General features: G+C 38.4%; 5 protein-coding genes across 7 annotated transcripts; 1 reads left to right on the top strand and 4 right to left on the bottom strand.

The window, feature by feature from the left end:
- The first annotated feature begins 8,357 nt into the window (after nt 1-8,357).
- On the top strand, nt 8,358-42,991 carry LOC127423002 (transforming growth factor beta-1-induced transcript 1 protein-like). Of its 2 annotated transcripts, XM_051666966.1 has the most exons (12): nt 8,358-8,581; nt 17,836-17,886; nt 21,012-21,166; nt 23,540-23,595; nt 26,909-27,045; nt 31,359-31,431; nt 31,723-31,807; nt 32,164-32,346; nt 37,037-37,210; nt 37,401-37,482; nt 40,612-40,760; nt 42,642-42,991. In XM_051666966.1, the coding sequence occupies exons 1-12, from the start codon at nt 8,569-8,571 to the stop codon at nt 42,906-42,908; spliced, it is 1,425 nt and encodes a 474-aa protein (XP_051522926.1). In that variant the 5' UTR covers nt 8,358-8,568; the 3' UTR covers nt 42,909-42,991. The 2 variants fall into 2 exon arrangements, with proteins under 2 accessions (XP_051522926.1, XP_051522927.1); XM_051666967.1 differs by lacking the exon at nt 17,836-17,886 and having other exon boundaries at nt 8,364-8,581.
- A 3,415-nt stretch (nt 42,992-46,406) lies between these two features.
- LOC127423023 (myosin regulatory light chain 2, skeletal muscle-like) lies at nt 46,407-54,573 on the bottom strand. Its single transcript, XM_051667000.1, has 6 exons — nt 54,565-54,573; nt 53,838-53,933; nt 51,324-51,504; nt 51,128-51,206; nt 48,091-48,139; nt 46,407-48,003 (listed from the first exon to the last, which is right to left on the bottom strand). Exons 1-6 carry the CDS (start codon nt 54,571-54,573, stop codon nt 47,902-47,904), a joined length of 516 nt encoding a protein of 171 aa, XP_051522960.1. The 3' UTR covers nt 46,407-47,901.
- Nucleotides 54,574-67,761: 13,188 nt separating this feature from the next.
- Nucleotides 67,762-82,469, bottom strand: LOC127422854 (sesquipedalian-1-like). The gene is made up of 3 exons (XM_051666669.1): nt 82,389-82,469; nt 79,034-79,337; nt 67,762-67,835 (listed from the first exon to the last, which is right to left on the bottom strand). Exons 1-3 carry the CDS (start codon nt 82,467-82,469, stop codon nt 67,762-67,764), a joined length of 459 nt encoding a protein of 152 aa, XP_051522629.1.
- Nucleotides 82,470-88,060: 5,591 nt separating this feature from the next.
- Nucleotides 88,061-93,623, bottom strand: LOC127423017 (uncharacterized). The gene is made up of 2 exons (XM_051666988.1): nt 93,118-93,623; nt 88,061-89,941 (listed from the first exon to the last, which is right to left on the bottom strand). Exons 1-2 carry the CDS (start codon nt 93,460-93,462, stop codon nt 89,471-89,473), a joined length of 816 nt encoding a protein of 271 aa, XP_051522948.1. The 5' UTR covers nt 93,463-93,623; the 3' UTR covers nt 88,061-89,470.
- A 2,011-nt stretch (nt 93,624-95,634) lies between these two features.
- LOC127423009 (zinc finger protein 329-like) lies at nt 95,635-107,449 on the bottom strand. 2 transcript variants are annotated; one of them, XR_007894258.1, is made up of 4 exons: nt 107,052-107,449; nt 101,680-105,021; nt 101,047-101,238; nt 95,635-98,536 (listed from the first exon to the last, which is right to left on the bottom strand). XR_007894258.1 is itself a non-coding variant. In XM_051666979.1 (4 exons), the coding sequence occupies exons 3-4, from the start codon at nt 101,234-101,236 to the stop codon at nt 97,674-97,676; spliced, it is 1,053 nt and encodes a 350-aa protein (XP_051522939.1). In that variant the 5' UTR covers nt 101,237-101,238; nt 101,680-105,021; nt 107,052-107,449; the 3' UTR covers nt 95,648-97,673. The 2 variants fall into 2 exon arrangements, 1 of the variants encoding a protein (XP_051522939.1); XM_051666979.1 differs by having other exon boundaries at nt 95,648-98,536.
- Between the last annotated feature and the right edge of the window lie 24,738 nt (nt 107,450-132,187).

Below are 132,187 nucleotides of genomic sequence, written 5' to 3'. Positions count from 1 at the left end.
TTTCACGCGCGGGGTTAATGCACATGTTTTTGTTTGTTTTGTTTGGGGGGAAGTTCGGGGTTTGATTGTTCCACTAATGGGGAATGTGGTCTGTATAATTTTGTTTTTGACAGACAATTTATTTTTTCTACTATATCAAAATGTCAAATGTTAATATGAGTGTACTACCTCTCTCCACATGGAATGTAAATGGGTTGGAGCACCCCATAAAAAGAAGGAAGGTTATTACTTTTCTTAAACGTAAGAAATATGATATAGTGTTTCTTCAAGAAACACATCCCTCCCCGCAGGAAGCTGAAAAAATTGGGAAGATATGGGGTGGACATGTTTTTTTAGTGGTGGCTCAAGAGCAAGAGAGTCATTATATTGATTAATAAACATCTACAATTCAAATGTCTCAAACAGACTAAAGATAAATTACGGAGAGTCATTATTGTTTTAGCTGAAATTCAGGGGCAAAGGTTGATTTTGGCTAATATTTACACACCTAACGCTGATGATCAGGGCTTTTTTTTATAGATCTTGAAGGGATGCTGCAAACTGCTGGCACCCCTCATGATATAATATTGGTAGGAGACTTTAATCTTTTGATGGACTCAGTCCTTGATCACAGTGAAGCAAAAGTGTGTAAACCCCCTAGAGCAACATTGACGCTTCACAGGATGTGTAAAAATCTTGGTCTTACGGATATTTGGAGACTTTTGAACCCATCTGGTAGGGACTATAAATTTTTTTCATCAGTCCATAAGATTTATTCTAGAATAGATTTTTTTAGGTTTTTTTATATCCAAATCCCTCATTTCATCTGTTGTTGATTGCTCAATTGGAAATATCTTAGTCTCGGATCACGCCCTGGTGAGTTTAGCGGTGTTGCCATATACAGAGAAAAATCATATAGTTGGCACCTTAATGTGTCCCTTTTGCAAAATCCTGATTTCCAACAAATGTTAAAGACTGAAATCAATGTTTATATGGAGACGAACTGGTCCTCAGTATCCTCTGTGGGCATGGCTTGGGAGGCACTTAAGGCGGTTCTTAGGGGTCGGATCATACAGTATGCCTCATTCACCAAAAAATCCAAAGCACAAGAACTCGTGGAGTTGGAAGGAAATATTAAAAGTGCAGAGGCAGAGCTGAAGTGCCATTTGTTGTCTGATGGCCTTAGAGAATTGACCCGATTGCAATATAGATATAATACTATTTTTTCACGAAAAGTGGAGTTTTGGTTATTCAGGGCAAGACTTTGAGTCGGGGGACAAAGCAGGAAAACTTTTGGCTAGATATATAAAGCAGAGAGAGTCTTTTTCTACCATTCCCTGAAATATTTATCTCGGCCATTGATATTAATAATGCTTATAAAGAATTCTACTTTGATCTCTATAGTTCCACGTCTTCATCTACTGATGAAGATATTAGGAACTTTGTGGAACCATTAGATCTCCCTAAACTTACGACTGAGCAAAAACAATTCTCTTGATTCTGAGATAACCTTGGAGGAGCTTGATGAGGTAATTAAGGCCTTGCCTACAGGCAAGTCTCCGGGGCCTGATGGCTTTTCCTCTGAGTTTTTCAAATCTTATGCTACAGAACTGGCTCCACTTTTGTTAGAAGTTTAAATGGAATCATTAAAGAATGGAAAGCTTCCTCCAACCATGTCGCAAGCCCAGATCAGTCTGATTCTTAAAAAGGACAAAGATCCAAGCGAGTGTATAAGTTACCGCCCAATTTCCCTGATCCAGTTAGATGTGAACATTTTGTCCAAAATTCTGGCTAATCGATTAAGTTATGACAACACTTATACATATAGATCAGGTAGGGTTTATTTGAGGCCGTAGCTCTTCTGATAATATTAGGCATCTCATCAATATCATGTAGTCAGTAGCGAATGATCAATCTCTGGTCGCTGCCATCTCACTTGACGCCGAAAAGGCGTTTGATATAGTAGAATGGGATTGTCTTTTTAAGATTTTGGAAATGTATAAGTTCGGGAGTACCTTTTTGGTTGGATTAAGTTACTTTATAGACACCCTATAGCAGCAGTACAAACAAACGGGTTAATTTCAGATTATTTTACTCTGGATAGGGGCACCCGGCAGGGTTGCCCTGTTTCCCCATTATTGTTCTGTCTTGCCCTGGAACCATCAGCAGCCGCGAAAAGAAAGGAGGAGGATTTTCCAGGGGTGATTGCAGGAGGTGTGGCGCATAAGCTTCTGCTTTACGCAGATGGTATTTTATTATTCGTCTCAGACCCTACTAGATCTATGCCTTGCCTCCACAGAATTATTAACTCCTTTTCCAAGTTCTCAGGATACAAAGTCATTTGGTCTAAATCCGAAGCTTTGGCTTTGACAGCATACTGTCCAGTAACAGCCTTCCAGCCGGGTGCCTTCCAGTGGCCCAAACAGGGCATTAAGTATTTGGGAATTTTATTCCCAGCAAATTTGTCTGATTTAGTCAGAGTTAATTTTGATCCCTTTATAAAAAGGTTTTCGAATGATGTGGACAGGTGGGCTTCATTACACTTATCGATGATCGGGAAGGTTAATGTTATTAAAATGAATTGTATTCCAAAATTCAACCACCTGCTACAGGCTCTCCCTGTAGATGTCCCCCTCTCTTATTTCAAGCAATTTGATAGCATAGCGAAGTCCTTCATCACAAAATTATGGGAGAAAGATCTAAACTTGACATTGGAGGAGGGGATGTGGGCTAGGATCCTAAAAAATATCAAGTCTGCATCTAGAGATGCAAGGGTTCGCCTTATGCAATTTAAGATTTTACATCGATTTTATTGGACCCCCTCCAGATTGTATAGGCTTGCTGCCACCTGCTGGCGATGTCAATCAGAGGTTGGAGACATAACTCTTGTCTTTTGGCGGTGTGTTGAGATCCAGGAGTTCTGGTTGAAAGTTCAGAGTCTTATATGTGATGTATTGGGCACTCGGCTTTCACTTTGACCCAGACTCTGTATTTTGGGCGATGGGATGGTCACCAACGTTGAGAATCGGCTCATAAAGAGTTGGGTCCTAACGAGCGTCATGATCACCATACAGGTTGTTTTAAGGGGTTGGAGGTCAGTTGGAATGCCCTCATTTCATGAGTGGTGCTCAGAGATGGGGAGGGTGGTGACCTTTGAGGAAGGGATGTATAGAAGGCTGGGAAATCTGGGGTTATTTGATAGGAAATGGGGCATATATCTGGCCTTTTTGGAAGGCTTTCGGGGAGGGGTAGTGGAGAGGGATCTCTAGTTTTAAATATGTGTGTGCAATTTGATTGTTTTTGAAAATATGCTTTTTATTTTTTATTTTTTTTAAATGTGTGTGTGTTTGTGTTATGTTTTGTTTTTGTTTCCAAATAATTATGACCACTGGGGTGTGTTTGTGTCGGGTGGGGGTGTTCGGGGGGAAGGGTTTAATTGTACATAATTTTATTTCCGCATTTTCTGTGATGTTTATTTAATTTGTTGAATGGAATCAATAAAAATTGTTAATAAAAAAAATAAATAAAAAAAAAACTATTGTTGCAGACCACGTACACCCCTTCATGGCAACACTATTCCCTGATGGCAGTGGCCTCTTTCAGCAGGATAATGTGCCCTGCCACACTGAAAAATTGTTCAGGAATGGTTTGAGGAACATGACAAAGAGTTCAAGGTGTTGACTTGGCCTCCAAATTCCTCAGATCCGATTGAGCATCTATGGGATGTGCTGGACCAAAAAGTCCGATCCACGGATGCCCCACCTCGCAACTTACTGGACTTGAAGGATCTACTGCTAACATCTTGGTGCCAGATACCACAGGACACCTTCAGGGGTCTTGTGGAGTCCATGCCTCGACAGGTCAGAGCTGTTGTGGCGGCACGAGGGGGACCTATACGATATTAGGCAGGTGGTTTTAATGTTGTGGCTGATCAGTGTATATTATTATTATTATTATTACTACATATTATATTACCAGTATACATTTATATATACACTCACCGAACACTTTATTAGGAACACTTGTACACTTATTCATGTGATTATATAATCAACCAATCGTGTGACAGCAGTGTAATGTATAAAATCATGCAGATAAGGGTCAGGAGCTTCAGTTAATGTTACATCAACCATTAGAATGAGGAAAAAAATGAATCTCAGTAATTTCGACTGTGGCATGATTGTTGGTGCCTGATGGGCTGGTGATCTCCTGGGATTTTCACGCACAACAGTCTCTAGAATTTACTCCGAATGGTGCCAAAATCAAAACTCATCCAGTGAGCAGCAGTTTTGCGGATGGAAACGCCTTGATGATGAGAGAGGTCAACGGAGAATGGCCAGATTGGTTTGAGCTGAAAAATTCTATGGTAACTCAGATAACCGCTCTGTACAATTGTGGTGAGAAGAATAGCATCTCAGAATCAGGAGGGTAGGAACCATTATAACTGAGGAGGACATGTCCCACTCACTTTTAAAAATAACTAAATTCGTCCTTGATTGTAGTGCAAGGGGGAAAATTGCAGGCAGTCGCCTAAAATGAAGCCTTTAAGACCCAGCAGAAACCTCTGCCAGCTGGTTGCTTTGGCAGTGGGCAGAACTAACTTAAAAGCAGAAATCCCATTGGCTAGCACTCACAGTCCACGTTTTGATTCAGAAAATCAGTTTGAGTGAATGCAGACAACATGATTAATATTAATGAGCCCAACAGGCTGCCAGAAGCCACAGACACTGTGCTACAATCTACGTGAGCAAACAGAGAAGTCATCTTTGGCTACGTTCACACTGTAGCTGAATGTGGCCCAAGTCCGATATCTTCAGTCACATGTGACAGACCTGTTAATTGGATGACCGTGTGAACAGCCAAAAGCGCTTTGAATCTGACATTTTCAAATCCGATCTGGGCCACTTTCATATGTGGAAATAAATCGGATACGTATCTGATTTGTTCCGATGTGTCTTCAGTCTGAACAGCCAGGTCAAATTTAATGTGATTTTTTTTTTACATCAATCTTACTGAACATTCCTCGCTTGTGTGCTTAAATTACCGTATGATATGCCTGTTATGGTTTAAAACCTTTAATTTTGAATCATATCTTTTCTAGTTAATGCATTTAGTTCCTTTTTAAGAAAAGAAAGAAATGTATAGGCTTCAACTGTTGGATTCAGTGGTTCGTTTGAATTTCACATGGTAAAAAACATGCAGAGGTAGATTTAGCCTATGTTACACGACTCTTTTCTCATGTCATTCGTGCAGAAAAGGTAGTTTCTATTTCACAAACAGTATCAAAATGCGAATGCAAGCAATGGTAGGCTAATCTGAAATAATTGCAGATAAGAAAGCTTACATATTGCCATTTTTCCTACTGTTTTTCGATTTTATGAGGTCTCGCATCAGTAGTAATTAAATTCCACAATACGACTGCAAATGCCTTTATTTAAAATTACTTTGTCCATCTAGTCTTCAATCACCTGCTGATATTTCATTAGATAGTCATTAAATGTCCTATTGGGGTTAAAAAATAATAACTGCTAATAACAATTTTAATACGTTAATTCATTATACATATTAAAATAATGAACATGGGTTTGTTATACGCATGCTCATGGAGTGGTATACGCATGCGTGTCAGTTCACCAGCGTTGGCTGTTCAGACCGGTGTCTGATATGGACTACATTTAAAATGCAGTGTGAACAGCCTTCCAAAAAACAAAAAAATCAGATTTGAGCAGAAAATCAGTTTTGGGCCACATTCGGCTACGGTGTGAATGTAGCCTTTGACTATAGTAAGTTAATGTTGTTAAACAGATGAAAACATTTTACATTTTGGTAACATTGAGCTAGTTTTAAATCTCTGACAGCTTTATTGTTAGTCACATGTACAACCACCAGCCAAAAAACTGAAGGTGACAGTCATTCTGGGTTTCTTTCATAGAGTCATATGTGTGTGGCAACAATAATCTAATGTCATAATATACTTCTGAGCAATATATTGTTGTTTGACTTTTCCATGTTTTTGTTTGGTTACTATATTAAATTTAGAATAATGGTAAAGGTGATGTCTGTGGCATATCTATTTTAGAAGAAAAAAAAAAGGTCAGTGTCCAAGTCAACAGTGTAGACAGAGAGGTGACACAAACTTCTGAAATTGTTCAGGTAAGATCATATTTGACATGGACATTAAGGAATTATTTATTTATTTGGCCTTGATTCTTTGGTTCTGGCTGACTGGACCAATGTTTGAAACATTTGACAGCAGTCACTGGATTATATGCAGTGTTGGGTAAGTTACTCTTAAAAAAAAAAAAAAAAAAAGTAATTCATTACTAATGCTAATTACATCTACTGTGTAATTAGATTACTGTACTAATTACTCTGTCTCAAAAGTAATTGCATTACTTATTACTAATTACTTTCTAAAACTCTTATCAACCTCAACCAGATGAAAAATACAAAGATAGACATGAAACTGTTCTTTTAATTCTTTCATTTTCATTCATACATAGTTTCTACATTTAAGTTTTAATTATTATAAGTATAATATTATGAGTTCTATCATAAAATATGCTGATGTTTCTTAAAAGTTCAATCAGAGACAATTGAGGGTACGTTTACATGCCAACGATGTACTAAAAACGGAAACGTTTTTCCTTTGTGTTTTTGAAAAGTTTCAGATACAGATGACAACGTTGTCAAAACGATCCCCGAAAACAACTAAAAGCACTGTATTATGCAAGCCAGGCCAGTAGTTGGCGATGTCACTTTGTAAAGAAACACTATATGCCTGCGCACATAAGCATTCTTCTCCAGAGCAGTGAATACAAACAATGAAGATGGCGATCGCTGGTCGTAGTAGTGATGCAGTAAATCAACATGCTGGTGGAGAAGTGTGTCAATAAACTCAAAATCTTGAGCAGCACAAACACAGTCCTGTAGTCTGCCATTGTATTTTTTAATGTCTCGCGCATGCCTATAGACTGAACACGTAATATGCGTGCGCATGATGTCATCGTTTTCACAAATTCGCGTTTTTGTATGTTTACATGGAGACGATAACGGCATTGTTTTCAAAAACTTGCACTTTGAAACCCGTTTTCAAAAGTTTGCGTTTTCCGGCCCCAAAACGCCGTTGTCGTGTAAATGAACAGCCAAAACGCATACAAATTTTTCTGTTTTTAGTTGAAAATGTTGTTGTGTAAACGGCCCCTTAGTAGAGACGAGCCACATATATTAAAATTAATGGGAGAAATTGGAACATCCAACAATGAAGAAAGAAAGCCCCGCCTTACAGGTAAAAGAGCCAATCACCTTTTAGATACGGACATCGCCTGTCAGTCAACTCGAGAACGTGCATGCGCATTAGCTATACAACCTGAGAAAATTGCATTTTTTAGTGTAATCTGAGGTAAAGAAGCCCAATTTCTCATATCTGTGTTGTCAGATTTTACTGCTGATTTAAAATATGTTATTTGATCATAATCTTGACCCACTGTTTTCGAGATTTCGGTCTTTCCCCATTTAAGTAGGTAGAAGCTGCTCATGTATGCCGCTTGTTTATGTAGAAAAACAGCTGCCCGAGAGCGTTCCAAAGATGGCGCCGAGTGGACTGACTTGCTAGAAAGTTTTTAGTTCAGTTGATATGCTTTCTTTCAAATTATATCACATATTCTTAAAAACATAAAACATAATCTTTAAAAAATCTAAAACTGACCTATTGTGAAGAGAGGCTGATGAGATTTAAAATGTGTCTACACCCCCTACCCACCAGTTTTCAGGTAGTTTCTACGCCAGTGCTCAGAATGCACAACACGTCGAACCTTGAGGTGGATGGGTCTGGCACTTTATTAGGACCATAGTGAAAAATGCAGCTCTAAGCACGCATTTTTCGTATAGCCTACATGTAACATCTATCTGAATGACTCAATGCTTCATCATGAACAAACGCGGGCGCCACGAATCCGCAATTTTCGATCCCAAATATGGTCTGGGAATGTCAGGGGCGTTCACCAGGACGCGTAATTGCGTCTTTCTGCACTGTTTTATGGGTCTCCATACAAATGCGTCAGACAGACGTTCCGTACGCGTCACACTCATAGAAATAGGAAAGAAAACCCCATGAGCGTTGCGGTTTTGGCATGGCTTGTCAAAGGAATAGTTCACCCAAAGATGACAATTCAATCAACGTTTCCTCACCCTCAATCTAATTGACTTTTTTGGAGTGTGAGTAAATGATGGTAATTGTCATTTTTTTGGTTGAACAAATCCTCGACAACAGCTGAACTTAAAAAGCGCGTCTCGAGGTCCAGTTCGATTGCGTCGCACTCCGTCTAGTGGTTTTTGAACGCAAGAAAGCGTCCTGTGTGAACGCCCTTCACTCGACCCGCCTCTTCAGGCCCGTTACATCCACTGGAATAAAGGGAAACGGGACAGTCTGAGGGAAAACTCTCAGCCTGGAAACATATTTGGCACGACCGAGGGTAATTTCCGCCTTCAGAAGTAGTTTGCGTCCAAGGAGAAGAATATATAAATCATAATTCGACCATATAAACTATTTTCTCCTTTCATCAGGAATACGATTTTGACTACTTACTGATGGATGACTTAGGTATGTCTTTTATTATTCTTCATGACGCGTTTTTATAGATTTTTCTTTCACTACTCCATCAGTGAAAAGCAATGGAAATGAAGAATAAGGAAAGGGTGGAGAGCTTGTGAAAATGGAGTGGCGCCAAGTTTCATTGACGTTGAACTTCTTTTAAAACTGTATTCATATAACAATATAGTTATACTAAATTAACTTTCATGGTGAACGCTTAGAAAGAAACGGATCCATTTTGTTCTACACTCTTAAAATGAAAGATTTCAGTCAGAACCATAAAGGCTTTTACAGTGATGTCACTGACGAACCTCGAGAACTTTTCATTCTCTAGTTCTTTAGAAGAACATCTATGTACTTGCGTTATAAAGAACCCTTAAAATAATACACTGATCTAAGAACCTATAATACAACATCAAGAACTTTTCTATTCTCAAAAGAACCACAGTCAGATCAAGAACCCTGTACTGTGTGAAATGGTTCTTGATAAGAAGAGGGTTCTCTGCTCAAGCACAGAACCATTGAAGCACATTTTTTGGAGTGTAGCTACACTTTAAATACGAGGGGCTCCTTAAATGTTGGATATTACTAGTTTTAATGAGCCAAACAGACCCATATCTACCTAAAGAAGTCTTTTATACAGAGAGGTTTCTGGTTCTGAAATAGGCTCGTGCTATAACTGCGGTGCTATTTAAAACCATTGTTCTTAAGATTTTATAAATATACACATACACATCTGTCCTGAATTCTACCAAATGTATGCCTAGGTTGATAAATAATGTCTTTTGGAGATGGTTGAGGGCAGTCCCTTACGTTTAAAGGTTAATAAAGTAGAAAACATTGTCTTCAGAGTGGACAACCTATTCTTGTCTCAGAACACATCTGGTAACGTTTGAGGTGGATAAAGAAAGCAGTTTGTGGACAAACCTAACTGTAAAATGGCTACCATGTGAATTTTACTAAGATAAATCTGCCTGCAAGGATGGTGCATTTTATTATTCATTTTTAGTAACATTAATTTCTCTTAGATACAAACCACAAAGGATATTTGCAAATTTGGATATAACTATACACTAATAAAAAATAAACAAACATGGTTTTAGGACAATGTACCATGACATGTTTTTGTACTTGTATCACGGTACTACTGTGTGTTCTGGACATATACCATGGTAACAGTGATAGTATCAGATGGTATTTATGTATTTTCTCCAAGGCACTTCCAAGAATACCATGGTACATGGTAAAAGTAAAAAAAAATAAAAGTAGAGAAAATTGTCAAATAGTTGTGCACATCTAAAACCCAAGTTGGGCTCAGGTGCAGGCAGGGCCGTAGCAAGGTAATCTGGCCCCCTGACTGTATCTTGCTTTGGGCACCTTTCCTATAAAAAAAAAAAAAAATACAGTTTAGGGGGGCCTACCACCCCTGGAGCCGTGAGTTTGAATCCAGGGCGTGCTGAGTGACTCCAGCCAGGTCTCTTAAACAACCAAATTGGCCCAGTTGCTAGGGAGGGTAGAGTCACATGGGGTAACCTCCTTGTGGTCACTATAATGTGGTTCTCGCTCTCAGTGGGGTGCGTGGTGAGTTGTGCGTGGATGCCGTGGAGAATAGCGTGAAGCCTCCACATGCGCTACGTCTCCGTGGTAACGCACTCAACAAGCCACGTGATAAGATGTGTGGGCTGACGATCTCAGACGCGGAGGCAACTGAGATTCCTCCTCCGCTACCCGGATTGAGGCGAGCCACTGCGCCACCACGAGGATTTAGAGCACATTGGGAATTGGGTATTCCAAAAAAATTCAGTTTAGAATTTGTTGTGCGGCCCCCTGGACCTTTGGGCCCCTAGAATCGTTGCCAGCTTTCACCCCACTAGCTACAGCCCTGGGTGCAGGACAAAAATTTTTAACGAATGTCAAAAAGAAGATAGATGTCCGCACACTGAAATTAAATCTCCAAACTTTTATTACAACAAAGAAACGTTTTGACCATTTAGGTCAATGTGCCTGATGAAGACCTAACTGGTTGAAACATTGCTTTGTTGGAATAACAGTTTGGAGCTTTAATTTTAGTGTGTGGACATCTACCTTCTTTTTTGACATGTAAAAAAAAAACATGGTGGTACCATAGTACTCTTTGTAAGAGTAGAGCCAAATTTACATAGTTAGGCCTAATACAGTTGTTTTACAATGCAGTTAAACTGTCCTTATGGTGTATCAACCAGTTTCCTCACAGATTAAATTAATCAAAATGACAGAGGTTCTGCAAGCATATTATACGCTATTCGAAGTAGATCCCGATTGCTAATTGTTTTAACTTGAAAAAGTATGCGTTCGTGCTGCCTTAAAATTGTAAGTTGTTTCAACTTAAGATGAAAAACTTGAAGTTGACTTAAATCAATATAACTTGTTAAATGAGATAAATGGGCCTCATTCATGAAACACGAGCAGAACTAATTTTTGTGTAAATTGTTCGAAAAAAGTTTTTGTATTTTCAAAACGTTAGTCGGTACAAACAAAATGTACACCTGCTCCCGACCATGTGTAAATCGTGTGTAAGACATCCGAATGTGTTGTGTTCTTTCCATAAATGAACACATCGTGGGCAGGTGCGTAAACAATACCACTGGGGAAGAGAAAAGAAAAAGACTGCACACTGTCATATAGCTTTTAAATCTGTAATATCTTACAGCATTTCGGTCAAAGACCTTCATCAGGCATTCTATCAATTTCTTTGAAGATTGTTCCTGTTGCAAAGGAAGTATTTCACTGTACAGTCTTGGATTTACTCGATGATGCTGGCGATGCACTCAACTGAACCAGAGAAGGTTAATGGTGGTGGATATCATCCTGTCAGCATGAACTGAATTTCTTTGCAAATTGCAAGTAGAATATAGAAGCCTCAACACTTTACATGCAAATCACAATGATGTTGACAATAATCAACACATTATTGAGTAAAAAGATGAGCTTTGAAATATTGCAAATTTGCTGTATGACAAATAACTGAAGGTGACAACAAAAACAACAAACAACAGCATAATTAAAAGGTGCAAACAGAATAAAGAAAAGACCTAAACACAGCAATTTGCATAATTTATTCATGCAGCAGTGCATGCTGGGAATACGAATACGTGAGCATGATGAGCGTAGTTCTCTTGACTTGCTGTATATTTTTGATTTCAGCTGAATCGTTTTCAATAATTTGGTGAATAAGTTCAATAATTTATCACAAGTTCAGCCCGCAAAAACTTGGATAATTGAGTTCTCAACAAGATCAATCAAGGGTAGTTATTCTAACTCTACATTTTAAGTTATGATAACTAAAAGGCAAAATAATATTTTATAGTGAAGACTATTTATTCCCTGATGGGTGAAATACCTTTTTTCTCAACTGATTAGACATAGTATTTCTCTAAACCAAGTTCAATAGTATCAAAACAGATTTTATTTTTGCCACACAGCACCACATCAGTTTTAGAAAACGTCACAAAAAGAAATAAAGACATAAAAATTGGAATCTGATCATATATTGAGTAAATCAGAGCATTGCAGCAAATGAAGTGTTCTTCCACCATGGACCAGAAAATCTGTCTGTCTATCGATCTATAAATGGAATACTATAAAATGTGTGTATGACAACATGTTTCATGTAAGATTGTTCTTTTTTATACTACACTGGAGTACCATATAAATACTATGATGGTTTATGAATATGGTAAACATTCAGTACCATGGTATTACCATCATTGTACCATGATATATATTTTTGTAATGGTGCTTACAGTTAATTGACACAAGATAATTTTAGAGATTTGAAAAATTCCCATCAATCATGATTTGTTATATTGAATCAACATTACTGATTGATTTATGGTAAATCAAATTCCTCTTCCTCTCTCGTGTATGTTTGTCGTGTTTTTGGAGGTGATTTGTCAGCTCATACCGCATGAATGTAGAGTGGTTTGCTTTGTGGCAGAATTAAGCCAAGCCAAACAGACATACAGCTCTAAATATGGTTAGAATTCCCAGCGAGGAGAATTTCAGCTCCTTATATGAGCAGGCCACTCTGTGTGTGTATGTGTGTGTGTGTGTGTGTGTGTGTGTGTATTCCAGAGTGTCTCTAAGAATCTGTTTAGATTATACAGCATAAATCGCTTTTAAACTGGATGACAAAATAACTTCTAAAAATGAACTAAGACTAACTTCATACAGGATGATCTGCTAATATGCGTTGTTCTTTCAAACACACTTTAATAACACAAACACATTAGTTGAGTCATCTCTGAGAAATGTATATAAATCATCCCACCCTAAACTAAAGGAAGGAATCCAAATTTCACACACCTCAGTGTTGGCAGAGACATCTGCCAACATCAGACTCGTATTCTTTTAGAATTCTTAGTGCTTAGAAATGCAATCATTTTTTATATCCAATATGTACATTAATTGATTATTTACATTGGAGAGCTAACCAGTTCACATAACTTTAAAGGAATAGTTCTTCTAAAAAAAAAAAAAGAAATTATGTCATCGTTTACTCACCTTCATGTCATTATAAACCTGCATGAATTTGTTTCTTCTGCTGAACACAAAAGGAAATATTTAACAGAATGTTCATGCTGCTCTTTTTAGTATAATGAAAGTGAATGGTGATGCCTGCCATCTCTGTCAAACCCCAAATATAACACAAAAAAAGTATTGTAAAACTAGTACACTGGGCTGTATGTGTTATATTCCAAGCCTTATGAAACCACACAACTGCTTTTAGTGAGGAACAGACACAATTTAAAACATATCTGCAAGCAGCAATTAGGGGGCCAAGCACACCAACATTTGGCATGTACGGTAGTGTCACTGGACATCACTGATTATGACTTTTAGAAAAGCAGCATAAAAAAAAAACAGGAAGAATTGCTAAAATTGAAATTGCCACTCTGAAATGATGATGTCCAGAGATTGGATTGCAGTCAGACTAGCAGAGTAATGCATGGATCTAGTGCATGCAACACTATGTAAAGAGACCTTGTCCAAAAATAACATTTCATAGCATTGATTAATTATTGTGACTGGACAGCTAATAATTAACGTCAGAGAAATGCAACCCCTTACGGTCATTTATGTAAACCTGGAGATATTAACACGATTCGACAATAGAGGTCACTGTTGCCCAAAACATTGCAATTGTACTGTTCTATCCTTCTAATTGATAATTTGTACTCACAACAGAAAAGATCTTGCGACCCAGCAGACAATGACCCAGTGGTTGAGAAACCTTGGTCTAGGAGGAGTTTGAAAAAGTAGTTTTTCTATTAAATTCAATATGGCAGACAGGAAGTATGGCTGACCATGGAAAATTGGGTATCACCGTACTCAGCATGACCCAAGGAATCTTTAGAGAGCAGTCATAGGACAACAGGTCAAATCACGTTACAAGCATTTATAAACATTTTGTTATAATTTTTGGCCACAAGGTGGCGCTGACCCTAAACTTTATAAGTACCCTCAGGGCATAATGCTGATGATGCATACCAAGCTTCGTAACCCTACGCCAATGCGTTTATATAATACAGCATTTTACAACAAAATTAAAAATGGCCAACACCCAAAATGGCCAACATAGGAAAATCATTCGACCCGTTATGCCTCAAGTAATCTATAGAGACCAGTCTCACGATTTTAGGCCAAAATATTTAGAAGTTATAAGCAAAAATAGCCATTTTTCATTTTTCTTGACAGCTAGGTGTCACTGTGCAGATACTGTGCAGGTAAACTCAAGTCATGATGCCTATTACATATACCAAGTTTTGTTTCAATACGCCAAAGCCTTGCGAAGTTACAGCATTGTGTCCATTTTGGTGTGCTTGCCGTTGTATTAGTTGAAGTGCTATTTGTAAACAGTTTGGTCTATCAAAAAGCTTTTGATAACTTTTTGTCCCCAGTGTCCCTAGATAATGCACGCCAAATTTCGTGCAAATCGGACATACGACCTAGGAGGTGTTCGAAAAAGTAGGTTTCTTAGAAAATTAACAATGGTGGAAAGTCATGGTATGAATTCGACTCAAGGCACGGTCACACATACATTTGCACTGCGAAATTCCGTGGCCGAAACACAACCATCTCAATGGGAATCTGCGTGATTGCGAATTTCGCGCAATGTATTTCTGGTGGCGAAGAATTTCCTCTCGCGGATGTCGCATGGATTGCAAGTGAAGTTTGTGATGAACTTTCGCCGCATTGACCAATAGTAAGCTGCTTAGTTTGGCAGTGACCTCTTAGTGGGCGGTGCTTCGTACACAACTACACTGAATACACAATGGACAAGGATATCATTTGAGCGTTGAGTTTCTTTTTAACTTAACTCTGCTAGAGTACTAAGTGCAGCATTAAAAAGAGGTTGCTTGACAGTTATTTTTCTGCTGATTTCACATGCGCTCTGCATCCGCCCATGTCATCTTCGCCCACGGAATTTCGCCATGCAAAGGTATGTGTGACCGCGCCTTCAGCATGAGCCAAGGAATTTTGATTCTAGGCCTTATGGCCCAAAGGTTATGAGAATAAACACAAGTGCATATCTGAACAGTTCGTGACGCTAGAGGGTTTGAGTTAGAGACCCCAAATTTGGGTCACTTACATGTGAGATTGTCCTCTATCAGTGTGCTAAATTTAAACTTTCCTATGTGTGGTTCTATGGGCAGCCATAGACTTCAACAGCGGAATAATAATAATAAAATAACTGCAAGCAGCCATTACAGGGCCAAGCACAGCAACCACTGCACAACACAAAAATCTAACAAAGTAAGCACAGAGTGTCACCCCAGGACAAATTTGAACCCACAACTTTCTGTTCTTGAATTCAGTGTGATATCCACTACACTGCACAGAGTTGCCTTTCAACAAAGGGACATACCGAACTTAGTGGAACTGCAGCTGAGCACAGCTGTTACCATGATCAACTTTATATTCATGTAACTTTTTAATAAAGGGGAAAATAAAAATTTGCTTGGTAAAAGCCCAGCAACCATTCAGTAAACAGAATTCAAAATCTCTGATATGGCAAGCATTACACCATAGTAAGCACAACACATTGCATGAATATGACTTACAAAGCAACTCTACACTTTGACAAGTCACCAAAAAAGTTAGAGATACAAAAAAGTTTCACAGGTGCTAAAGAGACAAACCAAACTGAGAGTCAGCAGGTTTTGAATAAAAAAAAAAAAAAAGTATTCAAAATGGTGGAGAGCCGATATGACTGATATCAAATACAGCAGAAAGAAAGAACACACTGGTTATAATGTGTTTTGCAAATACTCTAGTATTATAAAGCTTTTCTAGTCATCCCAAGCTGGTCTCTAACCAACAACCTTTCAATCACCACAGCACACAGGTATGGTGCATCATACCACTGGACCACATTGCCACAGGTTTTATAGTTGCTGAAGAGACATACCAAGCTGAGAGTCAGCAAGTTTTGAATAAAAAAAAGTATTCAAAATGGTGGAGACCCAAAATGGCTGATATCAAATACAGCAGAAAGAAAGAACAGACTGGTCATGATGTATTTAACTGATTAGCATGCTAGCTGATTAGCATGTTAAACTAATGTTGCCTACGGATAGCATTATGATCAAATAGCCTTGCAAATATGTCGGTTAGCATGCGAACCGATTAGCATGCTAAGCTAATGTTGCCCTACGGATAGCATTGTGATAAAATAGCCTTATACGATAGAAAACCCAACAGTTAGCATGCTAATCGATTAGCATGCTAAGCTATCATAGCATGTAGCATGATAACCATGATAAACAGACCATGTACTTTTGAACTACATGTGATGCTGTCTCCAAACCTCTCAATCCTTTCAAAAGATATCACTCCTATATATATATATATATATATATATATATATATATATATATATATATATATATATATATATATCAGAAGAACAACACTAAGACAAAGAAGAACAAGAAGTATACCTGCAAACAGAAATGATCTTTGATAAGCCCTACAACAATTCAGTAAAAAATACAAAGATCTCCAGTACAATATAACATAAACTCTAACATCAGTCCACCTGAAAATTGATCCCACAACCATTCAAACTTTAAAACAGCACTTTAACACACTGAGCCACTCAGTTGACATGCCTAGTAAGTGGCAAAGAGACTTCCTGAAGTTAGAGTTAGCATACAAGTGTTGGTTATCTTTTGAACTATAGGTGGGGCTGTCTCCAAACTGCTCAAGTATCATCAGAACATGATGTCGGTGATACATACCAATTTTCTTTGAAATCCGACAATGTATTTAAAAGATATATAATTTTGTTCTAAATGTCAATATGGTGGAGAGGCAGTATGGTCGATATGGGAGAAACTGGTATCGTTGAAATCTGCATAACCTAAGGAATCCACAGACACCAACATGATTTTAGGACACACGGTTCAAAAGTTACGGGCAAAAAAACAATTTATCACATTTCTTGACCCATAGGTGGCACTGTTTTAAAACTCAGCATGTGCCCTCAGACCATGGTGCTTATGAGGCATACCAAGTTTCGTTGGACACAGTGTTGCCAAGCTATAGCCTCAAATCCTTTTTCACAGCCACCTCGTTAACTGTGTTTGCATAATTTTTCAACAAAGTCAAATATCAAAATTCTGTATCATTCATTCTGTGCGGCTCGGTCTGGAGTTTATTTTGAGCCATTTTGTGTGCAAATCAGGCAAAGTTTGAAGGTGCAAAAGTAGAAAAACGATGAATGACATAAATCAAGATGGCGGCCACTGTAATGGAACTCAACAAATCATGGTCACCATTCACTTATTTCATTGTTTTGAAAAGAGTAGCTTGAACATTATTCAAAATTCCTCCTTTGGTGTTCCACTGAAGAAAATCATTCGGGTTGGAATTAAATGATGACAGAATTTTCATTTTTGGGTAGAAAATTCCTTTAAGAACTACGGTTTATGCTGCATTGTGAAAGATTAGTTTAATTGCTGCTTATATTTAGAAATACAGAGAGATAATGAATAACTTAGCAGTGACATGCTATCAACAGACCAACACTCTTCCTCCTGAGTGTCAATACAACTGCCCTCTGTTTCCCTTTTATGGTGTAGAACATTGTTGGAGCAAAAAATGATATGGCATCTTTGGAGTGTTGCTCTGCATCTGTGAGATGGCCAAACGGCTGATTGGTTTGCTGGCTGATACTGTCTGTCTGTGTGTGTTCGGTGTCTCTGTCTATCTCTCTTCAGGAGTGCCTGATCCGTCTAACTACCCTCTCAGTCCTCGTATTGTTATGTTTGGTACGTAATGTTCTATCTGTCTGTTCTTCTTGTTAATGTGCCTGTTGTGTGTTTTCTACAACTCACATACAATTCACTGAACTCATAACCTTGTGTTAACATTAAAAGTACACTCAGTAATTTTTCTGTTAATGTCATCTTGAACTTACACTGACACCTAGAGGCTTGGATGCATTCATCGTTTACCTTAATTATTTCATTTATTTAAAAAAGCGTCTCAAATTTGGCGTAAATGTTGTCATGTAATTTAAATCATGCCAGTTAGTATTGAAATAAATGTGCAACATTCAATGCGTAGCATGTTCTTTATTGAAACAATATACTGCACCGGCAAGCATACTGCTACTTTTTACAAGCATGCTTTATGGCTGTGTTGGGAATAGCGTACTACCACTGTTCGTACTATTTCTGCAGTATGTATAATGTGCGCCGTATGTGAATTTTCTGTATGCATGGAGTACCCAGATGATGTGCTACATTTACCAAAATGTGCAGTATAAAACAGCATTGGTCTGTCAAAAGTTTAGAAATGTTTTCATGAAATTGGATGAAAAATAATTTTATTTTTATTTTATCTGAGATGAGAACTGGATGTCCCTCCCTTTTTTTCTTTTTTTTTTGGATTTTCTCTGCTTTTCTCCCCAATTTGGAATGCCCAATTCCCAATGTGCTCTAAGTCCTTGTGGTGGTGTAGTGACTTGCCTCAATCTGGGTGGTGGAGGATGAATCTCAGTTGCGTCTGCATCTGAGACTGTCAATCCATGCATCTTATCACATGGCTGGTTGAGGGTGTTACCGTGGAGACGGTGTGTGTGGAGGCTTCATGCTGTTCTCCACGGCATCCATGCACAACTCACCACGCGCCCCACTGAGAGTGAGAACCACATTATAGTGACCATGAGGAGGTTACCCCATGTGACTCTACCATCCCTAGCAACTGGACCAATTTGGTTGCTTAGGAGACCTGGCCGGAGTCACTCAGCACACCCTGGATTTGAACTTGTGACTCCAGGGGTGGTAGTCAACGTCTTTGCTCGCTGAGCTACCCAGGCCCCCTGGATGCCCCTCACTAAATTAAACATGCAATGTAATTGATGAAATGTAATGTGATGATGTGGCATAGTACTGTTTGAAAATGTATCGTTACATATTGCATACTGTTTCACAGAAATAGTAAGCAGTATACAGTATATACTGTGTGCAGTATTCTAGTATTCCATTCTGAACGCAGCCAAAGTGTGCCTGCAAAAGTCGTTCCTCATGACATCCTGTTGTAAATATAGCTCTGTAATTATCTTTACACTGCCTTTACTTTGTATGCCTTTTCTTGCTTTCACTATGCATGACTTTTCAGTCGGACGCAGATCAAATCTTTAAACCACTCATGCTCAACTGTCTCTAGAGTGTATAGAGAATGGTGCATAAAACAAAAAACAACCAGTGAGCGGCAGTTCTGTGGACAAAAACGTCTTGTTGATGAGAGAGGTCAGAGGAGAATGGCCAGACTGGTTCGAGCTGACAGTAAGGAAGGTGACAGTAACCCAAATAACCATACGTAACAACAGTTCTATGCAAAAAAGCATTTCTGAACATACAACACGTCGAACATTGAGGCGGATGGGCTATAGCAGCAGAAGACCCCTCCGGGTACCACTACTGCCAGCTTAGAACAGGAAACTGAGGCTGCAGTGGGCACAAGCTCACCAAAACTGGACAGTAGACAATGGGAAAAACATCGCCTGATCTGACAAATCTGGACTTCTGCTGAGGTAGACAAATGGTAGGCCCACTGCAGCCTCAGTTTTCTGTTCTTGGCTGACAGTAGTGGAACCTGACTTGGTCTTCTGCTATTGTAGCTCATCCGCCTCAAGGTTCAACATGTTGTGATTCTGAGATGCTATTCTGCTCACTACAATTGTACAGAGTGGTAATCTGAGTTACCGTCGCCTTTCTGTCAACTCAAACCAGTCTGGCCATTCTCTGTTGACCTCTCTCATCAACAAGGCGTTTTCATCCACAGAACTGCCCCTCACTGGATGTTTTTTGTTTTTGGCACCATTCGGAGTAAATTCTAGAGACTGTTGTGCATGAAAATCCCAGGAGATCAGCAGTTACAGAAATACTCAAACCAGCCCGTCTGGCACCAACAATCATGCCACGGTCTAAATCACTAAGATCAAATTTTTTTCACCATTCTGATGGTTGATGTGAACATTAACTAAAGCTCCTGACCCACTATACGATTAGCTGATTGGCTGCCACACGATTGGCTGATTAGATAATCGCATGAATAGGTAGATGTACAAGTGTTCCTAATAAAGTGGCCAGTGAGTGTATATTATTACAAAATATGAGCTGATGCCAACTGAAATTTTTAGTTAACCGCCTTACTGAATTAATTAGTAATTTATTTGAATAGTATGAAAAGTATTTAAAGTATTTTACTGAAAAGGTGTCACAAAGTGTTTTTATGTCACCATAAAGGTAAAAAAATGCCCTTAAAAATCAGATCCCAGTGGAAAATATTGCCCTATAATAAAAAGTTAATTTCTGACCCTACTATGAAGGCATCTTATCTCATAATTGATCTCACTTTAGCTCGTTAAAAAGGTGACTTCATGGATGTCTCCAATCTTTTAACACAACTCATTTGTTTGAAAGTAGAAAGACATTTGTGCATGAACAAATGCTTGGCATAGATATCCAGAATTGAGCAATATATCACAAGTATAACTGTCAAAACTTTTTCTCACAAAAAACAAAAACAAAAAATATCCAAATTTAGCCTAATTCCTCAGGAAAGTATTCACATCCTTGCATTTTTACATTAAGCAAATGTTAACATTGTCGTAAGTACATGGCATACCCTCTTGACGTATTAAGTGCTAATTGAATATATCACCCAATTTAAGTTGTTAAACATAGGGGTTTTCATGTTTTCAAATGTACATTTGACTTTACATCACAGAGAAATAATTTATGGGGTAGTGAATACTTTCTGAAGGCACAGAAACAAAAGGAATGACAATGACTTTCACCACAGTGAACAATACATGCTAAAGAGAAATAAATACAGTGCAGAGTAAAATAGATATTCAAATCTATAACTCTCTTTGTGCTTGAAGATGCTCTTCTAGCTGATCTGGAGAATTCAGCGTTCCCTCTGGCCCGCTGTCCCGTCCTGCTGACCTCTGACCCTCCAGTGACCTCTGAACCCTTGTCCAGTGCTCAGGATCCTGCCCAGACCCGGCCCCCTCCTCCTGCATATACACCACAACAAGTATGCCGTGAGACATACACAAAACACAAGCACACATCTGTGATGTCTCCAACCTGGTGTCATAGTGAAAACGTGTCTCTATATAAATTTTTTGCAAAACTTGTTATGCGTGTCTCCAGGTGTGTTTTATTCACTTTCACTCAAATAATGACTTCAATGGCTGATTATGACTTTATAAACACTTATTTTTCTCTCTATTATTCAGACCCTGCTATGTTACGATATCAACGCATCTTTTGATAAATTATACATTTTAATGCTTGAATAATAGACCCACCTACATATATACACTTCCAAAGTGATCAGCTTGCATGGTAGCGCACCTCATAGAGCGTTGGACTTTGGACTCAGAAGTCTGCGGTTCAAAACAAGCCAAGAAATCAAGCTGACATGAAATGATGTGCTTTTCATTTTGCTTCTACAGGTGCATCTCAATAAATTAGAATGTCGTGGAAAAGTTCATTTATTTCAGTACTTCAACTCAAATTGTGAAACTCGTGTATTAAATAAATTCAGTGCACACAGACTGAAGTAGTTTAAGTCTTTGGTTCTTTTAATTGTGATGATTTTGGCTCACATTTAACAAAAACCCACCAATTCACTATCTCAACAAATTAGAATACATCGTAAGACCAATAAAAAAAAACATTTTTAGTGAATTGTTGGCCTTCTGGAAAGTATGTTCATTTACTGTATGTACTCAATACTTGGTAGGGGCTCCTTTTGCTTTAATTACTGCCTCAATTCGGCGTGGCATGGAGGTGATCAGTTTGTGGCACTGCTGAGGTGGTATGGAAGCCCAGGTTTCTTTGACAGTGGCCTTCAGCTCATCTGCATTTTTTGGTCTCTTGTTTCTCATTTTCCTCTTGACAATACCCCATTGATTCTCTATGGGGTTCAGGTCTGGTGAGTTTGCCGGCCAGTCAAGCACACCAACACCATGGTCATTTAACCAACTTTTGGTGCTTTTGGCAGTGTGGGCAAGTGCCAAATCCTGCTGGAAAATGAAATCAGCATCTTTCAGCAAAAGGAAGCATGAAGTGCTCCAAAATTTCTTGGTAAATGGGTGCAGTGACTTTGGTTTTCAAAAAACACAATGGACCAACACCAGCAGATGACATTGCACCTCAAATCATCATAGACTGTGGAAACTTAACACTGGACGTCAAGCAACTTGGGCTATGAGCTTCTCCACCCTTCCTCCAGACTCTAGGACCTTGGTTTCCAAATGAAATACAAAACTTGCTCTCATCTGAAAAGAGGACTTTGGACCACTGGGCAACAGTCCAGTTCTTCTTCTCCTTAGCCCAGGTAAGACGCCTCTGACGTTGTCTGTGGTTCAGGAGTGGCTTAACAAGAGGAATACGACAACTGTAGCCAAATTCCTTGACACGTCTGTGTGTGGTGGCTCTTGATGCCTTGACCCCAGCCTCAGTCCTTGTGAAGTTCACCCAAATTCTTGAATCGATTTTGCTTGACAATCCTCATAAGGCTGTGGTTCTCTCGGTTGGTTGTGCATCTTTTTCTTCCATACTTTTTCCTTCCACTCAACTTTCTGTTAACATGCTTGGATACAGCACTCTGTGAACAGCCAGCTTCTTTGGCAATGAATGTTTGTGGCTTACCCTCCTTGTGAAGGGTGTCAATGATTGTCTTCTGGACAACTGTCAGATCAGCAGTCTTCCCCATGATTGTGTAGCCTAGTGAACCAAACTGAGAGACCATTTTGAAGGCTCAGGAAACCTTTGCAGGTGTTTTGAGTTGATTAGCTGATTGGCATGTCACCATATTCTAATTTTTTGAGATAGTGAATTGGTGGGTTTTTGTTAAATGTGAGCCAAAATCATCACAATTAAAAGAACCAAAGACTTAAACTACTTCAGTCTGTGTGCACTGAATTTATTTAATACACGAGTTTCACAATTTGAGTTGAATTACTGAAATAAATGAACTTTTCCACGACATTCTAATTTATTGAGATGCACCTGTACATTTTAAAACACTATCGGTTAAGATTAGGTGGTGGTTAAGGGTAAGGATGTCTGTTTTGTTAAACTCTCATTTCTCTTTTCACTACTGGTTAAGTTTAGGGTAAAGTTTTAGGTTAGGGAGGTACGTTTTACTTATTAAAACCTCCATCTAAAATTCACCTTAAAAACTTCCTCATTTTGCTCAGTTTTGGTGACCCCTGCTGGAAATTTCAGTTGAAAAGTACAGCCAAACCTTTTATGAAGCACGTAATTTCAGTTTTGCAAAAACGTTGCAATGCTCACGTAAATTTCATGAGACCAGGCTGGATGTCTCAAAGCAAAATCAATTATTCATTTTACAGTCATTAAAACTGCATGTGCTTTCTGTTCATCTCTTTTACAGACTGTTTCTGCTGCGATGAACGGCTCTCAGAACTCAAACCCTGACAAACTTTACAGGTATTTAAGCTCTGGAGAGCATGATGCCCTGTAATAAATCATTCCTACTGTATCTGTGTTCACATCAAATATTCTTACTTAAAGGTGCTGTAAGTGATTTTAGCCATTCTAATATCCACGAGACTGCATTGAATTAACCATGCCCCACTTTCCAAAGCACCACACATCAAAGACAGCGTTAAGACTGACACTAAGCAGAAAAGCAGCATTAGTGTTAAACACAACAGTAGCAAAATTGCGCCCTCAACTGACAACTATTATGAATCATTCAGAATGTGGCACCAAGCCTCAACGATCCAATTCAGCTACAACACAAGTACACGCAAAATGATTGACAGGCAAAAAATGTCAAAGACCGCAGCCTACGGACACAATTTTGTTTGGTGTTTACAGAGTCTTGAGCTGTCAAAGAGACCGATGAGATATCTCATGACACTCATTTCAGTGATATCTTTCAGGGAGCAGGTGGTAGTTTTCTGCATACAATTCCATAAAAAATTTTGCTTACAGCATCTTTAATAATATTCTGTAACTTAAAGGAATAGTTCACCCAAAAATGAAAATCTTTCATAATTTACTCACCCTCATGTCGTTACAAACCTGTATAACCAGGGATGTAGGAACAAACTTAAAACTGTGCGTGTTTGTACACTTGCACATTGGCAGAGGTTTCTGCCTGGTCTTAAAGTTGACATTTTATACAGTCGGGTACTATTTTAGACTTCACACCACGGCCAAAAAAAAAGGAATTCTAAAAATAATAATTATTTTTCAAAAACTGGGCACGATGAACTTCTAGAAATGTTATAGATGAGGTGGCTATTTACAAACAAAAACTCAGCGGTTGCTCTGTTCATAAAACTTTTATTCAAAGCAGCTTACAAATGAGGATTACAGCAAAAGTGATTCATCATAAGGCGGCAATAACATGAGAAGCATTGCAATACAAAGTTTCAAATTGCTCAGAGAAGTACAAGTAGGGAGGAAGGTGAGAGACAGTGGTGAAGGAATGGAGTGAAATGTATTTATTTTTTTATTTTTTTATGAAGGAAGTACACAGGTAAGTGCATTAGTAGGACTGGGTCATGTACTTATGAAAGACATGCGTCTTTAGATGTTTCTTGAATGTAGTTAAAGAATCAACTGCTCAGGTGAAGTTCGGGAGGTCGTTCCACCAGTAAGTCAGAGAAAGCTATTTCGTGAGTCATGAGGGCTTACGGAGGGCACATTAGACTTGAAGTGGTGAGTGTAAAGGGGGTGGGGGGAAGGGTGTAAAACCAGTGGCTGTTCTGTAAGCGAGCATCAATGCCTTGAACTTTACATGAGCAACCATTGGCAGCCAGTGCAATTCGATGAAGCGATGTATGACATGCGCTCTCTTGGTCTCGTTGAAAACCAAACATGTCGCTGCTTTCTAGATAAATTGCAGAGGCTTGACTGTACATGCAGGAAGTCCTGCCAGAAGAGCATTGCAGTAGTCCAGTCTAGATATGACAAGAGCTATGTATATGGCATGGCTGATTATAGTTTTTGTTATATAATATGTCACTTTTCCCAGGCTTTATTTGTATTAAACGTGTAAGGATGTGTATTCATCAACTTGTAAGAATTGTGACTAAATCATTCAGGCAATTGAAAGAAGTTTTGTCGAAAGTTAAAAAATAAGCTACATATACTGTATTTCTTCACAATAAACCATAGATATCCCTTTCGAATAACTTCTTTAAAGGGGTCATGAAATTGTCTTTTTTTATGTAGTTTTATTATCTTCCCTGAGGTCCACTGATAATGTTAGTAAAAAATATTTGTTTGCATTAAAACAGTCATAATTTCGTAATATATGATCATTTTCCACCCTGTCTCTGGCCCTCTGTCTGAAATGCTCAGTTTTGGCATAAGTGCCTCCTTAAAACTTCAATGTAAATGCCCACTGTTCTGATTGGCTATTCATTTTTTAAAACAAAATTTTTTAAACTCAGTCTGAAGAGAATGAACAAGCTCTACAACACTGTAAAACTAAATTTCAGGGTTTACACATAACGCACATCCAACATGTTGAATCTGAATATATTAAAATGTTCATCTCAAGCACTACTGTTAACACTCACATCCATCTACAGCGGATGCAAGAGTCACGTTGTGTCAAAAGCAATAGAACCCATTATAATCAATGATGCTGTCTACCATGGAAGCGTCTGTTGCGTCACATCATGTTGCGCAGACAGTAAACAGATGTCCCGTTCCATTTTGCGCTGCACATGCTGGTGTTACTACTGCCAACAACACAAATAAAGGTTTAGAAAGTTTGTATCGACGCGCCCGGTGTAGACAGTCTCAAGCCGTTGCATTGCGATCCAGTTTCCAGTATCATCCTGAACTGACATGCACATCACCGGAAACGCATCTAAACAGTCAAAGACATCCATCCAGCACGTTTTCATACTCCAACAATTAAAAATAGCGCAGATGGGTGAAAGAATGCATCCATGATGTGTTTGTGCTCAAAACAGCAAGAGGCAGCAGCTGAATGAGAGTAGATTTTCCTCTTCAGAGTTGTAACTTGACACCGCATCTTTTAAAAGCGGCCCGAGATATGTATCAAGTGGTCAAAAATGTCTGTCTGTGCGTGTTTAAATACAAAAATAATTGAAACTAGTCCAGAGGGGTCCCCTTTGGTGTTCAGGAATACTGAGGCCACAGCAGGCCTCGTGTCTCTCTCTTTCTGTGAACAAACTGAAGCACCAGTGGGCGGGGTCAAGAGTGAGATGATTTTAAGTAGACGTTAATGTATTTGAGCTTTTGAGGCAGTCATGAATTTAGGTACCCCAAATAACGTAGGGTAGTAGCGGAAGTAGAGAACAAGGCGTTTTTGCAGCTTGGTTTGAATAAATGCTTTTATTGCATTGGGGATTAAGTTTTGAGTTCTGAAATTTACAGTATGTTTTCATGGTAGAAAGACCTCTTACATGTCAAAATATCAAGGAAAGTTTTATTCCTCATGACATGACCCCTTTAAACATAAACAAATATTATTACAATATATAATGCTTAACGGATAAGCGTTGCTCATATTCACCTCTGAAAGCTGCTGCTCAAAAGAATCTGGAAGCATTTTTGCTCCAAAATTACATTAAAAGTACCATAAAAGTTTCATAAAAGTACTCCAAGTGACTTGTGCACTATATTCCAAGTCTTCTGCAGCCATATTATTGCTTTGTGTGAAAATAGAAGAATATTCTTTTTTTGGTTGCATTATCCCTCTGATAAGATTGTGAGTGTTATGTTAACCGATGATTTTTGAACTTGTTCTCAGCACAGTATGTAAACCGCGGTCCCCGCGCACAGCAGACCCTCCCCCTGCCTTCTCTTCCTCCTCAGTTCTGGGAGGCGGTCTAAGTGAACTCGATCATTTACTGCAGGAGCTCAATGCCACACAGTTCAACATAACAGGTATGAGTGTGTATTGCCTTCATAGTAGCTTAAAAAAATTATGTAATATGTGTATACTGTATGTGCAAGGACAGGTAATGTCCCCAGCAGTTATTGGCTCTGTCTATAATCCATAATTGGGTATTAAATAAATTTTCTTTGGGATTTCCAAAACAGAATACTACCTACTTTATTTATTTATTTATTTATTTTAAAGAAAGTAGTGTTAAGTGTGTATACTGTGTACTTCATGTAAATAATCTATATACATTAGCTAACACAAATTACACGATATACATACTGTACTGTGCACTTACACTATACACTATTTACACTACAAAATGCTGTTGAATACAGCACAAGTATGCAATTTGGGACGCTGCTATTGAATATTCACATAAACTACTACATTCGCCAAAAATACAGAGCGCATTGCGTGAGAGACTGTATTTCACAATGCAATGCAATAAAAAATCTTGACCTTCTTTTTCAAGTGTGACAAATGAATCAGACGGCCAAAAGTTTTGACATTTTAACACATAGTTGGGTTAAAATGGAAAATGATAGTATATATTTTCAAGATGATAACTGGATGCTACTCGCTGAAGGTCATCTGACAACAAAGTAAAATTGCATTTATTGGAAACATTTATTGTTGCATAATGTATACTTTTTTTTTAAATATTAAAAACACTGAAGAGTATTCATTGTACAGTGTGCAGTAATCAGTATGTTAGTACACTGCCTGGCCAAAAAAAAAAGTTGCATACTATAATATTTTGTTGGACATCCTTTAGCTTTTATTACGGCGCGCATTCGTCGTGGCATTGTTTCGACAACCATATGCAACGTCACAAGATTTATTTCCATCTAGAGTTGCATTAGTTTTTGGCCGAGATCTTGTATTGACGACGGGAGAGTCAAACCACTCCGTTAAATCTTCTCCAGCATATCCCAAAGACTTTCAATGGGGTTAAGGTCAGGACTCTGTGGTGGCCAATTCATGTGTGAAAATGATTCCTCATGCTCCCTGAACCACTCTTTCACAATTTGAGCCCAATGAATCTTGGCATTGTTGTCCTGGAATATGCCTGTGCCATTGAAAAAATCCATTGATGGGATAACCTGTTCATTCAGTACATTCAGGTAGTCAGCTGACTTTATTTAATTGCCGCATAACGTTGCTGAGTCTAGACCTGACCAACTGAAGCAACCCCCAGATCATAACACTGCCTCCAGAGGCTTGTACAGTGGGCACTATACATGATGGGTGCATCACTTCATGCACTTCCCTTCTTACCCTGACGTGCCCATCGCTTTGGAATAGGATAAATCTAGACTTATCAGACCACATGACCTTTTTCCATTGCTCCACAGCCCAATCTTTACACTCCCTAGCTACCTGAAGTAGTTTTTTTCCAATTAGCCTCACTAACAAGTGTCTTTCTTGTGGCCACACATCTGTTTAGTCCCAATCCTGTAAGTTCTCGTTGCATTGTGCGTGTGGAAATGCTCTTAATTTCATTATTAATCATTGCCGTGAGTTCTACTGTCGATTTTTTATGATGTGACTTCACTAAGCGTTTTAGTGACCTCTGATCATGATCATTCAAGGTTTTTTTCCGACCACATTTCTTCCACGAAGCTGATGGTTCACCACTATCCTTCCAGGTTTTAATAATGCGTTGGACAGTCCTTAACCCAATTCCAGTGATTTCAGCAATCTCCTTCGCTTTATGAAGGCCAATAATTTGCCCCTTCTGAAACACAGTAACATCTTTTCCATGACCACGGGATATGTCTTCAGACATGGTTGTTAGAGAAATGAGAAGCTACACACTGCATCAGTTAGGGATAAAATAATTGTTGCCAGCTGAAACATTAGTGTTATCCATAGTGTCCATTCTCAATCTGTCCGGGAACTTCAGTGTAAAAGCGATCTTCCGTCAATGCAGAAGTTTCTTGAAGGAGTGTTATTCCACAAAACAAACTCCAGCCGCTAGGTGGAGCCAAAGAAACAAAAATGTTTCAAAAAGAAACAAAAATGGCACCCAGCTTCCTCAGACAATCAAGTCACTGAACAGCATGTCAGTCCACTAATATAAGAAACATCAAATGGCTTACTCACTCCAGTGTATTTATAAAGCAGAGTGCCTGTTTGGGGCATGTAAATACTTTGCTGCCGTCCCTGGTTTCTATTCTCAGTTTGGCCGGAAACATCAATGCAAAAGCGATCTTCCGTTGATGTAAGAGTTTTTTACATTCCTTGAATGGCTTTTCTCTCTTGTCGAACTCGCAAATTCCGGGAACAAGAAAATATTGTGACTCCTCCAAGAAAGCTTTCCTTTGCTCCTCACCTGGCGCAACACGAATCTTTATCGGATGATCTCAGAAATTTGGCCACAATTGATCGGGGCCTGTCTCCCCCAGCAGATCTCTGAGCAGGGACTCTGTGAGCTCGCTCGATTTCCAGTTTATGGCCTGTTATGTCGAGCAGACTCGGGAAGAGCTCGTTCAGGAATTTCGCCATATCTCTGCCCTCTTCATGCTCAAGAATTCCAACAATTCGTATGTTATTCCTTCGGCTCATATTTTCGAAATATTCAAGTTTTTCCAAAATGTGTTCCAAGTCTGTTTTGGATGCGGTCAGATTAGCGGATAATTCCCTTTCTGTTGACTCCAGATAATCTATCTGTTTCTCAACATCCGACACTCTTGTGACCAACTCAGAGAATTTTGTTTCCATTGCCATAATCGATCGATGTATTACAGCGAGATCCTCCAAGTCAGCAACAACCTTCGTCAGCATCACCGAGATGCAATAATAATCACTGCAATAATGATCCAATCATAGACCCTTAAGTATCTGATTATTTAAATTCAAATGGCAACTTTTTTTTTGGCCAAGCAGTGTATTTCATTCTAAACGGATAGTTCACCCAAAAATGAAAATTCTCTCATCATTTACTCACCGTCATGCCATCCCAGATCTGTATGACTTTCTTTCTTCTGCAGAACAATATTTTTTCTGTAGGTCCATACAATGCAAGTCATCAGGGTCCAAAACTATGAAGCTCAAAAAAGCACATAAAGGCAGCATAAAGGTAATCGGTAACACTTTATTTTAGGGATCAGAAATAAGATGGTAATTAATGACTAATAATTGGACTTGTAAGGGACTAGTTACGGACTTGTTTAGAATTATAAGGTATTTATTAAGCCTTTGTTTGCTGATTTCTTACCCTTGTCTAACAGCCTCTTTACATTTGTTTGTTCCTAACAACAAACTTATTTGGAAAAACAAAAGATACCAAATAGCTAGTGAGGTGCAAAACACATCCTTTATACATGTAGGGTCTCATTACACTGTGTGAATGTGAAGCTAATAAGTATAAAATAAATATAGAAAGCAGAGATTTTGTTGCTTAGTGTAAACAGCAACAAAAAGCATCTTCTTTGCACTAAGTACAAATAGTGTTAGATGCTATTTGCACTCCTAATTAAATACTGCCATACAGTATAGGGCATCACTGCAGCATGTTTATTGTGTTTATTTAGAGTCCCACAGACACCCTACACCATCCCTTACCCCTAAACTAAACCCTAACCTTCCCTACTTTCTACATGTATTTTATACTTATAAGCTGCACATTCACACAGAGTACTGAGAACCTTTAAAGGATGTAATTTGCATCATACTAACTACTGATATATTTTGTTTTTAGCAAATAAATTCATTGTTATGACAAAAGCAAATGTAAAGGGGTTATAAAGCAAGAATAAGAAATCAGACAATAAAGGTTTAATAAATACTTTATAATGCCGAAGCAGTCCATAACTAGTCATTTACAAGTATAATTATTAATCATGATTTACTGTCTAATTTCTAAATTCTAATTAAATTTTTTTACTATAAATTCTCCTCCCTGCCCAGTAGGTGGCGAAATGCCTGAAAAATGCAAATTGCCAAAAACAAAAGAAGAAGAACTCTTAAGGGAGAAGAGTGCTTAGGAGGGCTGTTTGAAAGTGGAGATTTATAGTAAAAAGAGGCCTTAAATATTGATCTGTTTTTCACCCACACCTATCATATCACTTCTGAAGACATGGATTTAACCACTTTGACTCCATTTTTGGACCCCATTCACTTGCATTGTATGGACATACAGAGCTGAAATATTCTTCTAAAAATCTGCATTTGTGTTCAGCAGAAGAAAGAAAAGTCACGCACATCTAGGAATTAAATGATGAGAGAATTTCTAATTTTGGGCGAACTATCACTTTAATGAAGTTTCCTTAATTCTTAACAATTAAGGTTCACTTTTTGTCTATGTTAGATGAGATTTTGGCCCAGTTCCCCACCACCAAAAAAGATGACAAGTCTTCAAAGTCTGGGCCGTCCTCTCCTGGGTTAGTATATTTGCCATGTACTGTATATTTATCTATAAACCCATTTAAATCTCTTTTAATCAAAATTGGACATCTATAGTCCAAACTACTCTCTAATTACATACAAGCATCATTACCAGCTGATGATATAGTCCTGCATAAATGAGAAGTCTTCATTTAAATATGTCTTAATTTGTATGTCAGCTATAAGGGGAAAGGTCAAATTCATATGTTTTGTGTGTGTGTGTGTGTGTGCATGTTTGTGTAATAAATAAGTGTTTATGACTGTAAAATTTCTCTCTGTGTTTCTAGCTCTGTGAAACCCTCAGCTACATCTGCCACTCTAGAGCTGGACAAACTAATGGCATCTCTGTCAGACTTCAGAGTCCAAAGCACAGTATGTTTGATACACATGTTGGCAGATTTTAAGTGTGTAACAAATAATGTGCACAAAGAGTGACAGTCTCCAAACAGATTACCCAAACACTCCTCCCATGTGCCATTGGTCAGGTAGTGCTGCCCCAAACTCGTACCATTAGTTGAGTCAGAAGTTGTCGGCCGCAGGAAGTCAACCTGCCAGTGGCTTACTTATAGCTGACTGCATATTAAACTAAGATAGGAGAAAGTATTTTAACATCCAAATACTACACACTTCACCTGAATTAAATTAAATATACTTGTTATTTAGTATTAATATTCTATATATTTTTTAGTTTGGCTGTAGTTTTTAAATGACACCTTCTTTTCTATCAGCCAGCAGCACCTGTCAGTCCTGTGACTGCTTCACCACAGCAGACTGGAGCTCCGCCCCCTGCCTCCTCTGGAGGCTCATTGGACAGCATGTTGGGTCTCCTCCAGTCAGATCTGAGCAGGCAGGGAGTGCCCACCTCCTCTAAGGGGAATTGTTCTGCTTGTCAGAAACCAGTTGTAGGACAGGTAAAATATTTTAAGACGTTTACCTTGCGGTAATGGTTAGTTACTAACAAAAAATATTATTCATTTTTTTGCATTTGCAGTTCTATAAAATGCAACAGTATAGTCAAAGTCCCTTTCAAGGCAAGTCAGTTCACTCGGTGGCCGTCTTTGGAATGCTCCCAGGCAGCTATTTTCTATGTAAACAAGTGGCAGAAAAACACAGCTCTTATCTACTTGAATGAGGAAAGACCGAAATCTCCAATATGGAAGGTCAAGATTATGATCAAAGAACACACACTACCGGTCAAAAGTTTTGAAACACTTGACTGAAATGTTTCTCATGATCTTAAAAATCTTTTGATCTGAAGGCCTAAGCTTAAATGTTTGAAATTAGTTTTGTAGACAAAAATATAATTGTGCCACCATATTAATTTATTCATTATAAAACTAAAATGTAATTAAAACAAAAAAGTTTTTAAATTGATGACTTGGACCAAATAATAAAGAAAAGCAGCCAATAAGTGCCCAACATAGATGGGAACTCCTTCAATACTGTTTAAAAAGCATCTCAGGGTGATACCTCAAGAAGTTGGGTGAGAAAATGTCAAGAGTACATGTCTGCAAATTCTAGGCAAAGGGTGACTACTTTGAAGATGCTAAAATATAACACAGTTTTGATTTATTTTGGATTTTGTTTAGTCACAACATAATTCCCATAGTTCCATTTATGTTATTCCATAGTTTTAATGACTTTACTATTTTTCTAAATGTGAAAAACAATTATAATAAAGAATGAGTAAGTGTTTCAAAACTTTTGACCGGTAGTGTATTTCATATCAGCAGTAAAATCTGACAGCAATGGTATCATAAATTGTGCTTCTTTAGCTCAGATCATGCTAAAAAAACAACATTTTTCAGGTAGGTTCAGCTAATGCGCATGCACATGATGTCTGTATCTAAAAGGTTATTGGCACTTTTACCTGTAAGGTGGGACTTCCTTTACTACATCCGTCATATTGGGCATTCCAATTTCTCATATTCATTTTAATACAAGTGGTCTGTCTCGGGCCATATAGAATCTGGTAGTTTCAGAAGTAAAAATCCCACATTGATTCATGGGTAGACTATTAAACTCATCACTGATAATAGAGCGCAACAGTCTGGATACGGAAGTAAAAATATCATTTACTTTTTCCATAGGCGAATACATTTTTAACGATTACAGGTGCATCTCAATAAATTAGAATGTCATGGAAAAGTTCATTTATTTCAGTAATTCAACTCAAATTGTGAAACTCGTGTATTAAATAAATTCAATGCACACAGACTGAAGTAGTTTAAGTCTTTGGTTCTTTTAATTGTGATGATTTTGGCTCACATTTAACAAAAACCCACCAATTCACTATCTCAAAAAATTAGAATACATCATAAGACCAATAAAAAAAACATTTTTAGTGAATTGTTGGCCTTCTGGAAAGTACACTATATTGCCAAAAGTATTCGCTCACCCATCCAAATAATTGAATTCAGGTGTTCCAATCACTTCCATGACCACAGGTGTATAAAATGAAGCACCTAGCCATGCAGACTGCTTCTACAAACATTTGTGAAAGAATGGGCCGCTCTCAGGAGCTCAGTGAATTCCAGCGTGGTAATGTGATAGGATGCCACCTGTGCAACAAGTCCAGTCATGAAATTTCCTCGCTACTAAATATTCCACAGTCAACTGTCAGTGGTATTATAACAAAGTGGAAGCGATTGGGAATGACAGCAACTCAGCCACGAAGTGGTAGGCCACGTAAAATGACAGAGCGGGGTCAGCGGATGCTGAGGCGCATAGTGCGCAGAGGTCGCCAACTTTCTGCAGAGTCAATCGCTACAGACCTCCATAGTTCATGTGGCCTTCAGATTAGCTCAAGAACAGTGCGCAGAGAGCTTCATGGAATGGGTTTCCATGGCCGAGCAGCTGCATCCAAGCCATACATCACCAAGTGCAATGCAAAGCGTCGGATGCAGTGGTGTAAAGCACGCCGCCACTGGACTCTAGAGCAGTGGAGATGGGTTCTCTGGAGTGACGAATCACGCTTCTCCATCTGGCTATCTGATGGACGAGTCTGGGTTTGGCGGTTGCCAGGAGAACGGTACTTGTCTGACTGCATTGTGCCAACTGTGAAGTTTGGTGGAGGGGGATTATGGTGTGGGGTTGTTTTTCAGGAGCTGGGCTTGGCCCCTTAGTTCCAGTGAAAGGAACTCTGAATGCTTCAGCATACCAAGAGATTTTGGACAATTCCATGCTCCCAACTTTGTGGGAACAGTTTGGGGATGGCCCCTTCCTGTTCCAACATGACTGCGCACCAGTGCACAAAGCAAGGTCCATAAAGACATGGATGAGCGAGTGTGGTGTGGAAGAACTTGACTGGCCTGCACAGAGTCCTGACCTCAACCCGATAGAGCACCTTTGGGATGAATTAGAGCGAAGACTGCGAGCCAGGCCTTCTCGTCCAACATCAGTGTCTGACCTCACAAATGCGCTTCTGGAAGAATGGTCAAAAATTCCCATAAACACACTCCTAAACCTTGTGGAAAGCCTTCCCAGAAGAGTTGAAGCTGTTATAGCTGCAAAGGGTGGGCCGACGTCATATTAAACCCTATGGATTAAGAATGGGATGTCACTTAAGTTCATATGCGTCTAAAGGTAGGTGAGCGAATACTTTTGGCAATATAGTGTATGTTCATTGACTGTATATGTACTCAATACTTGGTAGGGGCTCCTTTTGCTTTAATTACTGCCACAATTCGACGTGGCATGGAGGTGATCAGTTTGTGGCACTGCTGAGGTGGTATGGAAGCCCAGGTTTCTTTGACAGTGGCCTTCAGCTCATCTGCATTTTTTGGTCTCTTGTTTCTCATTTTCCTCTTGACAATACCCCATAGATTCTCTATGGGGTTCAGGTCTGGTGAGTTTGCTGGCCAGTCAAGCACACCAACACCATGGTCATTTAACCAACTTTTGGTGCTTTTGGCAGTGTGGGCAGGTGCCAAATCCTGCTGGAAAATGAAATCAGCATCTTTAAAAAGCTGGTCAGCAGAAGGAAGCCTGAAGTGCTCCAAAATTTCTTGGTAAACGGGTGCAGTGACTTTGGTTTTCAAAAAACACAATGGACCAACACCAGCAGATGACATTGCACCCCAAATCATCACAGACTGTGGAAACTTATCACTGGACTTCAAGCAACTTGGGCTATGAGCTTCTCCACCCTTCCTCCAGACTCTAGGACCTTGGTTTCCAAATGAAATACAAAACTTGCTCTCATCTGAAAAGAGGACTTCGGAACACTGGGCAACAGTCCAGTTCTTCTTTTCCTTAGCCCAGGTAAGACACCTCTGACGTTGTCTGTGGTTCAGGAGTGGCTTGACAAGAGGAATACGACAACTGTAGCCAAATTCCTTGACACGTCTGTGAGTGGTGGCTCTTGATGCCTTGACCCCAGCCTCAGTCCATTCCTTGTGAAGTTCACCCAAATTCTTGAATCGATTTTGCTTGACAATCATAAGGCTGCGGTTCTCTCGGTTGGTTGGGCATCTTTTTCTTCCACACTTTTTCCTTCCACTCAACTTTCTGTTAACATGCTTGGATACAGCACTATGTGAACAGACAGCTTCTTTGGCAATGAATGTTTGTGGCTTACCCTCCTTGTGAAGGGTGTCAATGATTGTCTTCTGGACAACTGTCAGATCAGCAGTCTTCCCCATGATTGTGTAGCCTAGTGAACCAAACTGAGAGACCATTTTGAAGGCTCAGGAAACCTTTGCAGGTGTTTTGAGTTGATTAGCTGATTGGCATGTCACCATATTCTAATTTTTTGAGATAGTGAATTGGTGGGTTTTTGTTAAATGTGAGCCAAAATCATCACAATTAAAAGAACCAAAGACTTAAACTACTTCAGTCTGTGTGCACTGAATTTATTTAATACATGAGTTTCACAATTTGAGTTGAATTACTGAAATAAATGAACTTTTCCACAACATTCTAATTTATTGAGATGCACCTGTATTTATAAACCTTTAAAGGCTGACCTACCGTTATGTCCGATGTTGTTAATCGATGGTATATGCTTCTGTTGAAGCCATCAGTCAGTGTTAATTCAACTTAAAATGTGTTTAATAGCGGGATTACTGGTGAAGAACTACACTACCCATTATCCAGCAGAGAAAGATCCACCAATCACAGAATCACGACCAACAAAGTGCGCATGACGTAATATGAATTCGGTCTTTCTACACTCTCAAACTACTTATGTATTTGTGAATGTTTTTGCAAAACAATTTTAACATACTGTGTCTTTATGTATAATCAACAACTTTAAATCAATAGTTTATATTTTTCCGTTGTTTTTAAATTTGATTACATCAATCGCAGTGCTTCATGTGATTGTAGTTCATTCCTTTATGAAAGGCGTTTAGTACACAGTCTTGTACCTTTGTCTTTTTGTCTGATTTAAAAATAATGATTTTTGCTTCAAATCAAAGTTTATAATGTTGTGATTCACCTTAGAGCTGGTTGGTTTGGTTCATGGCTTAGAACACTTATGAAGTTATTGATAAAATCCCTATGGAACAAAGGAAACTAGACACTGTGTTGCACTGTAGAGAAAGTATTTTCAGAATTATTAATGTCTTTAGCAATTGATCTGATTCTCATCTCTGTCAGGTCGTGACGGCTCTTGGGCGGGTTTGGCATCCGGAGCATTTTGTTTGCTCTGAGTGTGAGTGTGAGCTCGGCAATCGTAATTTCTTTGAGAAAGACGGTCGACCATACTGCGAACCAGATTATTTCACCCTGTACTCACCTCACTGCGCGCAATGCAACAAGCCCATACTCAACGTAAGTATACTTTATAAACATTGGTCATAACTCCCCAGCTATTTATAACAGCACTAAAACATATTGTTCTTTATTAATTTTAAAGAGAAAGAAAGTTTGTTGCCATAACTTGCCTTAATATGAGTAGTTTTCTTTCTTGCTTGTAACCCAAAACCATCATAGCTTTATTATGTGCTGTTTTCCTTTGCAGAAAATGGTCACTGCGCTGGATAAGAACTGGCATCCAGAATGCTTCAGCTGTGTGAAATGCAGCCGGACGTTTGGAGATGAAGGTATGACGATGAGGGGATGATGTCAGAGCCATATTCTTTTATTTACTCAAAAGGTGCTAAGATCAGACTGATCACACAGTGAAATCGGAAACAGTTGGTTGACTTTTCTTTAGCTAAAATCAGTCTGTGCTTACCGAAATTCGAAACACTGCCCCCAGTGGCCAAAGTGGTAAGTGTTTTTGGGCGTATCGGCACGTGTGAGCTCTATTTTCCGGGTTAAATGTCCATGGAGGGGCGCCAGAAGCGAGTTGTGAAGCGAGTTGTTTCCAGCAGTACAGGATGTAATACAGTGAAAAGGAATGAATATTTTATAAACTGAACCCCCCAACCCAAACCCCAAACCTAAACCTAACATTCAGTGGAAAATGCAACCTCTGAATCATACTCGTCACTGATTATGCAAATGCAGTTACTTTCTAGTTTTAACGCAGGATCCGAACCCAGATCTCCCAAGCTGCTGACGCAATGCACTTCCGGTCATGCCACAAGGGAAGGTAAACTTGCTTGACCTGATGCAAGAATGTCCGATAGGAGATGGCACTTGTCAGTGAGTCGGTATAATGTGGCTGATCCTAGGGTAACTCTCGGAAAAACACGATGACTTCCCGTGTGATCTTGTTGGCTAAAAATTGTTGGCATGAGACCAAATCATTTCATTAACTTTATAGCATTAATACTTTTGGTGAAAAACATTGAATATGGGATGTATGAATTTAGCACCATCAGAACTATGGTGGCCCAAATGTACCACTGAATAATCATTTGATAATCCGATAAATCAACTGAGAAATCGCTAAATCAATTAAATGAATAGTTGACCCCACAATGAAATTCTGTTATGTACTCTTTCTCATGTCGTTCCAAACCTGTATGAATTAATAAACATGACATTATTATAGTGGAGGAATAAAGCATTGATTAGAGAATACAAAAAGTGATTTTAGAAGCCAATCTGTCTGAGGTATGCTTAATGGCTGTTCTCACAAGATGCGTTATTGCGTTCCATCAGCTCTATGTTTTTGTTGGTCTATGTACACATGTGTCAGATGGACACTTTTGGAGTCTCACTGATCTTCAGCGACTCAAAATGTTTTTAGCTTAAACGTAGTTTGCACCTTTGAAAAAACCCTTAGAGACCCCTGCATTTTCTTTGTGCTCCATTCAGCTGTATTTGAATGCATGAATTCATCCTGCAGGTGCTGTTTTAGCCTCATTTTGGGTCGTGTCTAGAAGGTAAGCTTCTCATGTCAACATTTTCATGCATGCGTGTTCCTGTTGATGCTTTCGCCGCTCACCTTTCAGCGTATTAATGGTGGAGAACATTTAATACTTTAAGTCTCTTAAAGTATAAGACGCACTGAGTTGATAAATGCATTTGTGTATCACTGTATCAAGTTCTGATCTTTTTGTTGTGTTGTTTGTACAACTGGTAATGTTAACCCTGTTCAGTTGCAGTAATGTTAGAATGTTAAAGTTGTAGCCTATGTCTTAACTTTAAATTGGGTGGTTGGGTGGATGGTACTTTCTCCATCGTGTGCAGGAGGGTTTGGGAACATAGCCAGTTCTTAAGCTCGAGTTTCCATTCCGTTCGTGTGTGTTACAATAAGTGGCGATCAGGTGCTATAATGTTTTATTTTGATTGTTTTGAATATGATGAGTGCTCGTGGCTGTTATTATCAGTGGCATTGAGTGACAGCTGTAATGTTTTCTCGTGCACACAGATGCATGCACACATGTGTCTCCACTCAAGATATGCATCCACAGATGTGCGGATGCAATCTTGGTTTATTAAAATAAAAAGTTACAACAGGGCAGATTCGAACCTGCAACCTTTTTCACCAATGACAAAAATACTACAACTAGACCAAACAATCAGGTTTTAGCAACAGAGCCGATTGATGTACTTTGCCACAAGCTAACAATATCCCACAACAGATTTAGAGCTGAAGTTATTACATTAATTATGTGAAATATTTATAGGAGTGCTTGAATTTGTCATCAGGAATGACTATTTATCCAAACATAAAATTTAAAATAATATTTTACTGTAAATAACCTAATTAATATTCGTGAGTTTCGCCAATTTGCACCCCTGTATGAGAGGCAAAAGCATCAACAGAACACGCATGCATGAGAATCTTGACATGACATGGTTATGTTCTAGACACGACACAACTTTTGTGCTGCTCCCTCTAAATGTGCCCGTTCATCTAGATTTGCGCTTACTGCCCCCTGCTGACTAGGAAATGCAAAAATGTAAAGGGTCAAGCTAGAATTACTCCAGTGTTAGGGAAATTCCTTATTAGGGAATTTCAGCCATCACAACTCAGTTTACAGTAGCATGTTAATGTGGGTATGACATATTGATAGGATAGTGGTCTTGGCGGACTTGATCTGCTACGCTGCTGCTGCTGCTGCAGAGCAAGTACTGAGACTGCTACTGCTAGAACATACAAAGACATACTGAGTTAAGCATGTAGACCTGCTACTGCTGCATAATTAGACCAAACACAAGATATACTGCATCGAGCATGTAGGACATGCTGCTGCGCAAACACACATACAAACAATCCCCATGTAGAGGATCTAGACAGGTGAAGCTGGGATGGAGGTGGGTTGCAGAGAAAAAACTCTTGCAGGGCGCTGCAGTGAAGCTGGCTTACCTGCAAAACTGAGAAATTTAAATGTTAAACAAAGAGTGAGACGCAAGTTGATTGGCTACCAGTTTACATGTCAAAGGACCAATCAGCTTACACCCCGTGAGCCGATTGGCTTGACATATCACATGTGAGTTAGCTGACTGGCTAACAGATAACAAGTTCAAATAGGCGCCACATAGTTTCATGGCTAAACTTGGTCATTTATGCACAATCAGGGGGCATGATTAATTGCGTAAAAATGTCTTGAACGCATTCTTTTATATATAATAAATTGCACTAATTTAACATGTTAAATCGACAGCCCTATTTACTGTAATTTATTTATTGATATCTCATTTTATTTATTTGTTTTATTTAAAAAATTGTATTAGTGCCATAAATGGACCCCAATCAATAGCAAGTTTTCAACAATAACACCCTTTTCTGCTCTCTGTACCTTCTGAATTTAAACAATGTGCTTCTTCTTCAGGTTTTCATGATCGTGAGGGGCAGCAGTACTGTCAGCAGTGTTTCCTTTCTCTCTTTGCCTCTCGTTGTCAGGGCTGCTCTCAGCCCATCATGGAGAACTACATCTCAGCTCTGAGTGCTCTGTGGCATCCACAATGCTTTGTGTGCAGGGTGAGTGAGAGTGGATTCTGAGGTACAGTCAGTGTGATTGTGATGTGATTGTCAACACTCCCTCCATAGAGGTGTAATGCTGCATTCTAGGGGTGTGTAGCCATTATCTGTATCTGTTGAAATGGCTAAATATTCTGCATCTGTATTCGGATAGAACCGGAAGTGCGTCAAAACTAAATTAAAATCCCATTTTAAATGTGACTCTATTCCATTTATAGTTTCCATATAACAAATGTGCCTTGTATAATTCATAAAATTATTTCTTCTTCTTCTTCTACTACTTCTTCTTCTTCTTCTTCTTTTTATTATTATAATTATATTGAATTAATTCTTTTTTTCTTTCAAGATAAAGCTGATTATGTGTTGTCAACCTTGGATTGCTCTCCCTTATCATCCATATTGTCAAACAAACAAACAACAAAATAGCTTAAAATATAATACAAAAAGATTCTATTTGAATCAGAAATAAACAACAACAGTGTGACTTCTTAATGGCTCAACAGTAGGGCAACAATTAGCAAATAATGCAGCGTTTCCATTCCATGTGTTTAAAAGAATAAAATCATCACTTAAGTTGAAACCACTGGGGCTCTTATATTATATGTAATGAACTACTAGCGGTATAGAGCATGCTGATGAACTTCATGTTTGCTTGCGTTCAGCGGCATATCCTGTCTGGGAGTGAAAGCATGTTACACAGTTCTGGAAGGTAATAATAGACAATAATTTTCATGACAGACTTTGACATTTCAGAACATTTAAAATTCTATTTGATGATATTGACTCTATTCTGTGAGCAAATTATGTGTTTACATGACATAAATTCTCTAGGAATATATTAGGTAAATGTGTTTCCATCATAGTAGATGCGCACGTCTTCTTACTGAATAAAAAAAAATAATTATTATGTTTTTTATGGTCACTCTGGAAACTTTATTTTGCATCTTGGTGTTTCCATCAGTATTTTTTATATATAATATCCCCAAATTTTGCATAAAATTACATGTATGCAAACCTTGCTATTGAGTCAAAGTTCCTACATTTTGTAAGGGATGATGCCGAAGCAGAGGACTCCTATATCACCCTGAAGGGGTTTATTTTGCGATAACAACAGGTTGGCTGTACTTTATTTAGCATATTATACAATTGGATTAGTTTATTGTAAATTGTATCAATTGAAATTAATCGCAATTACACTATCAAGGGAAAGAATCGTCAATTATGTTTTTTCAGAATTGTGCAGCCCGACATTAGAAGTTATGTTTCTTGAAGTGTTTTTGAGGAAACTTTAAAAAAATAAAATGTCTCCTCTTTTTCTGCCAGTTTGCAATGCCCAATTCCCAATGTGCTTTTAAGTCCTCATGGTCAGGTAGTGATTGGCCTCAGTCTGGGTGGCGGAGGACAAATCCCAGTTGCCTCTGTGTCTGAGACCATCAACCCACACATCTGATCATGTGGCTTGTTGAGTGCATTGCCATGGAGACATAGTGTGTGTGGAGGCTTCACGGCATCCACTGTGGCGACCATGCTCAACTCACCACGTGCCCCACCAAGAAAGAACCACATTATAGCGATCACAAGGAGGTTACCCCATGTGACTCTAACCTCCCTAGCAACCAGGCCAATTTGGTTGCTTAGGAGACCTGGCTGGAGTCACTCAGCATCCCCTGGGATTCGAACTAGCGAACTCCAGGGGTGGTAGCCAGTGTCTTTTACCACTGAGCTACCCAGGCCCCCTGCTTTTTTAACAACTCGTTTAACATACAGGAACAAACAAAAATGTCAGACAAACCATTTCTGAATTAAAAAGAAATATTTACAGTATGACTCTCTATGTTAGCAACTTAACCTAACTTCTATTCTTCATATGTTTCATTGCAGGAATGCTATAGCCCATTTGTAAATGGCAGTTTCTTTGAGTATGAGGGGCAGCCCTTGTGTGAAGCCCACTACCACCAGTCCAGAGGCAGCGTATGCCAGGCTTGCCAGCAGCCCATCCTGGGGCGCTGCGTCACTGCCATGGGCGCCAAGTTTCACCCGCACCATTTGGTGTGCCACTTTTGCCTGAAACCCCTCAGCAAGGGATGCTTCAAAGAGCAGGAGAGCAAACCATACTGCCACCCCTGCTTCATCAAACTCTTCGGCTGAGAACAATGACATGAGATGATGAGGATGATGATGCAGATTACTCAATGGCCATATAGCTTTATTAAAACGTTTGTAAGAGGAAGCAAGAGCAAAGATGAGATCAGCAGTTCTACCAAATGTTATTTCATTGAATACATCTTTAATGGAGAATGAATATAGAATCCATTTGGAATCATAACTTGCAACTAATTCCGAAGGATCCTAATGGGAAATTTCTTATAGGATTCCAACATAACACAAAACAAGCTAGATCTTTTAAAGCAGTGGGTCTCAACTGGTTTTGCTTCAGGACCCTGATTTTACATTGGACATCAAGTGGCAACCCAACACAGTACCAAAATTGATCAACGTACAAAAGTCGATAAACACTGAAATTGATTCAAATTAGCATAAAATGCATAGACCCAGTGTCACTGAAATTGTAACGCCCTTGACAGCCAATAATTCACGGCACAAAACCATGTTCATCCTTGTTGCGAGTGAACCCGTATGTAATGCAGTCTTGGCCATCCTTATGTTTTTGAGGATGAGGGTATATCACAAAACCTGTCCATGTTGGCCAATTTGTTTACCTACTACCAAGTGACAGATTTGCATATTGCACCAATATACCACAGTTTGATCAGACATTCAGCCTTTACAGCCTGATCTCCTGAAAATAACGTGGCTGTGATGACATTTTTGTAAAATTACGTGATATCGTGGCAGATCCGAGGTAGAATGTCCACTGCGTGGCGCTAAAAGCGAATTAAATGTTCCCCCAAAAAGATGAGGTTTGTAAGGTTAATGCTCTTTCGAGTTTTAAATCAACGAAACTGACCTCACTTCCCTAAACCTTACACCGAACCGACAGAGTCAGAAAACGCAATTGCTGAAGCATTCATATGATTTTGTGGTGCTTTTATGACACTTTCGGCTCAACGTCCTTTGCATTTGTATATCATTTGAGCTATCGTGCAATTTGATCACACTCGAACAAGCATGTAAATGGTTATGTAATGTATTAACATGTATCATCTTAAAAGTCATTCGCTATAGTGGATGTCATACAGTAAGATAGCATTGTGTGAGAAACAGGGAAAAGGTCATTTTAGTGTGTGAAATGATAATCTGCCGTTTGACCTGTGATTTGTGTGAAAGGGAATAGTGTGAAAGTAATTGATGTTGTAGTGCCTCTAGTGTTCATTTCACCAGAAAAGTTCCACGATATGTACAATGAGCCACGTAAAAACTATTTTGCAAAAATGTAAGTATAGTAACGTGATACCCAGGTTGAACCTTTAATGTCAAGGGCTGAAGATGGGAAACGTGTTCTCCTCCCTCTAAAATTCTCATCTGGCCATAACAATTTGTCCCTTGTCAAAGTCGCTCAGGTCTTTACTCCTGCTCAATTCTCCTGCATTCAACACGCTGACTACGAGAACTACCCAGACCTTGACGTATGGCCTTGTTAGGAGATGATCAATGTTATTCGCTTCACCTGTGAGTCGTCATAATGTTTTGGCTCATCGGTGTACACTGCTATCCAATACAGTGCAATAGCTGCAATAGTGATGAAGATTAAACAATTTCCAGTGGGGTTTTAGGAATTAAATGCAAATCAAAACATCCCATATTAATTTCAGTTTATCCAGTATGATCTTACTTATTCTTATTTAATTTTTTATTAGGATCCTTTAGGATTGATACCAAAGCCCTGCCCACAGTGAAATCTCATTGTTTCAAAATTCAGCTTATTAAATATGTTCTCATTGGCTGTGATTGTGTGGCATCATGTAGCATTTTGCTTTCAGTGTAAATAGACAAATTACTTTTTGCTGGAAACTAGTCAGGTCGTGCCTGGTTAGAATACAGTGATAAGGGGCATTTACATTGAGAGCAATTAAATCATTGGATTTCTATAGCTCACATCTCTGGAAATCAAAACTCTCATTGAAAATGAATGACTTCAGGTCACTGTCAGTGTGAATGCCCCTACATGCTCACTCAAAACCAAACCATTTAGACAATCAATTTTTTTCGTCTTCGTCTTTTTTTATAGATTGAAACATTCCATTAAACACATTTGCTTTATACTCCAGCTTTTCACTGCTACAGCATCTTATTATACTGTATATTCATTTTCATTTCAATTTAAAGACTTTTGTAATTTGTAAAGCCAAAGATATGTTATAGATCAGTGCTTGTGCTGTATCATTTATCAAACATCCAAGAAATACTATTATATTTCTTAGTATATTATGAATGTACCAAAGAAAATAATAAATTTCTTTATTTACAAATAATGCAGCAGACCTTCCTTGTTAAAATATTTACCCTCCTATTGCATTTGGGTCATTTTTGACCCGGGAGAGATATATAATATTTTTAAAATACCACTTAAGTTTTAGGACGGGAACCAAACTTTGTGACTTTGTCAAAAATACACTTTTTTATTTATTTTTTATTTTATTTATTTTTTTAGATTTTTTGTATAAAATTGTTTGAGCTATTTTTTGTAGATTTATGAATTAGATTTTTTTCTTATAAACACTTACATTTAGCCTCTTTCCATACTCTCTCACACACTTTTTTGTCTCTCACTGGGACAAATGAACTAAATCAAAGGTACTACTGTCTAAAGGGGGTGTGACAAGGTCAAAAGTTAATGCACACATTAGTGTAAATAGGCCTAGAAAGAGGAAATTTTCCACATTTTACTCTGCAGACATCTGATGCAGAACCAGCTTACAGCAAACTCACACATCAACATTCAGCAGTTCATGCATGTAAATAGAATATATTTTGCTTAAAAACATAGTAAAGAAGTATTAATGTTGTATACTTGAACTGTACAGTTGTTTTGATGAAGTTTATTTGAAAAAGAATATGTTGATTTCATAAATTTTGACCAAGTTGTATTGAGCAGTTATGAGTAACAGGAAATTCATTCATATATTTTGAAATGTCAAAGAATTTCTACATTTTATTATTAAAAAATAAATTAAAAAAATGACAATTATTAATAACTTTTATATTTGTCAGTTAACATGCCAAAAATATCAATCTTTTCACAGTTAAGAACTTTTTAATGACTTACTATATAGTTTTAGATGAAAACCATCGGGTTATGAATGTTTTATAAGCTTGAATTCCACTGGGTCAAAACTGACCCACAAATGCAAAAGGTGTATGCAGATTCTGAACACAACAGGAGGGTTAAAATATATATTGTGTCACATAATAATTAAACTTATGTGAGCAGGCTACTAAATGTCTAACATCAAAATGCTGATTGGTTGATGGCACCACAAGTTCACAGTCCCATGTTATATTATATTATATTATATTATATTATATTATATTATATTAAAATATTCCATATAAAAAGTACACTTCTCACTTTTAAGAGACTTCAAAAATCGGGCACTGGTAAAAAAAAAAAATCAACTATAATATAATTAAACATTTACAACTGACATGTTTTTTGCACACACACACACACACACACACACACACACACACACACACACACACACACACTCACAAACACACATGTTGGTGCAGCTATCATTATGAGGACTCTCCATAGACATAATGATTTTTATACTGTATGAACTATAGATTATATCCCCTAAACCTAACCCTCACAAAAAAACTTTCTGCATTTTTACATATTCAAAAAAAAAAAAAAAAAAAAAAAAAAACATAGTTTAGTATGTTCAAAAAATGATTTGAATTATGGGGACTCTAGAAATTTCCTCATAAACCACATTTATAGCATCATACCCTTGTAATTACCAGTTTGTAACCTAAAAAAAGTCCTCGTAAACCACCTAAACCTGCCCACACACACTCACACACACACGCACACACACACACACACACACACACACACACACACACACACACACACACAAAGGTTCTTTAAGGACTTATGAGTCACTTACAAATGCATTATAAATCATTGATTATATAACTTTAATAAAAAGGACAATTTTCTTGCAATAATTGCCAAATAGTGAGCACTGTAACTCACATGTTATAAATGCTTAATAAATACACTTATTTATACTTTAATTAAAAAACATAAAATGCCCAATGTTACGTCATTGTACCATGTTCATTCATGATTTATGTCACAATGCAGCAAAAATGGATTATTATAGTGAGATTAAAAGGATGCATTATGTCAATGTGTTTACATTCATTACTCTAATGTCTTGACTCACTTGTGTTGTCACTTTCCTCATCACGCTGATGTCAAAAGAATGGTGCTACTCTGAGTGGTGTCCCAACTTACCTAGTGCCAGCCAAACAAATGCCATTGAGATGAATGTGAATGCTAACAGATCTTTCCAGGTATTATAGACCTCCTTACTTATTACCTATTGACAAGTACAGACACAAGGAGTACAAAAGATTTTTATTTGACTTTGGAGTTACAGGTGGTTTGGGACAAAGACATGAATCAAAAGCAAGGAAGAAAACTGAACGAAATGAGGACCTCGGAATGGAAGAGGAATAAGCCAGGAAAAGTAAAAAAAAAAGACATTTTATTTTGTTTCTTTTTCTCATCCTCCACTTGTCTTCCTCTGTGTCTTCTCCCTATTCTCAATATCTTTCCTCCTTCCTTAAATTTTTCTCTCCAAGAAAATGAGTGGGAGGTATGAAGAGAAAAAGTGATGCTCTATTATAGAGGTGTAACTTCTCTTTTAATATCTCCCATACTTATTTTAAATTTATTACTGGAAATACTGGCGGACAGAACTGACTGACTGTGATTCGATTATTTTAGATTATTGAAAATAATCCCATGTGCTCCATGCGACTCACATTCAGACTACCCAAACACCAACAGTCCTCCAGTTTAACATTTAAGTCTTTCTTTGAGAAGAGAACAGATGGACAATGGGAAGACAGAGAATGTGGGTGTGCCGTGGAGTGACGGTAATGGCAGAAGTTGACATGGTAATGAGGTAGAGAGTGATGGATGACGGTTGACAGAGTCATTTTATTCCTCTTTCTCCTCTCCGTGTGTGATGACATAGCAGATGTTCTTGTAGTCTATGTTGCCAGCCACATCTGGAGGGAAGGCAGCCCAGAGGTTGGTCATCTAGAGGAACAAAAAAAATAATCAGAGGATCGTAAATTCTTTGGTCCATAAAATAACAAAATTAGAATAATTCAACAAAAAACTAACCTCGTCGGCGGTAAACCTGTCGCACTGGGTGCTCAGGAGCTCCTGAAGGCTAGAAAATATTTAAAATAAATAAGTAAATAAAAATGGCCCATTACCAAAAGTTTCATATAGCTTTATTAAAGGGGTCATGTCATGAGGAATCAAATTTTCCTTGATATTTTGACATATAAGAGGTCTTTCTATTATAAAAGCATAATGTACATTTCAGAACTCAAAACTTAATCCCCCAATGCAATAAAAGCATTTGTTGAAACCAAGCTGCAAAAACGCCTCGTTCTCTACTTCCGCGACTACCCTATGTCATTTGGGGAACATTAATTCATGACCACCTCTACAGCTCAAAAAAATGTACGCCTACTTAAAATCAACACACCCTTGGCCCCGCCCATTGGTGCTTCAGTTCATACTCCAAGAGCGAGACAGCAGGACCTAGTGTGACCTCACTATTCCTGAACACCAAAAGGGACCCCTCTGGACGATTTTCAATTATTTTTATTTTAAAAGACGCGGTGTCGTTACAACTCTTAAGAGGAGAAGCGATTCTCTGTCATTCAGCTGCTGCCTCTTGATGTATTGATCACAAATGCATCATGGATGCGTTCTGCACTATTTTTACGGTTGGTGTATGAAAACATGCGCTGGATGGACGTCTTTGAGTGTTTAGATGCGTTTCTGGTGATGTGCATTTCAGTGCAGGATGAAACTGGAAACTGGATGTGTGTGTTTTCAGCGTATTTCAGCGTGGATTGCATGTTTCTTCGGCTCATACTGTAAATATGGATTGCTTGTGAACAGTCATTAAACAATTCAAGCTTTGCAAAGGAACTGTTATTGAAGGATGGGGCAGTTAAAAACACTTGGATTCGATGCAAAACAGTAAGTAAACAGTTCCATTCATGAATATATAAAATGTCATGACTGTTTGATAGTTTATGGTGCTGACATCCTGTTTACACCAGGCGTGTCCGTTGACGTGACGTGACGTGACGTGATGCGATGCAACGGTTTGAGGCTGTCTACACCGGGCGTGTCGACACAAACTTTCTAAACCATTTATTTGTGTTAATGGCTGTAGTAACACCAGCGTGTGCAGTGCAAGATGGAACGGGACATCTGTTTACTGTGTGCACAACATGATGTGACGCGCCGCAATGGACATGGTAGACAGCATCATTGATTATAATGGGTTCTATTGCTTTTGAAGTGAAATGACTCTCACGTCCGGTGTAGACAGGGTGTGACTGTTAACAGTTGTGCTTGAGTGAACAGTTTAATATATTCAGATGCAACATGTTGGATGTGCATTATGTGTAAGCCCTGAAATTTAGTTTTATAATGTTGTGGAGTTGTTCATTCTTGTCAGACTTTAAAAAAATGGCTGAATTTGAGGGGCTGCACGATGATAGCCAATCATAACAGTGCATGTTTACGTTGAAGTTTTAAGGAGGTGCTAAGGCCAAAACAGAGCGTTTCAGACAGAGGGCCAGTGACGGGGTGGAAAATTATAATATATTATTAAATTATGAATGTTTTAATGCAAACAAACGTTACTAACATTATCAGTGGACCTCAGAGAAGATAATAAAACTATACAAAATAGCATTTCATGACCGCTTTAAAGTTTAAAGTTCTGTCAGGAAGTGGCATTGTGTGAGGGAATTTTATGAGGAGGCTGATATGTAAATCAATATTGATCAAACCAATAAAAGATAAGTTAGGTGAGTAACAATTTACATAAATGTTCCTTTTGTTAAAGGGTTAATTAATGGTTAATTAATGGCATTAATGGCTAATAAAGCATTTATATATGTATTATAATTCCCTGATATGCTTTTATAACAACACAAATAATAAGGGCAACTTTCATGAAATACTTGCCAAATAGTGAGCATTTTAACTTACATGTTATAAATGCTTAATAAATACACTTATTCATATTTATATTAATCTAAAACATAAAATGCCCTAATTCATGGTTTATGTCAAAATGCAGCAAAAATAGACTATTATAGTTAGATTAAAAGGAGGGATTATGTCATTTTGCTACAGTCTGCTTTGTGTTTATATATTGATAACTGTAATGTCTTGACTCACTTGTGTTATCACTTTCCTTGTCACATTGATGTCAAAAGAATGGTTTTACCTAGTCCTAGTTACCTAAACACTTTTCAGGTCTTCATGTTCATTCACATCACATATAATTTAATAAAGCCTGATGACCATGAAACCATACTGAACTTTGTGTACATAATGTAGGTTTCTAATGTTGGCAACTCCTTAATAAATGCTTTATCTGTGTCCACAGATAAAACTGTGTAGATTTTCATAGGTTACTACTAATGAATAAGTGTTATTAAGCATTTATAATATGTGTGGTATAAAGGCTCACTTTTTGGCAGGTATTGCATGAAAGTGTTGTTATAACTGCATATCAGTTATTTATAATGCGTTTGTAAATGAATTATTAGTCATTAATGAACCCCTTTAAATGTTACCATTAGATGCAATAGGTTTTATAATCATGTACTTGGTTGCATGAAACCACACAAGTGGCAGGACCTAAGGGTATCTCTGAACACCAAAACATTCCCGTGAAACAAGGGATGCCTTAGCATTTATTGTGAGCATTTAATTATAGTTTCTGTAATAACACAGTGCAATGCTACAAAACTAGATTGCTCCTATTATAATTAACAATCGATAATTTCTCTACAATTTTGCATTACTTATCCAGTACATTCTTTAAAAGCTCCTTCCTCAACGAACCCAAAGCATTTAATATTGACTAATTACCTATTATGGTCCCTTACATTAGTACAAGGTCTTTACAAGTACCTTGGTAAAGACTTTGTTGCAACGCATACCTGCACATAAGGGAATACTTGAGCAGCAAATTGGAAATACTTAGTGATGGCATTAGCTGGACCCTGAGGTGTTTTCATGCAACTCATTACTCATTCAGAATATCCTTACAATTATTTATTTTGGGGTTTTCTTAACTTAAGGGGTCTTTTGCAACTGGACACAAGACACTTACAATTCCTTCTTGATGGTGCCGGTACACTCAGGATCCAGGACTTTGAAAGCACTTACGATGACGTCCTCAGGATCAGCACCTGAAAGAAGAGTTTGGGGAGATCTTTCAATGTTCATATTGTAAACGTTTGATATGATTAATGCTACATATAAACAGAAATATGTGTGATCGCAAGAGTAAATTAAGTTCAACGCACCCTTCAGCTTTTCTCCAAACATGGTGAGGAAGACGGTGAAGTTGATGGGGCCGCTGGCCTCTTTGACCATGGCTTCCAGCTCCTCATTCTTCACATTCAGCTGACCCATGGTGGCCAGCACGTCTCTCAGATCGTCCTTGCTGATGATACCATCCCTGTTCTGGTCAATGATTGTGAAAGCCTGTTTGTTTCAGAAAGAGAAAGAATGTTAATGCCAATTCATGTTGCTTGACGTGCAGAGCAGACATCAATCATCCTTATTTGAATGGGGTGCGGAGTGTAGTTATGAACATCAATGTATTATTGACGAATGGGTAACTAGACACATAATTCATCATTCGCTAAATGTTTCTCAGCTGTAAGTGTGACTTACTGTATTTTAAGTGACTGTTAATTGTATCGGAAGTCCCAAAAGATACACAAGACATCTCTGCGCAAATAAAGACAAGCTAATCTTTCATAGTTCTGAAATGTGTTTTTGTTTCTGGCATCACGTCTTAAATTCTTCTGCAGAATGCCCAAGAAACTGGAGACGACATCTGAGAGCCAGAAGTGTCTTGGCAGCTGCTGGCCACTTGTGTTTCTAAGGTGTGAAAATGGTCACAGAATGTCTGACAAGATTTTGGGGATATTTAAAGAGGGGTTTGGTTACGTTTACAACCCCCAACTAACCCTTCTGACCCCCTTCATACCACTACCCTACATTCGACTTATAATAGCTGTGTAAATGACAATTTCTATATGATAATTCCAGAATTATCGGTAACACTGTACAATTAGGTTATATTCGTTAACGTTTGTTAATTACAGTAGTAAACATAAACTAAAAATGAACAATACATTTACAGCACTTAATAATCTTGGTTGATGTTAATTTCATCATAAACTAATATGTTTTTTAAATTAAAAATGTGTATTTATTAACATTAGTTTATGCATTATGAACTAACAATGAACAAATTTATTTTTATAAATTAACATTATCTTAGAGTAATACATGCTGTTAAAAACATTGATAATTGTTAGTTCATGATACCTGAAAAACACATACTATTGTTATCAAATACAACATTGTTGTACAGTGTTACTGAATTATCAATAAAAGATGTTGAAAGTGTTTGGCATCTTTCAAGAAAATCGGCAGCCAATTTAATTCTCAGTTCCTTTTATTTTTCAAAAAATAGTTTTCTCATTTCTTGATAATGCTCAAGTTTATTTAAAAACTGTCAAACTTGTAGACTACCTGCTATCACTGGTTTAATAACATTTTGTTGAGTATTCCAGTTGCATTATCTGAAAACATACCTGAAACCTGAGTTTTTTAAATGTTTTTAATGCTCATTCAAATTCTTATGAAGAATAGTAAAAACTACCCTTTTTTAGACAAACTTCTCCAACGATTGTTAAATGATAATAATACTGCTACTGCTACTATTACTACTACTACTACTAATAATCATTTTACTCTTGACCATGACAAAATTCTCAAAATTGATATTAAAGAGTAACTGGAATCCATCCCCCGTCATTTAATGACCGTCATTTAGCATTTCAAAATGTATAAAGGAAGCAAATTTTAATTGCAAAGTACACAAAGTGCACAGCCAGCACAGCCAAATTTTACCATTCCTTAAAGGAATATTCAATACAAGTTCAGCTCAATCGACAGCATTTGTGGCATAATGTTGATTACCACAAACAACTTGTCAACTTGTCCCTTCATTTCTTTAAAAAAAGCACAAATCTGTGTTACAGTGAGACACTCACAATGGAAGTGAATGAGGGCCAATCCATAAACTTTAAAATACTCACTGTTTCAAAAGTATGGACACAAGATGTAAACAAAATATGTATTAATGATTTTAGTGTGATAAATCAATTACTAACATTTTCTGTGTGAAGTTATATCCAGTTTCACAAATGCGTTGCCATGACGACGTAACATCGTAAACCCTGTAATCCCAGTAATTTAGTAGCAACTTTACAGCTCAAATAATCCATGAGTTTTAACAGAAGAATTACTGTAAATGCTTTTATAAAATTACAAGCTTAACATTTAACAACCCTCCAAAAACTGGCCCCATTCACTTCCATTTTAACTGCCTCACTACATGTAACAGATTTTTGCTTCTTTTAAAAAAATTTTTTTTTTTTTTTTTGTCATAATCAACATAATGCCACAAATGCTGTACATTGATCACAACTTGTATTGACTGTACTGAATATTCTTAATACTATGTCCTACACTTTGCCTATTCATGTAGCTCAAATGGTAGAATATGGTGCTAGAAATGCCAAGGTCATCTGTACAATTACCTGGATATACAATACATATGCTGATAAAAAAATGGGCCTGAAAGCACTGTAAGTTGCTTTGGATAAAAGTGTCTGCTAAACGAATAAATGTAAATGTACTGAATTTACATTACCAAAAGCAAAAAGTGCATTTTTCAAAATGTTCCAGAAATGTAATAACATGTGTTTAAAGTGATGTAGAATGTGAAAGCAGCAAACCTCCTTGTACTCCTGGATTTGGCTCTGCTCAAACATGGAGAACAAGTTGGAGCTGCCGCCCTCCGCCTGCTGCCTCCTCTTGGCTTTCTTGGGTGCCTAGAGACAAACACATAAACATGGAGTAAACACACACCAATAACAACATCCAAAAATGAGGTGAATTATTGTATGCATGCTTTTACTGAGCTTAATGGATTACCTTAAAAATAATAATAACAAAACACTGACTTTAATATTTTGCTACTCAATATTCCACAGCTATATAAACATCATCAAATACAATTTCAACCAGTTTTTCAAAAGAAAATCCATTGTTTCTTTTGCAAATTACCAATGACCAACGAAGGAAAGAAAACATTTTGTGTTGTATGGAGTTGCGGTTTGATGGTTGGACGTTGGAGAACTGATACTCTGAGCTCTCTAGATGCTCTCAAGGAAACATGTCTAGTACACCTCAACTTCTTTCCCTTGCCAAATTTCTATCTATGAACATTGTGGCATGTTAGTTAGCGTAGTAGCAATCTATGTATCTGACAACAATTCTATTTTACTATCTATCTATCTATCTATCTATCTATCTATCTATCTATCTATCTATCTATCTATCTATCTATATATCTGTCTGTCTTATCCTATCTATCTATCTATCTATCTATCTATCTATCTATCTATCTATCAGCTTAGAAGAATGGAGTTTATATTTTTTGAGTAAAGTCTCCTAAGAAACACTTACCATCTCTCAATGTTTTTTGGGGTTGGTCAAAGGAGGAGAACTGTACACTACGCCGATGTGACTAACATGTTTGTAGTGCACTTGTGGGGTCTTATATACAGAGCTTTGTGTGCTAACTTTAGCCCGAACATCAGGTTTGGCAGGCAAAGAGAGTGCTGGTGAGAAGACAGAAGTATTGAGAGTTTGGGGTGTCACCTTTCACTCCTGAGGAAAATAGGATTTGGATGACTTGGAATGAGGTGAATTCTGTCCAGTAATTTTGGCCATAGTTTGGTTTACCATGTGGACAAATATGGCAAAGCCAAGGACAGTGTTGCTGGCTTGACTGTAGCACTCTGTTTCTTCTCATCTCAAAGTTACATTCAACTACTTTGTATGTTTACCATTTGTAGCTTTATTCAAATGTTTGTAGTTATGTGGATACTGTATGTTCTCCAGAAGATAACATTTCAAAACAACCAATGGCATCATTGGGCAACGTGACACACTTACAGTATAGATTCAAACAATATCACAGGATCAACCAAAGTTAATATTCAGCACCTATTTCTATAGTACACATTCAATGAACTTAATAAAATTAAGTAAAACTTTTCCATGGAATTAAGTTACATTTATTTGAATTAAGTTGATCAAGTCTTGTTGCAATAACTTAAATTCATTTTGTCACAACTACTGGATAAAAATGTGTCAAAGTCATCATTGTCATTACAATGAGGTGACTTAATTTATACCACTTTTTTTTTTTTGTCAAATGTATGTTGTAAGTGTAATAAGCTGTAAGCCTGTAGTCGCAGCAATAGATGACAATTTCTTGCCGATGAGTTTTAATTCAAGCTTTCCAGCCAGGCATGTGAGGTCCTTAATATCAACACACAAACTATAATGACTGTGACAATCAACAATCATATATTTGGGAATAAATGCACTCACATGACACAAAACCCAGAGGGACAACAACACCAGTGCAAATACTGCAAAAAATAGCAAATATTAAGACATTAATTTGCCGTTTTTACTCATGCCATGGTGAATGCTGGGAAGTGGACATCACATTTGCATCTGGTTATGGCCAACGAAAATTATGTAAGTTTTCCCAATGCAAATGGATTAAGTGAACTTCCATTTTACAAATTTAAATTGATTGGACACAATGAAATTACGTTGTGACAAAAAGTTAAAGAATTGTGTACATTAGCTCATTTTGAATAAATTCAACAAGGAGCAAAAATTCCTTTTTTCAAGTGTAAGTAAAATATCAATAATAGTTTTACGAGTCAACGCTGGCTGTAACAAAGACCACTTCACATTAACGGAAAAATTTTAAGAGCAACCATGATTCAGATAAATATCTAATATCATCTCTATTTAAATTATGAGATCATTTTAACATCATATAAATGTAACATCATAACTTCTGAACGGCTTCATCATTCTGGTATATAAATGCATATTTGCACATTTAAGAATAATTTTAAGATTTTCAATTTCATAACAAATTTCCATCTAATTGAATTGTGCAATCTTTAACTAAATTAAATTAATAAAGCTTAAAAAAATGTATTTAATTTTCTTAAATAATAAAAAACTTTTTTTGAGTGTATACATATTTTTTCTTTGAAATATATTGCTGTAAATACATAAGTACCATTTAAAACATACATTTACAATATATTTCAAATACATTTTGGCCAGATGGGTAAATCAACATAGTATGTAGCTAAAAGCAACATATGCATTTATATACAGAATGACATTTCTATATTTTGATTTTAGAATGTATATACAATGGCCAAAAAATATATAACTATTGAAAATAAGTAACTATATTCAAAATGCATTCATATAAATATCTTTTTAAATATATGTAAGCAGTATTTTGTCCTGTACATTTTCCTGTAGCAGTATTTTTTATATATTAAAATGATTAGCTTAAAAACTACTTTATAATCAATTGTTATGTAAAATCCTTGATAAATCACTTTGGATAAAAGCATCTGCTAAATGAATAAATGTAAGTATGTTATGTACAGTAAGTGATGTGTGTGGTGTGTTTGATGACTAAACAGACTTTTTAAGCACTAAAGCTCTATATTGGGCGTGTTGGACACTCAGCATAGACCAAACCAGTGTTCTGCAGCCCACCCACTCAACACCATATATGTGACTCATAGCTGCTCATTCATCATGAGACCAACACTGAAATACAGGGTTGTGGAAACTGATACTCAGATCTGCCAAGCTACCCAAGTCTGTAATTAAAAGTCAAAGATCTCAACATGAACTCAAGCATCAAATTCTTTCAAAACCATACGACAAAAAATATTTTTCTTGATCAGTATTTTTGGGTAGAGAAAACCAATTACACAGTTGTAACTTAATGGAACTGGAGTTTTTTAATTATTGGAGAAGAGGTGAGAAAAGAGACAGAGAGACAGAGAGAGAGAGAGAGAGAGAGAGAGAGAGAGAGAGAGAGAGAGAGAGAGAGAGAGTTTGAGGGTCACTGCAAGAACATAACGAGTGACAGCTGCTGACCAAAATAACCCAAAATCCCTTGATTTACACTCTGTTCTGTACAAATGAACAGATTCCAAATGTGGGATCCTCCTGTTTGAACAGATTCCATGTGCTTGCACATGACATCATGACCTCAAAAAAATGATTAGCCTAAAATAATCATGGTTACAACAATTTTACTATACAAAAAACATGTTTTACACCAAAATCTATGGTTACTACTGTCTAAAATATTGCAGCACTTTATTATAAGGTTACATTTGTTAGTAAATGCATTAGATATCATTAACAATGAATAAAAAATTTTTTATGGAATTTATTAATCTTTGTTAATGTTAGTTAATAAAGAAATTTTCATTGTTAATGTTAGTTGATTGTACAATAACTAATGTTAAAATATACAACTTTTGATTTTAGAAATCATGTTGAAATTAACATTAACCAAGTTTAATAAATGCTGTAAAAGTATTATTCATTGTTAGTTCATGTTAACTAATGTTGTTAACTAATGTTAACTAATTTAACCTTATTAGGGCCCAAGCACTGAAAGTGCGGAGACCCTATTGTTCTTCTAAGGATTCTTCTTCATTTCAAGGTTTTCGGTACTTTTGGGGTATTTAACATGCGTGAAAACTCTTTGCACACACATCAGAGTCGTCAGCCATTAAGTTGCAGGAAGGTGGGTGGGGGGGCTCTGAAGCGCCACCTAGAAAATGGGAATGTTCGGGGGGCTCTGTAGCACATCCCTTTTGAGCTACAGTCACCAAACTTTGTACATATATAGAGCTCATCAAGCCAGACAACTTTCACACTGACAGTCATAAGCTCCACCCAACAGTAAGTCAGCCATTTTGGATTGTTTGAAAAATACATGCTTCTCCTAGGGATTTCATTTTACAGGTACCAAATGTGGGCGACATCATGCCAAGACATTGATGATGCTAAATTGCGAACTGATTTGTAATACATCGAATGGTCTTTCCATGACGATGAAATAATGTAAAAAATGGGACACAGGAAATGTCTCATATCTTCTGCGTGCATCGTGTGCTTTACATCAAAATTGAACAGTATGTTTGGCCTTGTGGGCTAATCACATTGATGTGGCTTTTGTGGGTCATGGTTGTAGTGCCACCAACTGGCGGAAGGAAGTGTGGCACGTTTAACAGACTTTGAAATATCCCTCTTATGTTTACTTCAATTGCTTAAACATTTTTTAGAATAATGTCAAGAGTGCAGATTTAAAATTCTGAAGGGATTTTTGATATCATAAATAGTGTTGCCATGACAACACATTAAACGTCATTATTCCTTTTTATGTATATTCACGTTTTTGAGGAACTTGGCATGCTTGAATTTTCATGATACTTTGCACACAAATCAGAGTTGTCGGCCATTAGGCCTGGGCAAAAGTTAACACATGGACGTGGCTGGGGAGCTCTGTAGCGCCACCTTTTGTCAAAAGTGGTGGGATCAGTTTCTTGTACGGTACCAAACTTGCTACATATATTGTTCTCATCAAGCTGGACAACTTTCAAAATTACAGTAATTAGCTCCGCCCAACAGGAAGTTGGACATTTTGGATTGAATGTGCATTTTTTGAAAATTGCAGGCCCTGAACTTTTGAATACTCCATCTAGGGGATTCATGTGATTGTCACCAAATTTAGGCAATATTATGCCAAGACATAGAAGATGCTAAATTGTGAACAGATTTTTTATATATTGAATGGTGTTGCCATGGTGAGGCAATAAATTAATGGCAAAAATGGGAAGCAGGAAATGTCTCATATCTTCATTGTGCATTGTTTGATTTAGATCACAATTTATCTGTATGTTTGGTCTTGGGGGCTGATCACATGGACATGGCTATTGTGGGTCATGGTCATAGTGCCACCAACTGGCAGCAGGAAGTGTGGCACTTACAACAGACTTTGTTATAGTCCTGTTATTTTTATATTAAACTCTTCAAAAGTTTTTAGAATAATGTCCAGACACTGCTGGTGCACAATAATCAAAGTGTATTTGATATTTAAATAGAGTTTCCCTGTTAGTGTTACATGGCATTGTACTCAATCTGGATTTGTGGCATATGATTTGTGGCCAGTGTGTATTTGAATAATAATAATAATATGTTTAATCATGCTTATGACATGAATGTGGCTATAGTGGGTTATGATCATAGGGCCTTCAGCTGGCAACAATAGATGTGACACTTTGAATAGCAACCCCTATATTCACCCGTCACTTCAAATTTACTCAGACTTGTGTCAAATTTAATAAAGTAAGGGGATTGATATCCTACATGATATTTTCTTTTTTGGACTGTTCAAGGGTTCACACTTGCCATAATTACACATTTATTACATTTGCCACACACACCAAAGTTGTTAACCATTATGTCTGAGCAGAAGGTAAGACATGGTGTCTTAATTGTTTACTCAACCAAATGCATGTCTATTGTGCATTCTTTTCCTAAAGCCACCGGGTGGAAATGGACCCATGGTGCTTGGGCCCATCATCGCTGCTTGCAGCTATATTTCTAAAGTGTTAGCATAATATTACTATAGTAAAACCATAGTTAAACTATGGTATTTTCACAGTAAAACCATGATACCCACAAAATTATGATTTTTATTACCATAGTTTAAAATTTCCTGTAATATCACTATGGTTTCACTACAAATATCATGGTTAAAATATGGTTACTGTAGTAAAACCATGGTTAATTTATTGTGAGGGAATGAAAAACGTATTACAAGGGAACGCAAAACTATTTCAGAAAAAAATTCCCACCCTGTCCTCTTAAACTTAGGGGCTCTGTAGCAAACATACTGCAAAAAAAAAAAAAAAAAAAAAAAAAAAAGGAAATCAGAGTATTCTTTTTCTTATTTTCTGGAAAAATATCTAAACATCCTTAAAACAAGAAGAATAAACTACTTGAGAAGCAAAATGGTATAAGAGATTAATTCTTGTTTTCAGAGAAATCTAACAAAATTTGGTGGGGTTTCTATTTAAAACCACGGGGTAAGAAAAATAAACGTTTTCCCTTTAAATCAAATTCTTTTTTCCTTACCCCTTTGGCAAATAATTTTTTTTCTTGTTATAAGCATAAACTTTACAACATTTTGTTCAATTTATGTGAAAACAAGACAAAATATCTTCTGTAATAAAGCTTCTGAAGTAAATGTATATTGTTTTAAGGATATTTAGATATATTTTTACTGGAAAACAAGACAAAAATACTCAGTATGAATTTTTTGTTTCAGTGCAATATAACCACCTTATTAAACAATGATACAGAAGACTATATATCATTACATTTGAGAAAGAAAAGCCTTGGAAGTCAGGAGGGAAGATCAAGAAGTGTTTTAACATCAGTTTAATTAACTAGAAATCCACTAAATGGGTAAATTCACTATTATACATGACCACCACCATACTGAGGTGACAGAAGAAGTTGTAAGTCTAATAACAAGGATTTTGAATGAGTAAATTTGATTACATGATTACTTATTACGTGGCTACCTACCAAATAAATAAATAAATGAAATATTTATTACAAATATTGACATGAAATATTGATTTGCATTGAAATGTTATTATTTGTGAAGAAACAAATCCATCAGTTCCATCTGAATGCTCATTATCCTACTTATTACAAGAATACCTGACAAATAAATAAATTAATGGACATGAAAAATGTTGTTGAAATTATTTTATTAGCATACTTGTAGAGAAGTAGGAAAGATGACTCGCAGTACCCAGATGACTTGTCTGATATCGCTCAATTCCCGGATGTGCGGTTGTTATTCAGAAAAATCAGACTGCTAGATGGCACAATTGACCAGTCAGAATCGAGTATTCCAAAGAGACATGTAAGTGTAGTGTGGACTAAAGAGGTGGACATACTGTGTATTTATAGGTGGGCATAATATGGAATTATTATTTTTTATTTTTTTTCTGCATACAGATTATTACTCTAACACAAAAAATGTCCTGCCTCCTTTCTGAAACAGAAAATAAGATTAATACAAATGTTGTGATTGGATGTTCAACTGAATCAGACTGTTTATCTCGCCCATGACCTCAGGTCAGCGCTCCGGAGTCCCGCCTCCCGCAGCTTGCGCTTGAAGGGAGAATCTCTGTATACTTTTTAAAGTAAAAAATCTGCATTTCACTCAACGGTGCTGCGGTATCGCCTTAGTATTTTGAAAAGTTACATGTCAAACGCCAGCTTGGTGTTCTGGTGGCCTTTGATCTGTATCATCACTCTTTTTAGGTGAGAACATGCAAAATCAGGCACTGCTCCAGCTCTAAGATGTAAGGTGGGTCATGGGACCCTCCAGGTGGGCCAAACAGTTGGAGGGGTGGGTGTGGTTGTCAAGGTTGGCCAAGCTCATGAATGGGTGAGCCAGGCCTCTGTGCAGCCGGGACAAAATACAAAGAGTAAAAGGTGGGCATACGGCATATGTTTGCGTATGCACTAGACTATAATATCAAAGTTTGAGGGACATAGCGCAAAAAACAACAAAATGTACTCCTCCAGACTCCGCTATACATAGAATATTTTTATAACGGTATTCTAACGTTTTTACACGGCTGTCTGGAATACTTGATTGTGATTGGTCAATTGTGGCATTCTGTGGTCATCTTTTGTATAACTGACTGATGTCACCATGATTTCCTATATACTAGTTTCTTGTCTCCTGTATTACTCCATGCTCTTTCTTCTCATGTGATAAAATAATTTCAAATCAAATTTAATGTCCATTGATTCATTTACTTGGTAGGTAGCTGTCTAATAAACATGACAAAGTCCAGTCAGAGGTCCTGGTCACTCTGTTGGAGTTTACTTAGCACTAATGACTGTACATTATACCATACCTATAGCTGTTTTTAATTATTTATGAGAACATACAACCAATTGTAAAGTATATTATAAGGCATTACGAATACCTGTTCACTACATTAAGAATACTTTTGTATTCTTGCATTGTATATGCAGACGTCACAGAAAGTGTAACCACTTATTGAACAAGGTTCATAAAGACTATTTAGTAGCAAAGCAAAAAACCAGTAAAAATCTCTGACACTCCAAAGAGGAGTAGGAAAGGTTAAGAGTTCTCGTTTGTGGTCTAAATCCGAAGCTTTGGCTTTGACAGCATACTGCCCAGTAACGGCTTTTCAGCTGGGCGCCTTCCAGTGGCCCAAATAGGGCATTAAGTATTTGGGTATTTTTTTCCCAGCAAATTTGTGTGATTTAGTTAGAGTTCATTTTGACCCTTTAATAAAAAGGTTTTCAAGCGATGTGGGCAGGTGGGCTTCATTACACTTATCGATGATTGGGAAGGTTAATGTTATTAAAATGAATTGTATCCAAAATGTAACTACTTGTTACAATCTCTCCCTGTTACAGTCCCCCTCTCTTATTTCAAGCAATTTGATAGTATAGTGAAGTCTTTCATTTGGAATGGCAAACGTCCCAGATTACACTTCAGTAAGCTGCATAGGCCGACTGACAAAGGTGGGCTAGGCCTACCCAACATTTTGTTTTATTATTATGCATTCAGTCTCAGACATTTGGCTCACAGAAAGTTCTTGCCCCTATTTTGCCATTGCAAAGCCTTACTATTAAACTAACCGGAGAAGTTAAGTCACACCCCGTTATCTTGCATTTGCACGTGGTATGGACAAAAGTGTCCAGAGTGTTTAATTCGTACATTTATTTAAATGTTGCCTCAAACATAGGGTGGAACCTAAAAAGTATTAATAAGTCCCCTTTCTGCTGGACAGAGTGGATTGTTAGGGAGGTTAATACGCTCAGTGACCTATATGAGAGAGGAGTGTTGAGATCTTTTGAAAATATGGTTCAACATTTTAGGATTCCCAGATCTCAGTTCTTTAGGTATTTACAGCTGCGCCACCTGCTCTGCACTATTTTTGGGAGTAGCATACACCCCCCTAAAGCGGCAGATACTCTGGGAGTGGTGATTACTGCTTTTGGAAAAGGTCATGAGACATCAGTGTATTACTCTCTGTTTATTCAAAGCCTGGGGGACGGAGCTTCAACTTCTCTCAAGAGATTATGGGAGAAAGATTTAAGGGAGTGTGGGCTAGGATTCTAAAAAATGTTAAGTCTGCATCTAGAGATTCAAAGGTGCGTCTGATGCAATTTAAGATTTTGCATCGATTCTATTGGACCCCCTCTAGATTGAGTAGGCTTGGTCTTAAAGACACACCCACCTGCTGGCGATGCCAATCAGAAGACAGGGACACAACCCATGTTTTTTGGGGATGTGTTTAGATCCAAGAATTTTGGTTGAGGGTTCAGAGCTTCATGTGTGACGTAGTGGACACTCAATTTTCATTTTGCCCCAGACTGTGTATTTTGGGTGATGTGGTGGTCCTGAATATGGGTGATGGATATATGGAGAGCTGGGTCCTGACCGGCGTGATAATTGGCAGGCGGGTAATCCTCAGGGAATGGAGGTCGTCTGATGCACCCTCATTTCGTGAGTGGTGGGTCGAGTTGGGCAGGGTGGTGGCATTTGAGGAGATGGTATATAGAAGGCTAGGCAACCTGGATATATACATCAAGAAATGGGGCAGCTATCTAGCCTTTTTGGAAGGCTCTCGGGAAGGGGCAGTGGAGAGAGACTTTTTTTTTTATTGTCTATTTGTGTGTCTTTGTCAGTGGAGTGCTTGTTTGTGTCAGGTGGGGGTGGGGGGAGGGGGGGGTTAATGTTCAGGGGGAAAAGTTATGATTTCATGTGGTTTGATTTAGCATTTTCTGTTATGTCTATTTGATTTGCTGCATGGAATCAATAAAAAAAATTGTTAATACATTTTTTTTTTTAAAACGAGTCCTCGTTTGTTAGATGAACTGTTTTTGCACAAACCATGATGTGTTTCATATTAGCTTCCTATTGGTGTATGGCAAGCCAAACTGACTTTGTGCATAATACGAACTACAGATATCAACAGTTTAATTTTCTCTAGTTAAAATGCAAATTCTTGATATCAGGAATTGAATTACTACTAGTGAATGTGCAAATGTTTTAGATGAGTAACTACGTTTGCAATAGTAAAAACATTCATTCTTGATATCAAAATTTTTATTTAAACTAGAAAACATAATTCTAAGTCCACGACCACACTAATACAGTTGTGCTTAAAAGTTTGCATACCCTGGCAGAAATTGTGAAATTTTGGCATTGATTTTGAAAATATGACTGATCATGCAATTTCTTTTGTCTTCTATTTAAGGATAGTGATCATATGAAGCCATTTATTATCACATAGTTGTTTGGCTCCTTTTTAAATCATAATGGTAACAGAAATCACCCAAATGGCCTTGATCAAATGTTTATATACCCTTGAATGTTTGGCCTTGTTACAGACACACAAGGTGACACACACAGTTTTAAATTGCAATTAAAGGTTAATTTCCCACACTTGTGGCTTTTAAAATTGCAGTTAGTGTCTGTGTATAAACAGTCAATGAGTGTGTTAGCTCTCACGTGGATGCACTGAGCAGGCTAGATACTGAGCCATGGGGAGCAGAAAAGAACTGTCAAAAGACCTGCGTAACAAAGTAATGGACCTTTATAAAGTTGGAAAAGGATATAAAAAGATATCCAAAGCCTTGAAAATGCCAGTCAGTACTGTTCAATCACTTATTAAGAAGTGGAAAATTCGGGGATCTCTTGAAGCCAAGGTCAGGTAGACCAAGAAAGATTTCAGCCACAGCTGCCAGAAGAATTGTTCAGGATACAAAGAAAAACTCACAGGTAACCTTAGGAGAAATACAGGCTGCTCTGGAAAAAGACGGTGTGGTCGTTTCAAGGAGCACAATACGACGATACTTGAACAGAAATGAGCTGCATGGTGGAGCTGCCAGAAAGAAGTGCCTCCAAGACAGTTTTTTTGCATGATCAGTCATATTTTCTAAATCAATGCCAAAATTTCACAATTTCTGCCAGGGTATGCAAACTTTTGAGCACAACTGTATATATCGTGGCATCTTTGCCTCTGTATCACTTTTTAAATAAACAACTTTAAGGATCATACGTTTTTTCTTTGCCAAATATTAATAATATTAATACTATTGCTGTTACTTGCAGGTCACCCTGTGTGCCTTTGAATACCAAAAACAAAATCATTATTACTGTGCTATAATATTAGTTAACAGCCTCGTCTGTCAGTAGCAGTATTAAAAGTATCTTATAATGGGTCAGACCGAAGATGGGTTTTGTTGGGTGAGATTGCCATCTTGCTCACTGTGGGTCTAAATACAAATATTTACTTATTTATTTATTTGAAGGCATAATTTACAATAAAGTTTTTTTTTTTTTTTAATCAAACCGCATAACTATTACTCTCAGACATTACAGATATTACAGCTTGTTTTTCTGTTAAAGCATAATTTTCTGTAAAGCTGCTTCAAAATGATGTGTTGTGAAAAGCACTATATATATAAAAAAAAAATTACTTGATTTATTGCTTGCACTCTTGGAGCGTTTAAATTTCATCATGTTTAATTATTTAATATAACACAAGTAGATGTACAAAAGATACAGTCAAACATTTGTTTGAACCGTCATTATGAGTGTGCATTACGTAGTTATTTTAAACAAATGCACTGAACACAAGTATATACACCTTGTTGTGAAAACAACAACACACTCGTCATCGCTGCTTCAGCTTGTAGAGAAATCTGTTTCATTTTTTCTATCTGCTCGCTAGAGAATCATTTGCTTTTTTGTTTGTTTTGCAAACTTGTCAAGTGATTATTTCTTCTAACCCGATGATGGGTGGAGGGCGGACCAGCTCAAAGGTGCATTGAGCCACCTACCGTACCGAGGTAAAATTGCTTGTTGATTAGCACCACCAACTGTAAAGTCATGACTGTGCTAACGGTGAACATTTGTCTAGTTTTCAATGGGAAAGGGCCATTCGCCTGTGATTCGCCTCTCATAATCGCGTCGCATTTGGTGTGAAAAGGCCTTTAGTTGGCTTTTTGTCTAGCAAAAGCCGAGCTTTTCGAAAACGCTCACCCATGTGGATACATTTGAAAATGCCATCTTTGTGTTGTATTGTAGACAGGGAAAACAGGGTTATTTGAAAACAATGATGTATTTGTTGTCATGTGGTGCAGTCATGTGATCCATTCAACCCAAAACAATCAAGATGGCGGCCCAAGTTGTAGTGGGGTTGTTGTGCCTGCTATCCACTTTGATAGCATTGTTGAAGATAAATGTTACTTTGTACAACCTTCAAATTGTATTCCTTCAAATGTGACGGGAAGTTTACTCGGAATTGTTGTCCGGCAGTGTAACACGAGGACAACTGCGTACACAGATAGAATATGGAAATGACGCAGGGCTGTTTTATGTTTTTTAGCATGCACAGTAAGGGGAGTTAAGCATTTTCAGACGTTTTAGTGTGGATGAACAACTTATGGTAAACGTTTGAAAACGGCAGTGTGGATGGAGAGTGTTTCGAAAACGAAAATGCCGTATTCAGATTTATCCAGATTAATGTGGACGTAGTTTGTAGCATTTTCACTACTTGTAATTCAATTGTTGACATCAGGAATTAGCATTTTAACTAGTGAAAGTTAATTATTGATATCAATCATTCATATCCTGCACGATTAAACATTAATTTGGCTTGCCATAATTGGTGAGTTTACATAATGTACTTATCTATAATAAGACATAAAATGTCACTCCTTGCATATCCAGAGAGAGTGTGATTATCACTACTGCTGATTCTAATGGTAACATTTACAGTGTAATAAATATATTGTTTAATGGGGCTTAGTCAGGGAAGATGCCATATTTAATTTGATGTGAATAATTAAGTAGTGAGAGATCGAAGTTCAATATGTACGAAATATTGAAAATACTTTCCAAGCAATTTCCACTAGACAAAAAACTTGTGGCAGCAGAAATGACCCCTTGTGTATTTATTAAATATTTTGGCTCATTTGATAATGGTTTTACCTACAATCGTAGCACAACATGTTTAAATAGAAAAAAAGGTCTACAGATTTCATTTGGGCTATGTCAGTACAATACAGTAAAACACACTGAACGGACTGCACTTCTGACCTTCACAGCCTCATTTTCATTTGCATCAACTCTATACAGTGGCTACCTTGAAAAAGGTTTACGCCTCTATTAAACACAGCATGAGATTGTGCTTGTAATGAATGTTAATATGTAAATTCTTGGCACAGATCTCCAACAACTCATCAATTCACTAAACTCTAAGATCCTAATCCTGAATGAACAGTAAGGAGTGTTGAGTGCTTTAATAATACTTGGTCAGTGAAAAAGTAACAGTGAAAATAAACATGTTTGTGTCCATGACAATCCAAAAACTTCAAGCATATGCTCTAATTTCCAAGATAAAAAAAAAAAAACTTGAATCCTTTCCTTTTTGCATTCATCCTAAATCAATTAATTTCCCCTCTAGGGTCTTTCCCCTTCTTTCAGATCAGATCTCTCACTTCCTTCCCGTAGTATTCATGCAGTTTGCTGAAATCATTCGTGAAATCAGACTGTTCCCCTGTCTTGTTAGTTGTGGGTGGGGCCTGTAACAGGTTGTTGCTGGATGTTGCAGATTGTCCTGATGTGCTCTGTGTGTAGAACACTGATCCAGACTTCTATGAATGAGCCATGCTTTCTGCTGTTACAGAGAAGTAGTCCACTGCTTCAACACCTGCCGCCTTGGCTGACTCTATAAAATGATTTACAAGAAAATGAAAGTGAATAGAAATGAATATATTAACATGCACTTTAAAAGTTTGATTTCAATCAGATTAAAACAATAATTAGTCATGTCAATACTTTAGTCTGACTGAAATCGTACCAATCCAATTTTTGCAAAGTCGGACAAACAGATGTAGATAATGCGATTGTTGCTCGGCTGCATCGTGTAAATGCGTCCTCCAAAAGACAGGTGATGTGCGACTAGGGTTGCCATTGCCAACGATCACGTATATTTTTTACCCGTTTATTAAATCCATATGGAATGAAGTTGGACCCGTGTTTATCCTGTATTTTAACGATTCCCACCCAAACAGCTGAAGGCGTTTCTGTATTCGTTTGCATTTCAGTCTTTATTCAATTGTCAAAAATTATTTTTTTTAAATCACAGGTTAGAATGGAAAACAAATCTACTACTACACTCTTAAGAAAAATGGTTCTAAATAGTACCAAATAAGGGTTCTTCGGCTTGTAACAATCGTAGAACCCTTTTTGGTGCTAAATAGAACCTTTTTTTAAAGGTTCCATAAAGAACCTTCCTTTGAAAGTGCTATAAAGAACCTTTTTGATGCTCTATATTGTTGCTCCTATAAAACATGATTGCCTCAATTATGGTTTTATATTAAATATAAACACAAACAAACAAATACATAAAAGGCATGTGTCAATAGTTTTATTTTCTATTTAAATGAAAAATTGTGGAAAAATGAATGCATTTACAGCAATAGTTAGCTGAATACATTAATGACTGTGATTAAATAATTCCAAATGCATAAATCACTCAATCAAATTTTATATATACGTACATATTTATATTAATAAATACATCAACAAATACATAACGTGAAAGAGTCAATAAATGCATATGCAAATGAATTAGCTGACCCACATTGCTCCACACATTAAGACTGGTCCAACAGTGTCTGTCTGAGTAGAAATACACAATTAGGTTCAGAGTCAGTCTTTCAGTATATGTGAGCCCTTCACAATGTGAAAAAGAAAAAGTGAAACAAAGTGTGATAGATTTTTATTTTATTGTATTTATTTATTTTGTGACTGGGCAAAATGTTTATGCATCAACCCAAGTAATTAATTGAAACATTCCAAAATTCTATATGGATCACAAATTCAGTCTTTAACAGTCATGTGCTTAGTGGAGAAGCAGAGAGAAGTATCCTCACAGAACACAGCTGGAAGACAAAGTGTAACTGCGTTTTAACTGTAAACCTATGACACAAAGAAATTACATTGTATTAAATAATCAGTGTATAAATTAATGGCAAAAATAGATACAGTTGTGCTCAAAAGTTTGCATACCCTTGGAGAATTGTTAATATATGTACCATTTTTAAAGAAAACATGAGTGAGCAGGCAAAACACATTTCTTTTATTTCTTATGGGATTCATATTCAACTGTAGGTTATAACAGAATGGCACAATCATAAAACAAAACATGGCAACAAAGAAAAAAATGAAATGACCCCTGTTCAAAAGTCTGCATACCCTTAGTTCTTAATACTGTGTATTGCCCCCTTTAGCATCAATGACAGCGTGCAGTCTTTTGTAATAGTTGTCTATGAGGCCCCAAATTCTTGCAGGTGGTATAGCTGCCCATTTGTCTTGGCAAAATGCCTCCAGGTCATGCAAAGTCTTTGGTCATCTTGCATGAATCGCACGTTTGAGATCTCCCCAGAGTGGCTCAATGATATTAAGGTCAGGAGACTGTGATGGCCACTCCAGAACCTTCACCTTTTTCAGCTGTAACCACTGGAGGGTCAACTTGGCCTTGTGCTTAGGGTCATTGTCGTGCTGGAAAGTCCAAGAGCGTCCCATGCGCAGCTTTCGTGCAAAAGAATGCAAATTGTCTGCCAGTATTTTCTGATAACATGCTGTATTCATCTTGCTATCAATTTTCACAAGATTCCCGTGCCTTTAGAGCTCACACACCCCCAAAACATCATGCTTTACAGTGGGCAAGGTATTCTTTTCACTATAGGCCTTGTTGACCCCTCTCCAAACATAGCGCTTATGGTTGTGACCATAAAGCTCTATTTTGGTCTCGTCACTCCAAATTACAGTGTGCCAGAATCTGTGAGGCGTGTCAAGGTGTTGTCGGGCATATTGTAACAGGGCTTTTTTGTGGCATTGGTGCAGTAAAGGCTTCTTTCTGGCAACTCGACCATGCAGCTCATTTTTGTTCAAGTATCGTCGTATTGTGCTCCTTGAAACAACCACACAGTCTTTTTCCAGAGCAGCCTGTATTTCTCCTGAGGTTACCTGTGGGTTTTTCTTTGTATACTGGACAATTCTTCTGGCAGTTGTGGCTGAAATCTTTCTTGGTCTACCTGACCTTGGCTTGGTATCAAGAGATCCCCAAATTTTCCACTTCTTAATAAGTGATTGAACAGTACTGACTGGCATTTTCAAGATTTTGGATATTTTTTTATATCCTTTTCCATCTTTATAAAGTTCCATTACCTTGTTACGCAGGTCTTTTGACAGTTCTTTTCTGCTCCCCATGGCTCAGTATCTAGCCTGCTCAGTGCATCCATGTGAGAGCTAACACACTCATTGACTATTTATACACAGACACTAATTGCAATTTAAAAAGCCACAGGTGTGGGAAATTCATTTTTAATTGCCATTTAAACCTGTGTGTGTCTACTTGTGTGTCTGTAACAAGGCCAAACATTCAAGGGTATGTAAACTTTTGATCAGGGCCATTTGGGTGATTTCTGTTATCATTATGATTTAAAAAGGAGCCAAACAACTATGTGATAATAAATGGCTTCATATGATCACTATCATATGGGTAAGACCAGGGACTGGACTCAAGATGGCGCCGAGTATGACTGCTGTGTTGCGAGCTCCGAAACAACATTGTAGTTTTTTTGTTTGTTTTGTTTACAATTCTTATGTTTTTTTTGTCTTGGATGTTGTCTGCCTTATTGTCTACGACAGACAAATACTTTTGGTTCTGCAATTACACACCGTAAACCGGACTTAAAATTCCTCAATGCCGACCCGCTGTTTACAAACACGCCATGGTGTATGTTTTATGATCAACTAATCCTGGTGTGATCAGAGGAACGTACATTCTATCAAGTCTTTCTGCTCTCCTGATCTGGAATTTCTCATGCTTCTGTGTCTACCATTCTGGCAACCGAGGGAATTCACAGCAGTCATTATCACTGCTGTGTACATCCCGCCACAAGCCGACACAGACTGGGCACTCAAGGAACTCTATGGGAGTATAAGTGAGCAGGAAACCGCGCACCCTGAGGCCGAATTCATTGTGACCGGGAACTTTAACAAAGCCAATATCAAATCAACAGCAAAATACCACCAACACATCAGTTTTAACACATGAGGGGACCGGGTTTTGGACCATTGCTACTCTCCCTTCCGGGATGGCTACAAATCCCTCCCCCGCCCACCATTTGGCAAATCAGACCACTCTTCCACTCTGCTTCTGCCCACTTACAGGCAGAAACTGAAACAGGAAGCACCCACCCTCAGAACGATCTAGTGCTGGTCGGACCAATCAGACTCTACGCTACAAGACTGTTTTGATCACGCGGACTGGGAGATGTTCCGGTCCGCCTCCGATGACGACATCAAGGTTTACGCTGATAGCGTAACGTGTTTCATCAGAAAGTACGTAGAGAATGTTGTTCCATTCAAAACAATACGGATCTACCCGAACCAGAAACCTTGGATTAATAGTGATGTTCGTGCGGCACTTAATGCACGGACCTCCGCTTTTAATTCCGGGAACACGGAGGAGCATAAACAAGCCAGGTATGCCCTCCGAAAAGAGGAAAAAATCAGAGCAGGAAAACGCCAGTACAGGAACAAGATTGAAGGACAGTTTAACACCAACTCTAGAAGCATGTGGCAGGGAATTAATATCATCACGGACTTTAAAGGGAATAAAAACTCCGCTGCCTCTCTCCTGGATGAACTAAATTTTTATGAAAGGTTCGAGGGAAATAACACCGCCCTCGCGGAGAGAGCTCTCGCGGCCGAAGCTACAGAGGCTAGTTCACGCTCCGTCTCTGTAGCGGATGTAATCCGATCCTTCCGACGGGAGAATATCCGTAAAGCTGTGGGTCCAGACGGCATTCCGGGCCATGTAATCAGAGCGTGTGCGAACCAACTGGCTGGTGTTTTTAACGGACATTTTCAACCTAACCCTCTCCTTGTCTGTAGCCCCCACATGCTTTAAAATGTCCACCATTGTGCCTGTACCAAAGCAATCCAAAATCACTTGCCTAAATGACTGGCGTCCTGTTGCTCTGACCCCCATCATCAGCAAATGGTTTGAGAGACTAATCAGAGGTTACATCTGCTCTGTGCTGCCTCCATCACTGGACCCATTGCAGTTTGCTTACCGCAACAACCACTCCACTGATGATGCCATTGCATCTACACTACACACTGTTCTCTCCCACCTGGAAAAAAAGGAACACTTATGTGAGAATGCTGGTTGTAGACTACAGCTCAGCATTCAACACCATAGTGCCCTCCAAGCTTGATGAGAAACTCCGGGCTCTGGGCTTAAACAGCTCGCTGTGCAGCCGGATCCTGGACTTCCTGTCAAGCAGACGCCAGGTGGTTAGAATGGGCAGTAACATCTCATCACTGACCCTCAACACTGGAGCCCCACAGGGCTGTGTTCTCAGCCCACTCCTGTACTCCCTGTACACACATGACTATGTGGCAACACACAGCTCCAGTGCCATCATTACGTTTGCTGATGATATGACGGTGGTAGGTCTGATCACTGACAATGATGAAACAGCCTACAGAGAGGAGGTGCACACACTGACATGCTGGTGTCAGGAGCACAACCTCTCCCTAAACATCAGTAAGACAAAGGAGCTTGTGGTGGACTTCAGGAGAACAGAAAGAGAACACAGCCACATCACCATCAGTGGAGAACCAGTGGAGAGAGTCAGCAGCTTCAAGTTCCTGGGTGTCCACATCATTGAGGAACTAACATGGTCCATCCACACTGAAGCCGTTGTGAAGAAGGCTCATCAGCACCTCTTGTTCCTGAGACGGCTGAGGAAGTTTGGAATGAACCACCACATCCTCACACGGTTCTACACCAGCACTGTAGAAAGCATCCTGACTGGCTGCATCTTCGCCTGGTACGGCAATAGCACCACCCTCAACCGCAAAGCCCTGCAAAGGGTGGTGCGAACTGCCAGACACATCATTGGAAGAGCTTCCCTCCCTCCAGGACATATATTCCAGGCGGTGTGTGAAAAAAGCTCGGAGGATCATCAGAGACTCCAGCCACCCAAGCCATGGGCTGCTCTCACTGCTACCATCAGGCAGGCGATATCGCAGCATCAGGACCCGCACCAGCCGACTCCATGACAGCTTCTTCCCCCAAGCAATCAGACTTCTGAACTCTTGATCTCCCACGATCAAAATACATCAGCACTGCAATTTATTACTCTTATATCTCACACTGGACTGTCATAATTTTATATCTCTTAACAACACACTGGCAACTTACTATCAACCGACAGCCTGAATGTCAATACAGTACAACACAACCTACTGTACATTTTATATATACTATTTTTTTATTGAATAATGTGTATCTATATTGTGTGTATTGTATACTGTACATTGTATGTTATTATTTGTATATTGTGTTGTGTGTAATTATGTGTATATTAGATTTTAAATTGTGTTGTGTAAATTTGATGTTTATTGTAGACTGGTATATGTCTTATCACTGTCACGACTGCTATGTTGCTCGGAACTGCACCCAAGAATTTCATAAACTATTGCACTTGTGTATATGGTTGTGTGACAATAAAATTGATTTGATTTTGATTTGATCCTTACATTTTTTTTGCATGATCAGTCATATTTTCAAAATCAATGCCAAACTTTTCTGCCAGGGTATGCAAACTTTTGAGCACAACTGTATAAAAAGGAAGAAAGATAAAAAGGACAAATTAAAACTCACATAATCTGAAGCTTTAAGGCAGGCATAGCTTATGCTATTATCAGAGCAGACAACTCATACCACTGGTGGGATGGATACCTGAAATCACAATAAAAATCCAAAATTAGCTCCTTTTTTCAGAACATAATGTCAGTATTTTAAACAAAACATGAATAACAGCTCGCCTCTTGAGTTGGTCACACTTGCATGTTCTGGTAGAGATCTATAAAATAAAAAAGACAATCTTATGGCTAGGAAACCTCCAGTTACAGAAAGGTGAAAATTTAAAGCACTTAATATGGACATGCTCAACATCTTGCAAAAACGTACCCATGCGCTGTGCTGCCTTTATCAATCAGTGACAAAACTGTCTGTTGTCTGATAACAGGCATAGTTTCATTCATTCTGTGATTATTATTTAGAGGTTATTATAAGCACTAAAGTTGGTCCATCGGTCTCATACCCTGCACAGAGAGAAAAACAGATGTCATGAGCTCTTGGGTCTATCTTTATGAATTCTCATCAGGATTATTAAAAATATTTACTAAAATAACTGGGTGCAGGTTTCATTTGGACTATGTGGCTAAATTGCTAAATCTAAAGTTTAAGAAGCCCTGAATAATATAATTTATAATTATTGAATGCATAGAGGTTAATGTTGCAACGAGAAAAGTAATATTGCGCAAGTAGTCATGTTAATGCTTAAAACAGTAAAAGCTTGGGGAAAGTTTCGACATACAGTTTACTGTATATTTGTCTTGAATTTTTATGACATGAATAAGCTGAGAAAATGTGATCTCCCCTATATGAACAGTTACAGCCATAGCGGTTACAAAAGTGTTACAAATCATGACTTCATTAAAATCACATTTACGATAAACTGTAATCTTTAAATTCGCCACTGTCTAACTGTGAGACTGAGAAACATCGAGTGAAGTGAAAAAAATAAGCAAATGCTCACTCACATTTAACTGCGCTAATGGGATTTGTTATTCCTGATAACATTCCTGCTAAAACTATTAATGGTTAAATATTAAAAGATACCAAGTTTACCTGTGGAGAGAGCTGACAGTCTGTGAAATTGGTCGGTTGAGCTGCCAGGAATCCAGTGCTGCGAGTCAAACAATAATGCGGCAGCTTTGAAAGAATTTATTGACCGTTACATTCAAAAACCAAAAGGGTGGGAATAAAGACCCCTAATGTCCAATGCAAAGAACCATTTCAGCACAAAATATATGGTTCTAAATAGAACTATTACGGTCAGTAAAGAACCTTTGAAGAACCATCTTTTTTTAGAGTGTAGGACAGTGGGGGAAGATCAAGGACAATCAATGGCAATTTGCACACATATTCTGCTGTGTTTTCTGTAAGAAAAAAAAACAAAAAAAAAAAAACAGGAGAATTAAAACGAAAAAAAAAAAAGCACATGATAAATGTTTAATGGAAAAAAAATATTGCCTTTCTCCATGGAATAGGATTTTCATTCTTTAGCAAAAGATTGAGAGAAATTTGGTTTGTTGCATTCATACATAAATAACGTTATGCTAAAGGCTGTAACGAAGCTGAGACAAGGAGTTGAACCCAGATGCAGTTTATTGCACAACTCAGGGGTAAACAGAGAAAAACAAGGACAAACCACAGATTAAATCAGGATATGAGGTAACAAAGACAACTGATGACCAACTGGTAAATAACTCACAAAACTGGGATTCGCGAAAGAACTGAACTAACTAGAAGCAGGTCCAAATGAGACTAGACAAGGACTGAGGGAAAGCGGTGAGACTTTATAGTGTTCTGGTTAATGGTTTGATAGGGAGCAGGTGGAAGTAATTAATAATCAGGGGAGTGAGAGGAGTTTGGAGGAGCAGAGGCTGACGAGGGTATGACAAAGGCACAGACAAATTTTTTTTGTTCTGCAAAATTCCACGGCCAAAAAAGGCATGGGCAGATGTTGAGCATGTGTGAAACCAGCAAAAAACTTAAACAACTCCAAGCAGCATCTTTTTAATGCTGCACTTTATACTCAGGGAGAGTGAAGTTAAAAAGAAACTCTCAGCTAAAATGATATCCTTGTCCACTGTGAATATTCAGTGTAGCTGTGTACGAAGCTCAGCCCACACAGAGGTCACTGTCAAACCAAGCGACTTACTGTTGGTCAACGCGGCCTGTCAAAGTTCACCAAACCTGAACTCCACGTGAAATCCGCGAAGTCCGTTGCGCGAAATTAACGATTACGCGGATTCCCATTGAGATGACTGTACTTCGCCAAAGGAATTTCGCTGTGAGAAAGTAAACGTGACCATGCCTTAAGAATGACGTTTATTTAACCTGGAGTATTTGACGTCCTTCTTTTAAATATTCGATTATGCATTGTGTCGTGTATACTTGGACATATAATAACTGCCTATGTACTGTAAACAAACTGAATGACATGTTAGCTCTATTCCAGAACTTAGTGAGTTACCTAAGGAGGCAGCATTTTAAGGCAACATACGGACATACTCCCAACTAAAGACCAAAAGATACTGTGCAGAGACCACTTAATTTTCAATGATTGCACAGCAACTTTTAGTGACATGAGCAACAAAGACCACTCATGTGCACACGACACAAAAAAGTTGAGAAAAGTTTAACAAAAGCGGACAAATCAAGAGAAATTATTATGATAAATATAATTCATTCAATACTCACTAGGTTTTGAAACAGACCTGATGTTTCCATATTTGTTTGGTTTGAGCAGAAACAGCATTTTAACTGTTCTTTTACTGTTTTGATAAATATTCATTTTTGATGACCAAATCAAGCACTCCAATTAATAATTCACAAAATGTATTTGATAACTTGAACACTGTCAGTACTGTGATTTTGTTGGTGTCAGTGGATAAATACAGTGCTGTGAAAAAGTATGTCACCTTCCTGATTTCTTCTATTTTTGTGTATTTTTCATACTAAATTGTTTTAAATCTTCAAACGAGATATAACTTAAAACAAGGTGAGGAAACACAAAATACAATTTTCAAACATATATTTTTTATTGAAGCAAAAAAGTTATCCAACACCTATATCACCCATGTGAAAAACTAACTGCCCCCTTAAACTTAACAGCTGGTTGTGCCACCTTTAGCAGCAACAACTGCAACCAAACGCTTCCGATAACTGGAGTCTTTCACAACGCTGTGGTGGAATTTTGGCCCACTCTTCTTTGCAAAACTGCTTTAGTTCAGCCACATTGGAGGGTTTTCAAGCATGAACTGCTTGTTTAAGGTCCTGCCACAGCATCTCAATTGGGTTCAAGTCAGGACTTTGACTAGGCCACTCCAAAATTTGAATTTAGCTTCTTTTGAGCCATTCAGAGGTGGACTTACTCCTATACTTTGGATCATTGTCTTGCTGCATAATCCAGTTTCGCTTGTGTTTCAGCTCCTGGACTGATGACCAGACGTTCTCCTTTAGGATTTTCTGGTAGAGAGCAGAATTCATGTCTCCCTCAATTATTGCAAATCACCCTATTGCAAATAACATTATCATTTAAAAACTGTATTTTGTGTTTACTCAAATTTCCTTTGTTTAATATTAGATTTTGTTTGATTTTTTTGAAACAATTTAGAATGAGATATACACAAAAACAGAAGAAATCAGGCTTTAGCCAGAATGACTAATTGGTCTCATGGCTTTCACCACTACAAGTAGATCCAGGTTCTAATCCACCCTCATATAACTTTTTAATTTAATAAACTTATATTGCATCTGTACTTCAGCGGCTGTATATCATGAGCAGGAACAAACTCCGCCAGATCGCTACTTATTATAAAACACACGAATGAAATGGAAGCCCCTGCTCAAGAACTAGAGATGTTTCTTCTCCATTTAAACACTTACCTGATGAAAGATATTTAAAAATGTGGTGGGGACATGTCCTAACGTCTTTGCTCCTTTCCAAATGGTAAACAGTTACAATAAAATAAAATTACACTTAATATTGTTAATTTTAAAATAACAGTACTCTGTGCTAAGGGTTGGTGATACTAGGGACCTAGTCTGGAAAAACATGCTCAACATAAGGGACTTGCTTGACCCAAAATAAGCAAAAATAGGTGATTCATGTGGGGGAATTATCAGCATAGAAATCATAACCAGCATAGTATACAGTAGCCTATATAAAATAATATCTTTTAAATAAATGTATTAATAATATTAAACATATCCCCAAAAATATTAAAATATTTTAAATATACATCTGGCCAACTAAAATCAATTAATAGCCTAAATCTCTTTCTCACGCATACAAACACTGCATAGGCACATTTGGGCTAAACATCACCTTACGTAGGCCAATTATTATTATTTTTAAATCTTGGTGTATAAACCCACAGAGAGCGCATGCACAGACCATGTTCTTCTAGAGCTAATAAAGTCCTGAATCAACTTTACACTGCATTAAAAACCAACATTGTGGTTTAACAGAAGGGAGCACACACTCATTGTACTTGACTCTTCAGCTGTAATAAACCATATGAAACCAAAAAATATTACAAAGGCCTAAATTTTTGTTTTAGTTTTTATGCTGTATGGATCTGCTTCTCTGTCAATGCCCAGGCTACATTCACAATTAGGCAAAGAAATGTGTGATGCAGGGGTTTCCTTCATGATCAAAGCACATGCTTATTTTCTACTAAAAAGAGAGAAGCCTAATTTTCTCAGGCAACATGAAGTGGTGTAGTCCCTAAAATGTACTATGATAAAGCCTTTGGTCTTTAGTTTCATGAGGAATTTTTTGGAACAAAATTAACCGGTTATTAACCAGTTCCCAGCATTTAAAAATAGCGTTTTCACTCCGGAACAATTCAAAGGAAATTTGGTTTGTTTTCGGGTTTTCGTTTTCTGAGTGACTGGATCAGACATTTGCTGGGTTCACTCCCCTTTCTCCCCTCACTCCATTGCTGATCACACCCCAAATGTGGTGAGAGCTCAAGTGTTCTGAAACAGGGGGGTGTTCTGACCCTCTAAAGATGCATTACATCAGATTTGATGTCAGTGGCAGCATGAGCATTCTGCTAAACATCTCCTTTTGTGTTCCAAGAAAGAAAGAAAGTCATATGGGTTTGAAAAGATATTAGGAAGGGGAAATGATGACAACATTTTCATCTTTTCCCTTAATCCAGACTTGATCATGTTTCTCGTCTGTAAGTTACTCTTACCCAGGTACTGCTGTTGTAGATCAGTGAGGAGAACACAGAGGAAACCGTGTCGAGCAGAGAGTAGGGCTTTAACCCAGCCCTTCTGACTCAACTCATCCTTTGCAGAGAACTTGTAGGTACGAAGATCAGACTCACTGAATACCAGGGAAAAGGCGAACTGCTCGTCTGATTCACACAGCTGCACAGAGCAGCCCTTGAGAACGATCACACCCAGCATGTCTCTGTCTGCCGACCGATCACGGTTTAACAGCAGGTTTCCTTTAAGAGTGAACCATCTCTTCTGATAGGACGTGTTCATCACGCCCTGTGTGTATCATACCACCACTTGTGAAACAAAGTTCATAGTGACAGCAGGGCACTCCCTTACAAGGACTTGACTTTCAAAATGCAGGACTACATCTAATATTACAACATTTTAAAGATATTTTCTTAAGATTAGTCTGTGTGCTGACAAATCTGAAACAAAATGTTGAATACATGTTTAAGGTAGCAATGTGAATCTCATGTCCAGGTCACATTTCACCCTTTATTTTGCATAAAGAAAATGAAGCCTATTTTAGAATCATTAAGACTGTTTGCACTGTGACATTATTTTCATTACAGTAAGCAGAATTACCCCGCTAATTCATAGTACTGTAATGCATTTGGATGTTTTACTTCTCTGGTCTTTAGTGGCACGGGACCTAATTCCAACCCTTCTAGCACATCTTTTTTTTTTTTTTTTGTAGTTATGCCCCTATCTCTTTAGTATTCCTCAACCTTTCTCTTATGAACAGTGGAACAATAAAAAATGCCAAAACTGCAAAACAAACAAACATTCTAATTGCTTATTTACCATAAGCGTATGGGGTTGTTAGTGACCGGCTGCTGGTAAAGATGGTATCTCCCCAAAATTCCTACACCACCTGGGCCCTAATGTGTTTCAGTGGCTGGCGAAATTCTATACCAAAGCCTTGGAATCTGGACTCATCCCAAAAATATGGCGGGAGGGGAGGGCCATTGTCGTAGATTAAAATAGCAAGCCAATTAACAACCCAGGAAGCTATAGCCCGATATAATTTCTGTGTGCAATCTATAAACTACTGTAATGCATCATCCTCCGGAGAATCAGCCCTCTTGTCGATGTGGTGATCCCTGATGAACAAACGGGTTTCCGACATAAACATAGCTGCAGCGACCAAGTTCTGGCCCTTACAATCCACACTGAAGCTGAAGAAGTACAAGCCTTTGTAGATTTGTCATCGGCTTATGACATGGTGTTGATAAAAGACCTGATGCTGAAACTGGCCAGGATCATCTCCTGCCTCCAAATGTTACACCTACTATGAATGATGCTGAGCAACAGGCGATTCCGTGTACACCTGGGCAATAAAGTCAGCTCCCCTCTGTTCCTCATATTACAACAGACTGCCACAAGACTCAGTAATCACAACAAAACACTTCAGCCTCAAAACGAGTGACATGCTGGCAATGATGTCACGCAGATTTACATATGTGGATGAACTTGCCTTGGATACGCAAACATCCACCTTTGGCGACATCAAGACCACACTCAAGAAGAACCTCAATACCTTGGCTGAATACTTCTGGAAATGGAGGCTCAAACCTAATCCCACAAAACAGCAGTCACTGTATTCCATCTTGATTACAGAAGTGCTGACCACGCTCAGAACATGACATTCTGTGGTGACACTGTGTGACATGACCCCTCAACGACTTATATAGGAGTACAGCTGGACCACATGCTAACCTTCCATGACCACCTAAAGAAGGTAGCCACTAAGGCAAAGATGAGAGTTATCCTAGATCAGAAATTGGCAGGCACAAGCTGAGGAGCATCAACACCAGTGCTACATTACTCAGAGTTGGCCCTGGTGTACCCTTTAGCAGAATACTGTGCACCGGTTTGAGCCAGAAGCTGCCACACTCGACTTGCCGATACCCAACTGAACGTGAAAATGTGGCATAACACTGGAACCCTTAAATCAACCCCAACACCCCGGCTACCTGTGCTGTCCCACATTGTTCCACCATTCATCTGCTGCTATGCCGTCCCTGGCTCTGACCTCCCACAAAGCCTATGGACATATCTAAACCATATATGCACAAACCATGGCAAATATTTGAAGTCTGATATTTGATGCATAAATGGAGGATTAAAACCTTCCCGGAGTGCGATTGTGCTCACCCAGTATAGACCATGAAGCACCTAACTACCCAATGCCCAATTCACAAATACAAGGGAGGCATTACGGAGATACATTCCGCTACCCTCGATGCAATTTCCTGGCTCAGACATCTTAAACCCTGTTCACACCACCAGTGACAAAGGCACACAATCTCATTCATTTTCAATGAGAGCAGAGCGACTTCTAGCGACATGAATGACAGAGACCACTGACAACAAGATGTTGACATGGCGAGCGACACAAATTTTTTTTTGAAAAATGTATGTAAATGATGATGGACATTTGGAAAGCGACTAGCAATGAGAGAGAAGGCAGTGGAGCTCCCGAAGTCATCGTCTCCTGTAAGATAATGGTGGTGTAGAGTGCAGGCAAGACAGAAGAGAAGTTATAATGTTGTGAGGGATTAAACTGTTCTGTATCATTTACAGTCTCTGTAACCACATACATGGATATAATAAAATGATGCATGGAAAACCGTGTCGGAAATTATCGGCATACTGAGTGAGTTCAATTCATACATGGTTAGATCATTCATCTTGTTAATATGATGCTGCTGCAGTTCCTATAAAACTATCTCTCCTGCAGAATGTTAATTTTAAGAGGCAAGAGAATTGATTCCTTGTCAAATTAGAATGATTTCTCGATGAGCCTTGGGCGCCCAACTCCCTGTCACCGGATTGTGGTTTCTCCCTCCTCGGACAACTGTCGGTAGGTACTCGCCACTGCTGACCGGAAGCACCCCACAAGCCTTGTCTTTTCAGAGATGCTCTGACCCAGTAGTCTGGCCATAACAATTTGGCCCTTGTCAAAGTCGTTTAGGTCTTTACTCCTGCCCATTTCTCCTGCATTCATCCCATTGACTATGAGAACTGATTGTTCGCTTACCATCTAATCTACCCAGACCTTGACAAGTGACCTTGTTAGGAGATGATCAACATTATTCACATCACCTGTGAGTGGCCATAATATTTTGGCTCATCGTGTATGTGCCAGGTTGTTAAAGAACCAAGGTATGTAATGTTTGGCATTGAAGGGTTAAAGGCAGTGCAACAAAAACTACCATTAAATACTTTAACATTAAATTAACATATAATTCTTTTTCTGCATTACAGTAATGAGAATTGCCACAATGCAACAACAACAAAAAAAAAATGTTGCTTATGAACCTTCTTGTAGAGGAATCCCTCTTTATCCACAGATGAACTGCTCAACAAATACTGATGCAGAATTTTCCCATGGATCTTCATCACTCTACAGGACACCATGACAGTAATCAATCAACTATTTGTATTTATTTCTTTTGTATTCCATGGAAGAACGTCATGTAGTTAAAGATTAAAAAACTCTGCACTATGATGTCGCTCCCTGCTGTTTTTACTGTAAGACTCAAACATAAACACAATTCCTGATACAGTTCGTCTCATACTCACCTGCCTGCATGTATGGTTTTTAAATGGTAGGCCACTTCAAGGGTGCTATAAAGATACCATGGTAAATATAAATATAAATATGTATATATATGATTTTGCATCATATTATTACTTTTGCAGGCAGAAAAAATATATTTTATTAAACATACTGCTCTAAAACCTTATTGAACGATCCGCGTTCGACCCATGCAAGCAACACTTTCTGTTTCCCGGAACGCTCTGAATGTTTTTGGTTATGTATAAAGAAAAAGCATTAGCAAACATTCGAATGCAACTTTCCGAGATCGTTATTTTATGGTATAGGGTTCCCACGGTCATGGAAATCCTGGACATATCAGGAAATTTTTATTTAAATTGTAATTTCAAGGCCTGAAAAAATCATGAAAATTGATAAAATCTCAAAAGTCATTGACATTTCATTACTGAATGTACATTTTTCTAGTTTTCATCTGCTCTAAAAATATCTCATCAGCAACTGTGTGTAAGGGGCCTTTCAGACCGAGCGCATCCTTGTGTTAAAGAAAACAAATTGTTCACACTGCAGGAAAAATCAGATTTTTCCTCAAATTTTTTTGAGTGACTTTTCAAACTGCAAGTTATATGTGGCCAGATCAAAAATTTTTCTGTTCAGACTACAGACACTTTTGCTATCACGTCCACATTAATCGTCTTAATAACTTGCATATATTCACCATGCATGAGATTTTTTTCGATGGATGTTTTACCATTGATTATGCTTTTCATGAAGACAGTATCTAAATATGAACATTCATACAGACAACGGCTTAAAAGTGGGAGAGGTAGCATATGCAATGTTTGTTGCTGCTAGTGTTGTTGCTGCCATCCTGACATCCACCCATACGGGACGCCTTTTCTCTTGGAGTCCTGTATTTTAGCAGAGAGCGAAACATCCCGTAGCCTATTGAAGGCTTTGTGTCACGTATTAAATCATAAAAAGGTCAGATGGTGAGACGAGGACCCGCGTCCTGTGATAAAATTCTCAAGCGTCCCGTATTCACGTGACATTCAATAATTTATCGCGTTGTGGTTTCTCTCAACCGGTATGTGTTACTGCACCGCACGCAGTGCAATGATCAAGGACATTCGTTTAGCGCACGTTTACATAAAAAAATACAATAAAATAAAAAAACAGTAAAAAAAAAAACAGCGCAGACGTATTGGAAAAACGTTTGGTGAATGGCCCATAAAACTTGCTCACAAGCCACCATAGTGATGTCCGATTTGTGAGAGAATCGTTCTTTTCGGTCAGTGATGGGTCAAAACAGCTTACAAACCAGTCTGAATGATTCATTAGCGAATTGGTCTGAATAAAAATGTGTGTTATTTTTTAACTGTACTGTTTGTATCCAAATGCCTGGTAAGGTCATGGAAAACTCATGGAATTGTATTGGTCAAAATGGGTGGGAACCCTGATGGTTACATAAAAAATTTGGTTAGGTATTGGTTCCACCCCTAAAAATAAGCACTAAACAGGAACCATATAGGGGAAGGTTCTGTGTTTGTTGGGTGCACACAGTTGCTGCATATCACTTAAACTTGAAGGCCCTTTTTTCCAGTTTACAGTTTTCTACAGTTTAGGCTGTTTGGTGGAAGAATTATTATTATTATTAATAAATGTACCTATTTATTGATTATTGGTGTCTTTTATCAAATTGCTGTTTTCACCATTTATAAAGGTTTTATACTGTTTTATGCTCTGTTTCGTGCCTTTACTGATCGCATCTGAGAGCTGCCTGTGACGTTTACCGATCGCGTGTGAGAGCTGCCTGTGACGTTTACCGATCGCCTGTGAGAGCTGCCTGAGACATTTACCAATCTCGTGTGAGAGCTGCCTGTGACGTTTACCGATCGCGTGTGAGAGCTGCCTGTGACGTTTACCGATCGCCTGTGAGAGCTGCCTGTGACGTTTACCGATCTCGTGTGAGAGCTGCCTGTGACGTTTACCGATCGCGTGTGAGAGCTGCCTGTGACGTTTACCGATCGCGTGTGAGAGCTGCCTGAGACGTTTACCGATCGCGTGTGAGAGCTGCCTGAGACGTTTACCGATCGCCTGTGAGAGCTGCCTGAGACGTTTACCGATCGCCTGTGAGAGCTGCCTGAGACGTTTACCGATCGCGTGTGAGAGCTGCCTGAGACGTTTACCGATCGCCTGTGAGAGCTGCCTGTGACGTTTACCGATCGCCTGTGAGAGCTGCCTGAGACGTTTACCGATCGCCTGTGAGAGCTGCCTGAGACGTTTACCGATCGCCTGTGAGAGCTGCCTGTGACGTTTACCGATCGCCTGTGAGAGCTGCCTGAGACGTTTACCGATCGCCTGTGAGAGCTGCCTGTGACGTTTACCGATCGCCTGTGAGAGCTGCCTGAGACGTTTACCGATCGCCTGTGAGAGCTGCCTGTGACGTTTACCGATCCCATGTGAGAGCTGCCTGTGACGTTTACCGATTGCATGTGAGAGCTGCCTGTGACGTTTACCGATCCCATGTGAGAGCTGCCTGTGACGTTTACCGATTGCATGTGAGAGCTGCCTGTGACGTTTACTGATCGCATGTGAGAGCTGGCAAAAAAACTTTTTTTTTTCTCTCTTTGTAGAATTTGTAGAACACATCAACAGCGGCCGCCTAAACCTCGAGTTCAAGATTACTCCAAAGTCGCAAATAACCCCTCCCAATCTACTCACGGCGTTTTCGCAATAACAGCTAGCCCACATCCCGGCACGGCAGCTCTGGCAAAAAAATTAGCAGTACCAAACCCCCCCAACAACAGAAGTCATTATACTTTTATAGCTTCACGCCCATACTGCTAATAGCGATACTATAGGTGATTCCTCACCCCTCACCAATTTGTTTGGGACCAGCATTTTACATCGGCGTAACTGTCTAACTCATGTTTAGACAGACCAACAATATTTGGATATTTATTTGACATTCTTCATCTGGAACTCTTCACTTCTGCAGTTTCAAATGCATAGACAACTTATATTAAAATATATTATTATAAATAAATTCCACCATGAAAGTCTGCACATGACATCCCCGTTCAGTCGTGAGGATTTAATTTATAAATGATCTTTTCGTTTTGAAATTAGATTACTTACAACAATATTAACATTACCAGATGTACCCCTAACACTTCAAAAGGACAGACATAATAATAATTTCCCCATGTTACCCATTTTCCTCAATACATTCCTTCGCTTCCACCATGTAACACTGAGCAAATGGCATAGATGGTTTAGAAAGATCAACAATTTCAAACAAAAAAATAACTCCAGATGTTACACGACAGTGAATGCCATATCAAACATATGTAACCTGATTTTGTCTTAAGGTTTGCAAACCCTTAAATAAATGTATTATTCAACTATATAGCAACAGAGAAAGCATTAAGCATAAGATTACATGTTTACTGATAGTGGCACCTGGTGGCCAAGGTTGGTACCGCATGCATTTTTTTGAAGAGAGAAAAAAAAATATTTTGAAGAGAGAAAATTATTATTATTATTATTATTTGAAATATTCAAGTGTGTGAATCAGATTAGAGGCAGAAGATGGTGCACCTTGTGATCCACTACTAACCAATGGCGTTCGATACCCAGATCCGTCTGAAGAAATATTATTCTGCTATGCTTTGTTTTAGACTATTGAATAAGTAGCAAAGCAAACTAAATAATTATTCCGGATGATTTCTGAATGATATTATGATTGTCTCAATAATTACTATTCAGAACAACTTCAACAAGAAAAGCTTTTTTATTTTAATCTTTGAATGAGTTTCATTTCAGTGTGATGTCATTTCCCTTCATGTGTTCTCCTGTCTAAATTCTGAACCATCTGAATAAACTCTGTTATCCCATGGATTATTTAATCTGCAGCCTGAGCGTTTACAAGCCTCCCCCTTGCCCACTCCAGACACCTATGCATGGTTTCAATTCTGAAAATGTAAAAATAGTTATGAGAATGAGTACATCAATGCTTTTCCAGTACTTGCAACACACACACAACTTTTCAGGAGTTTGGAATCACTAAATATGTTTTTTCATGTTTTGAAAGAATTTGCTACTTTAGTTAGCTTGCAAAGTTTATGAAAACCAATAGCTTCTGGGAACGTGACGTCACCAACGCAATGCATGTTGGGACTTTAGGACACGGAAGCTGTGGTGGATACTGTGTTGTATTGGAAACAGACAGTATAGTTTGTATTATACAGATAAAAATATGTAACAATGGTGAATGCTTGTTGTGTAATTAACCGCCATAATCGCACTCACAACCGGCGTGGAAACCGTATTTCAAATGGAGTGCGATTGGTCTTCGTTCGGTCCATTATTGTTTTTTTCTGTTTATTATCACTGTGTACTAATATCCGATAACTGATGAGCATGTCCTAAAACATGGCGGCAACTACCCAGAATGCAAGGCTTAGGGGCGTAGTTTCCCAAGCTCTATAGCCAGTTTAGTTAGTCACCTAGCTGTTAAACCTGAACTCAAACCCCGAGTCAAATTCTGTGTGAGTTGTTGAATAAATAGTTCTGGACAGCGGAGATAAAATATTTACCTATTAAGTGATGACAGAAGGACATCAGGTCCTGAATTATCTGTCAACAAAAATCGGGTGCAATCATTTAATGTTCGTTTGCACTGTGAAACAAAATAAATCGTTGCCGATTTGAATCCTCCGACTTGCCGTAGATACCTCAAACGCGATAGAGGAGGAGTTATACATGAGCAAATGAATGCGCTAATTAAGTTACGTGAGGCGCTAAAATAACGCGCGTTAACTTAACGCGTGACGCCGTTTACTTAATGCCTTACGGCGTTTCAAAGCTTAATACGGCGATACAAAACACGTGAATTCTGACCCTCTTGGCTTTCCATAAATTAGAGCGGTCTGTGACGCTGACAGATCCAGACGGAGGCGCAGGTAACGGTGATGGATCACGAGGAAGACGCTTAAAACAGTGACGGAGCCAGAGAGAGCTGTCTGCAGTATTGGCAGGACGAGTGAGAGCTGCCTGCGGCGGTGGCAGGCCTCCGTGACAGATCTCCCTGCCACAGAAAGATTTTACTCCCTCTCCAGTTCAGTCCACAAATCAATATGTAACACCTTCACTTCCGGTTACATCTGATTACAAAATAAAAGTCCCGATACTTACCACACCAAAATTGGGACTCTGCAACTTTCGTAGTCAATCAACAAACAATCAGTTAAACAAATAAAACACATTTTAGATACATCCTCATACAATACATATGCCATTTATTTATTAAATCAAAATATAAACTTCAGTTACATTTTAGTACATTGCACAATAGCATTCAACCACTCTTAAAATTATAATAAATTATTACAGAAAGAGCCAACTATTCGTAGTTTGTTACCGACCACCTATTAACAGCTCGTAAAAGAAATACATATATTTATGATAAATTATAAACCATGAAATAACACAGGTGTCATGTTTAACCAACAGAGACCCAAGCATAGATTTAACGAAGAAAAAAATCTCCTCCTTTAAAGTGTTTTTAGGAAGCCATTGGTTTTATATATATATATATATATATATATAAAATATTTTTATTTATATTTTGTTTTGGGGTGAATTTTGGGAAAACATTGCAAAATTGCAACTGTGGCCATTTATGGTTGCAAAATATCACTTTTCTTTTTTTTTTTTTTGACAGTCAGTGGAAGATCTGAATTTACAACACAAATCAACACACAAAAGTATATGAAAATTATTTAATACAAGGGTAAATTAATGAATAGTTAAGAAATTTGATATTGATTATATATTTGCTGGTATGATCAAAATAATAAAAAACAACCATCTCAGGGCCTTGGTAGCTCAGCAAGTAAAGACGCTGACTACTACCCCTGGAGTCGCAAGTTTGAATCCAGGGCGTGCTGAGTGATTCCAGCCAGGTCTCCTAAGAAACCAAATTGGCCCGGTTGCTAGGGAGGGTAAAGTCTCATGGGGTAACTTCCTCGTGGTCGCTATAATGTGGTTCGCTCTCGGTGGGGAAGTGGTGAGTTGTGTGGATGCTGCGGAGAATAGCGTAAAGCCTTTACACGTGCTATGTCTCCGTGGTAACGTGTTCAACAAGTCACGTGATAAAATGCGTGGATTAACGGTCTCAGATGCGGAGGCAACTGAGATTCATCCTCCGCCACCTGGATTGAGGCGAGTCACTATGCCACCACGAGGACTTAGAGTGCATTGGGAATTGAAAAAAAACAAAACAAAAACAACAACAACAAAAAAAAAAACAACCATGGATGGAGCCTACAAGCATGTCTTTTCATTCCAGTAGTGAAAGCGTAAGGGATATTATGCTGCTCTGGCCACGGAACATCTGGTGTTCATGCCCAAGACCTTTACGTGGGGCGTGAATGGTCCGATTGGGCCAGGCAGTTTTATATGGCCGCTGATGTGAATCAGTGGGATGAGGAGTTAAAACTCATATTCATGTCTCTTATTATCGGGTCGGGCACAACATATTTATAGCGGCCTGTCTGTAGAAGACCGTAGCAGTTACAGGCTTTTGAAAGAGATGATGCAGAGATGCCTAGAAACTTGTGATATTGATGACTGGAATCAAGTCAGTTTTTTGGCCAGGCGACACCTGCCTTATGAGACTGCACATGAGTTTTGTAATGCCTTGCGCTGATTAATTATTAAAGAGTATCCAACAGCCGATAGTGTCACTCCGGACCTGTTCGCCCACGATCATTTTATTGAGCATGTGGGTATTGGCAATATTCATGTGAGTACAAACCCCAAACCCTTAAGGGTGCTGTTAACATTGCCTCCAAATTAAGGGTGCTGTTAACATTGCCTCCGAATTAAAAATTATTAGGCACTTAGAGCATAGCGCCCCCCACTTGATGCGAAGGTACGTGGGGTAGTGGAAAAATCTGGGCAGGAAAGAGAGATGGAAATATTGTAAGGGGTAGTAGAGAGTATACTTCAGGATATGAAAGAGCTCCAAAAGGCTGTATAAAGTGTTGGGGGTCCCGCTCCTGGTCCGTTGCTGCCCTCTACTGGTGATCATGGTGGTGCAGTTTTCCCCTTGGTGACCAGGGAGGGAATCAGTGGGCTTTTGAGCAGGGTCCTCGGGAGTGATGCTGGGAGTGTGGGTGCGATCAGCATATCCAAAGGGATTGTCCTTATAGGAATGGAAACTAGAGGGGGTGTGCACAGCAGGCCAGATGTTCACCCCCCTTTCTTTGTCTAGTTTGGCCCATGGTACCTGACGTGGATCTGGCATCTACATGAAAGCAGAAAGCAAAAATAGCGGGCGGTGAATATTACGTCCTTGTGTGCACAGTGGAGCACAGGCTTCAGTTATTCCTAAACCTATTTGGTTATTGTTAACACATGGAGGGGAAACATTGGAGTATAGGGGGGTGGTGTGTGCAGCTAAAGGTGGGAGATGTGTATTATGGGGCGCTGGCAGACTATCTGCCAATTTGATACATTGGAAGTTATCTGGGAATTTTTAGTGGCAAACATAGAGTTCTCTGATATTCTATTGAGAATGGATTTTTTTTTTTTGGTGTAAACATGGGGTTGTAATTGATTTGAAGGAGCAGAAAAACTGGCTCTGCAATCACAAGAGTTGTTTCAGTAGACACTATAGTGGGACCATGTAGTGAGTCTGTTATTTTGGGTGCAGTGGAGGGGCTTTTGGGAGATCAAGTAGTAGGTATGCTAGAGCCATTTGGGTCCTTGTCTACACGATGCAATGTTTACCCGTGTTATTAGTAGAGTAGATTGGGGGTAATGCCAGGGAAGTTTATTAATGTGTCAGATGAGGTGCTAACCTTAAAGCAGGGAACAACTATAGGGATGCTATTCATGGATATAGAGGTTGACAGTGAGGATGGCTGATGATTCTGATGACTCAGTTTGGGTTGGGAGGAAGAAAATTTAGTGCAGAGGAGTTACAACAGGTGCGAGAGTTACTGTGACATTATATGGGGGTGTTTAGTAGGGGTGATATGGATTTGGGTAGAACACTATGCATCTAATTATGCATCAGATTGATACAGGGTATGCATGACCAATTAAGATTACTCCATACTGGGTACTCCTCCACTCGCAGAATGTAGTAACTGAACATATTAAGCAGATGCAAGCACACAGCATAATCCAGCCCTCCTGTAGTCCTTGGGCCGCCCCGGTTGAACCGGTTAGAAAAAACCCTGTTAGTCTTCGGTTTTACGTGTAATCGACGCAAATCTATCATTATCACTATTAAAGACGCATACCTTCTGCCAAGGATTAATGATGCCCTTGATAGTCTTGCAAATGCCTATTGTTTTTCCACTTTAGACCTTGCCAGTGGCTAATGGCAGGTTGAAGTGGATTCCAAGGATAGATCTAAAACAGCTTTTGTGACACATCAGGGGCTATTTTAATGTAATGTCCTGAGCTTCGAGCTGTGCAACCCACCTGGTAACTTCCAGATTTTGATGGGTTTGATGCTGGCAGACATGCAGTGGACAACCTGTCTGGCTTATCTAGACGATATCATTGTCTTTGGCAAGTCGGACGAGGTCTGACGAAGTTGTGCAGCACAGATTTAAAGGTCAAGCCTTCGAAATGTAATCTTTTGGGTACAGAAGTGCAATATTTGGGGCATCAGATTTCTGCAGAGGGTATAATGGCAGATCTGGAAACATTAGAAGCTGCAAGCAGTTGGCCCGCCCCCAAATTGCAGACCGAAGTACGGCACCATTGGATTGGCATCATATTATCAACATTTTGTGAAGGCATTTACAGAAATAGCTCGACCCCTTCACCAGTTGTCCGAAAGGGGGCGGAGGTTTAAGTGGAGTGATGAGTGCCAGCAAGCGTTCATGCATTTGAATTCTAGTATTACTGCACCAGTTGTAGTTTTTCCCGATCCCCAGAAGTACTTTATTTTGGGCATGGATTCAAGTGACGCTGGTATTGGGGCGGTCTTGTCACAAGCAGAAGTGGGGTTGGAACGGTTAATTGCATATGCCAGCCAGGCACTGACAAAGGAGGAGTGAAAATATGTGACCACAAAGAAGGAATTGTTAAGTATGGTAACTTTTACCAAAGATTTTAAACATTACTTATTGGGAAAGGAGTTCATTTTAAGAACTGATCTTAACACTTTGAGGTGGCTGCATAATTTCTGGGGGCTGGAGGGTCAGTTAGCTCAGTGGCTGGAACAGCGGTCCAGTTTCCAATATTAGATCGTCCATCGGCCTAGTAAGCAGCATGGGAATGCGGAAGCGCTTTCCTGCTTGTTTGCGTTTTTGGAATATGATCAAACTGATTCCCAAGTACTTGCAGTATTGTGAAGGTCAAAGACTGCAGTGTGTGCCATTGTCGAAACTGACTTGGATTTTGAGGGGGGACGAGTTGGCCGAGGCATAGTATACGGACAGTGTGTTGAGTAGGATAATTGTTTTGAAGAAGGTTGGTGAGGAGGTCCGTGAAGAATTACAACAGGAGCCTGAGTTGAGTAAGTACACACAAGTGTGGGATCAATTTGAGGTGCAAAGCGTACAGTTATGGGGGTCCCCCCTAAACTCAGGTGCTACGAGCACACAAGTAGTGCTCCCCAGTACACCAGTGCCTTGGTATTGCAGATGTTGCATAAGGTTAATACTGGGGGTCACCTGGGATTCCAGAAATTCCAGGGAAAAGTAAAAGATAATTTTTACTGGCAGGGCTGGTTTAGGGATGTTAGGCAGTGGTGCAGAGAATGTATTGACTGTGCATCTCATAAGACTAATGGGTGTACGTTATGTGTTCCGCTACAATTCTCAGTTTCTTTGCGACCTTATGAGCGTGTTGCGGTAGACATTCTGGGGCCTCTGCCTGAGATGCAGGACAAAAATAAGGTCCCAAATGGAGTTGTAAATGCAGTCTTATGACTGTCTCGCTTATGGAAAGCAACCTGATGATATCAACTAGCCAAATAAATGGAAGAAAAGAACTTTGCTCCTTGTAGAGCATCAAAGCTTTCATCTATCCTAGGTAGTGGAAACATGTCTCACTTGGTCTTTGAGTTTAGCTGTCTGTAATCGACACAAAGCCTGAGACTGCCATCAGTTTTCCTAACTACTATAATAGGTGAAGCATAAGCACTGGTGTTTTCTTGGATGACTCCTTTCTTAAGGAGCTTGGTTATATGTTCTCTGACTTCCCTATACTGAGTGGGTGGGATATGCCTATAAGGCTGGGCCACCGGTCCATCATCCACCATGTGAATCTTATGTTGCACTTTGTCTGTAAAAACAAGGTCTTCATCCTTGAGAGCAAAAGCATCAGAATACTTCAACAAATCATTCAGTTTTGTGTGCTGTTCTGGAGAACCACTAATGTGTAGCTTGAGAAACTCTTTGGAGCTTTTCTCCAATATCTGATTTCTTCGATAACAGCTGAAATTCTCTGAAATCTCACCTCACACTTCCCATTGGACTTCACACTCTCAACATGAGAAAGAGTACCCAATCTGGTTCTGGCTTGCAACCAGATATCTTCTGGGGAGAGATTCACAACCGGTATAGGAAACAATAGTTTCTCTGAAGACACAAGATATAGAACAACCATCAGACCACCAGGTAAGGGTAACTTCACCGGTTCAGTCAGGAAGTGATGTGACCCATCATGTAACATACTCTTTGCTCCCTTGACCATTACAGTTCTAATTGACGAAGCAGGTATGTGTAACATATCTTTCCCAACTACCCGGACTACCCTCCACTTGTCCGGACTACAGGCACTGTGCATCTGCTGAAATGCCATTCTTCAGTCAGACTGCAACTCTTCACCTAGAGTAGTATCAAACTCTGCATGAACTAGTTTTCTACATCTGCTGATTCTGTTCATGCAAATTTGGGCTGGTACAGTAGAAGAGTTTTGTGGGTCTATGACTAATAGAAAACTGTTAGGGCAATACCCATGGTTTCAACCTCTACCTCAAGATAACCAAGGTAAGGTATGTCTAAACTATTGCAGCTACCGCAGAAGATAAAACAATTATAATAACTGATATTTGCTTGAGCTGCAGCCACGTTGGTCTGCATTCATTATGAAATCTTTAAATACCAACCAAAGAAAATTTCATTGAGCTCTTCTTTAACCTCAAAAACATGGAGAAGTTTGTCATAAATTTAACAGAATTGTCCTTCAAAAGTGTCAGAGATGTAGGTTAAAAAAATACATGCATAAGTCACAAGTCCAATTTTAATGGACTTGGACTTGTCACAGACTCGGATGCATTTTTACTCAGACTTGACTCGGACTTGAGCCTTTGGGACTTGGGAGTCCATCCGAGTCCATGACATCTGTGATGCAATGAAAAAATAAATAATAACAAAACAGAAATTAATGAACACATTTTTGTCTGCATGCAGCTGTATTATCCCCTGAAGTCGTAGACGTAGCCAGAGTTGTTTCACTGCGTTTAAGCAAACACGCACACACACACACACACACACACACACAAGCACGTGCACAGGCACACTCATCAGTCAACCAGTACGCTTGAATAGTATACAGAGACTACTGTATACCATCGACTACCGAGGTGGCTGGCACGACGAAAACATAAAGACGGGTATGTATCCAATGTAATAGAAAACTAAACAAGGCAGTTTCACACGACACAGGAGCTGACAACTGGTAATATTGCGTGTGGCATTTGTGCAGCCAAGACGGTGCTCGCATTGCAGTTTCATCACGGTTAAAAACTTAAAATCAAGAACTTCATGGAGTCGTCACCCACATCATGTCTCTTACAGTTTACTAAAAACAGCATATCGAAATAAAAATACATAAAAATAGTATTAATATTGGATATTAAGTCTTTTTAAGTGTAATATGTCTACACATCTAGATTTCTGTAGTCTCTTCCACACAGTGTTGTCAGCTTGAACTGCTCCATAATAGCTTGATGAATTAACTGTGTAACTTTTTAACTAGTCGGGGAAAAAAGTGTTATTGCTAAAGCAGACAGCAACTAAACAGCACCTATTTATTATTGACTGATTATTTTCAAAGCATTGACGAGCTCCTTAAAATACATTCTTTTACAGCATTTGTCCACCATTCACAACATTCAACCATGCACAATAAAATATTAGGATATTTTGGGCAGTGAAATGTTTTGTTTATAATTTAATTATAGACTATAAAAAAAATATATTATTTGATGACAGAGTTTGTGCATGAAACTTCATGTTACGAGATGAATTTAGTTGGTTATGACGTTTTTATTTTTAATTTGTATTTAATTTGTATTTTAAACCACCGGGTAACTTATGCAAGTTATTTTTTTTTCCCGTATCTCTGACACTTCTGAAGTACAATTCTGTTAAATGTATGACTCAGAATTATTATTCTCCATGTTTTTGAGGTTAAAGAGGAGCTCAATGAAATTTTCTTTGGTTGGTATTTAAAGATTTCATAATGATTGCAGACCAACGTGGCTGCCACTCAAGCAAATATCAATTTTTGTATCTTCTGCGGTAGCTGCTGTGAGACACACACGGACACATCAGGGATTTATGTACATGAGCAGCACACAGAACTGCCCTGCATTGTGCGGTTTCCCACAAATTAACTAGAAAATCATGTCCATGACGACATGGCCCTAATATTATCAGTGGGCTTTTCCAGTGTTTTTGGATGTAGCATTTGCAGTCAAATCATGAGACGTAACTTCTCAGAGAGTGCTAATTTCTACTGTGTTGACTCATTTATATGTACTGTATTTTCCCAAATCAGTCTGCAGATAGAGAAAAAAGATTCAGAAAGAAATCTCAGTATAGACTATTATTTCTTTAGATAGGGATCATTTTAAATAAAACTAAATTAAATTAACAAATTGAAAATGAAGTAGAAATAAAAACTATATAAAAATTGTAAACAAAATAACCTTAGTTGTAATGACTAACACAGCTTTTACTTTCTTTAGTCTATGTTTGAGTGGAGGGGAAAAAGCAACAAATTGAAGGACAGTTTTGTCTTCATACACCTAAAGCATATCCTTTATTCTGAAACCCCTTTGAAGTCTGTTCAGCAGGAAACTAATCATAAAATGAATATATGAAATGCAGCAGTGTTTTTTTTTTGTTACATTTATGTTGACAAACTGTTTTTCTTAGTTGTGAAGTTTAAAATAAGCTTAAAATATTGATGTTGAGTTTACGGTTACAATTCGAATTCAGATTCTTGAACAGATTCATTGAGACTCGGACTCGACTCGGCCTTGAGTCCGACTCTGCCCCTTTTCGGACTCGACTGTTTAAACACTTGGACTTGACTCGGACTCGACTAAGGTGGACTCGAACCCAACACTAATTAAATGTATATTACAGGTCAATTAAATATTTTGAAAATTGCTAAATTTGTTCCAAAAATGTTAGCAATTGCGCCAACTAGCTGTGATCTTTGCATGTAACAAATCTGATAGCAAGCACTGCAAAAATGAATTAAGGCTATTTCTTTGCACGTTTTGAGATAGTGAAACAATTATGTGTTATATGTCATAAGCATCATGTCTTGAGGAATCCTCAGCATTCTGGGGACAGCGCCACCTACTGGTCAAATCAGTTTTTTGTTTTTTGTTTTTGTGCTAAGAACTTTTACGAAATTTGGCCTAAAATCATGAGACTGGCTTCTTTGGACTTCTTAATTTTACTGTGGTCAGCCATATTACCCATTGGCCATTTTGAATCAAGTCTAAAAGGTACTTTTTTTTAACTCGTCCTGGGCTGTTTGTCTGATTCACATGATATTTAGTACACATCATCTACAGACCCTCTTGAAAAAATTTAATCAAAAGAATTTTGATTCGCTAAATCGTTCAGAAGATATAAGCTAATACATTTTGGGTATGACCCATTATGACTAGATGGCCTATATCTTGTGATTTGAATAATCTAACTTAACAAAACTCAGTACACATGGACAGCAGAACATTTTGAGGTCACATGCAAAATCTCATAAATTCCAGATGATGGGGGCGCTATAACTAAAATCCTACTTGTTTAACTGTGATCAAAGTGGTTGAAATTTGACACCAAAATAGTTGTGTCCACAGTATCTACAGTTCTTTCAAATGTAATTATTTTGGTTCTCTCTCCACTTGTGCTTGGACCCCGTTAATTGCAACTTGCGGCTATATTTATTATTATTAATATATGTACCTATTTATTAAATATTGGTGTGTTTTTTTATCATATTGCAGTTTTCACATTTTATAAGGTTTTCATTCTGTTTTATGATCTGTTTCGTGCCTTTACCCCTGTGGTAAAATCACTGTAAAGTGCAACCTGGAATGATTTATTTTTTGAATTACAATGGATTAGTGATAGGGCCACTTTGGTTAAAGGTTGCATTATGTTTCTGCATTTGTCCTATTGAAACTTCCATGACATTCGCAATTACAAGCAACTAAACCATTTGGAATGAAATAGAAAAATAATTATATACTGTATTACAAGCAAAAGCTAGCCTACTGATGCAAACCATAAAATGTGTTACAGAAATTACATCTTACAAAACATAATAAATTTCTAACCACTCAAAATGGGACAGAAAAAACTGTCCAATAACATTATTGTATATTTTGTTCCAGAAGATACATTGTAATCAGTCAAAGTAAAAATTAGCAATCCTCGTCTATTGCAACTAAATTAAGAAGAATTAATTTAATGATGAAAGCACTCCGAGACATATCACAGGGTTTGTCTTTTTTTGTAAATAGCTAACAGACTTTGGTTAACATCCCAGCTTAGCAAAATCACGATTTACTAATTGGCAAGTCAGAGACAGAAGGTCACTCTACAGATCATTTTATTGGACAAAAATGTATATGTTATATTGAATGACCCACATTTGTAGAAATGTGTTTATCTGCTAAAAGTGTCAACTTTTAAGAGTACACTAGCATAGACAAAACTCTGATTTTCATTTCATGGGGTCTTTAATTTATGTTGCATTTCTAAACACTAGTTTATCTGCGTATTTCTCTCTGATTGCTGGAGATGTAATGTTTCTCCGATGTGGATCTTCTGATGGCGTTTGAGGTTCTCTCCTCTGCTAAAGCTTTTCCCACAACGAGCACAGCAGTATGGTTTCTCCCCTGTGTGAACACGCTTGTGTTTCTTCAGGTCTCCGGCTTGACTGAAGCAGCGGCCACATATCAGGCAGCAGTATGGTTTCTCTCCGGTGTGGCACCTCTGATGTATCCGCAGGTTCCCCACACGATTGAACGTCTTGCCGCAAACCAAGCAAACGTGATGCTCTTCACCTTGAGGAGTTGAGTGGACACCCCTCCCGTATCCCAAATGCCTTTCTGGCGTATTGTGACTGGAGTTGATAAATGCCAGTCCATAGCCACTGGATTCATCGGTTAATACTGGACCTGAAGCAACAGGTTCCTGTCTAAAAGTGGCGACACTCAGATCTTCTGCAAAGTCATGGCTGCTTTGAAAAAGCTGCATTTGTGTAGAAATGTTCTTGTTACAATCAGATTCTGTCTTAATGTGCTCAATGGTAACGTCTGGCTTGCTGTCTGCAGATGATGCGTTTGATTCATGTGAAATGTTTCGTGTCCATTTAACAGTGCTGAGTAAATCTGTGCCTTTAACTTTTGCAGGTGTGCTGTCTTTTGAAACTGGACTTGTCTTCTGACACCCGGCTAATGTGAGAGCGACACTGAGGTCACACACTGTCTCTGGATCAGTCATGTGACTGCAGTCGCTCTGTGTTTGAGTCTGAGTGAAGTTTGAGTTTGTGTGTGAGAGCTTGTTTATCTGTTGCTGGTGAGGGACACAGTTAAATGATTTGGAGATGGTGGCATGTCCGGAAACTATGAAGAGAGGAAATGATTAGATAGAATTATTAAAGATATGGTACACCAATATATATATATATATATATATATATATATATATATATATATATATATACAGAATATTGCTGATACAGTTTTTATGTTATAGCAGATAATCAATATCAATGTTGTAAATCTATGCTGTTTTGTCATGAAGTATTTTTTGTTTACTTCTTTGGCTGGTATGTTTTGAACTTTACACTGACAGCTATGGGACGCAGCAACACAAAAGCAAAGGTTTTTAGTTACCAATGTCACTGTAGAAACTCTATTCACAGATGTATTTGTCACACGTTATTTATTATTTACACCCATTCTGCAACAAAGAGTGTTTGATAATGGGGGAATACTGATATAAAAAGTCATATTTATCTCCACATGGTGACCACTATGAGGGTGGTGCACCCTTATGTACAGTAGTAAAACAGCTTTTTCTAGAATACTGATATGACTGGACTGCAGTATTCATCTCAGGTGAATGTATCATTTTAAACAGATCTGTCTTTTGTACTATTCAAAATAGTGCACCTTTAACTACAATCAGGCATGAAAACATTACAATGTGCAGCAGAAAAGATGGACAGCAATTAAGTAGGGTACAATTTGGCTAAAGTGTATGACTTTCTTTCTTCTGCTTAAAACAAACGAAGATTTTTAGAAGAATATTTCAGCTCTGCAAGTCCTCACGATGCAAGTGAATGGTTACCAAAATTTTGAAGCTCCAAAAGGCACATTAAGGCAGCATAAAAGTAATCCAATTAATAAAAGGCAGCTAGGGGGCCTTTTGCCCCCATACTTGGGTTATAGTGATATACAGTAGATATAGGAGCAATAGTTATAGGGCAAAATTTCTCAACTTAAAGCACGGTCACATTACCTTCACATGTCCAAATTCTGCACACAAACCACAGTCATCACAAAGGGAATCCGTGTGATTGTTAATTTGTGTGATGCGGATTTCGCATGGAGTTTAAGTTTGTTGAACTTTGACAGGCGAATTTGCCGCATTGACCAATAGGAAGTTACTTGGTTTGGTAGTGACCTCTGTGTGGGTGATTCGTACACAGCTACACTGTTACACTCTTACTCAATCTTAAAAAGAGAGAATAAATAATGACTCAGATGAGCCACTTGTGTCTGTGCATCTTTACCGAACAGCACTCAGCATTAACAACGTTGCACTCAAATTGGACCATGCTAAAACATGAGTCACATAGCAATCACATTGTTACACACTGAACATTCACAATGGACAAGTATATCATTTTAGCACCTAATCTCTTTTTAACTTCACTCTCCCAGAGTATAAAGTGCAGCTTTAAAAAGAGGCTGCTTGGCAATTAGTTTTTACTGGCTTCACACGTAGTCAACATCCGCCCACGCCGTCTTCGCCCGAAGAATTTCGCCATTTAAATTTAAAAGTGACCGCGCCTATATTCAAATACTTCTGAGAGAGAAACTTACTTTTTGAGTAATAAATTAAGATAATGCTTATTCGTCGGGACCTGGGTAGCTCAGCGAGTATTGACGCTGACTACCACCCCTGGAGTTGTGAGTTCAAATCCAGGGTGTGCTTTGTGACTCCAGCCAGGTCTCCTAAGCAACCAAATTGGCCCGGTTGCTAGGGAGGGTAGAGTCACATGGGATAACCTCCTCATGGTCGTGATTAGTGGTTCTCGCTCTCAATGGGGCACGTGGTAAGTTGTGCGTGGAACACGGAGAGTAGCAAGAGCCTCCACATGCTGTGAGTTTCCGCGGTGTCACGCACAACGAATCATGTGATAAGATGCGTGGATTGACGTCTCAGAAGCGGAGGCAACTGAGACTTGTCCTCTGCCACCCGGATTGAGGTGAGTAACCGCACCACCACGAGGACCTACTAAGTAGTGGGAATTGGGCATTCCAAATTAGAGAGAAAAGGGGATAAAGAAAAAGAAAGAAAGAAAAAAGATAATGCTTATTCAAAATAACAATTTCAGAAAAGGGTGCACCTTTTCCTGTTGATTTCAATGATATTTTAAATGTCTTAATATCTCAAGTATTCTATAAACAAATGAATCTCTTTTGTGATTAGATCAGTAAATGTAACATTCTTAACAACAAATCTACTTCCCCCACTTAAGAAAAACAAAGTGTTTTATAGGAGCTTTTATTTCAAATACTAGCTTTTCACTTATTGGACAGTTATTAGCAAAGCTTTGATTTAATCACCTCGAACAAATCAAGGAAAATGACAAATACAAAATGTATCTCAAAATAAATGAGATAACTTCAGGGGTTCACATTAGCTACATACATTTAATAACTTTGAAAAAGCTGCAAATGTTAGATTAAATGACCTCAATATCAACCTTTAGACATTGCACGTGATGGAAAATGTTGCAGTGACAAACAGGTGTTTAGGGAAGTGCTGTAGTAGTTTTTGCTGCTATTTAGTGTTTGGGGGGGTAAATAAAATGAAAAGTAAAGACCTGCATCACTCTTACCCTCTCTCTCTTTGGCCAACTTCTCCAGAGCTTCTCGTAATTTTATGCGCAGTCGTTCATTTTCTCGCTGTGTTCTCGCCGTTTTCTCCTGATATTGTGATACGGTCTCTTTCACAATCTCAAGAACTTCGTGAACTGCCACCGTCAGTAGTTTGGCGACCTTCGAGTTCAGGTGCTCGAGTTTGGACATGACTGTATTGAACACGAATAAAAGAAACAAATACACCACCAGTGTCACAGAGAGTATTATACTTTAAGCACAGCACACACGACAGATTTGCTACACTAACAGAAAAGTACTGCAATGTACTATAGCACTAATACCATGCTTTTGGACACATAACCCACTTTATATAACAATATTATTATTTAGGTGAATTTTAAGTCCCTAGAAGTACTCAGTAAATACCATAATGTATGAATATTGTAATCATTCAGTACCATTACCACAGTACTTTTGTAAGGGGAAACACATTCAAATCAAAACTATAGAACATAACAGAATAGAATATAGAATTATATAATAGACAAATAGAATATAGAACTTTAAAATATAACACAATAGAATATTAAAGTATAGAATATAACAGAATAGTTCTAGAATAGAATTTAGACCTGTAGAATATCTCTTACCTTGAGTTAATCTGATCAACACAAGCTCACTGTTAAATATCTGATCGGCCTGATCAAACGTCAATAAAACAGTCTAACGTAATGACACATTAAAATAATCAAATGTATTGACATTTATCTGTCTTATCCCTTCATTACTTTATTCACGATAATTACAATTTATATATTTACTCAGATATTTATTGACGTCAGTCCACAGAGCAATATGTAGCACAACACTTTCACTTCCGGTTACATCTGATTTCAAAATAAAAGTCCATATCCTTACAACAGCAAAATTGGGCAACTGCAACTTTCTAATAAAACACAACACATTTTAGAGACTTTCTCATACAATACATATGCCATTTATATACTAAATTAAAATATAAACTTCAGTTTCATTTTATTACATTGCACATAACACTCAAATGCTGTTAAAATTATTATAAATCACAGATAGAGCCAACTATTTATAGTTTGTTACTGACCATCTTTTAACAGCCCATAAATGAAATACACAAATTTATGATAAATTATAAACAAATAATTTGTCATATTTAACCATCAGAGACCCAAGCATAGATTTAATGAAGAAGAAAAAAACTCATTTAAAGCATTTTTAGGAAGCCACTGGTGATATATAAAATATAATGCATAATAATGTAAAATTATTTCAATCAGTAAATGTTACTAAATATTACAGGTCAAATAAATATTTAGAAAATTGCTAAATGTTTTCCAAAAGTGTCAGCAATTGCAGCAACTAGCTGTGACCTTTTTGTGTGAATTTAGCATGCTGTGGCAGTAAATATGCCATTTTCCCCACCAAAGTTTTTGATGTGACACAGTTCAGAGTGTTAGCTATTGCTTTGTGTAGTTTTTATGTCATTTTTACCCATATTTTGTATTTTTTTGGATTTTTCTCCCCAATTTGGAATGCCTCGTGGTGGCGTAGTGACTCGCCTCGATCTGGGTGGCAGAGGACGAATCTCAGTTGCCTCTGCGTCTGAGACCGTCAATCCACGCATCTTATCACGTGGTTTGTTGAGCGCGTTACCGCAGACACCTAGCGCGTGTGGAGGCTAAACATTATTCTCCGCGACATCCACACACTACTCACCACGTGCCCCACCAAGAGCGAGAACCACATTATGGCAACCACGAAGAGGTTAACCCAACATGTCTCTACCCACCCTAGCAACCAGGCCAATTGGTTGCTTAGGAAGCCTGACTGGAGTCACTTAGCACGCCCTGGACTCCAACTTGTGACTCCAGGTGTGGTAGTCAGCATCTTTACTTGCTGAGCTACCCAGGCCCCTGTTTTTACCCTAATGAATATTCGATATCATTTAATTCCTTAAAACAAATGTTGCAATTCTGCCAATCTGGGGCTGCATTCCACTTCACTTTTAACATCCACTCGCTAACTACCCAAAGCACTTCCCTTCGGTGGAATCCCCGCTGCCATTTTGGAAGTCCGTTCCACTTTGTTTAGTGACTGAGGGAAGTTTCTGTTGACAGAACCTTAACCCCTCGATTTTGACCGAGGGAGCGAGCCTACTCTGATTGATTCAGGCAGCTCCATATCCCACAATGCAACTCGATTGTGACTTGACAGCATATCGCGCTTCATCAACCCCACCTCCACACAACTCTAATGTTTGATGGAAGTGAAGTTAGGTCAATTAAGCAGTTTAGAAAATTTATATTGAGATTTAACAGCATAATACTTGTAGCTACCTTAAACTGTTTATCACACTGTTTATAGCCTATGTGTTCATTGTTATGTTAACATTTTTGTTTGTGTAAATCTTGATTAATCCTTTCTAACAATTCATTCTAACGAAGAAAAAGAAAATGTAAACATTAGAGATTTATACAGAAGCCTCTGAAATCGATCTCCGAAAACATTTTCTCAGGTGCAAAAATCACTAAATAATTCCACTAATTGACATCAGCTTTCAACATGCTCCAAGCGATCAAGGGTTAAGGGTGTTCCAGTTAAACCCCTTGCACATCTTCCGCCAGTAGTGGACACTTGCGCAACGTAAACAGTGAGACGGAGTGAAATTTGTGAGGGAAGGGGATACAAATTTGAAATGTAATGCTGCCTAGTTCTCTGAGAGTTAAAATGACCCCTATGAATTTGACTCTTGTGTTCCATGTGTGAAATAGATATGGAACAACATTTGGGTGAGTAAATGATGACATCATTTACATTTCATTTTCATAATTGAGCCTTTAACTTGGTGCCAAACTGATGCCAAAGCCAGCTTTGCTTCAACCTCCAGCCAGAACAAACTACTGTAAGACACTAAACAGAAAATTAGCAACCATTTTATAATTTCTAGGAACAAAATTTGCTTTTTTAATAACTGATATACATACAAACATACCATATAGCTAAAACTGGCAAGAGAGGAGACAACTAGACAGAGAAATACAGAGTTTATGAATGAAATAAGGTGCATGTCGCACTTTGTTGCACATTTCCTGCATTGTTGCAATGCAGTGTAAAAACATGTATTCGCTGATGTTTCTGCAGATGACTGGCCTGTCTGAAAGTTTTTCCACACTGCTGGCAGCTGTACGGTCGTTCTCCTGTGTGAACTCTTTTGTGCCTATGGAGGTTTCCAGCATGACTGAAGTGCCGGCCGCAGTAGATACACGTGTAGGGTCTCTCGCCAGTATGGCAGCGTTGATGCATACGGAGGTTCCCAATTCTACTAAAAGTTTTTCCACATATGAGGCAGCTGGGGCGGGCATCATTATCTAGTTGGCCTTGTCTAGGCTGCTGGCTGTCTGATATCAAATTCGGATCTTCATCATAGGAGAACGTCTCCGCAGATGAATTGAATGCATCGGCACTGACACAGGAAGCCAGTGCAGAAAGATCTACATCAGCTACAGGCGTCTGTGGAGGAAGTACACTCTGAGCTAATATGAAGCTTGCCTTTGTGTTCATAATGAAGCCGTTCTGGGGAAACGGTTCTTCTGCAAATTGGTTTTCAGGTTCAGTCTTGATTTCATGAGGAGATAAACTCTTATCACTTTGAGATATAATGCTTGCTGCAGATGCATTCGAGGATATCTTACTAGCAGTAGGTTTGTCACAGGTCTGGTGGTGAGAGGTGCTCACGCACGCCACAGCACTCTCATTTGAGCCACACGCGTCTCTTTCTGCTTCATTTAGTTCAGGTAATGTTAACTCAACACAGATATAGTCCGAGTTTTGCAGGTATCCTTTACTGCATGGGTCCTGTTTGAGATGTGTTCTGTTGTGCACTGCTGTACTGGTGTTTGAGTGCTGACTGCATTGACATTGAGTTGACAGGTCTTGTCCAGAGATGGGCTGAGAACCTGTAGGGGAAACAAAGTTTATTAATGTTTACTCAGTTTAATCTATTATTATAAATTGGACTGTTATAGGCTATAAATTATAGTTGAATGAGCCACATTCAAAGCCAGTCAAGGCTGTGCATTACAGCGATTTTACATAAGGAAAGCCTCAAACAAGTATATGAATGTAAGCGCTTCTAGCTACAAAGTGAAAAGTGTCAAACTGCAACTCAGAACGCAAACCAAGTACTTGTTACATTAATTGCTACAAGAGGTCCAATAGAGGCTTTTAGTGTAAACGGTCTTCCTCATGGTAAGTTTTCATCTTTCTTGTTTCACTACTGTCACAGCGGAGCAACGGTTTGAAGAGAATTTTGCTGAGCAAGTCAGAGTTAGTTACTGGGACTAGGGATGCACCTATATGAAAATGTTTTGCCTATACTGATTTTAACAAAAAGCTATTTGCCGATACCGATATTTTGCCACTTTCCTTATTTTGTCATCAGATCACTGTTTTGCTAAAGAATTATGTTTTAAAAATGTACAAAGGGGCACAAAAGCTTTTGTTCTTACAATAAATAATTTCCATTGAACATGGATTGGATCTGTTGGAACACATGATGACAGGCCAAAATTTTAAAGACAGCCACAATAAAAGATAAAAAGATGAAAATAAAAAATAACTAAATATGACAACATACTTGATATGAAAAAAGGTTATTTTTTACTTTTAAAACATTTTTGCACTTCTGTTTTTGCAGTTCAGAACAACAGAACTCACATTTTACATGTTTGTACTGTATATAACAGAACATCACAAATTCATATTATGCATATATTGGGCAATTCCATGGAAATGTCCACCACATCATGGAAAATAAAAAGTTACCAAAGGCACAAAACTCCCTTTTAAGGATAATGGAAAATGCTAACCAGACCGCTAGAGGGCGCCGCTTGCTTACACAATGCTGACTGAAGCGCAAACAGAAATTGTAATCACACAAGACCATACTGCGATTTCAATCTTAACTCAATCAATCATGCAACCTTAATAGATAACATACCAGTCAAACATTTGCTGGTTTCAAAGCGTTTTGGATAGTTTTACCTCATCATGTATTGGTAAGTGCCACTTTCACAACTGTCATGTCTGTAACAATGTTTTTTTTCCTCATTAATGTGAGATAAAAAAAGAATAAAAATGAAATATTACATGTTCTTAGGAGTGCCAACCCTTCTACATTCTGTGGCGATCATTATTTCTGGATTGTGCATTTAAATTTAAAGAATTTTTACAAAATGTGTTACTAATTAATTATAAATGAACCATCGGTTTTTCATATCTGCATTTTCATGTTTAAAACCTATTTGCCGATGGTTTTAATTTGGTCAATAATTGTCTGATAAATATCGGAGGCCGATACATCCCTAATGATTATATCAAAAAGAACGTTTTTATTTCAGAACCAGAACCTAAAAGGATATAAAGATATCTTTAATACTTCTAGTGTTATAGGCACACCAACTTTGGAAAACAACACAAAATTAGTTTTTTTTTTTCCAAACATTTGGACTCACTCCATAGGCATATAATGCAACAAGGGGTGCTGAAGTCAACTGATTTTAATAGAATAATGGACCTACCTATCTATGTGTAAAAGTAAAACAATGGCACTGCTCTCTTTAAAAAGTTATTTTTGTTTTGACCTGTAGTTTTGCTTAATGGTCTCTCTACAAAATAATGCATTACTCAGTAAATATTGAACCATGACATTTAATATTTTGTCTGTGTATGTTTTGATAGTGTATCTTCATTCAGAAAATGTATTAACAAACATTTCAACTGGGGGAACTTTCTCACATTTGGTTGATTTGACATGGAAGAATACCCCTGTTTACGGTTGCAAAGCAGTCTTTTATGACTGTTGCCATCGTTTTATAAAAGCAAAAAGCCACTCCAGGTCTTGCGTTACAGCGATTTCACCAAGGGTTAATAATAACATATCTGTGGTAAAATATAGTGAGTAACAAATCATCTCTTTAATAATGACCTTTGTCCAGCTTCTCCTGTAGCTCTTGTAATTTCCTCCGCAGTCTTTCGTTCTCTCTGTGTGTTCGGGCTGTTTTCTCCTGATATTCACAAACTGTTTGTATGATGATCTCTGTCACTTCATTCACTGCTGATGTCAGTAACTTCATTACACGCGCGTTCAGACGCTCAACTTTAGACATGACGACAACACGATTCGTTCACTCGAAAATCAACCCGACACCCACTGATATAATGCACGATATCATGCACGGTTAAATATAATACTGAGCAGGTTTACTGTTCAACAACACGGTATTATTATTATTATTATTATTATTATTTTAAATAAAGTAGAATTCATACAGCACGTATGTTATTAACAATGCTTAATGTATTTCCGCATCGCGTCTAAACAAAATTGTCATAATAAAAGTCTACTTCTTCTTCTTCTTCTTTTGGCGTTTTATCGCGGATGGCAAACAAACGATAGGTGCATTCCCGCCACCTACTGGGCTGGAGTGTGGACCATTGACGGAATGGGAAAATAAATAAATAAATAAATAAATAAATAAATAAATAAAAGTAAATTCTAAATACTATTAAACAGTTTTCAAGTCATTATGCAGCAGTGTTTTAAGAGTAAGATTTCTTATCCCCATTTCTCTTATTTCTTCCAACAGAAATACTCTTTCATTTTCATAAGCAGTACAATATATTAGTACATGCTCTACAGTTTCTGCTGATCCACATAATCTACAATTCCCATACTCATGTTTGTTCATTCAAAGCTGTGTGCCCAAGGCGAAGTCTGGTAATGATTGTGTCTTCTCTTCTACTACCAAAATTCCCTCTTTCACCTCCTACTTGATTTTGAATATGAAAAAGATGCCTTCCTCTTCCCTCCTCATTCCAAAGTTCTTGCCATTTCCCTTTTATAGCTGTTCTGATTTTGGCCTTAACTTCTTCTTTACTTAGTGGGATATTCATTTCTATATGTGATCATTTCAGCGACTGCTTTGCTAAATTATCAACCTCCTCATTTCCATCCACTCCCATGTGTGCTGGAAACCACAGGAAACACATCTTAATTCCTTAATTAAACTTATTTACTCTATACATACTTAAAAGAATTTCATATCAAATGTCTTGTCTTGAGGATCTCCCACTAATAAGGCTTGATAAAGCAGAGAATGAATCTGAGCATATCACCACATTCATTGGCCGAGTGTCCTCCATCCACCTGATAGCTAATAATATTGCTACCATCTCTGTTGAATAAACTCCTACTTGGTCAGATACCCTTTTACCAATTTTAACTTGAAAACATGGGACATATACAGCTGCTGAATCTCGACCTGTTTCAGGATCTTTAGAACCATCAGTGAAAATTGTAAGTATTGAGTAGTAATTCTGCTCTAGATACTGTTTAACCATTGCATCCTTTGCTATTACTCTTTTTTTTTTTATCATTAATCATTTCTTGCAGATTAAGATCTACTAATGGTAAAGGGAATAGCCAAGGTGAAATAGGTGACACTACTACTGTGGGGCTCACTTCTACATTTATTATTCCACATGATTGGGCTTCTTCTTCTGCAGTCCATCCAAAACTTCTTAGCTTGGCTGACTCATATTCCCAGCATTTTACCAATACTTTTTAAATTGGATGAGTATCATAGTGTCCTTTTACTGTTATCCAGTAAGTCAACATTAACTTTAGTCTTCTAATATCAAGAGGCAGTTCACTCATTTCTACCTGTAAGGCAGGAATAGGAGAAGATCTGAGAGCACTACAACATACACGTAATGCCTGTGACTGAATTATTTCTACTTTCTGCAACAAAGTTTTAGATGCAGACCCATAAGCTATACATCCATAATCTATAGTTGACCTAATTAATGCGTGATATATTCTCTTCAATGAGTGACACCTGGTACCCCAATCCACCCCAGCTAAACATCTTAAGATATTTCAAACTTTTTTGCAATTATCAACTATTTTTTGTATGTGAATTGCAAATGTCAGTTTTGTGTGTAGCCATACCCCCAGATATCTTATCACATTCACTTGTTCTAAAGGTTTGCCATATAGCCGTAAACTTCCACTAGGACATTCTCTCTTTTTTGAAAAACAAATAACCTGTGTTTTCAACACTGATAAACGAAGTCCCCATTTATGAGTCCATTTTTCCACCTCATTAATTGCACTCTGCATACTTTTAGCCACATACGAAACATTCCCTTCCTCTCTTCCACAGTGCTCCATCATCCGCAAACAAAGACTTTTCAACTCCTGCACCAATCTGGGAAAAGATGTCATTAATCATTACATTAAATAGGATGGGGCTACACACACTACCTTGAGGAGTACCATGTTTGATATAATATGTTTTGGAATATGATGATCCCACCCTGACTTGAATAGATCTGTCAAAAAGGAAACTATGAAACCAGTTAAACATTCTCCCTCCAATACCCATCTTATCCAGTTTAATTAGAATCCCCTCTTTCCATATCATATCATAGGCTTTCTCCACGTCAAGAAATACCCCTACTAAAACTTCCTTGTTAACTTGAGCCTTCCTGATGTCAGACTCTAAACATAAAACCGCATCCATAGTGTTCTGACCTTTCCGAAACCCACTCTGGAAAGGAGAAAAATATCCTTTGCTTTCCAGCACGATTTAATCTAAAAATAACCATTCTCTCCATAATTTTGCACAGATTAGACGTTAAGGCAATGGGCCTATAACTAGAAGCTACTGAATGGTCTTTTCCTGGTTTTGCAACTGGGATAACTATCCCATGTTTCCAATTAGTCGGTAGAATCCCTTTTTTCCAGATCTTTTTAAAAAGGCGTAACAATATGTATATCGATGTATCTGAAAGGTGTTTTACCATTTCATAACACACATGGTCCTTCCCTTGAGAAGTTTGCTTAGCTCCAATAATAGCCCTTTTTAGCTCATAAAATGTAAACTCAATATCTAATGAACTTCCTGAAGGTCCCCTATGAGATAATAAGTCTGGATTGTCTCTTAAACAGCTCTCTCTATACCTTCTCATATTAACTGGAATATTATCATTACTATGCACTTTTACAACAGCTTTGGCTAAAGCTTCAGCTTGGTTCAATGGTTTTACCACAGAAACCATAGTTTAACCATGGTATTTTTAGATACACCATCACCACAAGATTAACCATGGTTAATCCAATATTACTAAATTAAAACCATGGTCAGTGTATTGCAAGGAAAAGGAACACATATTGCAAGGGTATGCAAAACTATTTTAGAAAGGGCTCCATAGGAAGAGCATAAGTATGAGTAGATTTTTAAATTGTCCCTCACACAGTAGGTACTTTATAAAGAAATGTTACCCTTGAAAATGGAGGACAGAGAACAATAATAGATAAATGATTTCCCTTTGCAATTACCAATTATTTCTGAATGCAAGTTCTTTGCTCTTGCGATATTCAGTTCTTCATGTCCCCGAGTTATATTTACATAAATCTATTTCTGAAGAGAAATTCCTAGTTGACAGCCATCCATATAAAAGCAGAGAGAAGGGCTCACAGCAAACCTGTAATAAAAACAATATAATTCAAACATAGCCATGCTCATTTCAAAGTATCAAATCTTATCTGGTCACAGGAGTCTGTAACAACTCTTCTGATGCCCCTACAATGGTTTTTGTATCCTGGGGGACACAAGCATTTGAGAGGCTGGGTAGAACAGCATTGAGTAAATTGGAAAAATTTCTGTGAAAAATATTGAAAATGGAGTCCCTGCAAATACTGAGGTCATGTGTCTTTGTATTAAAACTCTGGTTTTGTTATAAACAATCTTAATTTTAAATAAACATGACAGCAGGGGGCCTGGGTAGCTCAGAGGTAAAGACGCTGGCTATCACCCCTGGAGTTCGCTAGTTCGAATCCTAGGGCGTGCTGAGTGACTCCAGCTGGGTCTCCTAAGCAACCAAATTGGCCTGGTTGCTAGGGAGGGTAGAGTCACACGGGGTAATCCTCCTTGTGATCGCTATAATGTGGTTCTCGCTCTCGGTGGGGCGCATGGTGAGTTGTGTGTGGATGTTGCAGAGAATTGCGTGAAGCCTCCACACGCGCTATATCTCCACAGTAACGTGCTCAACAAGCCACGTGATAAGATGCACAGGTTGAAAGTCTCAGATGCAGCTGAGACTTGTCCTCCGCCACCTGGATTGAGGTGAGTCACTATGCCACCACAAGGACTTAGAGCACATTGGGAATTGGGCATTCCAAATTCAGAGAAAAAGGGGAGAAAATATAAAAAATCAAAATAAGCATGGCAGCATTGTTAAAGGGTTAGTTCACCCTCAAATGAAAATCCTCTCATGATTTACTCACCTTTAAGCCATCCCAGATGTGTATGACTTTCTTCTTCAGCAGAACCGAAATGAAGATTTTTATAAGCAGATCTCAGCTCAGTTTATCTATACAATGCATGTGAATGGGTGCCATCAGGCTGCTGGCTGTGTGATGGTCCAAAAGTCATATTTAGGCAGCATAAAAGTAATCCACACGACTCCAGTTGATCAGTTAATGTCTTCTGAAGCAATGTTGATAAGTTTGTTAAAACTGAATCGATAAATAAAATGTTTTTTTTACTTTAAAAAAATAGTTTCCTCCCTGCAGTTGACGTATCAGTGACGTAGGCGCAATGGCGCTTTCACATGAGAAGTTGGAAGCACGTGCTTTATATACAACACATGAATGAACATCATGTAAGAGTTAGGTCATTTCAAACAGAAATACAGCGCTAGGCGGAAGCAACGATTTAAAGTTAAAAAAGTTATAATTATCAATTTGCTTCAGAAGATATTAATTGATCAACTGGAGTTATCTCAAAAGAAGGAAAGTCACATCTATAACACATCTTACATGACTTGGATTTTGGAAATATGATTTTGTGTTTTTTTTATATTTTATATATTATTTTTTTTTGATTACCATGATGTAACTGTGTTACATGAAACTTGGATGTAGGATTTTTCTACTTGATATCTTTGATGTTTTATCATAATGGCATTTCATTGCATGATGGTCATAATATTATAAGAAAACAAAATTGGAATGATCCTGTTAGCCTAGCAGGTGTTAGACTGTTATTAGAGACATGTCAGAGGAACCATATTATAAATGATGCTGCAATGTTCGCATTTGCGTTATAGGTACTTATAGAAAGAGTACAATGTAGCATGATTAGAACACGTGTCTTTGCAAATGTTTGTTAAACAAGTAATGCAGAACCTTTGCTTCACAGAGTGATATTTTTTAATAAAAGCCAAGGTGTAGTACCAAGTTTGTGAATCTTTCTGATTTTGGAATGTTTGTGTGATGACAGGCCTCTGCGTCTTGGCAAAAGTGGTGCAATATTTTGTAGGAATTTCCAAGTTGGAAGTCTAACATCATGTGGTGTGCCATTGCACTTTTCCTTGTAGGAAGGTGTAATTATTTGTTTATTTTTTATTTATTTTATTATGATATTTATGATAGTTTGGTCTGCATGAAGACAAATAACAAGCAGCATTAAATTAAAGTTAATTATTGCAGGGCGGTTTATAGTAAGTAGATAAAACACTCTGTATTTTTTTTTTTTTTTTACGAGCGCAGGAACGCACACTCTGTAAAAGTCTGTAAACACTGTCAAATATGTCTTAAGTGAAAACAGGCGAGACAAAAAAATTGGATATGATCAGATAGGATCAGTTTATTAAGCTTTGCAGAGCGAGCGAGTACTGGTGTCAGGTTACATCTGCACCAAGCGCTTCTTTGTAAAACATGAATGAACCTTTTCGTATGCAGATCTAAAACAAATAAACCTGAGAAGACAAGAAACACCTTTGATGTTAAATAAATGGGAAATTCGTTGAGTGTGTAATGTTGCTTTTGAATACCCATTATTTCTCCATAAAACAATTTATCTATGAACACAACTTAGCCAATGACATACACAAAAATATAAAACATTTTAACTCTTGCAGTGTGTTCCGCAAACAGTCCTACATGACAATGCAAAATGCAAAATAGTTCTCATCAATGAGCATGACTAGCAGAGGTGCCTCTGAATACTTCATCCCTTGTATAACCACCTATACACGCTACTAAAAGATTGTTTGTCATTCCATGACCCTGCTCTATTTAAACATGGATCTTTTAGCATGCACACGATATTTAATCTGTTTGTGCAATAAATATTAACTTTATTTGATATAAACCAGGGGTATTCAATTAAAGTTCCAAGAGGTCCGGTCTCTGCATTTCCTTCCCAGCAAAGGTCCGTACAATAACTGACATGGTGTCAGTAGTCAGTATACTGTAGTTATGAAATGACATAAGAAATGCTTAATCAATTTTATAAAATAGTTATTAGAAATGTACAAGTTGGCAGCAATAGTACTTTGTAAAAGAAAAGAAAAAATCATAAAGTCAAAACAGTCTCTTCAGAATTAGGCAAGGATTATAACACTGGGGCCCCAGAGACAAAGCCAAAGTAGTGGGGTCTGGGGAATATTCTACCAAAAGATAAAAATATTTGAATAAGTTCATCAACCGAGTGCACTTTGATATGAAAATTAAAAGATAAAATCAACTGTTTGTTTTGAAGCTGAATGACAGCAGTCCAGAATTTGTGTTTTAATATTTTTATATACCTAAGGGGAATAGCAGGCCTTGTGACTAAAGAAAGATACATTATGGGGGTTCAGGAGTATCCCCCGAGAGAAAATGTGGAAAATGTAAAAGTCTGAATGGACCATTTTTATATTTTCCATAAAGTAAAAATCTCCCTACAACAAACAATGTACATCACAATAGTAAAGATTAAAATACTGTTAGCTAAAGTTAAGTAGGCCTATAAATGGAATATAAATATCAAATAATGGAAACATTCTCATGAGAACTCCACTATACTACTAGTAATATCACATTTCTGGTTGTTTTTCCTTGCCATCTATGCCAGAGATGATGACATCTTTGATTCATTTTCACAAAAACGATCCGTTTGTGAACGACTTTAAACATGCTGATTATAATAAAGGCAAATTTAGATGTAAAAAAAATGTAATTGTTTAAAGGCGCTCTGGAAGCACGTTGTCCTGTCACAAACCCGGTTTAGCTGAATGGTCGGATTAATTTCAGACACATGAAGTTCACTTTGCTTCATTCTTGTTTTCTGCAGTGTGTTTTAGTGAAAGATGCCAGTATCTATCTTGCTGCTCACTGTATTTTTCTGCTACTGCCTACTGTCATTAAAATAACCACGTCTGCAAATCTTGCAACACAATAAATAAATTGTGTTCTGTAATAGAGAAATATTCGAGGATACAGTGCTGAAAGATCAGTGCTATCTACGCCCAAGTGCTTGCGCTATACACAGCTCCGTTGTTTTGTCGCGCTGATCACTTGAAGTGCAGAAAAGGTGAGATGGGTCAGCCGATGTCATGATGTCTCGCGGTCTGAATGGAACCCAGCCGAGGAATTAATGCTGTTTTCTCATTTCTTCTCGGGAGAACCGCCGTTGTCCTGTATCCCCGTATACAGGGAAGCGGTAATCACGCTGACACCCAGATGAGCCATCGCACTCGCACCCTGGATTTGAAAACATACATTGCGGCTGATGGCCAAAGATTTCAGGCCATAATAAATATAAATAATATGATAAATGTTTCTCAGAGGGCTGACGGCATATTCACTGTTCTCTTAAAAAGTTATTCATGTTTAATTGTAGGTCAATTTAATAGTTATATGACCTCAGCTGCAAGTTTAAAATTAATCCATAACTGAGATTTAAATGTTAAATCAGTGTTAAATCAATAAGCATGTTAAAAATGAGCTGAATTAAGATGCACAGAATGTTTAACCATTATGTAATCCCGGCAACAATTTAATGACAGTCAGACAGCGGAGCATAATGGACTTCAAAAGATTATCTGATTTACAGGGGCTGTGGCAAAATATAGTATGTTAGAATGTGGCAGCGGGGGTGTGGTCAAGCATCTCTCCGGAGAAAGAAAGCGGTAAGGGCACTTACACCTGAGCTAAATTATGTCTAACACCTGTCTCTAATTTCAGTGAGAACGGGGAGAGCGGCATAAATAGAGCGACACAACACTCAGTCGAGAGAGAGACTGGATACGACAGAGCCGAGCCAGAGCAAGGATTTTTCTAGTAGTGAAAGTTTATTTATGAAAGCTGTGTGTGTTAGTGTCAGTTTAGTGTGTGAAGATAAACTGTAAAGTGGTGTCGCCAAGAGGGGAAAATAAAGCCTCACCTTACGAAGGAAAAACTGCTCCTCGCCTCATCTTTTACACTGGAGATTGAAGTTTGGGTCGAAGATGGATGGAGGTCGTCCCGTAGAGTCCTCCCAGTTGGCGGAGTTCCTCCAAGCCCTCGCCAGCCTACATCAGAACCACCAACAAACGCTGCTTGAGCTCCGACAAGATCAAGACCGCCGGTTTGTCGAGCTCATGCATGCTCAAGCCGAGGACCGGCAGGCGATCCGGAGCCTCCTCGGCCAGGGGGCATCCTCAGCCGTGACCCCAGACACACACACGCCGTTTGCCTTTGCCCAGCGGCTCCATGACGCCTGCCGAAGATGGCTGCTAGCGGGGGATCGCGACGTCCAGGGAATTATTGACCAGGTGGTACTGGAACAGTTTATAGTTCGACTGCCAAAAGGGACGGCGGAGTGGGTCCAGTGCCACCGCCCGGCATCGTTGGAGGAAGCCATCTGACTTGCGGAGGACCACATGGTGGCGATCCCGAGTCGCGGAAGATCCCTCCTACGTTTTCTCTCCTCCCTCTGTTTCTTCCCCCTCCCCTCTCTCTCTCTTGTCTGCTCTCTCTCCAGGTCCCGTTCCTGCCCCACGCAGATGAGGAGGAACTCAGCCCCTGAGACCAGTCCACCGGGTGTGGGAGGCAACACTTTCCCCTACTCCAATGCCCCGCCGCTCTCCCCCTCAGGGAGGGGCGCCCGCCAATGCAAATGCGGGCGTAGCGCCTGGGCCGGCCTGCTGGAGGTGCGGAGACCCGAGCCACTTCTGAGATCAGTGCCCTCTGATGGAGCTGGGGACAGTGGTGCGGGTCTCTGACCTCCCACAGGCTGCCCCCGACCGGGCCGGAGCATACCGGATACCGGTAAGTGTCAAGGGGGGTACTCACCAAGCGTTGGTGGATACCGGGTGTAATCAAACCACTATCCACCAATGCCTGGTTCAACCCGAGGCATTGGTCACATCCAAAACGGTGAAGGTGAAGTGTGTACACGGGGATATTCACAAGTATCCGGTGGTGACCCTGACAATTAAATTTCGGGGGAAAAAGCATAGAGTGGAGGCTGCGGTTAGTTCCCGCCTCACCCATCCGCTGATTCTGGGGACTGATTGGCCTGATTTTAGAGTTTTATTAAAGGGAATTTGCGCAGATGGGTCCTGTGTGAAAATAGGGAGATGTGTGATGTGCGATGCTCTGGCAGGGGAGGTGGAGCCGGGGCCGTCCTCGACAGCTCCACGTCATGATGACGAGAGAGAGGGGGAGAGGCTGCAGCCCCTCCCCTTCTCAGGGAATTCCCTGACGGGGATTTCCCTTTGGAGCAGTCGTGAGACGAAACCCTCAAACACGCCTTTGACCAAGTGAGAGTCATCGATGGTCAACGACTCCAGCCTGACATCGCACTTTCATACCCCTATTTTGCAATTATAAATGAGCGGTTGTATCGAGTGACACAGGACACTCGGACCAAAGAGGATACAACCCAACTTTTGATTCCAAGGAGCCGTCGGGAAATGGTATTCCAGGCGGCTCATTATAATCCCATGGCAGGTCATCTAGGAGAAAGGAAAACACTGAACCGCCTAATAGCCCGTTTCTATTGGCCGGGCATTGGCGACGATGTCCGCAGGTGGTGTGCGGCATGCCGCGAATGCCAGCTGGTTAACCCACAAGCCACCCCAAAAGCGCCATTGCGCCCTCTTCCTCTGATCGAGGTCCCCTTTGAGAGAATTGGAATGGACCTCGTCGGGCCATTAGAACGGTCAGCACGCGGACAACGCTTTGTATTGGTCCTAGTGGACTATGCAACGTGATATCCGGAAGCAGTGCCTCTTTGCAACATCTCAGCACGCAGTGTTGCGGAGGCACTCTTCAAAATAATCTCCCAGGTGGGGATTCCGAAAGAAATCCTCAGCGATCAAGGCACAACATTTATGTCACGAACACTACGCGAACTGTACGAGTTATTAAATATTAAATCGATTCGCACCAGTGTATACCATCTTCAAACGGATGGCCTGGTGGAACGATTTAATAAAACCCTCAAAAACATGATTCGTAAGTTCGTGCACGATGATTCTAGAAATTGGGATAAATGGCTCGACCCCCTGTTTATTTGCTGTACGAGAGGTCCCGCAAGCCTCCACTGGCTTCTCCCCATTCGAGCTGCTGTATGGGCAACGCCCACGCGGCGTGCTTGATGTAATGCGAGAGGCCTGGGAGAAAGGACCTTCAAACAGTAAAAATGAAATTCAGTACGTTCTTGATCTTAGAGCAAAACTCCACACCTTGGGGCAACTAACACAGGAGAATTTGCTCCAAGGTCAAGAACGACAGTGCCGACTGTATGACAGGGGAACTCAGCTAAGAGAATTTGCACCGGGAGATAAAGTGCTTGTATTGCTTCCCACATCGAGCTTTAAATTACTCGCCAAGTGGCAAGGACCCTTTGAGGTCGCACAACGAGTGGGAGATCTCGATTATGAGGTTAAACGAACCGATAGAGGGGACGCACGTCAAATATACCACCTCAATCTCCTAAAATTGTGGAGGGAGGCGGTCCCCGTGACGTTGGCTACGGTGGTTCCCGAGAAGGCGGAGCTCGGACCGGAGGTGAGTTCAAAACATAAACAGTTCACCCTGGTCACTTGCGGAGACCACCTCTCACTGAGCCAACTCGCGGAGGTTGCTAAGTTGCAACAGGAGTTTGCAGATGTGTTCTCCCCTCTACCAGGACGTACAAACCTCATCCATCACCACATCGAGACCGAGCCGGGGGTGGTGGTACGTAGCCGCCCCTATCGACTACCCGAACACAAAAAGAAAATTGTTCGGGAAGAATTGGATGCGATGCTTGATATGGGGGTAATAGAAGAATCCCACAGTGATTGGTCCAGCCCAGTTGTTCTAGTGCCTAAGAGTGACGGGTCTGTGTGATTCTGTGTGGATTACAGGAAAGTCAACGCGGTGTCTAAATTTGATGCATATCCAATGCCTCGCGTTGATGAGTTGCTCGATCGGTTGGGCACTGCTCGTTTTTATTCGACATTGGATTCGATGAAGGATTATTGGCAGATCCCCTTGACACCAATTTCCTGTGAGAAAACCGCCTTCTCCACACCGTTTGTATTACACCAATTTGTGACACTTCCGTTCGGTTTGTTTGGAGCCCCGGCTAAGTTTCAGCGTCTCATGGACCGAATCCTCAGGCCGCATTCAGCTTACGCCGCTGCCTATTTAGATGACATCATCATTTATAGCAATGATTGGCAGCGGCATATGCAACATCTGAGGGCGGTTCTGAGATCGCTGTGCCGAGCGGGACTCACAGTGAACCCAAAGAAGTGCGCGATTGGACGGGTGGAGGTACAGTATCTGGGGTTCCACTTGGGCCACGGGCAGGTGTCCCCCCAAATTGACAAGACAGCGGCGATTGCGACCTGCCCGAGACCCAAGACCAAAAAGGGGGTGAGACAGTTCCTGGGGCTGGCTGGCTATTATAGAAGGTTTGTGCCTAATTATTCGGACGTCACCAGCCCGCTGACTGATCTCACTAAAAAGGGAGCTCCAGATCCGGTCCAGTGGACGGAGCAGTGTCAACGGGCGTTCACGCAAGTTAAAGCCGCACTTTGCGGGGGGCCGCTGTTACATTCACCTGACTTCTCTCTCCCTTTTGTTTTACAGACAGATGCTTCAGACAGGGGGCTGGGGGCCGTACTCTCGCAGGTGGTGGAGGGGGAGGAGCGCCCGGTGCTGTACATTAGCCGTAAGCTATCGTTAAGGGAAACTAAGTACAGCACCATGGAAAAGGAGTGTCTCGCCATCAAGTGGGTGGTCCTCACTCTCCGATACTACCTGCTGGGGCGGGCCTTCACCCTCTGCTCAGATCACGCCCCACTCCAGTGGCTCCACCGCATGAAAGATACTAATGCCCGGATCACCCGTTGGTATCTGGCTCTTCAGCCGTTTAAGTTCAAGGTGGTCCACAGACCGGGGGCGCAGATGGCTGTCGCCGACTTCCTTTCCAGGAATGGGGGGGGAGTGGTAGGCAGGCCGGATGCCGCCCCGGCCTGAGTCGGGCGGTGGGGATATGTGGCAGCGGGGGCGTGGTCAAGCATCTTACACCTGAGCTAAATTATGACTAACACCTGTCTCTAATTTCAGTGAGCACGGGGAGAGCGGCATAAATAGAACGACACAACACTCAGTCGAGATAGAGACTGGATATGACAGAGCCGAGCCAGAGCAAGGATTTTTCTAGTAGTGAAAGTTTATTTATGAAAGCAGTGTGTGTTAGTGTCAGTTTAGTGTGTGAAGGTAAACTGTAAAGTGGTGTCGCCAAGAGGGGAAAATAAAGCCTCACCTTAAGAAGGAAAAACTGCTCCTCGCCTCATCTTTTACATAGAATTTCTGTGGAATCAGACATTTACAATTTTTTGTCTTGTGCCTCCTACTGGTGGATAAACAGTAAAACAGTCAGTCTATCTCCATATTTCTAATTGCTTAAAAATACAGTTGTAAAAATAGCTACTACTTCTGTTGTAGCACTGCCAACTTGATGAAATTTTGTGTTACCTCAAAATGTTCTTTTGTGCATGAATATTAAGTTTTATTAAGTTTAAAAATTGTGCTCACAAGATATGGGTCAATTAGCCATAACAGGCCACATGCAAAAACCTATCGGCTAATATCTTCTGAATGATTTGACATATCAAAATTCTTTTGATAAAGTTTTGTCAGGAATTTCTGTAGATAATGTGTATATATTTTTTAATCATATACGGTTCTAGAGTTAATTCAACTACTTTGAGCACAGTTGCACAATTATGATTTTCTTAAGTTATAGCACCCCCTAGCACAAAAAATTAACGAAACTCAGCATGTAACCTCAGAGTGTTCTCTTGTACAAATGTGTACAAAGTTTTGTTAAGTTTTTGAAAAATGTGCTTACAAGATACAAGCTAATTAGTCATTGTAAGCCACGCCCCAAAATATATTCGCTTATGTCTTCGGAAGGATTCAACATATCAAAATTTTACAAAACTTTGCAGACATCTTCTAAATGTCCTGTTAACTATGTATATCGAGTTTGGTTATGTTTGGAGTTTGCATTGAGTAAATATAGATCAATTACTCAAATCGCATTAAACCGAAGGAATTGTATCGTTATATTTCCGTAACAATTTCATGTATTGAAATTCTTTTGATTACTTTTTGTCAGGGGGGTCTGTAGATGATGCATACCAAATTTTGTGCTGATCGGACTATCGATCTAGGAGGAGTTTGAAAAAGTAGGTTTTTCAAAAAATTCAAAATGGCAGAAAAAATTATAGCCTCACGTCCATTTTAGCATGCTCACGCTCAGATTTGTTGAAGCGTTATTCAAGAACGGTGTGGTCTATCAAAAAGCTTTTGAATTTTTTTTATTTTTTTTTTATTTATTTTTTTTGTCAGCACTGTCCCTAGATGACACATGACAAATTTTGAGCGAACCGGACAAACGGTCTAGGAGGAGTTAGAAAAAGTAGGTTTTTCGTAAAATTCAAAATTGCGGAAAATCAAGTGGGTGGAGCTGAAAAATGATGCGACAATTCCCGATCGGGCATGACCCAAGGAATCAGAGGAAAAGAGAATTCTGTTTCTAGGCGTCATGGATCAAAAGTTATAGGCTGAAATGTGTGAAACTTTGAACAGTTTGTGGTGCTAGAGGGTATGAGTTAAAGCCCCCAAATCTGGGTCAGTTATAATTCAGGATGTCCTCTATCAGTGTGCCAAATATCATAACTTCCCTAAGTAAGGTTCTATGGGCTGCAGCAGACACAAAAGTGGAAGAACTAAAAGCAGAGGGGAAAAAATAATAAAATTAAATGAATCATGAAAATTTAAAATGGCAGACATGGCCGACCATGGCAAATTGGTTATCACCGTACTCAGCATGACCCAAGGAATCTAAAAAGATCAGCTACGTAAATTTAGGCCTAACTACTCGGAAGTTATAATTATTGTATTTATTTTAAATACAAATATTTTATTTATTCCGTTAATTTATTTTTATAAAACACCACTTATTACAAATACAACATATCTCAATGTGCATCTTTAACTACATATTCTCACAGTAACAGTTCTTGGTTCGTTCATGAAGAAATTGATGTGCAATTGTAGTGTTCTCCCTTAAAACGCACTTTGCTTTCCAACAAAAGTGAATAACTGGGTCCGTGAACAGTAGTCCATATGCTGTGTTCCATGTTTTTTAAAGTCAAACAACAGATTTCTGTAAAGAACTGACTGAAATTGCAAATGGGTAATTCTCAAAAAAAAAATAAAATAAATAAAAATAAAAAAATAGACTTACCAACTTACAAAATATTGAAATTTTCCGTTCAGTTCAGTTTTTGCCTATAAACGCTGAGGTAAACATTTTGTAACATGTTGATATTAATTTTTATTCATAAATGTCAACTTGGCTGTTGTACTTTCTTTTATTATTTCATTTTGTTTCATGAATGAAGCAAGTTAACACCAAGTTAACACTAATGAGGGTTAAATGGGTTACAACACCACATTTTGAGGGTTCAATAGGGTACAACACCAAATATTTTTATGTGAAAATCTTAGTTAAAATGTGAATTAATAACTTTTTAACATGCTGGGAAAAATAACCATATGCATATTTAAGCAGCCTCTGAACTTTGACCTTAAAAATTATTTTCCACAACTTTTTGTATTTAATTTTCTTTTTAAACTAAAAAAAAAAAAGGTTTTATCATTGATAACACCAATGTCATGAAATCAAGGGACAAACATTCTTTTTAAATTATTTAAATTATTATTAATAAATTTGCTTTGCTTTTTTGTACACTTGTTTGGCCTTGCACTAATGCTTTTATTAAAAATAAGTACAAAATAAATACATAAATAACTTTACTGGTCAAAGAAGTGGTGTACCAGATGAAGGGGACAAGGATTTTTTTCAGGCAATTGACAATTTCAAATATATTTTCTAAAAAATTTGCAAAACAGAGTCAAGCCATTTCATATCATTGAAGGTTAGGTTATAGAATGATACCTTTTATTTTATTTTTTTCGCTATTTGAAAGCTTTTTCATGACTAAAAAAGTCAAGGGACATGTTTGTCAACATATTTTGATATTGACCCAAATGATGTCAGAAATAACCTATTTTGTGAAACACAAAGCTTTCTTTACACAAGGGGGTGCTAGACGGCCCACAAAACTGAATCCTCCACTGATCTGCATTCAAATCTCAGAACGTTCTACATCTCATCAAATTTTTTCACACTGGAGAGTAATTTTTATTAAAACTGATTGTTGCAAAGATTCATACTTGTTAAATCCGCCACAGCAGTATCTATAAAATATTTGTTTTTTAAATCCCCCAGTAACAATTGATTGTGATTGGCCCATTCTGAACAACGCTGCCAAAAGTAACAGGTATCACGTGACAGTGCTGTCTATTCGCTGCCTGCTTCAGCAGTGGTCTAGTGGTCTGTCGTTGTGTTTTTCAGAAAATAAATAAATACATTTAATTTATTAAATGATTTATGCAACGTATTTCATGATTTTCTATAATTCATCCAAGCCAAATTCAAGTACTTCAAGCATATCTCCTGACCACTAGATAACACAGTGGGGAAATGCTGCAGGTAGCCTCAGTTCATGTTTGTGATGGCACGTAGTAAGTTTCGTGTCAATACGCCAAAGCGTTGCGTAGTTATAGCCTCACATCCATTTTGGCATGCTCGCCTTCGAATTAGTTGAAGCGGTATTCGAAAAAGGTTTGGTCTATCAAAAATATTTTGTTAACTTTTTGTCCGCAGTGTCCCTAGATTTATACACAACAAATTTGTGCAAATCAGACATACGGCTTAGGAGGAGTTAAAAAAAGTAGGTTTTTCATAAAATTCTAAATGGTGGAAGATCTAGGGGCGGAGCAAAAATTGGCCGGAAGTTAAAAGATCGTAATGACCCAAGGAATCAGAGGAAAATTATTTTGATTCTTGGCCTTACGGTTTAAAAGTTATAGGCCAAAAGGTAAGTGAAACTTCAAACAGTTGGTGGCGGTAGAGGGTATGAGTGGGAGACCCCAAATTTTGGTCAGATACATTTGAGTGTCCTCTTTAATTGTGCCAAATTTCATAACTTTCCTAAGTACGGTTCTATAGGCTGCCACTGACTTCCATGGCGGAAGAAGAAGAAGAAGAAGAAGAACACTGGCCCCTAATAAGAAAAATAATGGATACAATAAGTGCCTACCCACCTTCGGTGCTTGGCCCCTAATATTAATTATAAGAAAACTAATGGATACATTAAAGATCTATTTGTTATAAGTCAAGCCTCTCATACGGCAAGACAGCCCCTACATTATAAACAACAATGGTGAGGTAAAGAGTAGACAAATGCAACAAATCTTCATCCTTACTGAAGTGTTTGTTTTTTTTTTAAATATTTTATGCAGTAACACTAACTGGTAACTTGTATAGATTCATATGAAATCTATTAGGGAGAATTTATTAGAATTTAATTTTATTACAACTGGGAAAGTTGTAATTAAATGTTTATAAATATGTTTAAGCTATTAGTTTTTTCATATAAATTCTATAGTTTATTTATATTTTTTTTTAAAGACTATCAACATTAACCTAAGCACAGTAATGTGGAGCCATCCATGGTCTTACCTGTGGTAATGGCCTTATCATTACAAATGCCACTGTTAAACAATTCTAGAAGAATGGTAAACTTTCATATAGGCCAGTAGCTGTGTTAACCACCACACAAACCACGCAATTCCACTGGGCCACGGACAGACGACAAAACACTCAAGGGGTGTAGCGCTGTTCTGTGTTCACGTGCATATACACATTGTGAAGGTGAAGTTCAGCAGGTTTGCCCAAATGTGCAATTCCAAAAATTTGAAGCTGCTTAAAGTTCTTATACAAATCTAAAAACCTGACACAGTTTCACAGAAATGGAGGAGGTGACAGCGTTTCACCAGATCTGTAATGAGGAACAATGTAAACTGTGAAATACATACTGACACAATGCACTATTATTGTTCCGTAAAAATAAAAGCTCCAGCTCTGAAGCTACTATTGTATAAAACAAGCACTCAGAAAAATAATAGTAATTCAGCATCATATTATAATAATAAACTTGACTGGACAATAATAAATAATATTCTGCTAGGTTCCAAAATATAAGTGAGTGAAGTTGTGGTTTTTGCACACCCAGTTCACTAACAAAAATGTTTTATAAAAATATACACAACCGGTCAAAAGTTTTGAAACACTTGACTGAAATGTTTCTCATGATCTTAAAAATCTTTTGATCTGAAGGCGTATGCTTAAATGTTTGAAATTAGTTTTGTAGACAAAAATATAATTGTGCCACCATATTAATTTATTTCATTATAAAACTAAAATTTAATTAAAACATAAAAGTTTTTGAAATGGATGACTTGGACCAAATAATAAAGAAAAGCAGCCAATAAGTGCCCAACATAGATGGGAACTCCTTCAATACTGTTTAAAAAGCATCTCAGGGTGATACCTCAAGAAGTTGGTTGAGAAAATGTCAAGAGTACATGTCTGCAAATTCTAGGCAAAGGGTGACTACTATGAAGATGCTAAAATATAACACAGTTTTGATTTATTTTGGATCTTGTTTAGTCACAACATAATTCCCATAGTTCCATTGTATGTTATTCCATAGTTTTGATGACTTTACTATTATTCTAAAATGTGAAGAAAAAATATAATAAAGAATGAGTAAGTGTTTCAAAACTTTTGACCGGTAGTGTATGTTGGTAAACATTGCCTTTTTATTACTGTATTGTTGTATTGATGCATACAAATTATATGTATTATATTATAAATTAAATACCATTTTTCCTTGTTCACTTGGTAAAATATATTATTTTAATTTCATTAAATGTTTTGAATCTATTTGGCTACAATGGCGATTAGGATGAATAAAACAATATGATTTGAAATCACTTTTATGTCATTTCTGAGCTATTAAACAATTATCAAGATATGTTTCGAATATCGTCAACAGCCTGAAAAATATCGAGATATAATTATTTGAGCCATATCGCTCTGCCCTGGGTATATTTCTGACCTTCTTCATCAATATCAGACTTATGGGCTTCATCACAGAGCCTACTTTTGAGTGTCCCTAAGTCCCTTTTGAAATCTAAAGGGGATCGTGCCTTCTCTGTTGCTGCCCCTCGCCTTTGGAATAGTCTGCCTCTCCATATTAGATCCAGTGCTACAATTAAGTCTTAATTCTCTTTTAAAAACCCATATTTTCTCTATTGCCTGAGCGTACCTTGATGTACGGTAATTGTATTTTATTCACGTTTTCATTGTGCATGTGTTTGCATGTGATCTGTTTGTATCTTTCTTGTGTAAAGCACTTTGGTCAACATATGTTGTTTATAAATGTGCTTTAAAAATAAACTTGACTGATTGAATAACATGTAAGACTTGAAGAAATGTTTTTGCACTTAAGCTGTTTATTTAATGCAGAGCTACTAGGCTTGTTTTTGAACAATAAAATACATTCAAAAGTTCATCTTATTAGTATGTGATCCCTTAAAAACAAAATAACTTTTGAATTTTTTGTCAATGTTTGAAATACGTTATGTATTCATGTGTTCTAACACACATTTATGTATTGTAAACTCAATAAATATTTTGATCATATCTTGTCAAGTGTTGTTACTTTTTTTTTAGTACTCACTGATTTTATTTTATTAAATTAAAGTAGTTAATATGATGAATATAAGGGATTTTGGATCATCTGGGGTCATAAAGAACCTTTTTATGAGTGGTTCTACAAGGAACCTTTGGAAAAGGTCCTTTGCAGAACCAGAAAAGGTTCTTTGCAGTGCTAGTGGACAAAATGGTTCTTTAAAGAACCAGTCACTGAAAGGTTCTTTGGGGAACCAAAAAAGGTTAAGGCCCCGATATACTTCATACGACATCGAAGAACAAATGGGTGTGGCATAATTTAGAACAAATTCTGGCCAAACAGAAGGTGTTTTTGCATTTGTTTCGGTGGCCTGTAACAACTCACCTGGGCGAACGTTTGGGAAAAATTATTTGTGGCTGCAAAACAATTTTTTACTGCCATTGGTCCATGTCATAGGTAGGTATGACCTGGAGCTCCACCTACCTTGAAGCTGACATCTAATTCTGTTTCCTTTTTTTATTTCGACATTTTATGACCGCATATAGTGTGTTCAGAATATAAACAAAACAAATGAAACATTTTCTACTCCATATGTATTACTTTAAATCATTTTCGAGTGGTTAAAACAACTTCTTTTCCTGACCTCAAATGAATTGTACTCATAGAATGAGGCATAAAGCCATTGATAACACATTTTAAAGTCACATTAGTTTAGGTTTTACTAAGTGTCTTCATATTTAAATGTACTTCTAAAGGCCTCCCACAGCGGAATATACCTTTGCTCAGCTGTTTAGAACTTCTTTTCACACCTGATTGAAGAATGAAGAAGAAACTCTCCGGAAGTATATCGGGCCTAGTATTCTATGGCATCAATGCAAAAACCCTTTTTGGTTCTTCCTGGCACCTTTATTAGGGGGCCAAGCTACGAAGCTGCTGGAACCCTATTGCAACTGTACTGATTTTCTTCTTTTTATTTTTTTTTTCTGCCCTAAAAGTGTCTGGGCGTCAGAGACCTTAAGTTGTGGAGACTCCACACTTGACAGGATGATCCCAAATCAAAACAACGCACAACCATCTGACCCTAGGTGGCGCTATAATAAACACTTTGACATTTTGACTCATATCTTTGCAACCGTAAGGGCTAAAATCAAAAATTTTACCTCTGATTCCTTGAGCAAAGTACTACAATATGTATATGTCTGATATTCAACTGTCCGTCTGTACTTTTTTCTACCATTTAGAATTTTATGAAAAATCTACTTTTTCAAACTCCTCCTAGACCATTTGTCCGATCAGCAAATAATTTGCTATACATCATCTACAGACCCCCCTGACAAACATTTATCAACAGACTTTTGATACCTAAAAAAAGAAGACATTAACGATACAATTCCTTCGGTTTAATGCAATTTGAGTAATTTATCAATATCTACTCAATGCAAACTCCAAAAGTAACCAAACTCAGTACACATAGTCAACAGGACATTTAGAAGACGTCAGCAAAGTTTCGTACAATTTCACCCCTAGGAGGTGCTACAACTGTCATAGCTTTACAGCTGTTTGTGCGACAAAGTTCAAATTAAATATGCATCTTCTTTGGTTCAAATGCTAACATATTCTTAAAAAATCGATTGGACAAATTAACAAAAATGGCTGCCAACAACCAATCAAATTTCAGCACCTTATAACTCGTATTAGGATTGGCCGAGGGTTATGGAAATTACTATACACAAGCAGGGTGTCAACTCGAAGCATATCAAATTTTGTGACAATCAACCACACGGTGGCGGTATAATTAGCTAATTTGTGTTTTTGTTCATAACTCCGGAACCATATAGGCTACAATACAAATGTGCTTTATAGCTTCTCTGAATCCACCAGTGCCCCACAATGATATGGTCACTTGAATTTCCATTTCCGCAAGAAATGTTTTTTACAATTTCGATTTATTCTAAAAACCTACTTTTTCGAACTCGTCCTAGGCCGTTTGCCCGATTCTCACAAAACTTGGTATATATCATTTACAGACGCACCTGACAAAAAGTTATCAAAATAATTTTGATGTGTCAAATCATTCCAAAGATATAAGCAAATATGTTTTGGCTGTGGCCTATATTGACTAATTAGCCTGTATCTTGTGAGTGCAATTTTCAAACTTTACAAAATTTTTACACATGGACAAGAGAACACTCTGAGGTAACATAACGAGTTTTGTTCATTTTTGATGCTGGGGGTGCTATAACTTAAGACAATCCTATTTTTGCAACTGTGCTCAAAGCAGGTGAAATGTCACATTTTGAGGCAATTGATGGCAAACCCCTGAAAGAAACTGTAAAGCATCTTAAAATATCAACCTACTGTCTTGACACACTCCCCACATTATTTTTTAAAAATGTGTTTAACTGTCTAGAAAACGATCTCTTAGAAATAGTAAATGCCTCACTCCTTTCAGGCACTTTTCCGAATTCCCTGAAAACTGCAGTTGTCAAGCCCCTCCTAAAAAAGAACAATCTAGATAACTCCATATTAAACAACTAATCTCAAATTATACTTTCATAGGCAAGATCATTGAAAAGTTGTTTCAATCAGCTGAACAAATTCTTAAACTCAAATGGCTACTTGGACAATTTCCAGTCTGGTTTCTGACCGCATCACAGCACAGAGACATGCTCATAAAAATATTTAATGATTTTCACCTAAACACTAAATCAGGAAAAATATCAGTGCTGGTATTACTAGATCTCAGTGCTGCCTTTTACAGTGTTGACCTTAACATTCTCCTAGACAGACTGGAAAACTGGGTAGGGCTCTCTGGGATGGTCCTCGGATGGTTCAGGTCATATTTAGAAGGGAAGGGTTACTATGTGAACATAGGCAACTATGAATCAGAGTGGACATCTAAGACGTGTGGAGTCCCTCATGGCTCAATTCTTGCACCGCTCCTCTTCAACCTGTATATCCCACTAGGCCAAATTATGAAGAAGAATCAAATTGCATTCTATAGCTATGCAGAGGACACCCAGATATACCTAGCCCTATCTCCAAATGACTACAGCCCCATAAACCCTCTGTGCCTGTGCATTTACGAGTGATGACATTAACAGTTGTATGTGCCGAAACGTCCTTCAGTTAAATCAGTGTTTCCCAACATTTTTCCGGCACGGCACACTTTTAACGACTAAAAAATTATACGGCACACCACTATCCCACATAGGCTAACCATCGTCAATATTTTTCCTTTTCAAGAACTTGTCCATGTTTTCTGTCCGTCTTAGTAGCGTGTTTACTTCTAATGTTTGAGATTCGGCTATGCAAAAAAAAAAAAAACAAGTCACATAGGTAGGTTACGCTGTGTGAGGTCACAGGTGACAAGAGTGCTAAAAGGGTAATGAAAAAACAACAGATTTGCTTCTTTTCTAATTTGTAGATTTGTTCTTGCAATGCCACAACAAATTACAGGGATGCAAACTCATGAGGGGCGAAAAATGTGAAGACAATCACTGGTCCATGAACATTTTTTCTGGGGATATTTTTTTTAAAGAATAAGCTAAAAGCACCAATTCCATCTATTTTAGTGATTCAAGCTTATTCAAGTTTACAATTGTGCAGAATTAGCTGCAAAATAAAGAGGCTTGCTTCTGTTTCACAGATTTGTTCAGTTTTATTCACTGCTTAGTTCAGTGACATCTTCTGGAAATGTCACTAGGTGGCGACAGATGAGCGTCTTATGTGCTATGAGTTAGTCAGTGAATCATTTTGAGTCGTTCATGACCGAAATCTACAAAGAGACTTTATAGTGTTTAAGCATTAAAGAACAAAGCAGATCTACAGTCTTCCTTCAGTCTGAGCATTGTTTTTCATCAAAAAAGACAACAATAATAGCCTAATAATAGTGAGTTTCAATAACGTCCTTACCTTCTCCTTTATTAAAACTTGCATGGCTACAAATCTCCTGACTTCAGTAGAAGAATTATAAACACAAAGCAGATCTACGGTAACATTTTCCTACAGTAGCCTATTTAAACTGCTGAGCATGGCTTTTATCAGAAAAGACCACAATAACAGACAAATAATAATCATTTTGAGTTTCATTAATGTTCTTTTGTCATTGTAAAGTGCATTTCACATGAGTTGAGTCGAGGCGTCAACGCTCCGTTCAACGCCAGTGTCACAGAGGGGCGATTTTACGAGTTTGCCACGTAAAAAAGCAGGAGGTGTGCACAATAAACATTGAAAACATGTATTCGGAAGAGAGAAAAAAAGCTTGCAGTTGCTTTGATAGCAGAAAGTAATAAAAGGACTCGTTTATGTTTAGGTCTAAGCATTTTCTTGGTGAATTTAAATTAGTTCAATAACTGGGGTCTCTGATATTCGTAAATGATAAGGTAACATTTAATTAAAAGAAATTATGAGACATTCAATGTCTCTTCACAAATTTGGATAGTTTTTAAATATTTCTTGTTGCTTAGTACTGTCAAAGACATTATTGGTGAAGCAAAAATGTGTGTGTGAAAAACACTTTAGTGTAAAGTAACGTCACTTCATAGACTTCAATGTATTCTGCAGCGCTGACACGAGTCATGTGAAAGACCCTTAATGCGTATAAATATCAGTCACTTTTGCACATTAATCATTGCTCTTCACAATCACAAAAGTGACCAATTATGGTTTCAAAATGGCGAGTTTCTCCGAAAGGTGAGGAGTTTGGATCCCTGCAATTTGATAATTTTCCACGGCACACCTGACAATCACTAGTGTGTTGCGGCACAGTGGTTGGGAAACACAGAGTTAAATGACGACAAGACAGAGGTCAAAGTATTTGGCAACAATGTCGAAATTTCCAAGGTGAACACATACTTTGACTCTAGGGGTCTAAAGACAAAATAAATCAAGTCAGAAACCAACCTTAGTGTCATTTTGGAGTCAGACCTTAGTTTCAGTAGTCACATCAAAGCAATAAGTAAATCATCTCATCTCATCTAAAAAATATAGCGAAAATTAGATGCTTTGTATCCAGGCAAGACTTAGAAAAACATGTGCATGCATTCAACACCAGTAGAGTAGACTACTGCAATGGACTCCTCGCCGGCCTTCCCAAAAATACCATTAGACACCTGCAGGATTCTGACCTGAACCAAAAGAACTGAGCATATCTCTCCAGTCATCAGGCCTTTACACTGACATTACATTTAGATTTGATTTTTAAGGTACTCTTACTAGTTTATAAATCACTCAATCACTCAATGGCCTAGGACCTACAGTATATACATTGCAGATATGCTTGTTGAATATAAACCTAAAAGACCCATTCAAATCCAGACCTACAAATCTAGCTATGCGTTTACTGACTGAACACTGTGCTGCACTTACTGATTGCACTGCATCATTTTATTTCTTTATTGTTTTCCTTTTTTAAACAGTTTAATAATTTTAAATAAATTGTTTAAAGTTTATTTTATTACTTTTTATTCTAATTTCTTGTTCTTAATTGTGTATCTTGTATTTTCTGTATCATTTTCATATAAAACGCTTTGAATTACCATTGTGTATGAAATGTGCTATATATAGTATATAAAAAAACTTGCCTTGCCTTGCCTTATGGGGGAAGTCAATATTCTTTTCAAAAACTGAACCCAGCCAGAGTCTTCGGACCTTGGGAGAGAGATGAATAGGAACTGATTGTCCCCCTAACTCACTCGGTCCTTGTCTGGGATTTTCTGGAGTGGGACTGAGTGAGGGAGTGAAAACATGCCAAGTAGGTGGGAATAAATTCATATAAAGGATTAAGAGAATAGAAATGAAGGAATCGTCTTGTTTGTTTTACAGGGTTAGGTTAGGGGTAGACTCAACTCATTACTTAACTGTATTAAGAAGACATGTGCACAGACACTCTAAGCCCTCCCCCTCTCACAAATAAAAGTCTTTAAAATATTTCTTTGTAAAACAACCAATACTTGTCATACAAAATTAGGGTCAGAAAAGTTAGGGTTAGAGTCAGGGCTTTATTTAAGAGTATTTCTCCTGATTCCCCTTCTAAATGCATTTAATACAGTGATGTTAGGGTTAGTTTTAAGGTTCAGGTCAGGGGTTATAAATATTTTAATAAACTGAAAAAAGGCTCCTGATCTCATT

Source organism: Myxocyprinus asiaticus, chromosome 32 (assembly GCF_019703515.2).
Source record: "Myxocyprinus asiaticus isolate MX2 ecotype Aquarium Trade chromosome 32, UBuf_Myxa_2, whole genome shotgun sequence".
NCBI lineage: Eukaryota > Metazoa > Chordata > Actinopteri > Cypriniformes > Catostomidae > Myxocyprinus > Myxocyprinus asiaticus.
The sequence above is the reverse complement of the archived record's forward strand: the minus strand, read 5'-3'. Positions and strand labels throughout refer to the sequence as shown.

Coding starts and splice junctions, on each gene's coding strand:
- LOC127423002 (XM_051666966.1), top strand. Junction 17,887..21,011: donor TCCTCGTATTGTTATGTTTG/GTACGTAATGTT, acceptor TTGTGCTTGAAG/ATGCTCTTCTAGCTGATCTG. Junction 31,432..31,722: donor TCTGGGCCGTCCTCTCCTGG/GTTAGTATATTT, acceptor CTGTGTTTCTAG/CTCTGTGAAACCCTCAGCTA.
- LOC127423017 (XM_051666988.1), bottom strand. CDS start 93,462: ATGGCATTTCAGCAGATGCACAGTGCCTGTAGTCCGGACAAGTGGAGG. Junction 89,942..93,117: donor AGTCCAATGGGAAGTGTGAG/GTGAGATTTCAG, acceptor GCTTTCATGTAG/ATGCCAGATCCACGTCAGGT.
- LOC127423009 (XM_051666979.1), bottom strand. CDS start 101,236: ATGTCCAAACTCGAGCACCTGAACTCGAAGGTCGCCAAACTACTGACG. Junction 98,537..101,046: donor GTTGGCCAAAGAGAGAGAGG/GTAAGAGTGATG, acceptor CTCTCTTCATAG/TTTCCGGACATGCCACCATC.
- LOC127423023 (XM_051667000.1), bottom strand. Junction 51,207..51,323: donor GTTTGGAGAAAAGCTGAAGG/GTGCGTTGAACT, acceptor CTCTTCTTTCAG/GTGCTGATCCTGAGGACGTC. Junction 48,004..48,090: donor ACAGGTTTACCGCCGACGAG/GTTAGTTTTTTG, acceptor TTGTTCCTCTAG/ATGACCAACCTCTGGGCTGC.
- LOC127422854 (XM_051666669.1), bottom strand. CDS start 82,469: ATGAAGATCCATGGGAAAATTCTGCATCAGTATTTGTTGAGCAGTTCA. Junction 79,338..82,388: donor AGGGATTCCTCTACAAGAAG/GTTCATAAGCAA, acceptor TGATACACACAG/GGCGTGATGAACACGTCCTA. Junction 67,836..79,033: donor TCTACAACAGCAGTACCTGG/GTAAGAGTAACT, acceptor ATCATTTTATAG/AGTCAGCCAAGGCGGCAGGT.